Raw genomic sequence first — 108,452 nt, forward strand, 5'->3', positions numbered from 1 at the left:
ATTCTTAAGCGTAAAAAACTTAAGTAGCTTATTTCATTCCATACTAATAATAGGTCTTACTTAATCTTGAGTTCACTAAATAAAATATTTTATCGTGACTATCATAAAGATAATTTCCGTTCAAAGTCAGAGAACTCTTAATAATGTAAACAATTCTTACCATAAGAAAACTTAATGCTGTTACAAGGGACTTAAGAATTTCGAGAATATGAGGCGAGAGTTCAAACTTTCGACTTCAATATCTCGAATGATGCTAAACTTTATTAAACTATATCCGCATTCATATATTTAGTATTTTATTTTGATATACAAAATTTCAATATCAGTTTATGAAAAAGGTAATTTAGGTTGATCGCAGCGTGACAATTACAACATGCCAATTTTTGGTCACGTTACATGAATGATGCAACTGTTACACCGCCTCTGTAAATGTGACCTCCGCAGTCAAAATTCAATATTTGACGGTTGCTGTCATATTTATAAGTTACAATATTTAAGAAGAAAGGCTAGCTGGGCTATCGCCTCCTAAAGCTAAGTGTAAGTCAAACATTTAGTCAAAAATTACAGAGAGAATTTTAATGAAATAATCTTTATCCGATTTACAATAAAACACGTATTTTTCCTCCACACACCTGCATACAATTACTAAAAAAGTGAACAAGGTAAATACTTTTTTGTTCGTTTTATATTAAATAATGAGCAAATTCATGTAAAGCAGGGGCGTAGCCAGGGTTAAATGAATGTTACGCACAAAAGGGGGAGGGTGTGATAGGAGAATATCCCTGTGACCGTAGGGGGTTCGGGGGGTGGGGGGGCTTCCAAGGGGAAAAAAAGAAAATGGAACTAATAAGTTGAGCACTGCTGTGTATTTGGAGGGATTAATTGGTTCGAGGCCGCCGTTTTTGTAGTCACCAAGTGATTGATTTAGGCTCAGTAAGCCGTATCTAGCACAGAGAAACAATGCTTACTATAGCTGATCTTCCCTTTATTCTGATATCAATAACTAGCTCAGCCCTCGACTTTGATGCCATTTAAGCCGTATTTGTTATTTCATTTTTTCAAATTGATGTTACGCACATGCGTAAGTGCGTAAAGTTGGCTACGCCCCTGTAAAGTAATCGCTGCAAAAAATGATGATACAATTTCAGTACAGCTATATGCATTTATATGATCTTAGTTTGCTGAAAAGTGCTTCATAATGTTTTACTTTTTTCAAATTTAAAAAAGGTATTGTGGATACGTTTTATCAAGTGGCTGCTGCATCTCTATAGTACATTTTCTTTGAAAATGCTTCCCTTTTGTTGTTCCAGTATCTCAATTCAGTAGCTTATTAACTAACAGATATGTTAGTACATGTGTTTGTTAATCATTTCTTTATAACGTCTTTGGGGTTTGCTGGTGTTTTAAAATGTCTTACAAGCCCAATAGATACCACCCAGTTCCATTATATTCACCCCATATCTGAGTAACGTCCCGTCTAATCTCCTTAACTGTTTTTCAGTTATCAAATGTCTCATACTCTGGTCTATTTGGTGTTATGTAGGCCACCAACGCAATAAAAATAACTCAAGAAAGAGGGGGTATGCCAATGTGCTAATCCTTAAAAGAACTAGAAACCAGTTGATACCATTCGCTCGGGTTTGGATGAACCTACCTTACTCTTTCGGCCATAGAAGATATCTTTGGCAGTTTTTGTGGGTTTTTTTCCAATTCGAAATTTACTGTATTTGTCTACCATGTAATTCCTAACAAATTAAAAAAAAAGCTTCGGTATATCACCGTATATGTATCTGTACTTATCACGTGATCTTCACATGCTAAATATACACACTATAAAATTGGAAACTAATACACGCTATTTAAACGAGTCAACTCAGCTGAGACAGCGACGAAATATTATTTTTATCATGTGAAATGATAAGTGTTGATGAAATGAAGTAACATTTTAATTATTAAGAATGGTCTTACACATTATCAATGCAAACTCTGATTCAGGGAGTTTGCATCGGATGGATGGCAGTATGTGGACCTTACCACACCCGTCAACGCCAGTTTTAAGTTCTTAATGAATGCCTTTTTGCAATTTCATTGGCTGTAAATTAAGGTTGTATTCTAAAATATATTCATTCACTTTTCTTTGACATTCATTGCTAAAATATTGCCATGACAGGTGCGGACCTGAAGCTGTGTGGGTATATATTTGTCAAACACAACCCCAAATATTCTCTTTTATATACAAGAGGAGAAACTGTTTTGGTTATTTCTCCATTCTTTAGATTGTATTCTTTTGTAAAGCATTGTTCTTTATTATATTTGAATTCACTCAAGAATTGTGTATATCTATTTCAAATAAAAACTGTTTAAACCAAATATTTTCATTTGGAGACCAACAGACAGCGATACGGCCATCGCGACTTATAAACCTAATTAAGGATATAACGTCGGTCATTTCAGTGTCAATAGATCTCTATTATTCCGTTATTGTTCCCATCCCGCGAGAAACAAAACCCAATACGGACGTTCTAGCAGCACCTTTATTACCCATTGTGACACATTACTGTCACCCAACAGTGCAACGGACATTTGAAAAGAGTAATTGTTTATTTACACATTCTGTTTTTATTCGATTAATCAAGAAATTGTTTTCTGATGTTACCAGCCTAACTAAACGTAATTTAGGTGGTGTGTAGGCTTATTTATGCTATCACTCGGCACACAGTTCATTTTGCAGGTTTAGAATACTACAATGATATAACGATAACTATGTGTTATCAACTATTTTATTCTACAGAAGTGTTTTCTAGGCCGCATCTCTTAAATTTCTTGTGTGGCAGATTGCAATATCATTTTGTACAAAGGAAACGATTCATTAGTACTGCACAAACGGTGGTTTCGAAAAGTGAGTTTCAAAGAGCTTTTTTGTCACCGCGCCGTTCGTGCGGGAGTAATTTAAACCTTGTCTGGTTGAACTGAAACCAATGCACACTGTGTATGTAAATGGTGACTCCAAGTGACTCCAAACCACTAACGGCTGTAGTCGGTATCTTTTACCGACAGAGCTATAGTTGCCACGTGATTTGGAATTCACTGGATGTATTGAGGCAGTGTTCAAGCATCACTCATCGAATGCTTTTACAACTAGGACGCTTAGTTCCTTTGCACACAGTCGAACCTTGTCCTAGTTCGCTGTAATGCAAAGGGAACGTAGTCCTAACTCTTTGTAATGCGAAGGAAACGTAGTCAAAACTCTTTGTAATGCAAAGGGAACGTTGTCCTTACTCTTTGTAATGCAAAGGGAACGTAGCCCTAATTATTTGTAATGCAAAGGGAACGTAGTCCTAACTTTTTGTAATGCAAAGGGAACGTTGTCCTAACTGTTTGTAATGCAAAGGGAACGTTGTCCTAACTGTTTGTAATGCAAAGGGAACGTTGTCCTAACTCTTTGTAATGCAAAGGGAACGTTGACCTAACTCTTTGTAATGCAAAAGGAGGGTTGTCCTAACTGTTTGTAATACAAAGGGAACGATGTCCTAACTCTTTGTAATGCAAAGGGAACGTTGTCCTTACTCTTTGTAATGCATAGGGAACGTTGTTCTTACTCTTTGTAATGCAAAGGGAACGTTGTGCTAAATGTTTGTAATACAAAGGGAACGATGTCCTAACTCTTTGCAATGCAAAGGGGACGTATTCCTAATTATTTATAATACAAAGGGAACGTAGTCCTAACACTTTGTAATGCAAAGAGAACGTTGTCCTAACTCTTTGTAATGCAAAGGGAACGTTGTCCTAATTCTTTGCAATGCAATGTGAACGTTGTCCTTACTCTTTGTAATGCAAAGGGAACGAAGTCCTAATTATTTGTAGTGCAAAGGGAACGTTGTCCTTACTCTTTGTAATGCAAAGGGAACGTTGTCCTTACTCTTTGTAATGCAAAGGGAACGTTGTCCTTACTCTTTGTAATGAAAAGGGAACGTAGTCCTAATTATTTGTAGTGCAAAGGGAACGTTGTCCTTACTCTTTGCAATGCAAATGGAACGTAGTTCTTATTGTTTGTAATAGAATTGTATGGAGGATTCTAAACGGTATTGTGCTGGACAAGCGGCCTTATTAAGTAATTGCCAGCAGACAGGATGTCCAGATACAGACCAGTTATAGTAGGTTAGTGGCGGGACAAAGAGAAAGGGGGGAATGACCGGATACTTGATGACACAATTACTTAAAGGAGGAGAAGCCATACGAACAAACAAAGCTGTTTAAACATTTTAACAGAGGCACTACTCATGTTAACGATACGGTGACATATGCATCTCCGTGAAGTGGTTGTACGCATGAGGCCATATTAGTACTAGAATGACACATTTTGAAAGAAAATGGTTCCCATGCATTTCGAACATTAATAATTACATGTATATCGTTTGCTACTATATTACACTATTTGTTGAAATGGGCTACTTGAATCACACTTTAAAAAGGTTTAGAAATTAATTCGATTCGCTTCATTTGGGTTTCCCATTTTGAAGAGATTGTTATGCCAACCACAGGCGGCAGCTACGTTGACAGGACCCACCTGTTTGCCACGCCCCCCCCCCACCACACACACATGTTTTATTTATATTTTCAAGACCAAAAATGATTAGAACATGATCATCAATCACGAAAACCTAAATATCAACCATAAATTCACACAAAAAATCCCAATATATTCAAGTTATACTTATTTATTTATTTATTTATTTATTTATTTATTTATTTATTTATTTATTTATATTTATTTATTTATTTATTTATTTATTTATTTATTTATTTATTTATTTATTTATTTATTTATTTATTTATTTATTTATTTATTTATTCATTTATTTATATATTTATTTATTTTATTTTTATTTTTTTTTGGGAGGGGGTGGGGTGGGGGGGGCGTGGCAAATAGGATGGGTCCTGCCAGTTTTACTGACGCCTGTGATCCCAACATACGTTTCTAGTCACCAAATGTGCAACTATATATATTTTTTTAGTTTTAGTTTTAATTGATGATTTTCGTCTGCTTTAGTGTAAGATAGCAATATCGTTTACCGACTGAGTACAAAATGTAAGAATTTTCTCGAGTGGCAAATACATAATATATGTTTCACCGATAACTGGTGTTGCTCACTAGGTAAATATTTTGAATTATTACTTGTCTAATACTTATTTTTTTCATTTCATACTTAGAATTAAGTCATAAATAATTAGCGACCAAGATAGCACGCGCAACTGGTGCCAATGAACGTTAAAACTATTGCAAAAATGCTATTCCCCGCCTCCACGCAAATCCCTCTTTAGTAAGGTTGTTACGGGCAATGTACTGGATAAATTAACAAAAGTCTTTCATATTTAGAGACTTATTCAAAGGTGGTAGCCGGTTGAATCTTCAAAGAGGAGTGTGCTCCAATGCATTTTTTAGCTCGACTATTCGAAGAATAAGGAGAGCTATACTACTTACCCAAGCGTCGGCGTCGGCGTCACCCCTTGGTTAAGGTTTTGCGTGCAAGCACACATAGGTTAATATCTCAATAAGTACTTGAGGTATTGCATTGAGACTTTATACACTGGTACCCAACCATCCAACCTACTTAATTAACCAAGTTTGATAACTCTACTTTGCATTTAATGCCAATAATAGGCCTTTATTATTTGACTTAGAAATTCTGGTTAAGGTTTTGCGTGCAAGCATACATAGGTAAATATCTCAGCAACTACTTGAGGTATTGCATTGAGACTTGATACAATGGAACTCAACCATCCAATCATTAACCAAGTTAGATAACTCTAGTTTGCATTTAATGCAAATAATAGGCCTTTATTATTTGACTTAGAAATTCTGGTTAAGGTTTTGCGTGCAAGCACACATAGGTTAATATCTCAGCAACTGCTTGAGGTATTGCATTGAGACTTGATACAATGGTACTCAACATCCAACTACTTAATTTACCAAGTTAGATAACTCTAGTTTGCATTTAATGCAAATAATTGCCTTTATTTGACTCAGAAATTCTGGTTAAGGTTTTGCATGTAAGCACACATAGGTTAATATCTCAGCAACTACTGGATGAATTGCATTGAGAGTTGATACAATGGTACTCAACCATCCAATCTACTTAAATAACCAAGTAAGATAACTCTAGTTTGCATTAAATTCAAATAATGGCCCCTTTTTTATTCAATGCTTCAGCAAATACATCATGTATAGCATGAAACTTTACACACAGTCTCCCAACCATTTAACCTTCTTATTTAATCAAGTAAGATAACTCTATCTGTCATATTATATAATTTTTGCCCCTTTATTATGTGACTTAGAAATTCTGGTTAAGGTCTTGCATGTTAGCACACGTAGGAGAATATCTCAGCAACTACTTGATGTATTGCATTGAGACTTTATACAATGGTATTCAACCACCCAACCTAATTGAATAATCAAGTTAGATAACTGTGTATTGCAAATAATGGCCCTTTATTATTACACTTAAAAATTCTGGTGCATGTTACCACATTTATGTAATATCCCCGCACATCATGTATTGCATTGAAATCTTATCTAACAGTGATCCATGCATGTTTCGCCAAAACTTTTCAATCCTTACACTGAAAAGCGGATAGTCGAGCGCGCTGTCTCTGTGACAGCTCTTGTTTTGATAGCCGCACCCAACAAAAACACAGAACATGTCAATGAACTATTTCTTTTATTTCCAGACGAATCACGTGATCAGCCGTGAAATATATATGTATTACTACGCAAGTGAAAAACGAAGAACTGGCAATGTAGTTCTATATATAATAAGTCAATAAAAGCTTGTTTCAACATGGTAACAAATAATATAATTATACAATCATATGTTGTAATGGAAATGTAAGTCACGTGTTACCGAACAAACTATATAATAATACAATTAAAATAAACATATGGTAACATTTACAATTCATGATAATTCGATGGAAATTTCTTCAAAGTAAATAAAATAAAATTAAAAATGGAAAACATTGACAATATCTATGTGCTATTTATAGTATCATGATGTGAGTATGTTCTAACTAAATATACACGCTTTTTCATTTATTCCCCTTTTTATTGCGACATCCATGTAAGGCAATGCGACAACATTTAAATTGACCAAGTTTACTTTTCATTTCAATGAAGGAGCAAAAAGTAAAAAATACGCCCAAAATGCACCATCATTCGTACTAGATATTGCTAGGGTGTTCGTGGGGCAGTACCCTCAATCCTACTTGCAAACATTTTAAAACAAATGAATTTCGGTTCTGAGGGAGGGGTGAAAGTCAAACAGTTACGTCCCTAAGTTACACCCCATCTAACGTCCAATCTTAGATCAGCCCCTGGCATTAATATCCAAAGTACAGAAGTGCATTTACATATAGACGACAAATGGCTTATGCAATCAGACTGATGCAGACCGCTTCCAGGAGGAATTAAAGCACTTGGATGTGTGCCTATGGCTGAAATTACATGTACATGTACAATGATTGTTTAAGTCTAGAAACTGTGGTAACCTGTTCATGGCTTCACGTATCAAATCAGTTTTAAATTAACTAGACACCAGATGGTCCCAAAACTGACAAATACAGTATTTCCTCAAAACAAGCCTGGACGAGTTAATACGAGCTGGTATTAGGCCGATAGTACATCACTTTACATGGTTCAAATAATATTTTGTCGCTGTCTCAGCTGAGTTTACCCGTTCAAAAATAGCGAATAACGGTTCCCCAGATATATTGTGCATATTTAATATGTGAAAGTCACGTGAGTAGTACAGATACATATACCGACGCTATTTTTAAATTTACTGGTATTTACGTGGTAGATAAACCTATTAAATTTCGATTTGGAAAACTACGAAAAATGCGAAAGATACATGTATCGTTAGCGATGTGATACATCAGTAAGTAAGATTCAAAGCGTTGTTCACAAGGATATCAATTTTATGTAAGTTTTTGACAATTTTCTTTTTTTATTGCAATTGCAATATCTGGTGTCTAGTCCCTTTAAAAGTCGACTGCCAATAGCTGAAAGAAATGTTGCAATTGTATGACTCAACACACAAAGTACGTGACTTCGATGTGTTTGTATTGTACACGCATTCCCTTGATCTTGAGGCCTTGGCATAGTTATTTTCCAGTGTCACTTTAAATAGCGATAAAACGGGCCTGCACCAGCACGACTGCCGCGTTGTCTGAATAATACATGAGGGTTGTCCATACCCAATGAACCCTCCTCTGTTAAGTATATACCTACTAGTATAATAGAGCTTGTGTTGATTCTTGCATTATCGTTTAAGATATGAGGACATTCCTGTATACCCGTCTTTATCTTGGTAGCATTTGGCGGTTTTATGTGTAAAGAACATGTGTAAAGCAATCCAGCTGTTAATTTTTTAAAATGCTTCATTTCGTGTTCGTTTTTGGACACAAATATAGCACGCATAAAACAAATAGTGGGACCCTGTTAACAACGAGAACGAGAGAAAACATCGAAAGCTCCAGCATTTCAGTTACATATTTGTAATGGTTTTAAACAGGTTTTAAAAAGGGTAGCGTGCTGCAGTTAATGGACAGGGTGTTAAGGGTTAAAGTGGTAAGGTAACTGTGATTGTATCGGGCTGAAAAAACCCCTAAAGAACGTTACAAAATTGAAAAAATAGAAGTATGTTTATTGAAATAGGTAAAGGTTTCAACACACTGCCAGATATGTTAAGTTTTTATGTATTTATAAGCATATACTAAGCTTTTAAACAAAATGATTTTAATATATGACCATCTATAGCATTGAATTCGAAGAGGGCAGAAGGGTGCATATGCTACAAAAAAGGACAGGGTGCAACCCCCACCCCCTTCTCATTTGCCCCCCCCCCCCCCATATAATTTAGTGAATCAGTTTAACTTGAAAATCCCCCAAAATAAACTGTGACCAAACTGTTCAATAAAGCTTTTACTTTTGAAATATAAGTTCTCAGAACTATTACTCCGAAGAAGTGATCGAACGTTGCTTCTGTTTTACCATAAGCACAACAGTTACTGATCTTTTCTAGTCAAATGGAACTTATATGCACGTGTCAGCACGTGTTATACAAATCATTTCATTAAGTATTTTTTTTCAAGATTGGAACCTTTGATATAAACCATGATTTTGTCACGGATCTGTACATACTATGTATCAAATATGGCATGTATCGACCACATTGTACTACAAACGGAAAAGAGTAATTACATGAACATGCTAATTTTAATAACAACGCGTAAAAAGCATTATCATTTTAAGAACAAATACTTAATTTATAAGTATATGACCAACTACAAGCAGGTTTCCCAGAATAAGCTACTTGTTTACTGCAATTTAAATTGTCTTGGTACAAAGCACATATCTAAAGCACTTAAATAAACATTATTATAAAGAATGGACATAAATTCATCCAGCCAGTAGTCAGTATTATCACATGACTTCCTATATAAACCACCCGTCAATAGTGTTTGCTTTTTGACAAGTAAATACTAAGACGGTCAACAGCTCCGAGTTCTCTTGTGGGTAAAATGGTTTCTTTTGGTTAATTGCGTATTCATTATGCTCATTCGGAACTCCTCGGCCATTTTAGCGAAACAACCTCGGATATATGTCGGTACATCAGTTGAAGTAGTTCATAAAATTTTGAATTATATCATTTATATATTATATATTATATTATTGCAAACATAATTTAGATTTCCAAGAGTTAAGTCATAAAGTTTAACTGCTAAATAAAATTACTACGCGATCTACTTGCAGCGGACTTAAACGTACCTCTTTTTGAGTATGTAAACCGTCCAAATACATCCGAGGTTGTTTTCGATAAAATGGCCGAGGAGTTCCGAATGCATTATGCTATGTTTCGGAGAAAAATCGATATAAATCATATAGATGTATTTGCCTTTCATTTATTTATAAAGTATGATAGAAAATAATCAATTTCCAAACATGAAATAGTTCTTTGTAATTTGAAAAGTTACGCGGTTCGTACTTTATTATGTATCAGCTGTTAGATTACATTTTCCCTTTAAAAAGGGAAATCACTCGGAAATTTGTAGTTCTAATAGCCAGTGTCCGGTACACGTTTTAGCTAGAACATGGAACTTTTCATTCGGAGCTCCTCGGCCATTTTATCGAAAACAACCTCGGATGTATTTGGATGGTTTACACACTCAAAAAGTGGTACGTTTAAGTCCGCTGCAAGTAGATCGCGTATTAATTTTATTTAGCAGTTAAACTTTGTGACTTAACTCTTGGGATTCTTCATAATGTTTGCTATAATACAATTCAATAACAATAAATTTAAACTTAGATCAATAAATACAACTCTAAAACACTACATTTAACTAATGATATAATTCAAAATTTTACGAACTACTTCAACAGATGTACCGGCACACATCCGAGGTTGTTTTCGATAAAATGGCCGAGGAGTTCCGAATGGGAACTTTCAGGATCAAACTTAAATGTGCATAATTTAAAAACAAATCTAATGCCATGTTATAAAATACTTATTGAATGACTGGGGATGACCAAGTTAACGATAGGCCTCGGGCAATAACTTACTTATCTTTGCCCGACCTCGGCCAAATAGATTTGACTTATTCGTCTTTCAAATTACAAAACATTATCATGAGGTTTTGTGTCGAATATAAATGAATGCATTCTCATGTTTGTTTGATTATACTATATAGTTCCATCATTACACACACATTAGAAACCAAGATCAGTCAGATTTTGGCATCTTATTTGATGTACGCATGTATTTCTTACTTATGCAACAGACAATGCATTCCTTAAGATAATGGTAATAAGATGTTTGATAACTTATTACGTATTACAACTCGAGGAAAACGTACGACATGGAGATGTTCTTTAATACTATGTATGGAATATGCATACATTTGAACTGTTCCATGACAAAACCTGTATTTGTTACATAAAACATTAATTGTTTAATTCAAATTTAAAGTGGCAAAATAGCGGGGTTCTAATGTGTTTTGCATAAAGACAGAAATTATTAGGAAAATAAACTCACAATGTTGTATCCGTTGCCATGGCAACTTTGACCATAATACTACAAGGCATACATTTACCAAAGCAGGTTTCCTGCATTTCAGCTCTATATTAAAGTGAAAATATGAATGTCTTCCATAACCAGAATATTAGCTTATATACTAGTGTATGCTTGTCTTGACCATATTATATATATATTGAAGTGTCCCTGTATGTAAATGTATGGTATATATATATACATCAGGGGTATACAGTCACTGACATACGAGGTTTTGTCACCGAATAGCTCATTTAGAAAGTTACAAATGTTTGTTTCAAATGGCATTTAGAAAATAGCTTTCATGCGCTAATAATATATTTACGGAACAATCTAGACCTACTTTTGAGACACGTGTCTATAATGCCTTACCCTGCAAAAGTCAAGACCTTTCACAATGTACACAGTCATTCATGTATATTACAATCAAATATCTATTGAACACCAAAACAGAATATAAGATCGTGGAAAAATGCTCGATGAACAATTGTAGATAAAGTAACTCAGTCCAAAATGTTTATGGCATCCTGCAATTAGTCGATCACATGGTATTTCCGGTTTAAATATATCACACATGCGCATTTAGACCTTGTGACGTCATGTCCGGTTCCGGTACGTCACTTTCTCTTCTGCTACGTATGTACAGCGACTAAATTGTTTGAAGCGTGGGGACTGGAGTTGGGTGATTGATTCGCTGATCGTTGTTCAGTGCTTATGGAGTTTGAAGATTTCACAGAACTAGCGTCTCTGACTATAACATCAGTGGTTTTTACGATATCTGGAAGAAGTTAAAATAAGTATACAGTACACTTTAACTGTTTCGTAAATCAATGCTTTATTTTTTTAAATTTTTATCTCAAACTTTATTTTAAATACATTACCGCGTTAAGACACTATATCTAAACATCTTGTTGCAGGAAGTAATTAATGTATAACATCAGTCTATTTTTTTTTTACAAAAACAACATAACAAAACTTTTGCTAAGCTGAAAAAGTTGACGTGCGTATAAAGCATATGAATATACATGTGCGCGTATATGAACATACTATTATGTCCATGTTTTAAATGTGCTTTTCCTTATTAATTGTATCGTCCAAATCACACTGAATATAAAATTGATCTGAATTAGAAATATATTGTATACATTTTAATGTTTATAACATCAAAGCGAGTGATTGTTTAATATTAGTAAGAAGGCAATTTTTGGTAGAGACATTGCTAAGCATAACCAGCTGATATTTGGGTATTTAAAACTTACTTCAGAGATCTTCGGACGTTCTAGTAAATAAGTGCACGTAAGATTTAACGTAATTTTCATACAAAGTGTAGTAGCTGCCAAGAATGACAAAACATAGATCTACCATAGAAGAAAGCCTATTAGTATTACGTAGAAAGCACACAGATGTAGTTTTTATATTTCTATTCAAAATAGAATAAACATATTATACTCTGGACATGTTTAATATAAACATTCGCTTTAAAAATTATGGTCCAAACTAATTATGTCACTTTATGAGTACATTAATATGCAGCAAGAAGAGAGATGATTTATTTCAAGTAAGAGAAACCAAACCAGAAATGGTCAATACACACGCAGAAGAGAGACAAGCACGAAACAGTTCTAGGATTTTATTCTCAGTCTTACTTACATACCTCAATTAAACCTTGAGCGATGAACTAAATAATAGATGGGGCGTAAAGCAAAATCAAAAGTTACTTTAATTGGTAACGGTATTTACTTAAAACCAAAAAAACCAACAACATTAATCAGTTCATCATAAGTGTATACCACTACTTAGAACTCTGATGCAGCAATTGTATGACACATTGAGTTCTTTCTATCATCAAGCCAATTAAATTATAATATTAATCTTTGACTATACGAGTAATATCCGTTACGTCAGCGACAAGAATAATCTGAATCACAATCTAAATACTAACATCACTGTTAATGTAGATACCTATCCGTTACCACAAGGAGAGCTGCTCATTACATTCTGACAGATTAGACTTTGAATATTGCGCAGACACATTGTCTTAAAATTATACTCCTATAGAACATAGTGACATTTTTTTCTAACAAAACATTTAACAACTCACTACATAACTACGTTACACATTGTAAGTGTATTCTCCGTTACCACAGTGTAAGTGTATTCTCTGTCACCTACGTTACACGGGGTACTTGTATTCTCCGTTACCTACGTTTCCACAATGTAAGTTAATTCTCCGTTGCCTCCGTTACGTGGTGTATGTGTATGCCTCGTTACCTACGTTACACGGTGTACGTGTATTCCTCGTTACCTACGTTACACGGTGAACGTGTTTTCCTTGTTACCTACATTACACGGTGTACGTGTATTCCTCGCTACCTACGTTACACAGTGTACGTGTATGCCTCGTTACCTACGTTACACGGTGTATGTGTATGCCTCGTTACCTACGTTACACGGTGTACGTGTATTCCTCGTTACCTACGTTACACGGGGAACGTGTATTTTTCGTTACATATGTTAAACGGTGTACGTGTATTCCTTGTTACCTAAGGCACACGGTTTACGTGTATCCCTCGCTACCTAGGTTACACGGTGTACGTGATTTCCTCGTTGCTTACGTTACACGGTGTGCGTGTATTCCTTGTAACCTACGTTACACGGTGAACGTGAATTCCTCGTTACATACAGTAGCATTGTACACTGATAACAGTGGAAGTGTTTTATCTGTTATATACGTTACAGAGTGAAAGTGAATTATCCGTTACCTGAGTGAGAATTGGCGTTAGGCTGCGTTGTAGCGATGCTGGAGGAATTTGGTTTGGCATGGACAACGGAAGTAGAGTTTCCCGCCGGGGTTCGCATTATGTTGGCCAAGGCCGTCGATGATGCGTCTATGGGACAAATAATTTAGCTTGTTTTAGGTATAAGCATGGTGAGTTGACATTCATGTTAAGGTTTGGTTTTATTACTGTGCGATATGTGTATTTATATCCTGCAGAACGATATGGAAAACCAATTTATTTTTCCTTGTTTTGATGAGAATGGAAACTATGGCATTTGCAATACTTACGAATAAATATAACTAACAAGTTATTGAGTAAACCTTCCTACTTTTACCTGTTTCTTGTACAAACAATTTAAACTACATATTTGATAAAGTAATGTATCGGAATAATACACGGAAAACTACAGGAACAGTAGCAATCAATGGAATAATATAGAAATACGTAAGTATCTGATAAGTGTATGATTATATCTAGGTTACAAAAAAACAACACAGTCTGAAAATCTTTTTTTATCCAATAAGGCATCACTAATGCATGCGACGTACTTAAAACAACCGTCAAATTATCGTTGGTGTATTGTTACAACAAGAAACCATACGTTTTTCATACTTTAAGCATTTTTGCATGCACTATCCATTCTTTAAAAATGCAAAGTATTTTTTCACATGCATAACAAATAAATTAAGAAAGATGCAATATACGTTGAAACATTCTTAGTAATATAATAGTAAAAGTTGATTATTTATTTCAAATTCAAAAGCGTTTGTCCCCACTTCTCAAAGTTCTATTTAACATTTAAACACGACGGTAGATGAATACATTTGTAATCGTTTAAACTACGTTTAATCAGTTGTGCATCCTTCTGAGAAGTCAAGCAAATTTCTTCATTAATAATGTCCTGTCAAATATAAGGCCTCTTGTATATCATATATAGACAATCTAAAATGCGAGAAAGAATATGTGCATTTTTGATGACAGTGTTAGACAATGTGTCATAATGACCTTGTCCAAAATACCGTGCTTATTCACTACTACAGAGAAATAGGGTGGATCAAAACATAATGATGAAGTCTCCGTTACCTGTACCCAATAATGACCGATTTAATGGGATATAATCTGAAGCAAATATGTAAAGCATAAGTCTAAGATAAGCATATACTATTGTTACATGTGTTAGAACAAGTAATACTCTAATGTAAACAACAAGGACAAGGATGGTCGCTTGTGATCTGTACCGAGTTCATGTTACTATTTGTCCATTAAAATACAGTGGACTTACAGTATATAGTAACATAATCATATCCTGTCCCAATATGACAAAATTACCTCAGTCATTTCTCAATCATAACTTCAACTCATTAGTTTCACATAACAACACGGCATGGTACAAACTTTTAAATACCTGTCTCGTTTTAAAAGAGCGTTCATAAAACAGCATGGATCAATAAAATTAAGAAAGGTAATTCGACAGCAATATAGCTTGAGTAATAACTGAAATAAAATTGTAATCGTGTACAGTTTTGGATCCAGGAACATTTTTCTATTGGGTATCAATAATTATTTTTAGTGAACTCAACCTATGTGAGATGCACTTTAAAGAGAGTACAAGTGTATAAAATGTTGAATTAATTTCAGCTATTTTGAGGGAAATGAAATTGAATGTTAGAAATGACTTTAAGTAGTATTGTGATATTGGGTCTTGGTAGCTGTGACTGAATATTGTATAAAGTAACATTGTATGTATGTATTAAGCACCGCTGGGTTTCAAAATATCTGAATGGGGTTTTGTTACACAACATCAACAGAAACATCTAAGTATAACGTAAACTACATGATTGGACACAAATGTCTGATAAATGATTCGAAATGTGTGAAATAAAACAAACTCCTAGTATCAACATGGAATGGTGCTTTTGAAATAAAATGCAAATTGACCCAACAAAGTCTTTGAAAGGAAACCTATATACAACAGCGACACGTAAATGTAACGTAATTGAAGGTTACGGAATATACACTATACCTTGATTTGGAAATGATTTCCGACCCGACTGAGCACAGGGTCTGCCGTCAGCTATATGGGTGGAATTGAGAATACATTTGGTATCATATAATATGGATGAAACTAAACATGCATTTTATAAACTATATTTACGTGAGGAAGTATACGGTACGTAGACATGGCTATAAGGTCAAACACGTTTAAAATCAACCATTTTTTAAGTGTCGTCAACTTTGCAATACGAGAGTCAGTAGGTGATTTTAAAGATACTGGTAATAGTGTGCTTTTGCATTCGGCGATAATTACGACTTATTACATGACATATAGTATTTATTTTAAAGGATAAAAGTTAGCTCAACTAGAAATTAAATGTATTAAATCCCAGTCGTCGAAAAGTATTTGAAAATCTATGAATATTCTTTTATTTATTTCAAAGATATTTTGCTAGCAAATTAATGGGAGTGTATTTAGATAGAGAAGAGCGATATATCACAGCAACAAAATAATAACTGTAACAAAACAAAGAGACACAATTTGTAACGGATATTTGCGGTACGTGTGCAACTCATATTTGCACGAAATTTAATTTCAGTCAGACAAAAATGCAAAGAACCAGCTGTTCAACAGAGTGTGGTTATCGAAATAAAATAATTGCTTTACAGTGCAAATAATGAGTTCAAATCATGGTGTCGTATAACGATAGTCTATGGAAGCACATACACTAAATTGATCTTGTGATCATGTAGATTTGTCGAATTGTTTTATACCGGTATTTTGCATTATAACACGAAATGTTGTCAAATAATGTCGACCTCTATTCACTTATTAACTGAAAAGGCCGAATGAATATTAATTATGTCGAGATAACGTGGTTGACTTCATTTGCCGACAATAATTTATTCAACATAGCCAGTTAGTAAAAGTTTGCCAACCTGTCGTGTTATAACTCCCAAATCGACATAAAACAAGTCGACAAGATTACATGATGGAATCATCGGTATAAACGGTATACGCTTCCATAAGAGACAGACAAAATTGAGAGTGTGCATGTAAAAGAAATGAAACTGTGCGCATGACGTTAAGTACCTGGTATGTTTGGATTGCTTTTTGAGAGCATTGGTTTCTCATCAGGGCCTGAAGCATGCAGTGTTAGAATTAGTATACTTAGAATTTCCCCGTACGGGACTCGAACTCGTAACCCCTTCGACGGACTAAGCTATCATACTCCAACCCCCTTAAAGATTGCTTTACTTACTCAATTATGGATGGCGTCGTACCATTACACGTGAAAGGGGGGAAGTGTTTGCACGTAATGTAAATACGTGTTATAATTAGTAGTTTCCATTTGACTCGAACATACGTAATATTGTCTAGTGTGTATGCATTATAAAATATATGTAAATTACCAGCTATATTGTGTACTTTACGAGACATTCCGTGTCTTCTTCAAGGTGGGTCATGTTTTGTTTTGAAGCATGTGTTTGGATTACTGTATTTCAAACAGCCTACTTACATTATATTATGAACAAATATGTCTGCATTTTAATATATTTGGTTGTCCGTTTAGCGCAGTGGTTAGCGCACTCGCTTCTCACCTAGGCGACCGGTCGGGTTCGATTTCCGGCCTGGGCGCATGTGAGTTTGGTTTGTGGGCACCAGGCCGGACAAGTGGGTTTCCTCCGGTAACTACGTTTCCCGCCCACAACACAAGACCATACTCTCGCGTAAAATCGTGCCTACGAGAGTGATTGATATAATGTTGTAATAACTTGTTTCACAATCGTTGTAAAATAAATAAGTTTAAACTAAATATGTCTGAAATAGCCAAAGGTTATGCTTTTAAGAACAACTTAACAACAAGTCCGTGTTTGCATCCAGTATGTACAGATACACTGTAAGCTGAAGACTTCAATTCCTACTCTATTTATGGAATTAAAACATCAAACTGATTTCGTAAAGAACAAACATTTTATATCAGAGACGAAACTAATTTTAACGACTAAAGCAAAGTGAGACTTACTACGTGACTTTAGCGCTGTCGTTCCCATGAGTTTTATTTCTGTCTTTAATATCACCACTTTAATCATAAAATACAGCTTAAAATTAAACCCATGTACTAGACTAAGTACACGTATTCTAATAAGTACATTCGACTATATTTTACAGCTACTATATACAACTGATGACCGCCTTAAACTGATCTTTTAGTTCCAAGGTGGGTTAAATATTTGAAAAAAACCTGACCTGAAAGAATCGCAAAAACAATGATGCTTAATTATTGTTCTATCTAAAAAATATTTTAGGTGAAAGGATTACAGAGGCTTGTCGGTGAGAAGGGAAATGGCTAAAGCAGTGTGTGCTCGACACTTGTGGCTACTAACCGGGTATTTCTGTCACTTTTAAAGGAGTACCGGGGTTAGAGGTGATCTCCACTAGCCTGGGGGCGTTTTTACCCTCCAAGGGTACGCGGGGGCGCTGTGGGGGCCCACCGGCCGCGGGGTGCGGTTCGTCTTTGTCCGTGTGGTTCATCATTAACATGGGGATGGACTCCTCGCCGTTCCGGCCTGGGGACACATGCAGGGAGGTGTTAGGGTGACATGGCAAATAGTATATACATGAATGATCGGTGTGGCTGTAGTGAAGTTACCGTACGTTACACTATAAGGCAAGGTGTCAGTTTATGCTAATATACTTATGGGTCACTAAAAGAGCATCACTTGGTAAGTTATACCATAAGCGTGATTAAGCTGTATACGTATACCTAATAGTTTACGACTAAATAGTTATGTCAGTTTTCGGCATTATTGACGTAGCTGCACGAGTACAGACGGTATACTATATACACACTAACTTGTGTTCTTGTACAATGCCATGTTAATTAATTAGTAAACAAGCATACATCTATAAGACAAATAATTTGATGACATAAAACATGGTATAATAATGATTTGTGCATATGATTTTTATGTAAAAAATAGCTTTCAACGTCAATGTGATGACTATTAAACCTAATAAAATGTGCGTTTAAAAACCTAGAACAATAGTTCAAACAGTATTTGTTAAATATGTTCTTTAAAAGGGAGATACAGCTTCTATTTACAGCTGGCCCCAATATCACGAAAATACTTAAGTCAAATCTCAAACTCAGTCTCAACACATTTTACCATATAGCATCAACATTTATTAAAAATACATATGTTTTTTTACAGTTTTATAAGCGCATTCTATCATAGAATATGCTGATAAAAGCCTTTGGTCGAATTCCAAGGGAAATGTATTCTACAGCCAAAAATGTATTTGAGTACAATTATGTAATTTCTTTATAAAATGCTAAGTGTATTTTTGCTCTAGAATTAGTTTTCTTTGAAATATTGACAAAGTCTTTTTATCAAAACATTCTATAAAAAAATATGCATCTTAAAAGTATAAAACATGCACGATTTTGAAGAATATTATGCTTTTATATGGTGAAATGAGTTGAGACTGAGTTTGAGATTTGACTTAAGTATTTTCGTGATATTGGGGCCTGGTCTTATCTCCGATAACAAATCTTCTATAAACGCTTACATAGATTGACATTAATCGTGTTCGAAAAAAAAATCCAAAAATATATTTACGGAAAGTGAGAAATTCTGTTCATAATAAAGAAGTGCACATGTGATGAATTAAATAAATAACGTTTAAACTGTGAACATATTCTATCATATATATTTGTCTTTTTTAACTAATGAGGAAGTTCAAACAATTATGATAACACATGTATAAAACAATGCCCCATTTACATATATGCAACGATTTTACTTAATGATTTTTGCAATTAAACCAATGTTTTAAAAAGGAGCGCAACATCAATCTCTGTTATAAGTCCGTTTAATTTGTAAACATTATCATTTAAACTCATTACAGCCCAATACATGAAAGGTCTTAGTCACGTACGCCAATTAACGAAATAGAGAACACGAAATAGTTGGCTTTTGATTGGCTTGTTTTAATCGATGATAAATATGATTCTATTTTTTCTTGTTCTCAATTTGTATCAAAATACACAATGTGGTGAAGTCTATAAAGTAATAGTTGACACCGAATGTAACTCTAAGTACAAGAGGATATTACTGAATACAAATCCCAACTTCCGTGATAAAAAATAATCTTGACAAACTGCACTGTGTCATACCTAGGCCATCACAAAAATAAAAACAATGTCGTCCACCTGTAGAAAAAGCCATGATTATCAGGGTACGGCGGATATATATGATATCATGAAAGAAACAGTTAAAATTAGAACATGAGACAGCAGTAGTTTAGGTCAGCTCACGCATGCGCACTTACATATTTTTCATTCGGAATTCCTCGGTCATTTTCCATCGAAAACGACCTCGGATGCATTCGGAACTCCTCGCCATTTTTTCCGAAATCAACCCCGGATGTATGCCGTTACATCAGTTGAAGTATTTTTTTTAAATTATATCATTTATGAAACATAGTGTTTTAGAATTGTTTTTATTGATCCAAGTTTAAATTGATTGTCAGTGAAGTATATTATTGCAAACATAGTTAAGATTTTCCAAGAGTTAAGTCATAAAGTTTAACTGCTAAATAAAATTAATACGCGATCTACTTGCAGCGGACTTAAACGTACCTCTTTTTGAGTATGTAAACCGTCCAAATACATCCGAGGTTGTTTTCGATAAAATGGCCGAGGAGTTCCGAATGCCTCGGGTGTTTATGGACGGTTTACAATGTCAAAATTTGGTGCAAGTAGATCGCGTAGTTATTTCAATTTAGCAGTTAACATTAATAACTTTACTCTGCAATAAACATAATTTACTTCATTGGCAATCAGTTTACACTTGGATATAGAAATTAAAACACTACAATTAATTATAATTATTGTTTTTTAAAAATACGAACGACTTCCACTGATGAACCGGCATTCATCCGAGGTTGTTTTCGATAGAAATTGGCCGAGGAGTTCCAAATGATTTTTTTTTAACTTGAAGACATTGTCTTCCTTTTCCCTTTAAATATCGAGTACGATATAATGCTAATAATAATAATGAATGTGTAATAACAGGTAATGTTGGCATACACCTTTCCTGACCCGTCAAGGGTTACAAACGTAAGGACAGAGCTCTATGATCAGTATTGGCATCAGTCATATAGAGGCTGAGATACAAGCACATGCGTGGGTCCGACATAAAGAACTTACTGAACAACTGTATAATATGTATTCAACTTAATATACAAAGCGTAACATATAAATACAGCTACATACATCACGTTGCGGAATGGTACTTTATAATTGCGCATGAATTGAATAACATGAAGGATATTTAACACACATTAACAAACTTATCCATAACCTCCAATATATCACTTTAAAAACCATTGGTGATAAGTGATATATATATATATATATATACATGGAAGCGTGCTGCGTGTGCCATGTGATCGATAGAGAAATGAAATGGAAAAAAGGTGATTATTACGTTATAGTTCCACACCCAAAACAACAAAAAATGGCGAGATTGTATAACACATTAGATTGAATAGAATGTCATATTCATTTAAAGCTTACTGCATCCTAGTTTTTATTTAAAAAAAAGAGAAAATATTTTTTTCCAGAGAAAGGATTTAAAATAAATGATTATAAACATTAACCATTCTAAGAGAAAATAAAACAAAAAATGATAATTGCATGGCGAAAATAGGAACGAGTTTGTTATAGACGTGTCCAAAAGAGAACCGAGGAAGTGAGATCCGGCCCCATATAGATGCATGGTATATTATCAACATAACAAGAACATGGATGTAAAGTAGCACGTCAGATAAAGGAAGAAGTAGTTTATGGGATACATGATATAGTTCTCTCTCCATTCTCTAGACATAATTCAATGCCAAGACATTGATCTGCAGCCAGTTGTAAAAACACTATTTTACTATAACAACTGGCTAATATTTATCTTATGATTATGATAATCAACTCGAATTACTTCAAATTGCAAACTATTTAAAAAAGCAAATATATTATATTGTTTTTAGTTAAATACAGTTGGCTGATGATAACCACGAACTTTTGAAAGTCTTATATTTAGATATTTTGAAGTTAAATTTGATTTACTAGAATGTATTCTACAATTAATATAATCTGACATTGCGCATGCGCATTGCAAGAACTATTCCGTAAGTCAAAAAGAAGAAACGCAGTTCCGCAGAATAAGCAATCGAACCTAGTTGCCTGTACGTACCATAATTCGTTCCGTAATGTAATGGTCCTGAGAAAGATAATGAAAATATGTATTTATATTTAAGCATTCATTTGCTGTGGCTATCGTTCTATTAAATGTTGTTTATTTTTACCAATCTAAACCGAAAACTGTACTTACATGTATTGCCAACATTGAGATCTACATCAATATATTTAAATTAAAAACGCATGCTAAGGCGACTATAATTTAATTGCTAGATTTTTATCCCCCCGCCCCCACTTTTCTCCACCGCCCCTAAAATGTTATTAACCAAAAAAAATAATGAATAGGGTCTTTATTTTCGTATCGGTCCGGTATTATCCGGGAACGGCGTTTATTTATACATACGGGGACAATGTATAACATTCACATGTAAAAAAGGAGAATTGTTACGATCGTGTTCACACTTCGTCTAAAACACAGCTATATAGTTCCTTATTCAAGAAAAAAGAGCATAGCCAATAGCCAACTATCCAAAGGTGAAACAGTCATGTACGAACATTAACAATAAAAATAAACAAATAAAATGTTCGCCCTAATTTAAAATGTATATGCTTGAAGGAAAATCTAGCAGTTAATTTAGATTGGCCTTGTACTGTACTAAATGTTGTGTTTTGTTGTATTTCTATCCAAACATATCAGTCGTACCAGCTTTCTTTAAATATGCAAGAGGCCTTATATCTTTCACTCAAACCATCCATATTTTCGAGTCACCATTGCGCAATGTTTCTTTTCCTGAATGGACCTGAGCTGTTACCCGAGTCACATTGTCAATGTAATGTATGCTACTTCAGTAATTTTGTCTTTGTAACGCTAGTTACTTCAGTAACATTGTCTATAAAATGCATGTTACCTGAATAACATTGTTAATGTACTATATTTTACGTGAGTAACATGGTCTATATATTGCATGTTACTTCAGTATAATGGTCTATGTAATGTATTTTACTTCAGTTACATTGTCCATGCAATGTATGATTCTGAGTAACATTGTACATTGTCTATGTAATGTTTGCAACCTGAGTAACATTGACGATGTAAAGAATAGTTCCGAAGTAACATTGTCTATGTAATGTATGTGACCTGAGTAATATTGTTTATGTTATGTATGTTGCCTTACTAACATTGTCTATGTAATGTATGTTACCTGAGTAATATTGTTTATGTTATGTATGTTACCTGAGTAACATTGTCTATGTAATGTATGTTACCTGAGTAACATTGTCTATGTAATGTATGTTACCTGACTAACATTGTCTATGTAATGTATGTGACCTGAGTAATATTGTTTATGTTATGTATGTTGCCTTACTAACATTGTCTATGCATTGTATGTTACCTGAGTAACATTGTCTATGTAATGTATGTTACCTGAGTAACATTGTCTGTGTTATGTATGTAGCCTTAGTAACATTGTCTATGTAATGTATGTTACCTGAGTAACATTGTCTATGTTATGTACGTTACCTGAGTAACATTGTCTATGTAATGTATGTTACCTGAGTGATATTGTCTATGTAATGTATGTTACTTCAGTAACATTGTCTATGTAATGTATGTTACCTGAGTAACATTGTCTATGTTATGTATGTTACCCGAGTAACATTGTCTATGTTATGTATGTTACCTGAGTAACATTGTCTATGTTATGTATGTTACCCGAGTAACATTGTGTATGTAATGTATGTTACCGAGAACAATGTGTATGTTATGTATGTTACCCGAGTAACATTGTCTATGTAATGTATGTTACCTGAGTGATATTGTCTATGTAATGTATGTTGCCTGAGTAGCATTGTCTATGTAATGTATGTTACCTGAGTGGCAGTGTCTATGTAATGTATGTTACTTGAGTGGCAGTGTCTATGTAATGTATGTTACCTGAGTAACATTGTCTATGTAATGTATGTTGCCTGAGTAACATTGTCTATGTAATGTATGTTACCTGGGTGGCAGTGTCTATGTAATGTATGTTACTTGAGTGACAATGTCTATGTAATGTATGTTACTTGAGTGGCAGTGTCTATGTAATTTATGTTGTTTTATTAACATTGTCTATGTTGTGTAAGTTATTTGAGAAGCCCTGTCTTTATGGTGTATGTTCCTTGATACATGGGCTCACACTATATGCTCATTTAGAACTTTAGTGCTTTTTAACAAACAGCACCGTACTGTAAGGTATGGTGACTCACAAGAATGAGTATATGAATTAATACACATTTATACATTCATAAACAACGCATCGGCTAATTTTAAATATTCTTTAAAAATAAGATGCGGCGCTAAATCGCTTTACTGGCTACGCTGAGCACCTTAACTCTGAAGTCTATAATGGACGTGTACATGTTATAGTGACAACAGTAAGATTGGGCCCTGATTGTAGTCACATATGGCGGGGGCTTTACTCCTTAAAACAGTTCAAATCGCTCTACCAAGTATACTCAAAGCTACGTTTGTCACAACATTCTCAAATTGAACTAACCTAACAAACGCCAGCACAACGTTGCATAGTCAATACATGTAAGTACAGAAAAGAAACCATCACAGTAATGTAAGACTGGTTATATACGCAAATACATCCGGTTATATGACTGGTTATATAAATATATGCAAATACATCCAGTTACATAGTACACAAATGTTGAACAGTGGGTATTGATACTGGTTACATATATATGTGGTATATGATGTATGCAAAAAGTATTTATACAAGAAAACAGTGACTATCATCTAAATAATAATTTCCATGAAACGAAACAAAAAATATAGACATATGGAACAATGTATTATGGTATTGTAGTCACATTTATTTTTGGTCAGTCACACTTTAATAAAGACAACTATAGTGGAAGCATACATTACTTTATATAAGCTAGACAGCAGTTTACATTCATTTTAAAAAAAAGACCGTGAAAATATAAATATTTGCGAGATATATAGATATCATGAAGTTTTCTAATCCATGTAGCGTCTATGATTTAACGAATGCTGAAAACTAAAATGCAAAACCCATGTCACTGGTTACGTAAAATGCACACGCTGGTCTTACTCTGCTTTAGAAACGATATTTAGTCTACCAAATTTCCGACAGACAGTTTAAAGCTGCACTCTCACAGATCGACTGTATTGACACCTTCAAGACAATCTTTGTATTAGAATCAGTAAATGTTTGCGTAAATGTCTGAAAACCAGAGATATAAGACTGTTGACAAAAGATCAGATCGCAAGTTTTCATATTTCCGTTTAAAAATGTGTTGTTTTTATGGCCAGAAAACTCACCCCTTTCAGCGTTAAAGCGTTAGTAACGCTTTTAGCCATAAAACAACTTTCGAACGTAAATATGACAACTGCCAGCTGAGGTTTTATCAGCAGTCTTATATCAGTAGTTTCCAGACATTCACGTAAAAATTGTCTCGTTCAAAGTAAAAAAAAAAAAAAAAGTTATCAATCTGTGAGAGCGCAGCTTTAAGGTTACATTTCGATTTTATTTGACGGAGGATACAATGCCTCCCCTTTTTGCTCAAAGTTAACAATAGAAAACCACTATTCAAACTCGTTTTTACTTGTTATTAAGAACTGTTCAGAACTTTGTTAAACTTATCAACGTTGTTAACGTCATCGTTGTTAACTTTCGAACATTTACTCATTTGTAATAGTAATAGTAACAACATTTTAGACAACTTTTTAGCTGTGTTTGTTACATTCAATATATTAGCACATCATCAAAACGGTTGATTTTACAAATTGAAGGCTATAACAACGATTTATTTTATGTCGTTCTTAAAGGCAACATTTGGCAGACTAGTTCGGCCACAGAGTAAGACCTGATCAACTCCTGCACACGTCCAGTCATTCTGCATAACATATCGCTTCGGCAAACACCATGCGTCGATGGCCCCATGCAAAATTGTCATAACATTATCCCGGATTTAACGTGTTACCTCAATTTTACATAGGCCATTCACTTCTGTCAGTGAAATGTGAAAACATCAGTTTTGTGAAATGTATCTCCACATTGCTGTATTATGTTTCATTTTCCATTGTGCTCTTTATAAAACACAAAGCCATTCTGGGCTATGTTACAGTATGTTTTTCAGTCTGATACGGTACATTAGCATAGCGTTCTCTCCTATGCCCCTGTGGGTATACTAAGGCAAGTATTAAATGTTCTCCTAAAATATTGTTAGGTCGGCAAAGTGAAAACAACAAATAATTCCCCCCCTGTATTTATTACCCATGGGGACTGAATGGTAATACTGATAAGTAATGAATAGGACACTCAGCCGATATCTACGAACAGGCCCTATGCAATTAAAAGCTGTATGTCAGCATATACTGAATGCAAATTAGGAAAAAAAACCTGTTTAATATTAATTAGTACTAAGACCTTTTCAACGAACAAAATAACACGAACCGAAGGCATATAGCTCACATTAAACATAAATGAATGTTGACACGTTAGGCGTCGTTTTCTGTTTCAACTCGGAGGCATTTATCAGACTGCATGTTTTCACTTTTCACTGACATTAAAACAACTTACTACAAAATGGTAGCATGTCCGACAACGCGCCGCCCATTGCTAAATATAGTAGTCAAAAAGAGTTATAATTCTACATGTACATCAACTAAACACATATGTTGCTTTATAGCCACGGCGGTCTGTGACTGCCTGGTATATACATTAGATGTTCTGTTTTGTTTTATTAAATAATGGAAATCAACAATTGGTCCCATGGGACCGTGTACAGTCTTTTGTCTGTAAGAATAGAGACTTAATAAGATACACCAGCAATTGCCCTTACCTTATTACATAATCAGTTTAGTCTAGACTTGCAGTTTTGTAAAAAAATGAAATAAAAAAATGTGATGAATCTGGGGGATGTGATTGTGAGGATGGTTTACACGGTCAGTACACCCGGGGCCATTGTGAGGATGGTTTACACGGTCAGTACAACCGTGGCCATTGTGAGGATGGTTTACACGGTCAGTACACCCGTGGCCGTTGTGAGGATGGTTTACACGGTCAGTACACCCGTGGCCGTTGTGAGGATGGTTTACACGGTCAGTACACCCGTGGTCATTGTGAGGATGGTTTACACGGTTCGTACACCCGTGGCCGTTGTGAGGATGGTTTACACGGTCAGTACACCCGTGGCCATTGTGAGGATGGTTTACACGGTCAGTACACCCGTGGCCATTGTGAGGATGGTTTACACGGTCAGTACACCCGTGGCCGTTGTGAGGATGGTTTACAAGGTCAGTACACCCGTGGTCATTGTGAGGATGGTTTACACGGTCAGTACACCCGTGGTCATTGTGAGGATGGTTTACACGGTTCGTACACCCGTGACCATTGTGAGGATGGTTTACACGGTTCGTACACCCGTGGCCATTGTGAGGATGGTTTACACGGTTCGTACACCAGTGGTCATTGTGAGGATGGTTTACACGGTCAGTACACCCGTGGTCATTGTGAGGATGGTTTACACGGTTCGTACACCCGTGGTCAACTCGCCATTAATCTAAGCTTATAGCATACAAAATATTAAAATAAATATTACGGAGTTAAGAATAAGAAGAAAGAAAATCATTATGCAAAGCATTTATAACAGTACCAGTAGATAAGGGTTTAGGGATATTCGAGGGGAAAGCGCAATTATTAAGTTTTAAACATAAGGGAGATAATCTTATAAAATCAGAACGGTTCTTCGGGTAAGAGAGGTACGATTTGAAGAAATGAGCCTTTAGACACATTCAAACAATTTCAAATTAGTCATGAAAGACGCTGGCAAAGGTTAGAACGAACCTTAATGATTTATAACAACCCCTTTAAAGGGCACGTTAACGCTATTGTGAATGTCATTAGTATGATCAGAAAGAATGACTCCATGTATGGCTTGTTATTTCTTATTTCGAAACATTATCAAATAACAAAATACTGCCTTTAAACCATCGCTTGCATGTGACAACTTTTTATTACAATTAATTCGCTTGAATTCTGTTGTTTATGGTTCAAGCCTTAAAATGAAATGTCAGAGCTTCCTGGGGGTATAAAACAAACATAACCTTGTAAAACTAAAGAAAAGAAGCTGTTATGAAGCAAGTAAAAATTGCATCGATGTCATGACGTAATACAAATGGACCTTACAAATGCCAGGTAGAGAGTTTTTGTACGTTAATTGAAGATTATTTTTTTGCAATTAATCGAGGCAATTTTTGCTGTGAGAGAACTTTACAGAGGGGGTATAGTGATGTAGTTAGCGATAAACACAGGTAATGTTTACGATAATGAACATTACAAGTAGCACTATAAATGTGCAAATACAATCGTTATACGGAGAAATGATTGTAATTAGTACATAGATAAGATATATTGGAATTCAGTGCAGGTAATATATGAACTCAATTGTCATATCGTAAATAGATGGTTTACTTTTATATAATTAGCAGGGCAAATGAAATGTGTATTATATACATGTACTTGTAAAACATATAAATATTAAGTTTATAGAATTAAATATATCGTTAACTTCAAATACGAAAAAGCAGATATGGGAAAATTGAAATCGATATCAATTAGACAATAAATTATATGTATTCAAAGCATATATAATTATAGCTATAATTGTATCAAATATTCTCTACTATTATAATTAAAACAGGCCCATTTTACGTACCCATTCGTCCCATTTTTACGTCAAGGGCTCCTGGATGGGGATGTTTTATTGCATTCATACGGCGGTTTTGCGGCCCGCCACCCCCGGGCTGGCCCACGCCCTTGGGTCCCTTAGGCCCCCGGGGTTGCTCCACGGGAAGTACCCTCCGTCTCTTTTTCGGCAATTTTGATCTGGCTTGGGTGTGAGAGTAGAAGAGGGCGAAGTTGCTCACGATGACGGGCACGGGAAGAGCGATGGTCAGCACACCCGTCAGCGCGCACAGGGAGCCGACGAACATCCCGACGTAGGTTTTCGGAACCATGTCGCCGTAGCCGACGGTTGTCATGGTGACAATGGCCCACCAGAGACCGACAGGTATACTCTCAAAGTCATTTGTAGGATTGTACTGTATCCGCTCGGCGTAGTATATGAGAGCCGCGAACACAACTATACCTAACACTAAGAAGAAGATCAAGAGTACGAGCTCCTTGGCGCTCGCTTTGAACGTGTGGATTAAGATTTTGAGACCAGCAAAGTGCCGAGTGAGTTTATACAGACGCATAATACGAATGATACTGAAGAACTCCAAGATGTCACTCTCTTGCTTCAACTTTGTGAGTAGGAAATCCAAGTAGAATGAAAGAGTCGCCACAATATCAATGATATTCACTGGTGCTTTTAAAAAATCTAATTTTCCTGGTGCCACAACAAATCGTATAATTATTTCAAACGTAAACCAAGCGTTACTAACACATTCTATATAAAAGAACGATTCGTGTGGTTCCGTTTTGCTTTTCTCCAGTCGCCACGTGATATTACCGCGCGAGAAGTTGGTCGTTACGTTGCTAAGCACGGGCACGCGCATTTCCGGGTGAGTTTTGAGACAAAATGACAGGATTGAGACTACTATGAAGAACACTGATACAACGGCGATAACCTGAAATAAACAAACAGTAATAGTTAGTTCAGTAGTTAAAACAAGCAATCATTGTAAGCACAGATCTGAAGTTAAAACTCATGGCTAGTCCAGTAGTTAAAACAAACAATCAGGGCTCGTTCAGTAGATCAGTAGTTAAAACAAACAATCAGGGCTCGTTTAGTAGTTCAGTAGTTAAAACAAACAATCAGGGCTCGTTTAGTAGATCAGTAGTTAAAACAAACAATCAGGGCTCGTTTAGTAGTTCAGTAGTTAAAACAAACAATCAGGGTTCGTTCAGTAGTTTAGTAGTTTACACAAACAATCAGGGTTCGTTCAGTAGTTCAGTAGTTTACACAAACTATCAGGGTTCGTTCAGTAGTTCAGCTGTTTACACAAACAATCAGGGTTCGTTCAGTAGTTCAGTAATAAAAACAAAGTTTATGGTTCGTTCAGTAGTTCAGCAGTTTAAACAAACAATCTGGGTTTGTTCAGTAGTTCAGCTATTTAAACAAACACTCAGGGTTCGTTCAGTAGTTCAGTAGTTTAAACAAACAAACAGGGCTCGTTCAGTAGTTCAGTAGTTTAAACAAACAACCAGGGCTCGTTCAGTAGTTCAGTAGCTCAAACAAACAATCAGGGCTCGTTCAGTAGTTCAGCTGTTTACACAAACAATCAGGGTTCGTTCAGTAGTTCAGTAGTAAAAACAAAGTTTATGGTTCGTTTAGTAGTTCAGCTGTTTAAACAAACAATCAGGGTTCGTTCAGTAGTTTAGTAGTAAAACAAAATTTATGGTTCGTTCATTAGATCCGCTGTTTAAACAAACAATCAGGGTTCGTTCAGTAGTTCAGCTGTTTAAACAAACAATCAGGGTTCGTTCAGTAGTTCAGCTGTTTAAACAAACAATCATGGTCCGTTCATTAGTTCTGTAGTAAAAACAAAGTTTATGGTTCGTTCAATCGATCAGCTATTTAAACAAACAATCATGGTTCGTTCAGAAGTTCAGTAGTTTAAAAAATAGTCAGGGATCGTTCAGTAGTTCAGAATTTAAAACGAACAGTCATTGTTAGTTCAGTAGTTAAACAATCATGGTTAATCCAGTAGTTAAACAATCATGGTTAGTTCAGTAGTCAGATACTCATGGTAAGTTCAGTAGTTAAGCAATCATGGTTAGTTCAGTAGTCAGATACTCATGGTTAGTTCAGTAGTTAAACACTCATGGTTAGTTCAGTAGTCAGATACTCATGGTTAGTTCAGTAGTTTAACAATCATGGTTAGTTCAGTAGTCAGATACTCATGGTTAGTTCAGTAGTTAAGCAATCATGGTTAGTTCAGTAGTTAACAATCATGGCTAGTCCGGTAGTTGAACAATCATGGTTAGTTCAGTAGTTAACCAATTATAGTTATGCCAGACAATTAACAACCGTGGTTAGTCCAGTAGTGAAACAATCAAGGTTAGTTCAGTAGCAAAACAATCATGGTTAGGGTAGTAGTTAAACAATCACGGTTATTTCAGTTGTTAAACAATCATGGTTAGTTCAGTAGTTAAACAATCATTGCTAGTTCAGTAGTTAAACAATCATTGTTAGTTCAGTAGTTCGACAATCATGGTTAGTCGAGTAGTGAAACAATCATGGTTAGTTCAGTAGTGAAACAATCATGGTTAGTTCAGTAGTTAAACAATCATGGTAATTTCAGTAGTTAACCAATCATGGTTTGTCCAGAAGTTAAACAATCATGGATAGTCAAGTAGTTAAACAATCATGGTTAGTCGAGTAGTGAAACAATCATGGTTAGTTCAGTAGTGAAACAATCATGGTTAGTTCAGTAGTTAAACAATCATGGTAATTTCAGTAGTTAACCAATCATGGTTTGTCCAGAAGTTAAACAATCATGGATAGTCAAGTAGTTAAACAATCATGGTTAGTTCAGTAGCAAAACAATCATGGTTAGTTCAGTAGTTAAACACTCATGGTTAGTTCAATAGTCAAACACTCATGGTTGGTTCAGTAGTTAAACAATCATGGTTAGTTCAATAGTTAAACAATCATGGTTAGTTCAGTAGTTAAACACTCATGGTTAGTTCAGTAGTTAAACCATCATGGTTAGTTCAGTAGTTAAACACTCATGGTTAGTTCAGTAGTTAAACACTCATGGTTAGTTCAGTAGTTAAACAATCATGGTTAGTTCAGTAGTTAAACCATCATGGTTAGTTAAGTAGTTAAACACTCATGGTTGGTTCAGTAGTTAAACAATCATGGTTAGTTCAGTAGTTAAACACTCATGGTTAGTTCAGTGGTTAAACACTCATGGTTAGTTCAGTAGTTAAACACTCATGGTTAGTTAAGTGGTTAAACAATCATGGTTAGGTCAGAAGTTTAACAATCATGGTTAGTTCAGTAGTTAAACAATCATGGTTAGTTCAGTAGTTAAACAATCATGGTTAGTTCAGTAGTTTAACAATCATGGTTAGTTTAGTAGTTAAACAATCGTGGTTAGGTCAGTAGTTTAACAATCATGGGTAGGTCAGTAGTTTAACAATCGTGGTTAGGTCAGTAGTTTAACAATCATGGTTATTTCAGTATAATTAAACAATCATGGTTAGTTCAATAGTTAAACAATCATGGTTAGTTCAGTAGTTAAACAATCATGGTTAGTTCAATAGTTAAACAATTATGGTTAGTTCAATAGTTAAACAATCATGGTTAGTTTAGTAGTTTAACAATCGTGGTTAGGTCAGTAGTTTAACAATCGTGGTTAAGTCAGTAGTTTAACGACCATGGTTAGTTCAGTAGTTAAACAATCATGGTTAGTTCAGTAGTTAAACAATCATGGTTAGTGCAGAAGTTAAACAATCGTGATTAGTTCAGTAGTTAAACAATCATGGTTAGTCCAGTATATAAACAATCATGGTTAGTTCAGTAGTTAAACAATCATGGATAGTGCAGAAGTTAAACAATCGTGATTAGTTCAGTAGTTAAACAATCATGGTTAGTCCAGTAGATAAACAATCATGGTTAGTCCAGTAGTTAAACAGTCATGGTTAGTCCAGTAGTTAAACAGTCGTGGTTAGTTTAGTAGTTAAACAATCATGGTAAGTTCAGTAAGTGAAAAATAATGGTTAAGTCAGTATAGATAATATCCAATAGAAAAGGTGTAAAAGACATAATAAAAACGAGGACAGTTATTTTTTATATTGCACCGTATACCGATCAGTAAAAGTGAAACCTATTATGCTGTTAACATGCGATGTACATATAATACATTCACCTTCATCCTTCTATTGTGTTGTTTGCTTTTGAGTTCAACATAGTGCCTCGATACACACTGAACATCACCCCTAGTGCCTCGATACACACTGAACATCGCCCCTAGTGCCTCGATACACACTGAACATCGCCCCTAGTGCCTCGATACACACTGAACATCACCCCTAGTGCCTCGATACACACTGAACATCACCCCTAGTGCCTCGATACACACTGAACATCACCCCTAGTGCCTCGATACACACTGAACATCACCCCTAGTGCCTCGATACACACTGAACATCACCCCTAGTGCCTCGATACACACTGAACATCACCCCTAGTGCCTCGATACACACTGAACATCACCCCTAGTGCCTCGATACACACTGAACCTCACCTCTAGTGCCTCGATACACACTGAACATCACCCCTAGTGCCTCGATACACACTGAACATCACCCCTAGTGCCTCGATACACACTGAACATCACCCCTAGTGTTGAAGTCAGGCAGGTTTTGGCTGTGCGACTGTTTAATTTACATGTGAATATATATAAACACTGAATCTAACTTGCAGAAAGCCATTGAGAATTTGGTCCACCCAAAACACCTTACACTATTTAGGATCTGTTTACAATATCTACACGTATTGATGAAATTTGTAGGACAATAAGAAAACCATGGCATTTATAAATAAATATACACATTCAGCAAACTGTGAAAATAACATGTTAAATCGTATACATCTGTTTCTTCAACTGGCAGGTATATCAGGGTCTTTCACAGATGTAAAACAAGTTGTTGATGGAATTCAATTTCCTGGAGCAATTTCTTGTTTGTCGTATTTGACTTCTCCTTTCAATGCTGACTGATTTTCAGTCCTCCATACCAGACCGAATACAGCTACAGTATACGATAATAAAACCGATGACGAAAGTTTGTCATGTATTTCTTTTTCCAGAAGAGGAATCAACGTTTCCATGGTAACAAACTGGTTTACACAGAAATCACAGCGATCGCATGGCGAGTCTGTCATATTGGAAAAGCGGGCAGTTTATGGGCATTTCATACTATAATCCGTGATTGAGCACTGAGTGACGTCCTCAGATGGAGGATGAATATAAATAGCGGAGTTAGAAAAACAGATGAGAGGCGAATAAGACAAGAATGATGTAAGCCTCTGGGTTATGAATAGGGAGGTCAAAACTTAAAAAAAAATGCTTTGCAATGGGACGAAAATATACGTATGTGTTGTTTGTGGGCGTGGGGGGGTATTTTATCGAGATAAGAGTAGTTTCGTTCCTAGAACAGGTTTTCAATAGTGGTTATGCTCTGTTGATTGATGAAATGGCTCCCAGGTGTTTAAATCCCTGCTTTAGATCAAGATATAACACAAAAACAGGGCAATAATTAGGTCTAGTGAATATAGCGTTTATTTTCGTTTATAGCGGGAAAATGTAGGGCAAAAAAAGTCAGGAAATGCTGCCAAAATTGTAACCCGGTGCTAATTTGCCGTTTTGACTGTTCCTTTGATGTACGTTGTGAAATTAGCGTCCCTCCTTTGGCGCCAAATGTGGCAATCGGAACACTTTTTTCATCGAAAATAACCTAGGATGTAAAGGTCAGAGACCACTAAGTTATTTTTCTATGTATTCTATTGACCATTTAGCCAGCAAAATAACACTGATTCCTGGTGCTTCACGACACCCAACACCAAATATGGGGAGAACGCTCCACTTTAGTAATAAACATTAAACAGCGTTAGAAAATTATAAATTGGTTGAACGTAACCTCTGTGTATTCGGTAAAGTTACAATATGCGGTGTACGAGGGCAAACAATGCGGTGAAAATGTATATCAAGTAGATCAAGCATGTCCAGCCTGTTTTTAGAGCACAAACCATTCAGCTTCAAAACCTATAAATATGGAAGGTAGCTTATGGTCTGAGATAGTATAACCATGCTTTGATTCACTGTCATGTGTCAATTAAAAGAAATAAGCAATGTAACAATGAGTAGGCACTTCCGATTGGTCTACATTACTCTAAACGGACGATTGTCAGAATTATTTACATTTAACTACGCTGCAAGTAGATGGCGAAGTAATTATCATTTATTTTAAGAACTACTTCTACTGATATACCGGCATATATCCAAGGTTGTTTTCGATGGGAAATGGACGATGTGTTCCGATTGCAAAAGCGGCAGACTGCACAAATTGCTATTTGCACCTGGTGGGAATTGAAACCACAAAACCAGGACATACTAAAAAAATAGAGCCAGACAATGCAAGATAGAAAAGAAACGTGGAATAGGTTAAGGAGTGTATATATTTGTAAAGGAACACGACGAAAACACCAATGGAAGTCGTACCCAGACAGATGAAAATGGGATAAAGGCGCGCGTTACAATGCGGGTAGCCATGCCACCGAAAACAAGTGACCCGGAATTTTAAACAGTTGTTGAAATTTGCACAGACTCATAGGATCTGATCTAGTCAAATTATTTCCGGGCTTGGTCAAACTCGGGATTTTTTTATTAGTAGGGCTTGTTTTACGTTTGTTTTTAAATCAAACACTAGTTGAAGAATTCTGACTCGGCCACTAAAAGTTTAATATCGATGATCGAGAAGAAATAAAAAAGCATTAGAAGAAAGTAATTAATGACGGATAGAAGTAACATCATATAGTCGACTTCATGTCAGCGGTTAAAGGGACTAGACACCAGATGATACCATTGCAAGAAAACAAGAAAACTGTCAAAAACTGACATACATTGATATCGTTGTGTACAAGCCAGTGAACCGATGTTTTACATCGCTTACGACACCTGTTTTTGCACAGTTTTTGCGTATTTCTCAAATTTACTGTCGACAACGTAAATCCCAGTAAATTTAATAATAGCGTCGGTTTATGTATCTATACTTATCACTTGACTTTCACCCTACTAAATATACACACCAAACACGTTATTTTAAACGGGTATATTCAGCTGAGAGACCGACACAATATTAATATAATCGTTTAAAATTATGTATTATTGGCCTCATACTAGCTCATATTGTTTTATTCTCTATATTATCGTTTGAAATATGTATTATTGGCCTCATACTAGCTCATATTGTTTTATTCTCTATATTATCGTTTGAAATATGTATTATAGGCCTCATACAAGCTCATATTGTTTTATTCTCTATATAATCGTTTGAAATATGCATTATAGGCCTCATACTAGCTCATATTGTTTTATTCTCTATATTATCGTTTGAAATATGCATTATAGGCCTCATACAAGCTAATATTGTTTTATTCTCTATATTATCGTTTGAAATATGTATTATAGGCCTCATACTAGCTCATATTGTTTTATTCTCTATATTATCGTTTGAAATATGTATTATAGGCCTCATACAAGCTCATATTGTTTTATTCTCTATATTATCGTTTGAAATATGTATTATAGGCCTCATACTAGCTCATATTGTTTTATTCTCTATATTATCGTTTGAAATATGTATTATAGGCCTCATACTAGCTCATATTGTTTTATTCTCTATATTATCGTTTGAAATATGTATTATAGGCCTCATACTAGCTCATATTGTTTTATTCTCTATATTATCGTTTGAAATATGTATTATTGGCCTCATACTAGCTCATATTGTTTTATTCTCTATATTATCGTTTGAAATATGTATTATAGGCCTCATACTAGCTCATATTGTTTTATTCTCTATATTATCGTTTGAAATATGTATTATAGGCCTCATACTAGCTCATATTGTTTTATTCTCTATATTATCGTTTGAAATATTTATTACTCATGGACTGTAAGCTTATAGTGAATATACTATCTAAACTATCTATTGATAATATACTACTCAAAATTTGATAAGGATCACTTGATTAGTTATTTGTAAAAACATAACCAAATAAGCATGCTTATTTAATTACAAAGCATTAGTTTTATCCTTTCGTAGGCCTCTAGAATGTTCGATGATTTTGAATGTATTGCTACCAGCGCGTGTACGAGCGGCACGGAAAACTGCATTCCCACGAAATAAGGCGTTTTGGCCTACACGTAACATCTTAAACATGTGGTCATTTCTTGTTTTTTGCTTCGTGTATTCAATTTTTACTCGGACCATCTACCACATTGTGTTCAAAATGCCAATCAGAAGACGTTTACCTCCTGGTGAAATGCATGTTGGCATTGGAATGCTGGAGGCAGGGTTGTCTCAGAGGGCTGTGGCAGAACACCTGAATGTGTCACAAAGTGTAGTTTGCAGGATGTGGAATAGTTATCAAACGAATGGAAATGCTCAACATCGACATGGTGGGGTCGTGCAAAGGCTACATCTGACGTTCAGGGTCGTTACATTGCGGTTTTAGCCAGACGTAACCGCTTTCGTAACGCCACTTCGTTACGTAATGACTTCCAGAATGCCACAAACGTAAGAGTTTCAACGCAAACCATCAGAAATCGTTTGCATAGTGCTGGCTTGATGGCCGGCAATTCGCATCCCATTGACCCGATACCACATCCAGGAGCGTTTGGACTGGGCACGTCAACACGTTGGATGGACGTTAAACGAATGGACCACAGTGCTTTTTACAGACGAGTCAAAGTTTTGTATTGACTTTACAGATCCACGTTCCAGAATGTGGAGGGGACGTAATGAACGTTTTGCTCCAGTTAGTGTCACCGAACATGACCGTTATGACAAGGGCTCAGTCATGGTATGGGCCGGAATCAGCATGCACGGGAAAACAGTCTTACACGTAATTGAAAACGGTACGTTGACGGCTGTTCGTTATTGTAACGAGATCCTGGAGGTTTATGTACGACCGCATGCAGGTGATATCGGTCCTGATGTCATTCTTATGGATGATAATGTGCGCCACACAGAGCAAACATCGCAAACCAATTTCTGGAAAATGCTACCATCGAGAGAATGGACTGGCCAGTTCGTTCCCCCGACATGAACCCGATCGAGCATGCCTGGGACATGCTTCAGAAAGCTGTTTCTGCTCGTCCGGTCCAGCCAAAAAACGGTTCCTCAGCTCAGAACAGCGCTTCAGGAGGAATGGGCCAAACTCCCTCAGCAATAGCTCCGGAGGCTTATCAGCAACATGCGGAGGCGATGTCAAGCTGTTATTGACGCTCGTGGACATCACACACGCTGCTAACATTGGTTTAAGAAAAGCTCAAAGATATTCTGTTGACTTTCCAAATTTGTTGACAACCTGATATACGCCTGCTTTTGACCCCTATCATGTTTAGGAGTCCGTTACGCTTGAACGGAATTGGTTTGGTACTGATATCTTATGACATTTGAAACCTGAAACAATGCCATTTGATAACATTTAGTGTTGATATATCGTTTTCTTGAAATACGTATGTACTTTATATTAAAAAACATGATCCCTATCAAATTTTGAGTAGTATACTAGGCTTGCTTTGGACAATCTTATCAACAATCGTACGGCAAAATATCGTAATTGAATTGAAGGTATTATTTCACCATTTAAACTAACTGTGTCTTACGTAACCAGTCATAAGTTTCTTTTCGTAATAAAAAAATATTTACCCAACAAATTTCATTCCTTAATTGCGAATTATTCCGATCAATACAACATCTTCGGATATGTTCGGATCGCGAATCATCGTGTATTGAAATACATGTAAATTGAAAATTGTTCATCTTTTTATTGTTTCTACTGTGTCAGCAGTTCATGAAAGACCTAAATCAACATGTTGGAAAGTTTTAATTAATTATTTGTTTATTATAGTGTCACCCCTCTTAGTTAAGGGCCAGCCCGATTCATCTACATTCGTAATCATCTTTATATGTTAACTGTAGTGTTGTCGTTTTAATTCTATGTTTAAAGGTGATCTGAAGTGATTATTTTCCCTGTGTTTTTGCGACGTAATATGATAAACTTTTCCCGGTCGAGTCGTACAATATACTGCAAGGGTAAGAAAGAATTACTGTAAGGTTTAATTAAATTAAATGAAGATTTGGGAAGAAATAATGAATTCACGTGTCAAGGGCTAGATGTGTATACACGTGTCAGTGGCTCGATGTGTATGCACGTGTCAGGGGCTCGATGTGTATTCACGTGTCAGGGGCTCGATGTGTATGCACGTGTCAGTGGCTCGATGTGTATGCACGTGTCAAGAGGTCGATGTGTATACACGTGTCAGGGGCTAGATGTGTATACACGTGTCAGTGGCTCGATGTGTATGCACGTGTCAGGGGCTCGATGTGTATTCACGTGTCAGGGACTCGATGTGTATGCACGTGTCAGTGGCTCGATGTGTATGCACGTGTCAAGAGGTCGATGTGTATACACGTGTCAGGGGCTCGATGTGTATGCACGTGTCAGGGGCTCGATGTGTATACACGTGTCAGGGGCTAGATGTGTGTACACGTATCAAGGGCTAGATGTGAATGTACGTGTCAGGGGCTCGATGTTTATGCACGTGTCAGTGGCTCGATGTGTATGCACGTGTCAGGGGCTAGATGTGTGTACACGTATCAAGGGCTAGATGTGTATGCACGTGTCAGGGGCTCGATGCTTATGCACGTGTCAGGGGCTCGATGTGTATCCACGTGTCAGGGGCTCGATGTGTATACACGTGTCAGGGGCTAGATGTGTATGCACGTGTCAGGGGCTAAATGTGTGTACACGTATCAAGGGCTAGATGTGTATACACGTGTCAGGGGCTCGATGCTTATGCACGTGTCAGGGGCTCGATGTGTATGCACGTGTCAGGGGCTAGATGTGTGTACACGTATCAAGGGCTAGATGTGTATGCACGTGTCAGGGGCTCGATGTTTATGCACGTGTCAGTGGCTCGATGTGTATGCACGTGTCAAGAGGTCGATGTGTATACACGTGTCAGGGGCTCGATGCTTATGCACGTGTCAGGGGCTCGATGTGTATGCACGTGTCAGGGGCTCGATGTGTATGCACGTGTCAGGGGCTAGATGTGTGTACACGTATCAAGGGCTAGATGTGACTGCACGTGTCAGGGGCTCGATGTGTATGCACGTGTCAGGGGCTAGATGTGTGTACACGTATCAAGGGCTCGATGTGTATGCACGTGTCAGGGGATCGATGTGTATGCACGTGTCAGGGGATGGATTTATATGCACGTGTCAGGGGCTCGATGTGTATGCACGTGTCAGGGGATGGATTTATATGCACGTATCAGGGGCTCGATGTGTATGCACGTGTCAGGGGATGGATTTATATGCACGTGTCAGGGGCTAAATGTGTATACACGTATCAGGGGCGAGATGTGTATGCACGTGTCAGGGGCTCGATGTGTATGCACGTGTCAGGGGCTAGATGTGTATGCACATGTCAGGGGAATGATTGGGTCAAGGATCTTTTACATAGTCGTAACCACAATCATCTTAAGTCTACATCACAAATGACAACAACTTGATTTTCATTTTATTTAATTAATTTTGTTTTCGTTCCATTAACGTCAAATTCACTCACACATGTAGCAAAATAACTTAACTATGACACGAAGGAAACTTCAATGATGCACGGCTATTTTTTATTAAGACGGGGCTAAGGGAACGAGAGACGACTTGACGGAATATACACAGAGTATAGTGAAAGGAGTTTTCGAGCGACGAGAGGAACACTTTTCGAAACAGGAAGCAATGGCCGAATTACAGATTCAGAAGCTTATTGATAATGTCAAGGTACATGGTAAGACATGGTGAAAGACTCTGAAAAAAACAGTCGTCACATGACGAAGGCTATACAAAAATATGTACACAGCCATGTCGACGCCCTTACAATTGACGCTTTTAGATGATTTGAGTTTTAAGGTGTTCGATACCGTAGGAGCGTTGTTTTGTTTCGTGTTTTCCTGGCTCTTTGGTTGAATAAGATGATATACAGTACGTTTAAAATCAGGAGATGTCGATGGATTCCAAACAAACATTGAAAAAGATGAATAAATTTTGGGGTTTATGAAGATGACAACTGAATTATAATATTTTTCCCAACCCAGATAAGTAGATCCAGACATGTGGCCACGCTGGAGATCTTTTTCTCCCGCATCAGATAAGTAGATCCAAACATTTGGCTACGCTGGAAATCCTTTCGCCCCACCTCGGATAAATAGACATCTGGCTACGCTGGAAATCCTTTTCTCCCACTCCAAATAAGTAAATCCAGATATTTGCCATGCTGGAAATCCTTTATATTACCACGGGCAAAGATAAACATAGAACGTGAACATAAAAGTAACTTATGAAACAAATTGCTTACCTTTGCGGAATTAGATGAGTATGGTTCATCGAAGAGCGCCCATATCTTGGGTTTGATTCTCTGCCAGAACTTTAAATCTCCCGTTCTATACTGTTCCTCCCACCCGAATTTCTTCATTATATCATCATCAGTGGGCTTGTCAGTGTCAAGGTCAAGTCTGTCTAGGATGCCCAGTACATCTTGTGTGTCTCTATGTGTGGTATAGGTCATCCAACAACATGGCTCCACCTGGTTCGAGTCCAAGCCCCAAAATTCTAGTTCCTCTTCAAAGAGAGGACCACATACATCTGTTGGATAGTGGAGTTTTCCCGAGCGATAGTAATTCAAAATTTGCGCAAAAACACCAGGGTGTCTGTCAAAGAAATATTCGTTTAAAACCGGGTCGTAGTTGGCGAGCGCCTCAGTCAAGCGTGACAGTCTCGTGGCCGGAATCTTTTTCAACGTCGCCTTGTAAGTCTCGTGCCGGATTCCACCGACATTAATAATAACCCTGTTGTCAGCATCTTGCTGATTGTTCATATTACTCATGGTGCTCGCCCTTTTACGAACACCTATAAATATCCAAAGCTTATATTAATGAGTAAGAAGATTCAGTTTCATTTTCGGATCCCGTTATCTCAATTTCTTTTGATGCGAGGAGATTGTATACATTTCTCCCTATCAGAGCACGTGATTATATAACACTTCCAATGCCTCCCTATCAATATCGATAACTCTTGAACGATTCCGAGCAAACAGGTCCCTATCCAGTACTTATAATACAAATGCAGTTTAAATAATTAACACATTCACACTTTTGTACAGGAACTATCAGGAATACCGCTGGAATGTTACAGAAATGCCATTTTTAAATTTAATTTGCTATCACAGTAAATAACTGCTTTTTGGAGCATCACTTTCATCCGGTTCCAAGTATTTCATAGGAAACACAAAAAAACAAACTGGAAACAGACGATATTTCGCCAACTTTTCAGAGGTAAACGATATAAGTACACGACCCCTGCCTTGTGTAAGCTATAGTAACGTATATCTAGTGGATTGTTTCAAGGTTGGCTGACGTCATATTTTGGTGTATCGCAAGTAATCAAATATTGATGAATATTCAGACTTACTAATACAATTACCACATTACTCCGGTTGTTTTGTTGGATAGACTTGACAAGCTATTGTGATTGATGACTGATGTCGGTACTTTTTCTGAGGTCCGATATTTTACCCAGGGATTTATCTTAACATGTACACAACAGAATTTATATTCTCGATATTAGTCGATAAGCCGTCGTTGATGCTCTTTGCTTTGTCCTGTTACGTTGTGATAAATACGTATTCATAATTCACGTCGTTTGTTTATTACAGGATAGACAAAACAGACTGTGAGGTACACACTGGTCTATTCCCATACATCAACTGGGTGTAATTACTTGCTGCTCGGAGAATAGTTCCTTTTACTACATGGCGTTGCTTCCATCCTGTCTGGTACTGAAGTTTTGTATGTATTTGTTCCCGTTGCACCAGGAGCTCTGAAATGAGAAACAACAACGTTATACATTTTGATTTATAGCGTCTATTTGTTTTTGAGCATTCAAATCTTACATAGAAAACGGTCAAACATATAGCTAAAATAGTTCGTAATATCAATTCATACTGATTTTAACTGCTTGTTTCAAAAGCATCCAGTAGTAGTCAGATTACATGAAGTAGAATTGTAATGAATAAGAATATGCGGAACGGGCGTAATGAACGAGCCCTTCTTAGTAATTAAGATATTACTTCGGGTCATCTCACTGACTAAGAATGCAACCTCATTGGCTGACACATCGTCAATGCAAAATCTAACAGGGAGTGTATATCAGATGAATGGAAAGTTGAAATTCTTATTGGTTAAGTCTTGCACTTAGTCATTGCCTACCTGCAATTTCATTAGCTGAAAATGTAGATTGTATTCTTACTAATTGCAATATAAAAAACAAAACAAAAAACATCATTTATCATTATTTTTGAGTTCTTACTGTTTTTGTAACAAACTACAATGTTGACATGGCATGTCAATTAATTTTCCCTTCAAAATATTTATATATCGTACCCAGTTTCAGGACAGTTTAACTTGTTTGACGAATGCTTGCTGCTAGGTATAAATATGTTTACAGACTTCATTGTACTTAAGACTAATTAATCAATCTGGAACCGGAACTTGCAATATAACCGCCGTACAAATACAATGTGACATAATGAGCTGGTCGTATTTTGCTTCTGAAAGAGGATCTAATATATGTTTTAGTCATTGACGTTGAGTTTTCTCCGGAAGATAATTTATTTTTGTAATATTTCTTATGTTTGAAAGTGGGCGTAAAGGCGGTTCTAGAATTTTGGCGTTAGAGTGGGGGCACAAAAGGGGGTGGGGGCAGAGATGGGTGCACAAATGGGGGGAGGGCAAAGATGGGGACACAGATGGGAGACATAGATAGGGGAGGGCACAGATGGGGGCTCAACTTTGGGGTATTTTGGCGTTAGTGGAGGACACAATTTTTGGACATTAAAATTAAACATTAAATTAAAGGGGGCGCAACTTTAAAGTAAAATGGCCTTTTTTATTCAAAATAGGGCGTTCTGGTAAGCCAAATATTGTTTTTCAAGCATTCACATTACGTTCATTCGTGGACTTTAGATACGGTTGTTGTTGTTGTTGCTGTTATTGTTGTTGTTGCTGCTATTGTTGTTTTAAATCTGCTAGTGAATCCACAAGATGAATTGTCAGGGCCGATATTACAGAAGCCTCTTAAGAAAAAAATAACATATTCTTACTTTTAAATTGTTATATTCATTTGAAAAACTAATTCTTTAAAATGGTGTTTTTATTTAAAGAAAACCCCCATCAGTTTCCATATTTTAATTGCAGAATATGCACTAAACATAACACTTTATGCCAGTGGAATTTAACAGGGAAGTAAATTGTTGAATTTAAGGGAAAAGTAATATCTTAAATTAAAATATTTTAAATATGTTCCCTGTACGTCTTTGTATAAATGATTATTTTTGCCCATTGTTTATAAATGTTGTCTACTTATTAACCGTAACAATGCCAGTAAGCAAAGGATTGCTGTAACACTTAATAATGGGTCAATATATAATTACATAATCTAATTGGCAGCCTGTTTGTTACTAATCCTGTATTTGTTATAGATGACAAGGAATAGAAAATATTTATTGACCGGAGTTGCAGGGGAAAATGAGATCGTTTTGTAATCTCGTTTAATGTATTGAACAAATGCTAAATGGACGTCAAAAAACGGGGAAATCTCCCTTGTACGGGTCAGGAATCCTGAATAAAGTTATCAAATGCAACTAGCGATTCCTCTAGATATTGAATAATGAATGCCACTCATGTTTTTCATTCCACTAGGGCGCGGGTATCGATTCATCCGTTAAGCTTCTCCAGATCGATCCATGTACATTCTCTTGCCGCGTATTTCTAGTATTCTCTTTTATTTCGTTTGTATTCCGTGTTGCTCATTGTCAATGATGTTTGAATGAAATTTTAATACTAATCATACCATTGACAGCACAGACGTTTTGTCTAATAGCTCAGTACCGGAAGAACAATGTTCCCGGTAAGGCTACATGAGGGACAAACAGTCGCTAATTTATCGAAAACAATGAATAAGCGTAGCAGGCCTAAGTATCTTCTTTCATTAAGAAGTACTCTTATAGTCAATCATTATTACAATCAACTTAAAACTCTCAGAACTCTTCAAAAATAAGTATTATTTACAAATCATTCAAAAATAGAATTTGTGTGCATAGCTTGATCTTGTTATAAAGGACATAGCTTGATCTTGTTATAAGGGACATAGCTTGATCTTGTTATAAGAGACATAGCTTGATCTTGTTATAAGGGACATAGCTTGATCTTGTTATAAGGGACATAGCTTGATCTTGTTATAAGGGACATAGCTTGATCTTGTTATAAGGGACATAGCTTGATCTTGTTATAAGGGACAAAGCTTGATCTTGTTATAAGGGACATAGCTTGATCTTGTTATAAGGGACAAAGGTTGATCTTGTTATAAGGGACAAAGGTTGATCTTGTTATAAGGGACAAAGGTTGATCTTGTTAAAGGGACAAAGGTTGATCTTGTTATAAGGGACAAAAGGTTGATCTTGTTATAAGGGTCATAGCTTGATCTTGTTATAAGGGTCATAGCTTGATCTTGTTATAAGGGACAAAGCTTGATCTTGTTATAAGGGACATAGCTTGATCTTGTTATAAGGGACAAAGGTTGATCTTGTTATAAGGGACATAGCTTGATCTTGTTATAAGGGACAAAGGTTGATCTTGTTATAAGGGACAAAGGTTGATCTTGTTATAAGGGACAAAGCTTGATCTTGTTATAAGGGACATAGCTTGATCTTGTTACAAGGGACATAGCTTGATCTTGTTATAAGGGACATAGCTTGATCTTGTAATAAGGGACAAAGGTTGATCTTGTTATAAGGGACATAGCTTGATCTTGTTATAAGGGACATAGCTTGATCTTGTTATAAGGGACATAGCTTGATCTTGTTATAAGGGACATAGCTTGATCTTGTTATAAGGGACATAGCTTGATCTTGTTATAAGGGACAAAGGTTGATCTTGTTATAAGGGACAAAGGTTGATCTTGTTATAAGGGACATAGCTTGATCTTGTTATAAGGGACATAGCTTGATCTTGTTATAAGGGACAAAGGTTGATCTTGTTATAAGGGACAAAGGTTGATCTTGTTATAAGGGTCATAGCTTGATCTTGTTATAAGGGTCATAGCTTGATCTTGTTATAAGGGACAAAGCTTGATCTTGTTATAAGGGACATAGCTTGATCTTGTTATAAGGGACAAAGGTTGATCTTGTTATAAGGGACAAAGGTTGATCTTGTTATAAGGGACATAGCTTGATCTTGTTATAAGGGACATAGCTTGATCTTGTTATAAGGGACATAGCTTGATCTTGTTATAAGGGACAAAGGTTGATCTTGTTATAAGGGACATAGCTTGATCTTGTTATAAGGGACATAGCTTGATCTTGTTATAAGGGACATAGCTTGATCTTGTTATAAGGGACATAGCTTGATCTTGTTATAAGGGTCATAGCTTGATCTTGTTATAAGGGACAAAGGTTGATCTTGTTATAAGGGACAAAGGTTGATCTTGTTATAAGGGACATAGCTTGATCTTGTTATAAGGGACATAGCTTGATCATGTTACAAGGGACATAGCTTGATCTTGTTATAAGGGACAAAGCTTGATCTTGTTATAAGGGACATAGCCTGATCTTGTTATAAGGGACATAGCTTGATCTTGTTATAAGGGACATAGCTTGATCTTGTTATAAGGGACATAGCTTGATCTTGTTATAAGGGACAAAGGTTGATCTTGTTATAAGGGACATAGCTTGATCTTGTTATAAGGGACATAGCTTGATCTTGTTATAAGGGACATAGCTTGATCTTGTTATAAGGGACAAAGGTTGATCTTGTTATAAGGGACAAAGGTTGATCGAGGTTGGGACTAGACTAACAAATACATCAAGAAAAAGATAAGACACGTATTTTGGAGATCTTATATCCTGAAAATGATCATTGTGTTAATATGTTACAATCGAAGGTTTAGTGCCGAACTATTTCAAGTCGGTTGGATTTACAGTGGTTAAGATTTGAGTGTGCGAGTGGTCGAGGTGTCAGTTATCGTTAGAGTCGGGTATCGTTTGAGTCGGTCATTGTTGGAGTCGGATATCGTTTGAGTCAGTTATCGTTTCTTGCCAAATTAATGACTAAAATCTAATGATTTTTGTAAAAAAAAATTATGTCTCGGTCAAACTGCCACTACTTACAACGACATTTTCGCAGACTTTATGACTAATTGCTAACAATTATATATTCTTAAAAAAGACAAAACCAACGAAATATATAGCAAAGTAAATTGTGAGTTATATCCAGCGGCTAACAAGATATTCTGAACCAGACTAAAAGTACAGATATTGCTGAGTTCCAGTAAGTTCTGCAGATGTTTACTGCCAACTAGAAGTCTTTGCGATAAAGATAAATGATGTTGATGCATTGTCTATTTTAAACAAACAAAACAGAACAGACATTAATTACAAATGTCTAACGTGTTAGCAGTCCGGGAAACATGGAACAATATAGAACATAAACATGTGTTTTATGCATTAAACTATTCAGGCCCATGTTTAAGGAAACAGGGTTTTTACATTAAAGGGGGCCCTGTGCCCCCCGCCCCCCCCCCCCCCCCCCCCCACACACTCAGGTCTCACCCACAAATAGGCTCTGAACATGGCAAGGGGCTTATAAATGTTTTACCCCACGACAAAAATGGCTAATGGTAGACTAAAATGGTGCATGTTGGCGAATATTATGTATATTTTTTCCAGCCATTTTCACATTACATGTTCACTAGGATCTCCCAACTGGATCCGCATGTTAATATAATTTGAACCCGTCGTTAATGGGGATGGTTTTTGTGATCATAATGAAACAAGTAAACATGCTTACTTAGGAAATTATACAAATATGTAAAATTATAAAGGATTATATTGAGTCATTAAAGATGACAACTCGCTTGTTAAATGATATTCTTCTAGGTACCTTTTCCGCTACTAGCAGTATCTCTCTCTATCCCTCCTTTATCCCAACCTAAACACTAGCAATATCCTCCTTTATCCCAACTTAAACACAAGCAATATCCTTTCCTCCTTTATCCCAACTTAAACACTAGCAGTATCCTCCTTTTCCCCAAATTAAACACTAGCAATATATTCCTTTATCCCAACTTAAACACAAGCAATATCCTCCTTTTTCCATAGTTCAACACTAGCAATATCCTCCTTTTTCCAAACTTAAACACTAGCAATATCCTCCTTTTTCCACACTTAAACACTGGCAATGTCCTCATTTATCCCAATCTAAACACAAGCAATATCCTCCTTTATCCCAACCTAAAAATTAGCAATATCTTCTATCCCAACCTAAACACTCGCAATGTCCTCCTCTATCCCAACTTAAACACTAGTAATATCCTCCTTTATCCCAACCTAAACACTAGCAATATCCTCCTTTATCCCAACCTAAACTTGCCAAGTCACCACTAAACATCCTTAAACAACTAAACTGGATAGCCGAAAAGTGATAAAAATATCAGAACATTTCAAACCTATGATACCACCAAGGAATAGCATACATATAGGGCAACATTTTTATGAAATACTGGCACTTAACACACCTCAATTTCATAACTCATAACACAATCCCCTGTTCATTACACACACATAAAACTAACACTTTCACTTCAATTATAGTAACCACTTGGAGTTCTACCGTCATACCCTCAGTCGGGGCATTAAAAAAACTTCTCCGCAAATAATGATTCAACCCAGTGAGTGGTTTGTCTGTGGGGTTCAAACGCTTCCCTGGGTGAATTCTATCTCTTCGTCGAGAGGAATATAATTGTTTAATTCCTCCCAGACCCTATAAAACAAATAATATATTCTCTGCCTTCTTAACTGTTCTAGGAGCACGTAGATTTGTACGTGAGTGCAGGGAAAATTGAGAACAGATTTGTAAACTATTTGTGATGAATCAAACGGCAAATATTTCCTAGGACATTGAGTTCTTGCGTTCGAAAGGCAATTTTAAATGATCAGCTGTATAAACACTGTGGTGTAGAGCAGGCCAGTTTGTTATTTAGTACTTTTATCATTTCTTTACTCATTTTTAGCATGTGATAAATCATAAAAAATGTCTTTTATTTCATCTACATTTTATTTCCGGTTAATATTTATTAGAGTACATGGAACAAATAATTGGACACATGTTTGTCTTTTATATAGGTGATAATAGCCAGATAACACAGCAGACAATGTAGCTGTAATACAGCCAGATATACACGAGGGTAGCAGTGGGGAAGAAGGTTTTACATGTAGTATGGCGATGATAATGTCTCATTTGAAAACACGGCGAATGCTAAATAAATAAAATAAAAACATTCTAGAGGCAAGATCTTGTCGATGCTTTTCACTGAATTTTCATCCCCCAAATTACATTAGATAACACAATTATTAACCTCGTGTTTTAAACGTACTTTTATTTTACGAGAAGACAACACATTTATAAAGAAAATTGAATTTGTTACGACGACAAGTAAAGCGTGATCTGTGCCAATCGATGGCAGTCTTAAACGATCAGAAAATATTCGATTATAAAATAACTGGAAACTATCATAGCTTTAATTTTCCTTTTTTTCGCTTAATTATTATAAATTATCAGTATTTTGTAAAATCACTGTGTACCTTTCATAGTTTACACTAAAATGTTTGTTTCTTTCGTTTCCGTCGGTATGATAAATATTTCTTACATATGCAATAATTTCAGTTGTTAAAAAGATATACACAACCATTTCTTTGTCCGCAACTTTATATCATCATTATTATAATTAGGCGAAATTGTTCAAATGTATACAATAGTAATAGAAATTTTATGGATGCTGTGCTATATGCATACATGTCCACATGTTGTCATGTATGACTTCAGATAACATACATATGTTTGTATTGTATTGTTTACTTCATAATTCATACTTTTTGTCATATAAATTTTGGTTTAATTAGAATTCTAGATAGTAGTTTCATATAAAAAAAGAAAATAGAACATACCTTAACTTTATTTGACGTATACCCACAAGGTACAAAGTCATAGAATATAAATACATTTAAATATAACGTTTACTCAACATTACACATTGTACAGATCAGTTACATGTAATATTAACATGAACATATGAATACTTTGTCATACGTGAAAAAAAATATACGCAAAATAATTTAAAATATGAGGTTGAGCTGTTATAAACTAATCATTATATGAAATGGAAGTTCTATGTTTAAGACTTTCTTTATAAATTTGGATAATTTAAATACAACATTTTTGTTTTCTGATTTCAGCAGTTTTATAAACTTATACATGCTTGGTCTGGCCTAAAACTATTTCTTAAGGTATTTCCTTCTGATGCCATTATAACAAGGACCCAATAAAACAAAATGAAAACCATCTTCTAGATCACTGGAATGACAAAAAATACAATTACGTTCATTTCTAGGAATGTTGTTATTTGCAAAATCTACGGCGGTGCGGATTCTCAATGAATGAGCAGAAACTCTTAGTCTTGTGACATACCATCTTAAGTCATGTGTAGAATGTTCAAGTGTTATTCATGTAAGTGTAGTGTACTCTCAATATCGTAATACAAGTTAGGAATACTACTTCAAGCCTTTTCATTCCACCTGTCCACGTTCTATCAAGTTTAGGCACTTTAGAAGGTAGTCTCATATCAACTTTGTCCGTTTGTTTGTACGGTTGTCCGTTTGTTTGTACGGTTGTCCGTTTATTTGTATGGTTGTCCGTTTGTTTGCATGGTTGTCCGTTTGTTTGTATGGTTGTCCGTTTGTTTGTACGGTTGTCCGTTTGTTTGTACGGTTGTCCGTTTGTTTGTACGGTTGTCCGTTTGTTTGTATGGTTGTCCGTTTGTTTGTACGGTTGTCCGTTTGTTTGTACGGTTGTCCGTTTGTTTGTATGGTTGTCTGTTTGTTTGTCTGGTTGTCCGGTTAGCGCTGCGGTTAGTGCACTCGCTTCTCATCTAGGCGACCCGGGTTCGATTCCCGGTCTGGGCGCATGTGAGTTAAGTTTGTGGTCACCAAGATGGACAAGTGGGTTTTCTCCGGGTTCTCCGGTTTCCCCCACAATACAAGACCACACTCTCGCGCAACATCGTGCCAACGAGAGTGAAATAAGTTGCAAAAGCTTGTTTCACAATCGTTGTAAAAATTAAATAAGTTTAAATTTGGTATTATAAAAAGTAGTGGGATCAAGCAGTTTGATCAAATCTCCTGGCGTCACTTTGGTATACATTTTATTTGACCGAAATTTGGAGTGAACTGGTTTCGGGAGCATTCTAGGTTATTTAGAACAGCTTAACGACATTTAAACGTGCAGATGTGACCGACATGAACAGACACATTCTAGAAATACTCGGAGCCTTGTTATGTTTTTCTGGTCTCCTTTATTTCAACGTCTTTTTATATCAATCAATATGCCACAATCCGGGCCAATACCACAGTTCCCAGGATAGAAGATATATCTCAACAAAAATTAAAGCGATTATCCTCGCAGTTAATCTAGTGACCCAGACGTTTTAATGGCTTCATAATGAGTAATAGCGAATCTCTGTGTTTTAATTTGAAATCTCCAGCAAATAATCTAGAACGGGTTGGTAGGTGGTTGGAAGGCCTGACGTCACTGCAAGGCCACCTGTTTCCAAGATGTATCTCCGGAAGTGCAAAATATATCTTCGAGAAGGATTACTCATTGAGTTCCACGAAACTAGCTTATAATTGCGTGAAATGAGCTTTTTATTAAATGATTTGAAGTGATTTCGCGTAAAATCAAACAATACTTTTTATTTTATTTTGGCATGCCACTTGACCTGCTATAAATCAAACATTATTAATAAATAAAGTACCTAGCATATGCCAATCCACTAAGTTAAGCACTGATTGTGCGTAGCTCTAACTTAATGTGACACTCTTATTTAAAATCATTACATATACATGTATAACAAACACAGGTTTTGATTGATACACCTTTAACTACTTACTAAATAATACATTAAGGAAAATATTAATTAATGATAACTTGATTGTAACCGTGTATTAAATAGATGAAAACGCAGACATATTAAATGACTGGTGGGTCTTTACAGTGATCAACTATCGTCTCATAAGATAGAAATACCGTGTTTCCTGCACCTTTCCTTCAAATTAAACATTGTAACCTTTATAAGAACCAATTTGTTTAAAACAAGTGTATTAATTGTGATACATCATATTTGGGAGAAATGCACCAGTCAATTGTAACCACTTCCCCCCCAGGTCCGGGGAATAGCGGGGACTTTGACTTTCGGTCCAGCCAACCCCAGCTAAAATCCCCGCACCTTAGGTTAGGCCCAATCCAGGCTATATTTTGCGCGAAGACAAAACCACCGCATTCACCCGGCACTGCGGGGCTATCTGAAAGGAAAAACACGGCCCATTTCCCCGGCTATCCCCGGTATACCCCCGGACCAGGGGGGGGGGGGGGCGTGGTTACAATTGACTGGTGCATAAGAGTGTATCTTTAATAATAAAGTCAAATCTAATTATCATAAAATTACCATGAATACACAACTCGGAAATATTTCTGAATTAGCATATGAACTTACTCACCAAGACACTTCTCATCATAATCCCATTACCCCAAATTACAACAAATACATATCTCATGAATCTTCTAGTCATCTTTTCCCTTCGTTAAAGACCTAATCAGCACATACCTAACTCTTTCTCTCATAGATCCGCGGTAATGAATAGAAATTGCACCTCTATACAGAACGCTTTTCATAAATTATGACGGCACACACCATGGGAGCACGTTGTTCACACGTCAGACGGTGTGTTGGCATCCCGTCTTTCGGGAGTTTGGAAACAACCATGTTAACATGAATGAACTCCAATCTCATCGGCTGTTCATTAGTTTTGTCTGTTTTATGACGGCGCCTATAGAATATTTATCAAGTTTGTTATGTCATGTTTTGTCTCGGGATGTCAATAATAAAGGTCAACCTCGGGCGACTGTTTTCATTTTATCATATTTGATGCAGAATGAAGTGTGATGATCGCTCTTTTAATTGTATTTGAACATTTCTTTATTTTTTATAATTTGTTGAGGGTATCAGTAAAATTATTTGCTTGTATTTGTGGACATTAATACTTTCGTCTTCTTATAACCCGTAAAAGCATGGTGTGTTCAAAAAGTAAAATACCATATAAGACATTACATTATTATAACAAACAAACATCACTAACACTAACATAATAAGTGAAGATTTTGCTCCTGATGATGAAATAATTCAAAGAGACATATTTAATATTGTACGAATATAAGCGATCTGTCCATTCTTGTATTCTATATGTGTCCATGTCTGACTCATAACTATCAGCCTTGATTAATGCGCATCGACCCTTCAACACACCCCTTGCCGGCTGTCCGCTTGGACAAAGCAAATATAACGTACACACGTGGTACTGGAGTACATCAGTCAAATACAATAAATATGAGCTTGTTCAATGGCACTGGGATGATAATGGCCGGGTCGATTGTGCCACCACCAAGAGGTCACCCCATCAACACACGCATCGTGCGATCGCTCTTTCGAAAGAATATTTCTGAGTAGTTATTATAGTTATTACGAAACTAAGAGCTTTACTGTTCAATTTAGGCAAAGTTCAATTCGAAATGTAAGTAAAAAAATCAATTTGATTTGTGACACTTAAAATATTGAACTGATATTCTTGATCCTACGGCATGTTTTCTGTGACAAGCTGACCACTCTATGATGCAATATATAACTAGTTTCAGAATCTGACAGAATCACCATTTACGTAAGAAACTGGTCATCATGGGAAACATCATTAGTTACAAATGTATTTCGATGCGATATATTTGGATAAATATCATGAATTTTCATCACATCGTTGTCAACGTTTCTTAATCTGATCAACACAAAAAAACCTCTCCAGAACTGTAGTATCATAAATAAAACAAAACATGAAAAGGAATGAACTATCCAGAACTCGGTTGCACTGTAGTCGACGAAACGTACTTAGTTAGCCCCCACTTGTAGTTTGTTGCCCATTCTCTGACTCTCTGAACTTGATCGTACAGACGATATGCGGATAAGAAGCTTGAATCAGGTACATGATTAGGCTGTAATAACGCCAGCAAGACAAGCATCCGGATATATTGCTTCTGACAGCCATACATCGTTCCATCAGTGTAGACCGGAACACAGACGAGACGTTTTGACTAATATAGCAACAATGCAATGGTAACTACGGGGACAAGCCCAGTAATCTAGAGAGTCACGTGGTCTTGCCTAATGGCAAGCCATTAAAATACAAAAACTCAAACAGACAATCAACAGTTGGCACACAGACACAATTCACTTGAATACTAGTACAATATAATTTGCTATGTCTATGAATGATAGCGTCACCTCTTTGGGTTTGTAATGATCCTCTGTAATTACCTATGCAATTGAAGTTTTATTACTACTGCACAATTCATTTTAACAAATCCAAGAATAGCTTAAATGTTAATAAAATCGGGGAAAGTAATGAACCTTCCCTATTACTGATAGATGTTTATAAGCAAAACTAAACGCCTCATAGAAAATGTTACAAACCGTTATTTGATTTCATATCTTTTATGATGCAAGCGGCTTACAGCTGCAATTATATTCTTATATCTTCTTCACTTTTCAAATCTATCAAAATCAAAATTAGTCTTCTTATGATAACACCCAGCGAACGCGGGATTAAAATATAGAGAACAACTAAACTTCAAAGAACGTTGGTTAATACCACTGTGAAGCTACCATGAAACGCGTTTCTCCGCAAGCAGAGGAGTGAGGTACGATTTGATTGAGTGTTCAATCTTTGCCAACATTTTCTTGGTTCAGAAATAAATTATCTTGCCAAACTATTTTGTGAAATGTTAATTTACGCAAAACAACGTCGACAATGCTACAAGGAGACTTGTTGTGAATGTGAATCAGCCTGCTTGTATGAACTGAACAAACCACGACGTGAATAAGCAGGCAAAACGACTAGTGTAATTGGCCACTAGCAATTTCTGTTTAATTAAAACTGTTAATTGACAGAATGTATATTGCGGACATTGGCCATGATCATGTCATTGAATACGCCCATGAAATAGATGGGCGACCATTGGTCATGTTCATCCATTAAATACGACCATGAAATAGATGGGCGACCATTGGTCATGATCATCCATTAAATACGACCATGAAATAGAAGGGCGACCATTGGTCATGTTCATTCATATAATACGACCATGAAATAGATGTGCGACCAAAGATCATGTTCATGTCATTAAATACGACCAAGAGATAGATGTGCGACCATAGGTCATGTGTATGTCATTAAATACGACCATGAGATAGATGTGCGACCAAAGGTCATGTTCATGTCATTAAATACGACCATGAGGTAGATGTGCAACCATAGGTCATGTTCATGTCATGAAATACGATTATGAAATATATGGGCGACAAAAGGTCATGTTCATGTCATTAAATACGACCATGAGATAGATGTGCGACCATAGGTCATGTTCATGTCATTAAATACGATCATGAAATATATGGGCGACCAAAGGTCATGTTCATGTCATTAAATATGATCATGAATAAGGCGTGTGGCCATTTTCATGCCATTTAATACAATCATTCATCAGGCGTGTGGCCATTTGTCATGCTATTTAATACAATCATACATTAGGCGTGTGGCCATTTACGATTATACATTAGGCGTGTGGCCATTTGTCATGCCCTTTAATACGATTATACATTAGGCGTGTGGCCATTTACGATTATACATTAGGCGTGTGGCCATTTGTCATGCCATTTAATACGATCATACATTAGGCGTGTGGCCATTTGTCATGCCATTTAATACGATTATACATTAGGCGTGTGGTCATTTGTCATGCAATTTAATACGATCATACATTAGGCGTGTGGCCATTTGTCATGCAATTTAATACGATCATACATTAGGCGTGTGGCCATTTGTCATGCAATTTAATACGATCATACATTAGGCGTGTGGCCATTTGTCATGCAATTTAATACGATTATACATTCGGCGTGTGGCCATTTGTCATGCAATTTAATACGATCATACATTAGGCGTGTGGCCATTTGTCATGCCATTTAATACGATCATACATTAGGCGTGTGACCATTTGTCATGCCATTTAATACGATTATACATTAGGCGTGAGGCCATTTGTCATGCAATTTAATACGATTATACATTAGGCGTGTGACCATTTGTCATGCAATTTAATACGATTATACATTAGGCGTGTGACCATTTGTCATGCAATTTAATACGATTATACAATAGGCGTGTGACCATTTGTCATGCAATTTAATACGATTATACATTAGGCGTGTGACCATTTGTCATGCAATTTAATACGATTATACATTAGGCGTGTGACCATTTGTCATGCCATTTAATACGATTATACATTAGGCGTGTGGCCATTTGTCATGCAATTTAATACGATCATACATTAGGCGTGTGGCCATTTGTCATGCCATTTAATACGATCATACATTAGGCGTGTGGCCATTTGTCATGCCATTTAATACGATCATACATTAGGCATGTGGTCATTTTTTTAGCCATGTAATACGATAATGCATTAGGGGTGTGACCATTTCTCATGCCATTTAATACGATTATACATTAGGCGTGTTGCCATTTGTCATACCATTTAATACGATTATACATTCGGCGTGTGGCCATTTGTCATGCAATTTAATACGATCATACATTAGGCGTGTGGCCATTTGTCATGCCATTTAATACGATCATACATTAGGCGTGTGACCATTTGTCATGCCATTTAATACGATTATACATTAGGCGTGTGGCCATTTGTCATGCAATTTAATACGATTATACATTAGGCGTGTGACCATTTGTCATGCAATTTAATACGATTATACATTAGGCGTGTGACCATTTGTCATGCAATTTAATACGATTATACATTAGGCGTGTGACCATTTGTCATGCAATTTAATACGATTATACATTGGGCGTGTGACCATTTGTCATGCAATTTAATACGATTATACATTAGGCGTGTGACCATTTGTCATGCCATTTAATACGATTATACATTAGGCGTGTGGCCATTTGTCATGCAATTTAATACGATCATACATTAGGCGTGTGGCCATTTGTCATGCCATTTAATACGATCATACATTAGGCGTGTGGCCATTTGTCATGCCATTTAATACGATCATACATTAGGCATGTGGTCATTTTTTTAGCCATGTAATACGATAATGCATTAGGGGTGTGACCATTTCTCATGCCATTTAATACGATTATACATTAGGCGTGTTGCCATTTGTCATACCATTTAATACGATTATACATTAGGCGTGTGGCCATTTGTCATACCATTTAATACGATTATACATTAGGTGTGTGGCCAATTGTCATACCAATTAATACGATTATACATTAGGCGTGTGGCCATTTGTCATGGCATATAATACGATCATACATTAGGTGTGTGGCCATTTGTCATGCCATTTAATACGATCATACATTAGGTGTGTGGTCATTTGTCATGCCATTTAATACGATTATACATTAGGCGTGTAGCCATTTGTCAGCCATTTGTAATGCAATTAATACGATTATACATTAGGCGTGTGGCCATTTGTCATACCAATTAATACGATTATACATTAGGTGTGTGGCCATTTGTCATACCAATTAATACGATTATACATTAGGCATGTGGCCATTTGTCATTCCATTTAATACGATCATACATTAGGTGTGTGGCTATTTGTCATACCATTTAATACGATCATACATTAGGCATGTGGCCATTTGTCATGCCAATTAATACGATTATACATTAGGCGTGTGGCCATTTGTCATGCCAATTAATACGATCATACATTAGGCATGTGGCCATTTGTCATGCCAATTAATACGATCATACATTAGGCGTGTGGCCATTTGTCATGCCAATTAATACGAGTATACATTAGGCATGTGGCCATTTGTCATACCATTTAATACGATTATACATTAGGCGTGTGGCCATTTGTCATGCCATTTAATACGATCATACATTAGGCATGTGGCCATTTGTCATGCCATTTAATACGATTATACATTAGGCGTGTGGCCATTTGTCATGCCAATTAATACGATCATACATTAGGCGTGTGGCCATTTGTCATGCAATTTAATACGATTATACATTAGGTATGTGGCCATTGTCATACCATTTAATACGATCATACATTAGGCGTGTGGCCATTTGTCATGCCATTTAATACGATCATACATTAGCCGTGTGGCCATTTGTCATGCCATTTAATACGATTATACATTAGGCGTGTGGCCATTTGTCATGCCAATTAATACGATCATACATTAGGCATGTGGCCATTTGTCATGCCATTTAATACGATCATACATTAGGCGTGTGGCCATTTGTCATGCCATTTAATACGATCATACATTAGGCGTGTGGCCATTTGTCATGCCATTTAATACGATCATACATTAGGCGTGTGGCCATTTGTCATACCAATTAATACGATTATATATTAGGCGTGTGGCCATTTGTCATACAATTTAATACGATCATACATTAGGCGTATGGCCATTTGTCATGCCATTTAATACGATCATACATTAGGTGTGTGGCCATTTGTCATACCATCTAATACGATCATACATTAGGTGTGTGGCCATTTGTCATACCATCTAATACGATCATACATTAGGTGTGTGGTCATTTGTCATACCATTTAATACGATCATACATTAGGCGTGTGGCCATTTGTCATTCCATTTAATACGATCATACATTAGGCGTGTGACCATTTGTCATACCAATTAATACGATTATACATTAGGCGTGTGGCCTTTGTCATACCAATTAATACGATTATATATTAGGCGTGTGGCCTTTGTCATACCAATTAATACGATTATATATTAGGCGTGTGGCCATTCGTCATGCCATTTAATACGATCATACATTAGGCGTGTGGCCATTTTTTTAGCCATGTAATACGATAATGCATCAGGTGTGTGGCCATTTCTCATGCAATTTAATACGATAATGCTTTACGTGTGTGGCCATTTGTCATGCTATTTAATACGATCATGAATTTAGCGTATGGCCATTTTTCATTGTATCAGGTAAGTGCTAGAGTTGCACTGAGTTACCCGTTTGATACACGATATGACTTGTCATGTCACTTACGCCATTCACAATCTTGATATATCGTTTTCTCGTTGTTCATGTGTATTATATTTCAGAATAATACTTTAGACATTTACCTTTGTCCCATTCAAAGATGCTAAACATGCAACCTCCTTTATTACGTGTTAACATTTGTGTTTTTACAAATATATTGATACGTAACACATGTTTTTGAGTGATGCTTTGTTCTCTCTGTTGACTGCACAGTCACATTTATACGACGTATTATGACATCCAGACTCTTATGTAGTTTAAGCATGTAATAAATAATAGTTTCAATAGGGAACAGATGTTGAACAGTCTATAAAGTAAGAAACGCGGTATTGACAGATCATTTAATACCGAACGTCAATACCGCGTTACACTCCGGATTCCATATTAAGAGCTCCCAAATGAGCAGGCCTGTTGAACGCATCAATATATCAGGAGAGCCGATATTTAGCAAATATTGACCTATTTGCAGACATCTTGAAGAACAATACTATATTTTTCTACTGGCGGCGGTAATCAATGAAAGTCTCGTACCGTTATTGGAATTGACAATCAACTATACCTCCCCCACCGAGCGAATTAACGCGTAATTTTCTGGCTATAAAAGATTTTATTACCATCAGATATTCCAGCAAAGATTGAAACAGGAACGTCGAGCAAGTTTCATTGATTGTAAATAAATGGTTTTATATAATTACCCAACAATGAAGACATAACAGGGACATGAGCAGATGCCTCGAAAACCCAAATGCCATTAATGGCAAATTACAAAAGCCGAGCAACAACAGATCGATGTCGCTAACAAACGCTCGTGAACTCCATTATATGACATAACATAGGAAATGTTATAAATATGATTGATTCGATATCTTGTTGCAGAAGGATGGTAGGACAAAAAGAAACAAGCCACCAAGGTTTATGATGAAGTAACTAATATGTGCGAAACCAAGAGCGCTACTTGCACGTGTACGGGTACGAAACCAAGAGCGTTCCGCGTTCCTTGCACGTGTACGGGTACGAAACCAAGAGCGTTCGGCGTTCCTTACACGTGTACGGGCTGTTATAGAATACGTCCGTCATGACTGTATGTCAATTCCTTGTGTTTTGTGTAAAATGTTTTGTTTTTTTCTTCTTTTTTTTTTGAATTTTCAAGTGTTCGTCATTAAACAAGATCACTGCAGATTGAGGCTGATAGGTTTGTTCCTCTAGTCTCCACTTTTTCATGATGACACAACGGCAATACCCAGCATGTGCCAACGCACGAATCAGTGGCGCCAATTAAGGCTATGTACAGGACAGTTTGAACTACTCACAGTACTTTAATCTGAATGACAGCTACAGTGCTCAATGAGTAGTTTCCATGTACATATGCACGTACAAACACTATTTAGTCAAAGTTTATACTTAACCTGCTTGTCTGTATCCTTTGTTGTAGAAACGGCACGTATTGCTTCCTTATTTATCACCACTAACCACATTTGGAGCTCCTCGGCCATTTTTTCAAAAACAACCTCGGATGTATATGGACGGTTTACATACTTAAAAAGTGGTACGTTTAAGTCCGCTGCAAATAGATCGCGTAGTAATCTTATTTAGTAGTTAAAATTTATGACTTAACTCTTGGGAATCGTAATTATGTTTGCAATAATACACTTCACTGGCAATCAATTTAAACTGAGAGCAATGAACACAACTCTTAAACACTACATGTAATTAATGTTTTTATTAAAAAAAATACGGACTACTTCAACAGATGTACCGGCATACATCCGAGGTTGTTTTTGAAAAAATGGCCGAGGAGTTCCGAATGCACTAACCATACTGTTTATGGGATGGAAGATTTGCAAGAAGAGATATTATTCTACATTGCGTTTATAGTTAAGTACTTCGTGGGTAATTAGAATAATGAGAACGCACATTTAAATGTCAAATTCTTACCTAGATTATAAATGGTATAAATGCCAATACAACTTCATTTATCATTCAATATAATATTTGAGCATTTTGGCAGTTAGATCCTATGCTAATTTTGACATTTCGGACTTCGGTACCAGCTTGGCATCTACCGATGCATTAATCACTAGATGTTCCGTTTATCCCTCGGAATATAAATCAACAAATAAATTCGCCCGACAGTTTGATGAATATTCCCATCTATACCCGATTTCGCTTAATTCATATAGATCATGAGTTCAATATACTGCTTGGAGTTTCGACGTAAAGCTTATAGGGAGTGAATGTTTATAAAGATGGGAATTGAAAATAATCGGTTAACCTGTATCTGTAGAGCAGGCGATTAAAACCGGTTTATCACTTTCGAGTAAATTCTTTATTTCCTATAGACTAATCAATTATTTTATTCTAATGTGTATTGATTGGCTGAAGGAATTTACTGAATCATGATCGACATATTGGTAATCTTATGTACCCTTTAAACCAGAAATATCCTGAACTCTCGAACTAAAATATGTGACGCATAGTGTGTACTCTAACAGCCTGGTAAATCCTAACTTCTAAACGAGATCCAAGTTCCTCTACACATCACGAGACTGATACGAGACAGTTCATATGTTGGTGACTACGGGGACAAGCATATAGTATTATATCTCTGATCACACGGAACACCAAACACAAACAATACAAGCATCAATCAAGTCCCAAGAACTGACACACACACATTTTGTTATATATCTTGAAAAATGGTCCTTTTAAAGCTGCTTTGGGGCCCGCCACTGAACTTTTCGCCAAAGCAGAGGAGTTAATTAAGGGGTTGGTGGAATGAACCATGCTACAAAAGTTAATATTATCACCCCAAGGCTGGAAGTCATCAAACCATTAAATCGACCAACAAAGGGATATATTTTGTCAAAACATAATACGACAGTTGGTTCATTTTACCAAATAGAGGATTTGCGTCATGGTCCCTTCCCTCGAAATTTTCACCGTAAAAAAGCCGGAACAGACACATTTTTTTTAAAGAATACTAACGTAGTCATGACGACATAAGAACAATCAACAGTGATAAAGCTAAAAGCGCTTTGATCACACCAATAAGATGTTTTTACTTCGGCTTCTCCAATCCTAGCTAGATTGTTTATATTTACAGGCGGTTTTTCTTCCCGTACATGTAATTACAGGAGGCTTGCCATGATTGTTTAAAGGGACTGTTTCATAAGTTTGTAATATGCTTCTTTTAACGGAAAAAGATTTGTTATTACGAAATAAAGTGTGGCAAATCATAAGGAGTGTTAAAATTAAGATACTGACGGCCGGAACCCTGAATATTGTTAATATTATCTTTAAAGTCCATGAATTAAAAAAAAGGTTAGTAACGCGAGTTAACAAAAGGCAGTATCTTGATTGGTTGAAGGACATTATCAAATGATGCTACCAATGTATTCAATAAAAGTTTAAATATTTGCCAGCTTACTACGAGAAGATATTGTATAAGTTGTCTATTTTGTTCTAGACTTTACCGGTGTGGGTTCGCTCTCCACTACAGCCAATCTTTTTACGCTTTAATTGTATTTGTGTCTGCACTTTTGGTATCAGAGCGTAAAATAATCATATAATAAGTGTTTTCAGATGCATAACTGGGAAAACTCATTTTTGGTGCCAAAACAGTCCCTTTAAAATTATTTCATGAGAGCGTATTGCGTGGGATTTGAGTTCTCACATCTACAATACCATATATATTCCGGAGACAGTTCTGAGATTTTGTCCAACTGCTAAGAATAAACAATTTGGGAAAACAAAACAATGACGGAGAAGCTCTAGGGACTTGACCCCAGACCATGGGCAATGTCAGGAACGGCTGAGGAAGAGGACAGCTATGGAAACAGTACGGAAAACTATTATTTACTAAGTGTTAAGTTTCACAGTCTAAGAGCAAAACTGGTGTATCACCGTATGTTACTTTAATGAAGCGTGAGTAATTTGCCCAAAGCCTAAGCTAGGCTATTCCTTCGGGTGACACTTACGCAACGATGAACGTGTGAGGTCCATTACTTATAATTATCGCCAAGAATAACATAGTATGCCCGTCAACAATTCGAAAATGACGTTTTATTGATAACGAATTATGTTCGTATTCCCCCGATGGGGGCTTAAACAACATCTGGATTTAAGACAGATCTGTTTAAAATATCATTGTTTTAATAACAAGTAGTGTTGGAACTTATGTCTTGTCCCATGGGATTGTAGTATTTCGCTTAATTAGTTTTCTTTTTATACACTAATGCACCAGTCAATTGTAACCACGCCCCCCCACAGGTCCGGGGGTATACCGGGGATGGTCGGGGAAATGGGCCGTGTTTTTACCGTTCAGGTGGCCCCGCAGAGCCGGGTGAATGCGATGGTTTTGTCTTCGCTTTAAATATAGCGGGGAATGGGCCTTACCTAGGGTCCCTGGGGTGCGGGGGCATTTGACGGGGATTTGACCATTTGTTCGTCCCCGTAGGACGGGGATTTTAGCCTGGGTTGGCTTGACCGAAGGTCAAAGTCCCCGCTATTCCCCGGACCTGGGGGAACCTTGGTTACAATTGACTGGTGCAAAAGCTTATTAATATCTGTTCGTGTTTTTTTTTTTGATTTCATATTTTATTTTAGTCTCGTCATTACATATATTGAACATTTCCAATGTAAAAAAACGGTTATAAAAAGAACGGCTACCCAAATTGAGTTATAAGAGACTATAATCAATTATACAGAATCTGATTAAAATCTTATATGTAGTTTATACCATCTACTCAATGAATAAAATCAGAAATTAAAAAGTGATGTTTCCCCGTCAATTTCTTTATAATGTATCAAGTATTGGTTTTTATCGATTATAATTTGACTTTTATATTACATTAATTTATTTATTTTCAAATTAATGGAACCATTTTTCTAGGTATAACATGAATATGTGAACATTAAGTCACAAACAGTTATTTGTACTCTTATATGTAGCCACTACATCTACACTGGTCAAACCTTTCATACATAAAGGTTTAAGAATCACACAGAATATATTATAATTTCTTTTATATCTAAAAGCAAATAGTACTCTCTATCATCTATTTTGTGTTCACACATATAAAGTATTAGATCTAAGCTTTAGAATATTTAACAGGTTTTGGCAGTTACTTTTACAATATTCTTGTTGGAAAATATAAACAGTAATTTATTCTTATCTTTCATTGAACTAATTGTACCATTTGATTCATTTTCTGCGGAAAATAGTTCTTGTCTTTAGGCCTGGATAATGCATGACACTGAAACAACACATGTTTTTCTGCTTCAATATAAACACTACAAAAAGGCATACTCTTTACTCTTCTGGAATATTTTCATATGTGATAATTAAAGGGGTCTCCTGGCATGCTCCGAGCCTAATTACTTCTAGTTGATAAACGCTTACACTATACAGCAACCAATGCCATGCACAGTCCGACTTGTGAAGTATTTGATGAAGTACAACTATATTTAAAGATAAACACGCACAGCTGAAACAATAGCCTCAAATCTTGTTAGAAATACAGCAGATCACACGTGTATTTATTTAACTTCCATAGCAGTAAAGATTTGAAAATCAACAACGATGACTTTCACAACGTTTTAAACTTTAATGTTCGAGTTCTGTTTTTATATTGTTATAAGCCACTATGAAACTGAACTATTTATATGCCTTCATTTTAAATAAAAGAACAAACCAAACTTCACACTTGACCCAACATTATCAACCTAACCTCACACTTGACCCAACATGATCAACCTAACCTCACACTTGACTCAACATTATCAACCTAACCTCACACTTGACCCAACATGATCAACCTAACCTCACACTTGACCCAACATTATCAACCTAACCTCACACTTGACCCAACATTATCAACCTAACCTCACACTTGACCCAACATTATCAACCTAACCTCACACTTGACCCAACATTATCAACCTAACCTCACATTTGACCCAACATTATCAACCTAACCTCACACTTGACCCAACATTATCAGCCTAACCTCACACTTGACCCTACATTATCAACCTAACCTCACACTTGACCCTACATTATCAGATCTGTATATCTGTATAAGTGGAAAAAGGGCACCACTCAATTATGGTTCGATAGAATGCGAAAACGATGAGGATACTGTTCACATTTAAAAACAGAAATAATACAAGAAAACCGAAAACAACCAACAGCGTATTAGGTGCTTATCACAATAAGATGATTTCGACCCAATGGGAACTCGCAGCCATTTTCAATGGAAAAGAACATAGGATGTATATGGACGATTTACATGTCAGATTTGTTTACATTTAATTACGCTACATAAAGTAGATCGCGTAGTTATTTCAATTTAGCAGTTAAACCTAAAGACTTTACTTTTAAGGATATTAATTATTCACTGAGAATCAATTTGAACTGCGTAATACAAACTACACGTTAAAACACTATAATTAATAAATATTATTATTATCAATTTTACGAACTATTTCTACTGATGTACCAGCATATAACTGAGGTTGGTTTGGAAAATGGCCGAGAAGTTCCGATTGGATTTCGACCATATGAGCAGAGTTTATGTGAACACATCTTTTTTTTAATTTCATATCCCCGATAATGAAATCAACCCCGTAATTCATTTCTTATATCTACACCAACAGTTCATTTCAAGAATTATTAAAACCCGACTTTATTTTTTTTTTCAAAAAATATGTAAATAGAACGTCCCGACCGTAACGGGAAACAGTTTATCAAATGACGTCACAATAACGCAGGAAAAATCAATCACTTCAAATTACTTTTAAACGTAAAATTGAAACATTAATGGCAACAATACATTCAACATATAATAAATATACACTTTCTAGCATTCTCATTTAAGTTTTTCGGTGCCTGCTGATACAACACAAATAATAACAAGATCATTTATTTTTTAAATATGATTCGCGATCCGAACATATCCGGAGATGTTGCGTCCATCGGATGATAATCGCAATTGCCGGAATGCAGTTTATTAAGGAATGGAAGTTGAGGTGTAAATATTCATAAATGAAGTTCTTATAAACACTGCACACGGAGCGTAATCACCAAAGTACATGAGTAGATCGATATATCGATAGGTCAGAAAATTAGCCATCTCGAATATCAGACCGACTGTGAAACACAATACCGTGGCTACGATAACGAGCCAATATATCGGGTGCGTGTAACAACTCTTCAACTGCATCAATGAAATAATATTGGTAAAGATTATTACGGGAGCCATGCGGGATAACGATCTGCACACTTAACAGATTTCCATTCTAGTGAATCTAGTTTGTGAAAATCGATTGGACAGAATCACTATACTAACTATAACGCTCACAAAATGATATGTTTGATTTGTGTTTTTTTTCTTAAAAAGGGCAACAAAAAAGCAAGTGTTTTTTTTTTTCATTTTTACAAAAACTTTCAAGCTTACACCATGCTTACAACGATTCGCCATATTCACTTAAATACAAGACAACCAAATGTTGTACGTGTGAAAGCAAACCAAACTGATAACTGAACGGACTGGCGAAAATTGAAACAGAATATTTGAGTTATTTATATGAAGTTTTACTCTAAATCAGTGGGTTTTTTTCCCGAAGACATTACATACAACCATATTTCAGTGACCCGTGCACAGGAAACATGCATAACAAGTTGTATCTATTCGCACATCGCAGGAGGACTGTTTACATAAATTGGCACCCAAAAATCTCAACCCCGTGTTACTGCCGATAAACATAGAAAAGCAATTAAAGAGAGCGCTGGAAACTCCACTTTCCGGGGCAAACGGTGAATACGAACGGTATCTAACGCATTTGATTGCATTTAGATAGCGTTTCCTCTTTAGCGGCCAAATATAATGGAGTTAGTTCCATCAAATAACTGAAAGGTTGGGCATAGCCGTGCTTGTGTATATTATATTGAAAATTAAAAAAAAATGCCAAAATATCATACCGGGAATATTCCTGATAATTAGCATTCCGCTGATTGAATGTTCACAAACTGTTTTGCGTTCTGCTTACAGGAGAGGTGAAACGGTTCAATAATACTTACAGTAAAATGAGAAATGGATGAAAGAAAGATTCCACGCTGATGGAATTTGCCGTGAAATGAACGCTTTTACATTTGAATGAGAAATCCTAGCGGTCTGCAACAAAACATATGTTATCAAATATTTTGATTGCGGAATATTGTGTCTTAATCTTGAATTATTATTTCTTGGCAGAATATTGCTTAAGTCTAGGCGGGTGGTTAAGACTGAATTTACTTATAATCAGATGTATCAAAAATGATTGATGTGCATCATATTAGCGCGAGAGTGTCTGGGTTGAATATTAGTAAAAGTGAAATAAGCCAACCACCTTAGTCTATCCTAGTATAGTGGTGTTTTTCCAACTGTTGTTATATAACGGGTGATTACTGAACTAATCTGGCATGAACATATTTTCAAGCATTCTGTTAACATACATTGTTAAATTATCCTTCCTTAAATACACCACTATCGTGTGTTTGCCTGTGTTTCATTATCACGCTTTTGATAAACTTTATTTCTCCGTCGCTAATTCAAAAGTGTAAATGTTAAAGATGCACTCTTACTCCCAAAAAAGATTTACCACAATTAATACAATTGTTTTGATCTTCCAAAAGGGATAAATACATTTCGAAATCAAAAGTTTTTTTATGAATGATACCGAGTTAATTTGAAAAAAAGGTGTGGAAAACCTTGTATTTTCACCTTACGATACGATTGATTTTAAATAAGAATGTCACTTTAAGAAAAACAAGTAAACAAAACAGTTGCTTACCGTCCTAGTTCAAACACTAGCCTTTTATTCTCATTCCACAAGTATACTGCCGGCAATGTCGCATATTAAAAAATATCCAATTTCTCGAGTTGAATTCGTTTACTAAAATTCGTGGAATTAAATGATTTCGACGGGTAACACGCGCATCCAACACAATACACCTTAGACACGGGAATCCACACAAAATACCTTAGACAGAGTCACGTTGAAGTATTCTCAATGTCATTCTTAAAGACGGCACTTATCAGGCAAGCACTAGCGCAGATCCTGTGTTTATTTCAGACTAGTTATTCCTGTGTCTCCCAATTACTACAGGAAATATACTGCTGCTCGTGAGAGAGGCTAGGTTCCAGGCATCCAGCGTACCTGCTTCTTGATTATAATAACCCTTATATATTAATTTCCTCAATGCTATTTGCTGGTACCTGGATACACGTAATCGCCTGTCACTTGAATAATGCAATAAATGACAAGCCTAACATATTGACCTTGATTAGCAGCACACAGGTCAAAGGTCAAACGTTGAAGACGCGACGAAACACGAAACATACACTAACTCGTACTATAAAATAACATCAATATCAATGACTCGCTTGTCCGATCGTTTATAATTACCTAACAACTAACTAATGTGGAGTCTGACATCATTGCTCCTCTAAAATGAACGTATGCAGAGATCATGAGGTATATTCTTAAACATACTAGTTTTACAAACATATACGAGTTGATCCACTTCCAATACGAACATATACGAGTCGATACATATCCAATACAACGAGAATGTATAATGCTGTCTCCATTCCGGTTGTTGTCGTGTTTTATCACGCGGCAAATACGCGTTCATCTGCCCAGAGAGTTGGACGTCAAAATAATATGAAACCTTAGTTGACGCGGTTAAAGTTGTGAGTTGATGTTCAAAAAGCAATATAAAAAATCTTTTTAACCAAATTCAGTATTCGTTTTTCATGACCGACAATAGCAACATACCTTTCAACTCGAATGAATTATGTTATTATGCACTGGCATGTACAAATAAACCATACTTAAACAAACAAATGGTATTTCATTAACAAATATCCATCCTCTCAAGCAGCCAACACGTCTAAATCCCCGCCTTCCATAGCCATACCTGTACACCAATGCCAGTTCCGGGAAAACCCGACAAATTACTTATTGATTCCTGGCAATCAGATCATTGCTGCATTGCTGAATGTGTATCTGTTGTCACGTCTATAGAATTATCACAATGGAATCACTATTTTTGGAGTTGCTGTTTTCATATTAGATATATTGTTGAATATTATGGGTCTAGTAAATATTTCTGTTATAAAGCCATATCTGAATACGAACATTTCATAGTATATATTCACGGAAAATAGGAAACGCTGTATGTTTTAGGGTAAAGTGCCATCGTTGATGAGGTAACCGCTTCGGTGCGGTTAATGATGGGGTACCGCATTCGGACGGTCAATGTTTTAGGTAACGGCCATGGGGCGGTCTTATTGGGGGAGGGTTACCGGCTTGGTGCTGTCAATGTTGGGGATACCGCCTTTAGCAGGTCAATGTTGGAGGTTACCGCCTTGGGGCGTTCTTATTGGGGGAGGGTTACCGGCTTGGTGCGATCAATGTTAGCGTGGCCGCCTTAGCGCGTTCAATGTTGGAGAAACCGCATTTATGCGTTCAGTGTTGGAGAAACCGCCTTCGGGTGCGGTCAATGAAATATCAGTGAACCGGTTTCCGGACGCCAAACCTCACATTTGCCGAAGCAGTTCTAAATAATTGCAAAAGTAATCATATAAGCCTCACTTAATGCCAGTGTGGTTAGGCTTAGTTGACAAGTCCTCCAGTCCTTTTATTATTGGAATTGATAAGTTTACAATTCAATTACAATGTTGAGCCAAACACACTGATACCTGAAGGCAGTCATATACCATTGCAGCAATCACTAAAACGTCATAAATCTTGCTTGTCTGACAGGCACGTTGTTGTTCGACCCGACGGGCATTCATTCTCACCAACCAGATACACAATCTTGCAAGTTCTAAGCTGTTCTGATTAACCATGCAAGTCGCTCTCTGATCACAAATAACATCAAAAACTCGCTTTTTTAAAGCAATTAGCAAACTTCGTGCATCCAGATAAGCTTCAATTGTTCTTGGCTCTCCTCTGTGTTTTCAGGAAAAAAGCAGGAAGACGATGATGTATGTTTACCTGGTTGCCTTTATGAAAAGTACAGGAATACTATGTATACCAGGTTGCCTTTGTGAAGAGTACTATGCTTTTTTCTGAATAGTGTGCATATAAACGAACATTATAAAAGCAATAAAATGAATCACGTACTCGAAGTTGTGGAATATATAATTGTATTATATTGCTCTGCAATGTCTTGTTCTTCAGTCAGAGGCAGCAATTGTTGGTGGAATTGTCAATACGAACTAATTAATATGAAGATATTCTTTATAGCCACATGTTGAGGTTAAGTGAAAAGACAAACTTTCGATGAGGCATGGAAAATTACAGGGACTTGTCAAGATACGTTTCCAGGTCGAACAAACTCCAAACAAGACACTCAACGCTTCACAACAAGGAAATATTTACACAACTATCAAAATGCTGGTACGGTCGGTGAAAACAAGTTATAACTAACTTATAAAGTACTGTTGTTAACCAGGGTCAGTTTTTGTTCTGGATAGAGTCAAACTAGGTACCATACTGAGAGGCAATTTGAATATCCTTGACAGATGATCTGACATGTTTCCTTTTCATCAGAGGTGGATATCTGTAAACCAAACTTCTCATACATACTGACTGGGTTGAGGATATGCAGATAAACATTCAATTCAATGTCTGTATCGTCCCACAGTAGGGCATATGCAGTTTAAAATTCAATTCAATGTCTGAATCGTCCCTTAGCAGGGCATATGCAGTTTAAAATTCAATTCAATGACTGGATCGTACCATAGCAGGGAATATGCAGTTAAACATTCAATCCAATGTCTGAATCGTCCCGTAGAAGGGCATATGCAGTTAAACATTCAATTCATTGTCTGAATCGTACGGGCATATGCAGTTTAACATTCAATTCAATGTCTGAATCATCCCATAGCAGGGACTATGCAGTTAAACATTCAATTCAATGCCTGAATCATCCCATAGCAGGGCATATGCAGCTTAACATTCAATTCAATGCCTGAATCATCCCATAGCAGGGGATATTCAGCTTAACATTCAATTCAATGCCTGAATCGTCCCAAAGCAGGGAATATGCAGTTAAACATTCAATCCAATGACTGAACCGTCCCTTAGCAGGGAATATGCAGCTTAACATTCAATTCAATGTCTGAATCGTCCCAAAGCAGGGAATATGCAGTTAAACATTCAATCCAATGACTGAACCGTCCCTTAGCAGGGAATATGCAGCTTAACATTCAATTCAATGTCTGAATCGTCAAATAGCAGGGAATATGCAGCTTAACATTCAATTCAATGTCTGAATCGTCCCATAGCAGGGGATATTCAGCTGAACATTCAATTCAATGCCTGAATCGTCCCATAGCAGGGGATATTCAGCTAAACATTCAATTCAATGTCTGAATCGTCAAATAGCAGGGAACATGCAGCTAAACATTCAATTCAATGTCTGAATCGTCAAATAGCAGGGGATATTCAGCTAAACATTCAATTCAATGCCTGAATCGTCCCATAGCAGGGGATATTCAGCTAAACATTCAATTCAATGTCTGAATCGTCAAATAGCAGGGAATATGCAGCTAAACATTCAATTCAATGTCTGAATCGTCCCTTAGCAGGGAATATGCAGCTTAACATTCAATTCAATGTCTGAATCGTCCCAAAGCAGGGAATATGCAGCTAAACATTCAATTCAATGTCTGAATCGTCAAATAGCAGGGAATATGCAGCTAAACATTCAATTCAATGTCTGAATCTTCCCAAAGCAGGGAATATGCAGCTAAACATTCAATTCAATGTCTGAATCGTCCCAAAGCAGGGAATATGCAGCTTAACATTCAATTCAATGCCTGAATCGTCCCAAAGCAGGGGATATTCAGCTAAACATTCAATTCAATGTCTGAATCGTCAAATAGCAGGGAATATGCAGCTAAACATTCAATTCAATGTCTGAATTGTCCCATAGCAGGGAATATGCAGCTTAACATTCAATTCAATGTCTGAATCGTCCCATAGCAGGGCATACGCAGTTAAACATTCGATTCAATGTCTGAACCGTCCCAAAGCAGGAAATATGCAATTAAACATTCAATGTCTGAATCGTCCCATAGCAGGGAATATGCAATTAAACATTCAATGTCTGAATCGTCCCATAGCAGGGAATATGCAATTAAACATCCAATGTCTGAATCGTCACATAGCAGGGATTATGCAGCTAAACATTCAAGTCAATGTCTGAATCGTCCCATAGCAGGGAGTATGCAGCAAAACATTCAATTCAATGTCTAAATCGTCCCATTGCAGGGCATACCCAGTTAAACATTCAATTCAATGTCTGAATCATCCCATAACAGGGACTATGCAGTTAAACATTCAATTCAATGTCTGAATCGTCCCAAAGCAGGGCATATGCAGTTAAACATTCAATTTAATGTCTGAATCGTACCATAGCAGGGCATATGCAGTTTAACATTCAATTCAATGTCTGAATCGTACCAAGGCAGGGCATATGCAGTTAAACATTCAATTCAATGTCTGAATCGTCCCATAGCAGGGGGTATGCAGTTAAACATTCAATTCAATGTCTGAATCGTCCCATAGCATGGTATATGCAGTTAAATATTCAATTCAATGACTGAATCGTCCCATAGCAGGGCATATGCAGTTAAACATTCATTTCAATGTCTGAATCGTCCCTTAGCAGGGCATATGCAGTTAAACATTCAATTCAATGTCTGAATCATCCCATAGCATATGCAGTTTAACATTCAATTCAATGTCTGAATCATCCCATAGCAGGGACTATGCAGCTTAACATTCAATTCAATGTCTGAATCATCCCATAGCAGGGACTATGCAGTTAAACATTCAATTCAATGTCTGAATCGTACCATAGCAGGGCATATGCAGTGAAACATTCAATTTTGGTGTTTTTGGGGTGAAACATTTGCCGAAAACCATTGGATATAAAAAGCGTCAAATGGTATGCGAGCATAACGTCATTTTAAATGTAGTCTGTGCAATTGTGTCCAATTCCTGACGTGCGATTTTGGACAACAGAAAGATCGAAAAGTTCGAAACAGAGAACAAAATCAAACTGCATAACAGAGTTATATGTACTTTTCTGATAAATACAAACCACCGGAAAACATAAACTACCATGGTAACTAAAGAGATATACCTATCAGACAAATTATAGCTAAGATATTGTTTGAAGGAAAACGAATCCATGTCTAACAGACAACCAACGAGAGACAAATAATTGCACTAGACGACACACAAAGATTACATAAACAATAAACTCTCAGAGGGTTACCGCCGTGGCAAAAATTACTTGTTACCCCAAGAAATCTGGCGACGATTAATGAAACACATTAGTGCGCCATCGAATTATCATAACAGTTTTCCTATTAAGAATCTTTGCGTCAGGTTGTCTGAATGGCTTTATGGTTTTAATAGAGTAGTCATAACATGGGCTATAACACTTATGATAACGTCATTATACAAAACATCTTTGCATAACTGGAAGACGAACTAAGCGTCTTGAATGACGTTAACTGTTGTTTTACTGTATAGCTGCAATTTACATATGTACAGAGGCAATAATCTAACAATTTGGAACTACAGCAACGCTAGGTGAACCAATTTACTCCACGACATTGTAGCTCTAGGAAATGGCATTAGATCAATTCACATTTTTAGGTATGCTCTATTCGGAACGTAATTTTCACAATGATATTGGTGAAGGAACATTTCTATGCCAAATTTAACGATGCCATAAAACCCAAACTCCATTCAGGTACATATACGGATTGTACGGACATGTATGGACTCGTGTATGGACAGGTACATGTACGGATTGTATGGACACATTTAAGGACGGGTACATGTATGGACAGGTACACGTATGGACAGGTACTTGTATGGACAGGTACACGTATGGACAGGTACTTGTATGGACAGGTACACGGACGTTCCCACATATCGACCTTTGTTAGGTACTTTACCATTACTCCCATTATAAAAATATACCCACTAAAGCCCTACTTACCCTAACTAACCCTACCCAACAAATGTTACCCAACAAATTTGATCTTCTATCAGAAATGAAGGAATTAGTACCCAATATATACCCATTCGTGTGTGCGAATGGACAGGTACACGTAATGACAGGTTCTTGTATGGACAGGTACACGTATGGACAGGTACACGTATGGACAGGTACACGTATGGACAGGTTCTTGTATGGACAGGTACACGTATGGACAGGTACACGTATGGACAGGTACACGTATGGACAGGTACACGTATAGACAGGTACACGTATGGACAGGTTCTTGTATGGACAGGTACACGTATGGACAGGTACACGTATGGACAGGTACACGTATGGACAGGTTCTTGTATGGACAGGTACACGTATGGACAGGTACACGTATGGACAGGTACACGTATGGACAGGTTCTTGTATGGACAGGTACACGTATGGACAGGTACACGTATGGACAGGTTCTTGTATGGACAGGTACACGTATGGACAGGTACACGTATGGACAGGTTCTTGTATGGACAGGTACATGTATGGACATATAAGCTTTGTAGGATATGTTCATGCTTTTGCTAATTCGTGTCTGCGATATTACTCGGGGTCATTTTGCGCTGGTACTCAGAACATATAAACTGCTCTTCTAGATTAATTCGATGGGGTTTGGGCAGGAGGTACACTCTCAATGGCGCTCATCAACCCATACCTTACTAGTAGAATATCTATAGAGCAAATACAAATATCGACGTCTGATGAGGCATATTCTATTTCTAATGAAGTGCACTAGACCCGGGGGACCAGAACTCTTATTAATTAGGAAATTATTATGAAAGTTGATCTTATTTTTCAAACCGATCAATGGAAGCCATTGTCCCAGGAGAGCGTGTAGTTTGATCGGAATCTGCGTAACGCTTATTAAACACTGTTGACCAATAGAGGAATTGGAAGTTGGAGGATTGTGTTGTTTGCACGAGTCTGCCGGGCGGAACTGAGAATGTTGATGAGATTGAATTAATTTACCTCGAATACAGAGCCGGGGGCTGGTGACAACTTACTGCATAATGAAATTGGCCAGATGGGACTGGAGCAGTCAGTTGGTGTCGTTTTATCCCGTTTGCTTATGGTGCAAATAACAAAACGCATATAGTTTTTGTCTGTTTTCATTTACTAGTATATTAACATGTACATTTAAAAAAACACCAATAGAACATGCCATATAAATCTTTCGGATGCCCAAAACACATCTAATTATAAGAAAAAAGCCACGGTTCGAATGAGACTCTTCTGAATAGCAAGGGTAAACCGGACAAACACGGAACAAATTGGACCTAGAAGGAATATAACAAGGCTTTAAATGTCTTAACAAATCAATCAACACACGGCCAATGTAAGCATACGAAAACACAACTGATTGAATTTCTCCAGAAAAGACTTATCTTCATTCGTTATCAGAATTGCAAAAGCAAGTATTGATCAAATAATCCTAGTCCATGCGATGGTGCTGTAGATATTCTTTTGTTACCATGCCATCATAACCACCACACGAGGCACAGTGACAGAATAGTTTATGTACGTGGAATTGACTGTGTGGGTCGTTCATCGAGAAGTTTTGGAACAATTGTGTACTTCATCAGTAGAACGGCGTTGTAAAAAATGTCTCGTAGGTACAAAAAACTAATATGATTCTAATTGAAATGGCCCTCAGAACTCCAATAGTATTGTAGGTTAATTATAATGTCACTCAAAGCACAGACAAACGCGCAATTTAAACAAGGCGTCTGATCGTTTAGACATCCAGAATGCAACAGTTTTTGCTGAAACGAAAACGAGTGTGTAACAATGTAATTTCTTAGATCGTATTACGGACATGTAAGAAAAGTTTATTGTACCAATAACAATGTGTATGCATGCATACCCTCACTAAAACTAATAATTGGTTAAACAAACAAAATATTTCTACAACTCCGTAAAATACCCGATACATCTACACCGACCATGATATTAGTATTAATTTGTAAACGAGAAAATATATGCAATGTGTGTTCCTTTACCAATACTTAAGATCCAAGGATTCAATTAAGAAAATCTCCAATAAAAGTAATATTATTAGCGGAATGAGCAATTTCTCTAAAAGCATGTGACTATTTTTGGGAGCACCCAGTCCTACAATGACGGTCATTTCCATCGAACGAACAAATGTCACGCACATCACTCAAACCGGGATAGTAATGAATATTCAGAGCGAGTTACCGTCTTGAATGGATATGAGTTTAAACCTTTAGCTACTGAGGAAATAAATGTTTGGAACATAAGTGAACGAGGGTGCGATAAGTCCTGCCAATGATGAACTTATATAATACATGGGATGGAAGTGGGCTAAGTAACCTCCTCTCACCCAAAAGGTCGTGGTTTCAATCCCCTCCAGGAGAACTTTCTCATGACCTCTGACAAAGGACACTTGACGGTGTTCTGCTCATGAAACGGACTCAAAGGGAACAATGTTGCGCTATATTCACGACCGAGCGTAGGCTAATCGGATTATTATGACAAAAATAAGGCAGATATCAAGGGAAAAGAACAACTTTTACTTTACGTTTCTGAACATATTTGGTAATACACATATTAACTACTGGGACAATGCAAACAATATATTTTAATCCCCATCCATACACTTATAATTGAGTACATGACCGAATGTTTGGATTCTCGAATGCTCTTCATGATCGTATTCGTAGCCAGGGGTCAAGCCCAGTAGTCAGGAGTCAAGCCCAGTAGTCAGGGGGGAAACCCAGTAGTCAGGGCTCAAGCCCAGTAGTCAGGGCTCAAGCCCAGTAGTCAGGGCTCAAGCCCAGTAGTCAGGGGTCAATCCCAGTAATCACTGGCAAGTCCAGTAGTCAGGGCTCAAGCTTAGTAGTCAGGGGTCAAGTGCATTAGTCACTGGCAAGTCCAGTAGTCAGGACTCAAGCCCAGTAGTCAGTGGGCAAGCCCAGTAGTCAGGGGTCAAGTGCAGTAGTCACTGGCAAGCCCAGTAGTCAGGGGTCAAGTGCAGTAGTCAGTGGGCAAGCCCAGTAGTCAGGGGCAAGCCCTGTAGCCAGGGGGCAAGCCCAGTAGCCAGGGGTCAATCCCAGTAGCTAGGGGACAAGCCTTGTAGCCAGGGTCAAGCCCTATAGCCAGGGTCAAGTTAAATAGCCAGGGGCAAGTCCAGAAGCCAAACATTTAACCAAGAGTCTATTGGATCTCAAGGATCAACGTTGAGGATAACATGCATAAGCCAGTTACATAAAGACAACCTTTTAAAAGGCGTAATTGTCTGTCAAACATGCTTATTCTGGTAGTATGATTGAACCTTTATTTTTTTTATAATAATTTATTCTAGCAAGACTGTAGGAACCGGTACTGGTGTATATTTTGAGAGACCATGGGTCTTTTTCCTGTGTAAATACCAGGCCATGAGTACATAACCTATAGCACTAAAACACATCCAACATGTTGATGATCGAACCCACAACATCTCGGATGTCAGCCGGCCACCAAATCTCTGACCCTCAAGTTACACCATTTGATATAGAGATCCAAATCACGTTCATCAGTGAAAAGAAGAATGTTGCGACATCCATAACGTTTGGTGCTAGACATATAACTCAAATAAGAACGATATAAAATCGTCAACCCTCCTCATTTATTGGAAAGTCAACATGTACGCACGATGGCCTCTCGCATTTCACAGCAGCATACTTTTTATGATCTAAAAACATGACTCCAGTAACTTGACTATAGATTTTCAATTAAGCTGAAGATTTGGTGTCACGTGTTGTTTGTATTAATTATTAAGCCGTCCAAGGGAAAAAGGTCATCAATTATTAAACCGTTAACTCGCTCATGTTTTTGTAAAATGCACAATTTTGGTATGACGAAATAAAGTGTGGCAAATCATACGGAGTGTTAAAAATAAGATTCCAACAGCTGGAATCCTTCAGCAATTTTTGATATTTGTTCAAATATCGTCTTTGAAGACAACAATGTTCATAAGCGATAACAATGCTAATAATCACTTTAATATTTACAGATAACTTAGTGCGTGATTGGTTGACTGACATTATCACGTGATGTTATCAATCTATTGCAATGAGATAAAAATATTAACCTATTTCGTTGAAGTCCCGATGGACTTGTGGTTAAGGCGTCGGTTTTTTATTGACAATACCACCGTGGGGTCACACTCCACTAAATTCAAAATACTTTTTTTATACTATAGCTGTATTTTTGTGCAATTTCGATATCATAAAGTACAATTATGACAAAAAAAGTGCATTACCCGGAAAACTTATTTTTGCTCCAAAACATGAGGGAATACCTTTAAAGGGAAAATGTAGGCAGCATTAGAAAACAAACCAAATCAAAATGTAAATCAAAATGTTTACCTATAGTGAAATCAGGTTTTAATTATTTAGTTATTCTAATACAAAGATTTGCTAAACACGATTGCGTATTGTTTTACTGTGAATTAAAGCATGTAATGAGGTTCATCGGTTTAAATGCCATATATCACGAAACAGCACAGTCCCTTAACGGGCGTATTGATTTCGGCAGCTAAATTTTTCTCCAGTTTGTTCATGCATAGATTCTCAACATTCTAAGGCATTCTACATTATAAGTTATAATTGTGCCATTTAATATGTGTGTTGTTATGTTGCCTTTGAAAGTTATTTACATAATGTTGCCATTGGATGGATGTGGTATATCGTCGATTTAACATGTATGTGTTAAAATGTTGTCAATAAATAGATGTGCTTTATCGTCGATTTAGCATGTATGTATTATAATGTTGGTAATGAATGGATGTGCTTTATCGTCGATTTAGCATGTATGTGTCATAATGTTTTCAATAAATGGATGTGCTTTATCGTCGATTTAACATGTATGTGTTATAATGTTTTCAATAAATAGATGTGCTTTATCGTCGATTTAGCGTGTATGTATGTCGATTTAGCATGTATGTGTTATAATGTTGGTAATGAATGGATTTGCTTTATCGTCGATTTAGCATGTATGTGTTATAATGTTGGTAATGAATGGATGTGCTTTATCGTCGATTTAGCGTGTATGTATGTCGATTTAGCATGTATGTGTTACAATGTTGGTAATGAATGGATGTGCTTTATCGTCGATTTAGCATGTATGTATTATTATGTTGGTAATGAATGGATGTACTCTATTGTCGATTTAGCATGTATGTGTTATAATGTTGGTAATAAACGGATGTGCTTTATCGTCGATTTAGCATGTATGTATTATAATGTTGCCAATGAATGGATGTACTCTATCGTCGATTTAGCATGTATGTGTTATAATGTTGCCAATGAATGGATGTGCTTTATCGTCGATTTAGCATGTATGTATTATAATGTTGCCAATGAATGGATGTACTCTATCGTCGATTTAGCATGTATGTGTTATAATGTTGCCAATGAATGGATGTGCTTTATCGTCGATTTAGCATGTATGTATTATAATGTTGCCAATGAATGGATGTACTCTATCGTCGATTTAGCATGTATGTGTTATAATGTTGCCAATGAATGGATGTGCTTTATCATCAATTTAGCATGTATGTTTTATAATGTTGTCAATAAATGGATGTGCTTTATCGTCAATTTAGCATGTATGTATTATAATGTTGTCAATAAATGGATGTGCTTTATCGTCGATTAAGCATATGTGTTATAATGTTGTCAATAAATAGATGTGTTTTATCGTCGATTTAGCATGTATGTGTTATAATGTTGTCAATAAATGGATGTGCTTTATCGTCGATTAAGCATATGTGTTATAATGTTGTCAATAAATAGATGTGTTTTATCGTCGATTTAGCATGTATGTGTTATAATGTTGTCAATAAATGGATGTGCTCTATTTTCGATTTAGCATGTATATGTTATAATGTTGTCAATAAATGGATGTGCTTTATCGTCGATTTAACATGTATGTGTTATAATGTTGTCAATGAATGGATGTGCTTTATCGTCGATTTAACATGTATGTGTTATAATGTCGTCAATAAATAGATGTGCTTTATCGTCGATTTAGCATGTATGTATTATAATGTTGGTAATGAATGGATGTGCTTTATCGTCGATTTAGCATGTATGTGTTATAATGTTTTCAATAAATGGATGTGCTTTATCGTCGATTTAACATGTATGTGTTATAATGTTTTCAATAAATAGATGTGCTTTATCGTCGATTTAGCGTGTATGTATGTCGATTTAGCATGTATGTGTTATAATGTTGGTAATGAATGGATTTGCTTTATCGTCGATTTAGCATGTATGTGTTATAATGTTGGTAATGAATGGATGTGCTTTATCGTCGATTTAGCGTGTATGTATGTCGATTTAGCATGTATGTGTTACAATGTTGGTAATGAATGGATGTGCTTTATCGTCGATTTAGCATGTATGTATTATTATGTTGGTAATGAATGGATGTACTCTATTGTCGATTTAGCATGTATGTGTAATAATGTTGGTAATAAACGGATGTGCTTTATCGTCGATTTAGCATGTATGTATTATAATGTTGCCAATGAATGGATGTACTCTATCGTCGATTTAGCATGTATGTGTTATAATGTTGCCAATGAATGGATGTGCTTTATCGTCGATTTAGCATGTATGTATTATAATGTTGCCAATGAATGGATGTGCTCTATTTTCGATTTAGCATGTATGTGTTATAATGTTGCCAATGAATGGATGTGCTTTATCGTCGATTTAGCATGTATGTATTATAATGTTGCCAATGAATGGATGTACTCTATCGTCGATTTAGCATGTATGTGTTATAATGTTGCCAATGAATGGATGTGCTTTATCATCGATTTAGCATGTATGTTTTATAATGTTGTCAATAAATGGATGTGCTTTATCGTCGATTTAGCATGTATGTATTATAATGTTGTCAATAAATGGATGTGCTTTATCGTCGATTAAGCAAATGTGTTATAATGTTGTCAATAAATAGATGTGTTTTATCGTCGATTTAGCATGTATGTGTTATAATGTTGTCAATAAATGGATGTGCTTTATCGTCGATTAAGCATATGTGTTATAATGTTGTCAATAAATAGATGTGTTTTATCGTCGATTTAGCATGTATGTGTTATAATGTTGTCAAAAAATGGATGTGCTTTATCGTCGATTAAGCATATGTGTTATAATGTTGTCAATAAATAGATGTGTTTTATCGTCGATTAAGCATATATGTGTTATAATGTTGTCAATAAATGGATGTGCTTTATCGTCGATTAAACATGTATGTGTTATAATGTTGTCAATAAATGGATGTGCTTTATCGTCGATTAAGCGTGTATGTATTATAATGTTGTCAATAAATGGATATGCTTTATCGTCGATTTAGCGTGTATGTGTTTATAATGTTGTCAATAAATGGATGTGCTCTATTGTCGATTTAGCATGTATGTATTATAATGTTGTCAATAAATGGATGTGATTTATCGTCGATTTAGCGTGTATGTGTTATAATGTTGTCAATAAATGGATGTGCTTTATCGTCGATTTAGCATGTATGTATTATAATGTTGTCAATATATGGATGTGCTTTATCGTCGATTAAGCATATGTGTTATAATGTTGTCAATAAATAGATGTGTTTTATCGTCGATTAAGCATATATGTGTTATAATGTTGTCAATAAATGGATGTGCTTTATCGTCGATTAAGCATATGTGTTATAATTTTGTCATTAAATAGATGTGTTTTATCGTCGATTAAGCATATATGTGTTATAATGTTGTCAATAAATGGATGTGCTTTATCGTCGATTAAGCGTGTATGTATTATAATGTTGTCAATAAATGTATGTGCTTTATCGTCGATTTAGCGTGTATGTGTTATAATGTTGTCAATAAATGGATGTGCTTTATCGTCGATTTAGCATGTATGTATTATAATGTTGTCAATAAATGGATGTGCTTTATCGTCGATTAAGCAAGTATGTGTTATAATGTTGTCAATAAATAGATGTGTTTTATCGTCGATTAAGCATATGTGTTATAATGTTGTCAATAAATGGATGTGCTTTATCGTCGATTAAGCATGTATGTGTTATAATGTTGTCAATAAATGGATGTGGTTTATCGTCGATTTAGCGTGTATGTGTTATAATGTTGTCAATAAATGGATGTGCTTTACCGTCGATTTAGCATGTATGTGTTATAATGTTGCTAACGAATGAGCGTATTTTATCGTCGACTTAGCATGTATGTGTTATTTATCTTTATTTCCACTTTTCAGTAATTAAACATATACAAATTATGGCATGCTAAAGGCAAAGAGTAATGCAATGCATATTGTTGTCAATAAATAAATGTACTATATCGTCGATAAAGTATGTATGTTACAATGTTGCCAATGAATGTATGTTATAATTTTACCAATTAATGTTTATGTTATAATGTTGCCAATGAATGTATGTGTTATAATGTTGCCAATTAATGTAAATGTTAAAATTTGCCAATGAATGTATGTTATAATGTTGCCAATGAATGTATGTTATAATGTTGCCAATGAATGCATGTGTTATAATGCTGCCTACGCAAGTATATCATATAATGTTGCCAATGAATGCATGTGTTATAATGCTGCCTAAGCAAATATATGTTATAATGTTGCCAATGAAAGCATATGTTATAATGCTGCCTATGCAAATATATGTTATACTGTTGCCAATGAATGCATGTGTTATAATGCTGCCTAAGCAAATATATGTTATAATGTTGCCAATGAATACATATGTTATAATGCTGCCTATGCAAATATATGTCATACTGTTGCCAATGAATGCATATGTTATAATGCTGCCTATGCAAATATATGTTATACTGTTGCCAATGAATGCATGTGCTATAATGCTGCCTAAGCAAATATATGTTATAATGTTGCCAATGAATGCATATGTTATAATGCTGCCTATGCAAATATATGTTATACTGTTGCCAATGAATGCATGTGTTATAATGTTACCAATGATTGCATGTGTTATAATGCTGCCTACGCAAGTATATCTTATAATGTTGCCAATGAATGCATGTGTTATAATGCTGCCTACGCAAGTATATCTTATAATGTTGCCAATGAATGCATGTGTTATAATGCTGCCTACGCAGGTATATCTTATAATGTTGCCAATGAATGCATGTGTTATAATGCTGCCTACGCAGGTATATCTTATAATGTTGCCAATGAATGCATGTGTTATAATGTTGCCAATGAATGCATGTGTTATAGTGCTGCCTACGCAAGTATATCTTATAATGTTGCCAATGATTGCAAGTGTTATAATGCTGCCTACGCAAGTATATCTTATAATGTTGCCAATGAATGCATGTGTTATAATGCTGCCTACGCAAGTTATCTTATAATTTTGCCAATGAATGCATGTGTTATAATGCTGCCTACGCAATTATATCTTATAATGTTGCCAATGAATGCATGTGTTATAGTGCTGCCTACGCAAGTTATCTGATAATGTTGCCAATGAATGCATGTGTTATTATGCTGCCTACGCAAGTATATCTTATAATGTTGCCAATGAATGCATGTGTTATAATGCTGCCTACGCAAGTATATCTTATAATGTTGCCAATGAATGCATGTGTTATAATGCTGCCTACGCAGGTATATCTTATAATGTTGCCAATGAATGCATGTGTTATAATGCTGCCTACGCAAGTATATCTTATAATGTTGCCAATGAATGCATGTGTTATAATGTTACCAATGAATGCATGTGTTATAGTGCTGCCTACGCAAGTTATCTGATAATGTTGCCAATGAATGCATGTGTTATAATGCTGCCTACGCAAGTATATCTTATAATGTTGCCAATGAATGCATGTGTTATAATGCTGCCTACGCAAGTATATCTTATAATGTTGCCAATGAATGCATGTGTTATAGTGCTGCCTACGCAAGTATATCTTATAATGTTGCCAATGAATGCATGTGTTATAATGCTGCCTAAGCAAATATATGTTATAATGTTGCCAATGAATGCATATGTTATAATGCTGCCTATGCAAATTTATGTTATACTGTTGCCAATGAATGTATGTGTTATAAGCTACATAAGCAAGTAAATAGTATAATGTTGTCAATGAATGCATGTGATATAATGCTGCCTAAGCAAGGATATGTTATTATGTTGCTTGTTTGATGTTTGGTTTATATCTATTAAGTCCTGTATCATTGAAACCTATCATTGCATTGAAACATTCAATGGATGTTTAACTTTGTACCTGTAATCAAAGAATATCTTAAGCGTTATCATAAATGAAATTTAAACATTTATGTCTTTCATTCTCAATTAAATAGTATTAAAAAAAATTACTATTGGAAGTCAATTTTTTCTTGTAATGCCATCTCGTTAAAATTCCATGTATTAGATTCTCTACATCGCCGAGAAAAATGGCTTTCGTGAATCCGAGTCCCCCATTAATACAATAAAACCATACGATGAGAGAACATTTGATCTTGGCTGGTGGGTCTGTTTATAGCTGCAGTGGAAATCGATATTTGTATTCCCGTGTTTTCTGTGAAATTCTGCTAGTTGAAGATCTTTCTGTTAGCTTCAGAAATTTCCGATGTATTGTATATGTTTTACAGTTATAGTACTGTTAGTGCGGCGACTTAGCTGTAATAGCTGAAACATTTGATAGTCGTACAACAAACTGTTATACCAGCACGTTTAGTCCTTGTTTGAGTATCACTGCGATTCCTCTGCCTTATATACGTCTCCTTGAGTAAAACAACAGCAAATTATGTGCTGATCACTTGCAACATCCTTGGACAAAACCCTTCCATGAACTCACGTCAACATGCATCATAGTACTACCATATAAACACGTAAACATAGGTCATAGTACTACCATATAAACACGTAAACATAGGTCATAGTCCTACCATATATACACGTATACATAGACCATATATACACGTTTACATAGAACATAGTCCTACCATATATACACGTATACATAGATCATAGTCCTACCATATATACACGTTTACATAGATCATAGTCCTCCCATATATACACGTATACATAGAACATAGTCCTCCCATATATACACGTATACATAGAACATAGTCTTACCATATATACACGTATACATAGAACATAGTCCTACCATATATACACGTATACATAGAACATAGTCCTACCATATATACACGTATACATAGAACATAGTCCTACCATATATACACGTATACATAGAACATAGTCCTACCATATATACACGTATACATAGATCATAGTCCTACCATCTATACACGTATACATAGAACATAGTCCTACCATATAAACACGTATACATAGAACATAGTCCTCCCATATATACACGTATACATAGAACATAGTCCTACCATATAAACACGTATACATAGAACATAGTCCTACCATATATACACGTATACATAGAACATAGTCCTACCATATATACACGTATACATAGATCATAGTCCTACCATCTATACACGTATACATAGAACATAGTCCTACCATATATATACGTATAGATAGATCATAGTCCTACCATATATACACGTATAGATAGATCATAGTCCTACCATATATACACGTATACATAGAACATAGTCCTACCATATATACACGTATACATAGATCATAGTCCTACCATATATACACGTATACATAGATCATAGTCCTACCATATATACACGTATACATAGATCATAGTCCTACAATATATACACGTATACATAGATCATAGCCCTACCATATATACACGTATACATAGATCATAGTCCTACCATATATACACATATACATAGAACATAGCCCTACCATATATACACGTATACATAGAACATAGCCCTACAATATATACACGTATACATAGAACATAGTCCTACCATATATACACGTATACATAGAACATAGTCCTACCATATATCCACGTATACATAGAACATAGTCCTACCATATATACACGTATACATAGAACATAGTCCTACCATATATACACGTATACATAGAACATAGTCCTACCATATATACACGTATACATAGAACATAGTCCTACCATATATACACGTATACATAGAACATAGTCCTACCATATATACACGTATACATAGAACATAGTCCTACCATATATACACGTATACATAGAACATAGTCCTACCATATATACACGTATACATAGAACATAGTCCTACCATATATACACGTATACATAGAACATAGTCCTACCATATATACACGTATACATAGAACATAGTCCTCCCATATATACACGTATACATAGAACATAGTCCAACCATATATACACGTATACATAGAACATAGTCCTACCATATATACACGTATACATAGATCATAGCCCTACCATATATACACGTATACATAGAACATAGTCCTACCATATATACACGTATACATAGATCATAGTCCTACCATATATGCACGTATACATAGAACATAGTCCTACCATATATACACGTATACATAGATCATAGTCCTACCATATATACACGTATACATAGAACATAGTCCTACCATATATACACGTATACATAGAACATAGTCCTACCATATATACACGTATACATAGAACATAGTCCTACCATATATACACGTATACATAGAACATAGTCCTACCATATATACACGTATACATAGAACATAGTCCTACCATATATACACGTATACATAGAACATAGCCCTACCATATATACACGTATACATAGAACATAGTCCTACCATATATACACGTATACATAGAACATAGACCTACCATATATCCACGTATACATAGAACATAGCCCTACCATATATACACCTATACATAGAACATAGTCCTACAATATATACACGTATACATAGAACATAGTCCTACCCTACGTGTTGCTGTTTTGAGCAAGAATTATGAATCTTGATAAATTTCCGTTTCTATCCAAACGGAAAAAAAATCTTCTACATATAAATACGTGTTTGTGCCAAAAACGCCCAGCATATACGATTAACCATTTGTTGTAGCCTTTTCGACGCTGAAGAAATATAACACACCCCTGAAGGTAGTGTGGCTTTATATGGACCGGCCGGTCAGCACCCCGAAGAGAAATATATACTAGAAGCAATCTTAACTGTTCAGAGTCGGAGCACCTCGGCCATTTTCCTCGGGAAACAACCTGAGGTGATTATCGAGGTGTGAATGCAAAAAAATTCTAAGTGACATTAAATAAAGAAGAAGATAGAACCTTTTCGCTTTAACCCCTATGAACATAGTGAATTCATTCTAGCAGTTAAACCAATGTTAAAGGACTTTACTCTTCGAATGAGATTATTATTAATGCACTAATACACTTTAACTTATCAATACAAAATACACTAACACAATTAATATTATGTAATAGTTAGATGACATGAACTGAATTCTTAATGATTAAGAATGGGCGGAATGAGCGTGGCAAACGAGTCCTTCTTACTCATTAAATTCACTGCATGTCATCTAACTGACTTAGAATACAACCTCATTGGCTGATATTTTGTCGACGCAAACTCTGACGCAGGAGTGAGTATCGGATGATTGGCAGTAGGCGGACCTTTAAACGCGCGCGAAAGTTGAAATTCTTAATGATTAAGTCTACTTCTTAATGGGTGCATATCTGCAAGATCATTGGTTGAAAATATAAGTTGTATTGTAATATTGAAAAGTTTACGAACTAATTCTACTGGTATACCGGCATACATCCCTCGGTTGAACGGAACACCTTACTTGCAACCACCCTCGTAACAAGCAATTCCTTGCGTAGTACTGAATATCAGGGTTACTGTCGTAAGTATAGCAAAGAAACATTTGGGTTGCGAAATTTAAACTGGTTTTTAAAGATGCACTATTACTCCCAAATAAGATTTACCACAATTAATAATATTGTTTAAACATTCCTAAAAGGATGAATATATGTCGAAAACAATGGTTCTTATGAAGGATTTTCAAGTTTAATTTGAAAGAAATCAGCATAAGACACGTATTTCTACCTTAGGAGACTATAGTAGATCACAGTAAATCTTTAAGCATTCACCAATCATTTAACATTTTTGCTTTTTCTGCTATTAAATACACAGTTACAATCTTGTTATCAGTAATTAATATTTTTCATAATTGCATTATTTAGTAAGAAGTTAAAGGTTTATCAGTCAAAATTGATGTTTGTTATACATCAGTCAATATATATATATTGATTTTGAATAAGAGTGTCACTTTAAGTGATGTATCGTGTTAGTAAGTTAGAGTGATTTAAAAACCAAACATAATATTCCTATCATACTCATGGGACCATAACTTGGACGAGCTTATCGTCATCGAAATGTTTAACTGATATGTCTGATAAGTTAAAATATATATCACGAAAGTAACAGCATTTATTGGTCATGTCAGGCAATGTTTAAAGCTGCATTCTAACAGATCGGCAGTTTTGACCTCTTTGTGTTTGTTTCAGTATCAGCTGATTTTGGTTTTCAAACCCTTCAATGCAGTCATATAAGATAACTTACATATAAGACACATCTGAAAAATTTGGAAGACTGCCGAAAATTTCATTATTCTTTAATCGTTAGTAACACTTTAAGCCATAAAACATCAGTTTTCATACGTAAATACGTAGAATCCGATCTTTTGTCAGCAATCTTGTATCATTGGTTTGAAGACATTAACGCCAAAAATGGCTCATTCGAAAAAAATATGTTAAAAAAGTTGTTTAAACGGCCAATCTGTGAGAAGGCAGATTTAAGTCTGCATTTAATTTATGACATATCAAGCTGAAATTAACATCTGCCGATATCTTGTTTAACCTTCATTAAAGATGACCATATTGTATCTCAATACATTTAGTAAACCAGAATAAAATGGGATTTGTATAAGATCAAGCATAATACACAAACCTATTTCAAACTATTAGCGACAATTACGATAAATAGCGATATTCTGGTTTCCCACATCAATTCACTAAACTGTTCAAATTGTTTTCGTTATGCAATGCACTCTGACAATATAAATGTTTTATCATACACTGGGTTTTAAATCGCAAAAAAACGATTCCCAAGTGTCGTATACAATCTTGTAATTTGTTGTTTAAATGTTGCACTTTTGTAGTTCAACTTAATGTCACTTTGTAGCCGTGCCAATATTTTAACATTGGTGCTCACTTCAAAACCATTCTCGGATTCCATACAAACCAAAAGTACACCAGACTTGCGCACAATAATTAGGAATACTCCGAAAACTAAATTCTCATATGTCTTAAAAAGTTAAAATACTTATAACATGACTATTGTAGACACTATATATATATATATACTTGGTTGAAAAACATATTATCTATTAAAGATACAGCAATTTTTACCATCTTGACCACTCAGTCTCAAAACGTAAGTGAATATGGATCGTGAAATCGTATACCCGCGTTTTAATGAAGCCATACAATAGTACCGGTGTCTCCCTCCAGAAGTGTAAAACAGTTAAAGAGGACATTTACAGGTGAATATCCGAGTAACTAGCCGGTCACTGGCGCAAGCTATCGAACTTCCTGGACAAAGACAGTCTTAATTACGACCCTGACGTGACTCCACTATTAGCGAGTTAGGGTTACCTGCAATAGTTATCTTTATCTAATTATATCGTTAACTCATGTTAAACATTTGATTCAGTTGTGTTTCAGTTGTGTTTATGTCACTTTCAATAAGCGCAAAATTTTCGGAGCCCCCCCCCCCCACACCACGCTCCCTCAAACCCACCTCCCCCCGCCCCTCCCCATCCCCCGCCCCTCCCCTCCCACCGCCCCTCCCCTCCCCCGCCCCTCCCCCTCCCCCCTTACAAAAACGACGCGCGTTATAAGTCAAGTGACGTTTTATTGCTGGTAATGGTATGTGATGTCAATGATATACTGACTCTGACGTCATTGACGTTGTCGCTGTTTGAACCGCCGAATTTATAATACATGTACGGATAACCTTCTTGTAACCTTTTTTCAGCATTGGAATATCCGGCGGAGAAAAAAATGAGTGTAAATATAAACGCTTGTTGACTATCTTCAGTTATCGGCTGCTCATGAAATCCACATTGCTGTGCTGTGGCCAAATGTTTTTATCCGGATACTTGTAAACCCCATTGTTCAAACATTCAATCATGGCGTTATTACGACTTTGTTAATGTCATTGATGAACTCTGAGATGCGACCGGTCGAATATTTAGAAGCTAATGCATGATGGATAATTGGCCAGTGTCTCATAACGGCCCGAGATGTAGTCAAGGGACTGTCATAAGCACGAAGGGCCAATTATCACGCAACGCCCCGGCTCCGCCATATTTGAACCTCTTTAATACATATGTTTTCTGCCTCCGTAAGCTTAATATATATTGTTGTTTTATTTCAAATTTACCCCACTTAAGTTAACAAACACAGCGTGGAAATCGATCATGGTCATAATTTCCCAAACCGCGTTCGTATTTGCCCCCCCCCCCCCCCCCATTTCCTTTTAGACAATAACCAAATCGATGAAATGTAATTTAAAAGTTGATACAGCATCGTTGGTAACCATTTTGATTCTAAAACGACAGATGAATTCACGTACCAACGTTCCACAAGCGGGCTACAGAGCGATAATCTATAATCGGCCCTGGCAGCAAAACCGACAATCGGCGAGTCATGCAAATAATCGCGAAAACCACGAGCACAGTTCTGACCATGAAAAGAAACATATGTTATAAAGGATCATCTTTATCACAGTCGATAAATAGAAAAATGGAAATACAAGGATTGAGTCTCGTTTCTCGTGTGCCCACGCATTGTGAACGCGCATGCGCGAGTTCCAAAACGTTCCTTGGATGTACAAAACCACACTCGAGCGAACGATCAGTTAAAATAAATCCTTAAATACTCGCACACATATGCTTTTGTATGAATAATGCTTGACGCTTATATTGCATAACACACAGCTAAAACATATTCAACTAAACTTCATTCGTATTGAATTATTTAATTAAGATGTAATTATTAGAAGTGTACGCATTTGTTCGTATTAAGAGCTTTATGGACTTTTGCCCGCGTGCCCTCCTGTGGTCATACAGCATGAATACGCCAACAATTGGGAATCGGTCTTTAAAGCTGCACTCTCATAGATTGAACGATTTGACAACTTTTTTTATTTTTTTTGTCATGGAACGAGCTAATTTTTGCGAAACTCCATGGAAACTAGTTATATAAGACTGCTGACAAAAAATTAAATCGCAGATTTTTATAAAAAAATGATGTTTTATGCATTTTCTTAAACAGTTAGTAACGGTTTAAGCCATACAACATTAATTTTCGAATGGGAATATGTAAATCTACGATCTGATTTTTGTCAGCAATTTAATATCATTGGTTTGCAGATATTTACCAAATAATTGCTCTTTCCAAGACAAAAAATAAAAAAAAGTTGTTAAAATGGTCAATCTGTGAGAGTGCATCTTTCAATACGTGTATGATTGTTCAATAGGTAAAATTCATAAAATACAGTCATCTGTTCACTTTGGCAATTCATTAGCTGAAGATGTTCATCATTTAAGTAGTTAAGTATATTTTTAAGATGGTAATTTGTTTTACTGAAATACTTGAGCCCAATATGTTATACAGGTTTAAATGCAGAGCCAAATATGTAATACAGGTTTCAATACATGGCCAAATATGTTATACATGTTTAAATACATGGCCCAATATGTTATACATGTTTAAATACATGGCCCAATATGTTATACAGGTTTAAATATATGGCCCAATATGCTATACAGGTTTCAATACATGGCCCAATATGCTATACAGGTTTCAATACATGGCCCAATATGTTATACAGGTTTAAATATATGGCCCAATATGTTATACAGGTTTAAATATATGGCCCAATATGTTATACAGGTTTCAATACAGGGCCCAATATGTTATACAGGTTTCAATACATGGCCCAATATGTTATACAGGTTTCAATACATGGCCCAATATGTTATACGGGTTTCAATACATGGCCCAATATGTTATACAGGTTTCAATACATGGCCCAATATGTTATACAGGTTTCAATACATGGCCCAATATGCTATACAGGTTTCAATACATGGCCCAATATGTTATACAGGTTTCAATACATGGCCCAATATGTTATACAGGTTTCAATACAGGGCCCAATATGTTATACAGGTTTAAATACATGGCCCAATATGTTATACAGGTTTCAATACATGGCCCAATATGTTATACAGGTTTAAATACATGGCCCAATATGTTATGCAGGTTTCAATACATGGCCCAATATGTTATACAGGTTTAAATACAGGGCCCAATATGTTATACAGGTTTAAATACAGGGCCCAATATGCTATACAGGTTTCAATACATGGCCCAATATGTTATACAGGTTTAAATACAGGGCCCAATATGTTATACAGGTTTAAATACAGGGCCCAATATGTTATACAGGTTTAAATACAGGGCCCAATATGTTATACAGGTTTCAATACAGGGCCCAATATGTTATACAGGTTTCAATACAGGGCCCAATATGTTATACAGGTTTCAATACATGGCCCAATATGCTATACAGGTTTCAATACATGGCCCAATATGTTATACAGGTTTAAATATATGGCCCAATATGTTATACAGGTTTCAATACATGGCCCAATATGTTATACAGGTTTCAATACATGGCCCAATATGTTATACAGGTTTCAATACATGGCCCAATATGTTATACAGGTTTAAATACATGGCCCAATATGTTATACAGGTTTCAATACAGGGCCCAATATGTTATACAGGTTTCAATACATGGCCCAATATGTTATACAGGTTTAAATACAGGGCCCAATATGTTATACAGGTTTAAATACAGGGCCCAATATGTTATGCAGGTTTAAATACAGGGCCCAATATGTAATACAGGTTTAAATACATGGCCCAATATGTTATACAGGTTTCAATACATGGCCCAATATGTTATACAGGTTTCAATACATGGCCCAATGTGTTATACGGGTTTAAATACAGGGCCCAATATGTTATACGAGTTTAAATACAGGGCCCAATATGTTATACGGGTTTAAATACAGGGCCCAATATGTTATACAGGTTTAAATACAGGGCCCAATATGTTATACAGGTTTAAATACAGGGCCCAATATGTTATACAGGTTTAAATACAGGGCCCAATATGTTATACAGGTTTAAATACAGGGCCCAATATGTTATACAGGTTTAAATACAGGGCCCAATATGTTATACAGGTTTAAATACAGGGCCCAATATGTTATACAGGTTTAAATACAGGGCCCAATATGTTATACAGGTTTAAATACAGGGGCCAATATGTTATACAGGTTTAAATACAGGGGCCAATATGTTATACAGGTTTAAATACAGGGGCCAATATGTTATACAGGTTTAAATACAGGGGCCAATATGTTATACAGGTTTAAATACAGGGCCCAATATGTTATACAGGTTTAAATACAGGGGCCAATATGTTATACAGGTTTAAATACAGGGCCCAATATGTTATACAGGTTTAAATACAGGGGCCAATATGTTATACAGGTTTAAATACAGGGCCCAATATGTTATACAGGTTTAAATACAGGGGCCAATATGTTATACAGGTTTAAATACATGGCCCAATATGTTATACAGGTTTCAATACAGGGGCCAATATGTTATACAGGTTTAAATACAGGGCCCAATATGTTATACAGGTTTAAATACAGGGGCCAATATGTTATACAGGTTTAAATACAGGGCCCAGTATGTTATACAGGTTTAAACATAGGGGCCAATATGTTATACAGGTTTAAATACATGGCCCAATATGTTATACAGGTTTGAATACATGGCCCAATATGTTATACAGGTTTCAATACATGGCCCAATATGTTATACAGGTTTCAATACATGGCCCAATATGTTATACAGGTTTAAATACAGGGCCCAATATGTTATACAGGTTTAAATACAGGGCCCAATATGTTATACAGGTTTAAATACAGGGCCCAATATGTTATACAGGTTTAAATACAGGGCCCAATATGTTATGCAGGTTTAAATACATGGCCCAATATGTTATGCAGGTTTAAATACAGGGGCCAATATGTAATACAGGTTTCAATACATGGCCCAATATGTTATACAGGTTTCAATACATGGCCCAATATGTTATACAGGTTTCAATACATGGCCCAATGTGTTATACGGGTTTAAATACAGGGCCCAATATGTTATACGGGTTTAAATACAGGGCCCAATATGTTATACAGGTTTAAATACAGGGCCCAATATGTTATACAGGTTTAAATACAGGGCCCAATATGTTATACAGGTTTAAATACATGGCCCAATATGTTATACAGGTTTAAATACAGGGCCCAATATGTTATACAGGTTTAAATACAGGGGCCAATATGTTATACAGGTTTAAATACAGGGGCCAATATGTTATACAGGTTTAAATACAGGGGCCAATATGTTATACAGGTTTAAATACATGGCCCAATATGTTATACAGGTTTAAATACAGGGGCCAATATGTTATACAGGTTTAAATACAGGGCCCAATATGTTATACAGGTTTAAATACAGGGGCCAATATGTTATACAGGTTTAAATACAGGGCCCAGTATGTTATACAGGTTTAAATATAGGGGCCAATATGTTATACAGGTTTAAATACATGGTCCAATATGTTATACAGGTTTAAATATAGGGCCCAATATGTTATACAGGTTTAAATACAGGGCCAATATGTTATACTTCTTGGCCCACACGCTTTAAGTTATTTGAGTTTTAATCTTAAACTCGAAGAGCGAATTCTGGATGTTCATACATTGTCTTTTATTCAGTTGGGTGTTTTAAAGGTCTAAAAATGTCAAACATGGTATTTTCATCATATACGCCAATAACGGTCGTTGTTGGTGTGTTGTTATTGTTGTTGTTTTTGTTGCTGCTGTTGACACGTTTAGCCAATATTGCTCTCTTTATAACAATTGTACACTAAAATGAAGATTTGCAGTTTTTAGACACAAATCTGGCCCAAGACATCAGCGAAAACGAGCCCATGTTGTGCAATATTTTGAGATAGATATTGACGGCGTGTATTACACAACCATGTATGCATCTCTATAAACGCGATCAGTCCATTATTCAAATACCATCAAATCTAACATGTGACTATTTCATAGCATGTGGTAAATGATTCCAGTTATAATTTATGATCATAATATACCATGCAATGTCTTTAAAGTGGCACTCTTATTCAAAATAGACACATAAACATGTATGATAAACATTAATTTTGAATGATAGACATTTAACTACTTACTAAATAATGCATTTGTGGAAAATACTAATTACTGATAACAAGATTGTAAACGTGTTTTAAATAGCAGAAAGCGCAAAAAAATATAAAATGATTGGTGAATGCTAACAGATTTACTGTGTTCTTCTATAGTCTCATAAAGTAGAAATACCGTGTGTTATGCTCATTTCTTTCTATTAAAACTCTGTATCTTTTATAAGAACCATTGTTTTCGACATTTATTCTCCCCTTTTAGGTATATTAAACCAATTATATTGTTTGTGGTAAATCTGATTTGGGAGTAATTGTGCATCTTTAACGCTATAGGTTACAACGAGTATCCTTACAACCTCACAAAGTATGTTATGTTGACAGAATCGCATCATCAGGGGTTGTTAAGATGATATTTGAGTAATAATCCAATGCGCTTTATCTTTAAAGTTAAAACGATCCAATCTACGTATAACCTTCTTTCTGTAATTTTCATAAATCATAATTTTCGTCTAATCTTGCAGAATTCAACCTGTTTCGTCTGCTCCCCTTGATGTATTCATAAACATGTAATTTATCACCGATATCAGCCTCTTATATCATGTATGTCCCATGCAGTGATTAACACAAATCCTCAGAGTTATCTCATCTCTGTTGCGATGAATTATGCGATAGCATGCGTAAATTACTACATTTTATTATCCAGTATTTTTAATATCCGATCCAAGGAAATATACCCCGATAAGAGAACAGGGTATAGGTATTCATTGTTTTTCCATTGTGCATATGACTAATAGAATACCGTTTATATGAACGTTAGAGGGTAATGGCAGCGTAGTACTAAATGTTGGTGTCATTAAATAGTTTGATTCAACACCATTTGCTATTTTAATACCAGGCTCTAGTTTGAAAATAAAAGTTTAAGCACACTCAGCTATCTCTTGCAGAAGGTTGTGCGATACAGAAGATCGACTGATCTCTCACAGAAAGTATTGACACATATTATATGGAGCGCTCCCTCACAGAAACTATTGACACATATTATATGGAGCGATCCCTCACAGAAGGAATTGACACATATTATATGGAGCGATCCCTCACAGAAGGAATTGACACATATTATATGGAGCGATCCCTCACAGAAAGTATTGACACATATTATATGGAGCGATCCCTCACAGAAACTATTGACACATATTATATGGAGCGATCCCTCACAGAAGGAATTGACACATATTATATGGAGCGATCCCTCACAGAAGGAATTGACACATATTATATGGAGCGATCCCTCACAGAAGGAATTGACACATATTATATGGAGCGATCCCTCACAGAAGGAATTGACACATACTATATGGAGCGATCTCTCACAGAAGGTATTGACATATTTTATATGGAGCGATCTCCCACAGAAAGTATTGACACATATTGTATGGAGCGATCCCTCACAGAAGGAATTGACACATATTATATGGAGCGATCCCTCACAGAAGGAATTGACACATATTATATGGAGCGATCTCTCACAGAAACTATTGACACATATTATATGGAGCGATCCATCACAGAAGGAATTGACACATATTATATGGAGCGATCTCTCACAGAAACTATTGACACATATTATATGGAGCGATCACTCACAGAAGGAATTGACACATATTATATGGAGCGATCCCTCACAGAAGGAATTGACACAGATTATATGGAGCGATCTCTCACAGAAAGTACTGACATATTTTATATGGAGCGATCTCTCACAGAAAGTATTGACACATATTATTTGGAGCGATCCCTCACAGAAGGAATTGACACATATTATATGGAGCGATCCCTCACAGAAGGAATTGACACATAGTATATGGAGCGATCTCTCACAGAAACTATTGACACATATTATATGGAGCGATCCCTCACAGAAGGAATTGACACATATTATATGGAGCGATCTCTCACAGAAACTATTGACACATATTATATGGAGAGATCACTCACAGAAGGAATTGACACATATTATATGGAGCGATCCCTCACAGAAGGAATTGACACATATTATATGGAGCAATCTCTCACAGAAGGAATTGACACATATTATATGGAGCGATCCCTCACAGAAGGAATTGACACATATTATATGGAGCGATCTCTCACAGAAACTATTGACACATATTATATGGAGCGATCCCTCACAGAAGGAATTGACACATATTATATGGAGCGATCCCTCACAGAAGGAATTGACACATATTATATGGAGCAATCTCTCACAGAAACTATTGACACATAGTATATGGAGCGATCACTCATAGAAAGTCTTAACATATATTATATGGAGCGATAACTCGCAGAAGGTTTTTACATATATTATATGGAGCGATCACTCGCAGAAGGTATTGACACATATTGTATGGAGTGATCTCTCAAAGAAAGTATTGACGCATATTATTGATAGCGATCACCTGAAGAAGGTATTGACATATATTATATGGAGCGATCACTCACAGAACGTATTGACACATATTATATGGAGCGATCACTTGAAGAAAATATTGACATATATTATATGGAGCGATCTCTCACAGAAAGTATTGACACATATTATATGGAGTGATCTCTCACAGAAGATATTGACATATATTATATGGAGCGATCCCTCGCAGAATAATATATATCTTACAGAAAGTATTGTATTGACACATATTATAAGGAGCGATCTCTCACAAAAATTATGGCATATTTTATATGGAGCGATTTCTCAAAGAAAGTATTGACACATATTATAAGGAGTGATCTCTCAAAAAGTATTGACACATATTATATGGAGCGATCTCTCACTGAAGGTATTGACGCACATTATATGGAGCTATCTCTCACAAAATATAGTGACACATATTATATGGAGCGATCTCTCACAGAAAGTATTGACGCACATTATATGGAGCTATCTCTGACAAAATATAGTGACACATATTGTATGGAGCGATCTTTCACTGAAGGTATTGACACATATTATATGGAGCGATCTCTCACAAAACATAGTGACACATATTGTATGGAGCGATCTTTCACTGAAGGTATTGGCACATATTATAAGGAGCGATCTCTCACAGAAGATATTGACATGTAGTATATGGAGCGATCTCTCACAGACGGTATTGTATTGAAATATATTATATGGAATGATCTCTCAAAGAAAGTATAAACATGTATTATATCAAGCGATCTTTCACAGATAAAATAGACATACATTATATTGAGCGATCTCTTGCAGAAGGTATTGACATATATTATATGGAGCGATCACTCACAGAAGGTATTGACATATATTATATGGAGCGATCACTCGCAGAAGGTATTGACATATATTATATGGAGCGATCACTCGCAGAAGGTATTGACATATATTATATGGAGCGATCACTCGCAGAAGGTATTGACATATATTATATGGAGCGATCACTCGCAGAAGGTATTGACATATATTATATGGAGCGATCAATCGCAGAAGGTATTGACATATATTATATGGAGCGATCACTCGCAGAAGGTATTGACATATATTATATGGAGCGATCACTCGCAGAAGGTATTGACATATATTATATGGAGCGATCACTCGCAGAAGGTATTGACATATATTATATGGAGCGATCTCTTGCAGAAGGTATTTACATATATTATATTGAGCGATCACTCGCAGAAGGTATTAACATATATTATATAGAGATCACTCACTGAAAGTATTGACTTATATTATAAGGAGCGATCTCTCACAGATGGTATTGACATATATTGTATGGAGCGATTACTCACTGAAGTTATTGACACATATTTTATATGGAGCGATCACTCACTGAAGTTATAGCGATATATGTGTTATACCGTACTGAGTCAACAGGGTGGTATGCTTTTATGGTTTTAGAAAGGAATATTAATATAAGGTAATTATTTCACTTGCTACTTTAAATATGTCTGGACAATGAAAATCCTTCTTCATATTTACTTTCTTTGTATGCAGCGTATAAAGTTTGCTTTACGAAGAGTTTTGTATCTAAAATATCAGTTATCTAAGTGTAATACAGAATAGTACTCTACTGTATTTTACTATAAAATAACTGGATATATTTATGACAAAAAAGAACATAAGGAAGCTTAAACACACGTGTACGAAACTTACCGAAATTCGCCTTCACTTCGTTAGAAATCCCTTTTCTCGTGGAATAATCTTAAACATCGTCATGTGTCAACGTCGAACATTATTTACATTGTGGGTACAAACTATTTTCATAAAGAAGATCTTTTTATCAAATGCCACCATTAGGCAGTCATTCAGAACTGGCGTTCGATCGATAGCCCAATATCAGTCTGTTTCTTTAATATTGGAAAAAATAGTTGACAATATCCAAAACCGTTGATTCCAAAACTCACTGATTTTCAGTCCGTGAAGTTACATATTTCATATTTGTCACATTTTCATGATTTGAATATCGGAACAAACTACTTTAAGCACTTAACAAGCCATTTTGCATCCAAGTGTGCCTGGTATCATAAATTATCCAGGCAGAGTAGTTGAGAGTCAAGCCAGTGTGTTGGGCGAAGCTGGGATCAATAATTCCAATAGTATAGCTTGGAAGCTGGTATATCCAAGCCCTGCTCTTCAGTTTTGCTGCTGTATACAATGTGAAGCGTTATCGGCTTCTGCTGGTTTGTCAATCTCAGTCTTGTTTGTGTGCTGTCACTGCGTTGTTAGCCGTTGTTGACTGGGGTTGTGTCACTGTGGAAGTAGTTTGAGATTATTTATCATGGCGTTGTTAGCCGTTGTTGTCTGGGGTTTTGTCACTGTGGAAGTAGTTTGAGAGTATTTATCATGGCGTTGTTAGCCGTTGTTGACTGGGGTTTTGCCACTGTGGAAGTAGTTTGAGAGTATTTATCATGGCGTTGTTAGCCGTTGTTGACTGGGGTTTTGGCACTGTGGAAGTAGTTTGAGAGTATTTATCAAGGCGTTGTTAGCCGTTGTTGACTGGGGTTTTGTCACTGTGGAAGTAGTTTGAGAGTATTTATCATGGCGTTGTTAGCCGTTGTTGACTGGGGTTTTGTCACTGTGGAAGTAGTTTGAGAGTATTTATCAAGGCGTTGTTAGCCGTTGTTGACTGGGGTTTTGTCACTGTGGAAGTAATTTGAGAGTATTTATCATGGCGTTGTTAGCCGTTGTTGACTGGGGTTTTGTCACTGTGGAAGTAGTTTGAGAGTATTTATCATGGCGTTGTTAGCCGTTGTTGACTGGAGTTTTGTCACTGTGGAAGTAGTTTGAGAGTATTTATCATGGCGTTGTTAGCCGTTGTTGACTGGGGTTTTGTCACTGTGGAAGTAGTTTGAGAGTATTTATCATGGCGTTGTTAGCCGTTGTTGACTGGGGTTTTGTCACTGTGGAAGTAGTTTGAGAGTATTTATCATGGCGTTGTTAGCCGTTGTTGACTGGGGTTTTGTCACTGTGGAAGTAGTTTGAGAGTATTTATCATGGCGTTGTTAGCCGTTGTTGACTGGGGTTTTGTCACTGTGGAAGTAGTTTGAGAGTATTTATCATGGCGTTGCTAGCCGTTGTTGACTGGGGTTTTGCCACTGTGGAAGTAGTTTGAGAGTATTTATCAATGCGTTGTTAGCCGTTGTTGACTGGGGTTTTGTCACTGTGGAAGTAGTTTGAGAGTATTTATCATGGCGTTGTTAGCCGTTGTTGACTGGGGTTTTGTCACTGTGGAAGTAGTTTGAGAGTATTTATCAAGGCGTTGTTAGCCGTTGTTGACTGGGGTTTTGTCACTGTGGAAGTAGTTTGAGAGTATTTATCATGGCGTTGTTAGCCGTTGTTGACTGGGGTTTTGTCACTGTGGAAGTAGTTTGAGAGTATTTATCAAGGCGTTGTTAGCCGTTGTTGACTGGGGTTTTGTCACTGTGGAAGTAATTTGAGAGTATTTATCAAGGCGTTGTTAGCCGTTGTTGACTGGGGTTTTGTCACTGTGGAAGTAATTTGAGAGTATTTATCATGGCGTTGTTAGCCGTTGTTGACTGGGGTTTTGTCACTGTGGAAGTAGTTTGAGAGTATTTATCATGGCGTTGTTAGCCGTTGTTGACTGGGGTTTTGTCACTGTGGAAGTAGTTTGAGAGTATTTATCATGGCGTTGTTAGCCGTTGATAACTGGGTTTTGTCACTGTGGAAGTAGTTTGAGAGTATTTATCAAGGAATGGCTAAGTTAAAATACACTCTTACACCCGAATAAGGTGTACCAAAATCTTATATTGAAAACAATGGTTCTTATGAAGGATACCGTTTTTAATTTACAAAAAGGGGCAGAAAATACGGTATTTCTATCTTATGAGACTATAGCTGATCACTGAAAATCCCATCGGTCATTTAATATGTGTGTTTTTGTTCAGCTATTAAATTACAGTCTTGTTATCAGTAATTAATATTTCCCATAAATGCATTATTTAGTAAGTAGTTAAAGGCTTATCACTCAGAATTATTGTTTGTTTTGTATGTGTATGTGTTGATTTCAATACGAGTATCACTTATGCACCAGTCAATGGTAACGACGGCCCCCAAGGTCATGGGAATAGAGGGGACTTTGACCAACGGTTCAGCCGACCCCGGCTAAACTCTCCGACCTGCGGGGATGAACTGATGGTAAAATCCCTTCCAAATGCCCCCGCATCCAAGGGACCTTAGGTTAGGCCAAATCCCCGCTACATTTTGCGCCAAGACAAAACCACCGCATTCACCCGGCACTGCGGGGCCACCTGAAAGGTAAAACACTGCCCATTTCCATTTACCGAGTATACCCCGGACCGGGGGGGGGGGGGGGCGTGGTTACAATTGACTGGTGCATTATTAAAGGTGCCTTAGAAATGGTCACAATATAGGTTACACTTGATCAAGGCAAAGACTTGTTGTTTTTCTTTGATTTTAATGCAATATTATGTTTAAGTCATTTGACTTTCATGATCAAACAAAAAAGCAGAAGATTTGAGTACAGATAAAAAATGATGAGCCATAATTTGGTGCTTTAATAACTAAGGAAGATGTGGCCACGTAGCTATTTATTAAAAACCCACTTTATTAAAGCTGCACTCGCACAGATTGAAGGTATTGACAACATTTTTATTTATTTTTCTTACAATGAGCAAATTTTTGCAAAAATCCATGGAAACCAGTTATATGAGACTGGTGACAAAAATGAGATCGCAGATTTTAATATTTAAGTTAAAAAAATGTTTTTGCATTTTTCTTAAAACGTCAGTAACAGTTTAAACCATAAAGCATTAATTTTCGAATGAAAATATAAAAATCTGCGATCTGATCATTTTACCAGTCTTATATCATTAGTTTGCAGATATCTAAGCAAAAATTTGCTCTTTTCAAGACAAAAAATAAAAAAAAGTTGAAAAAGTTGTAAAACTGTGAGAGTGAAGCTTTAAAGCGAAGATTTTTTTTTAACTGTAACTTTTTTTAACTAGTCTGACCTAAAATGTGCCCTTTTAAATGTCAATATGACTGATTCGTGAACAGACAAAAATAGTAGAGATATTTAGGTGCTTTTATAACAGAGGAATTTGTGGCCACTTAGCCATTAATTGAAATAAATCCTAATACATTTTCAAGTGTATTGTTTTTACTTTTTGACATATATTGTGCACTATTCAATGTCAATATCTCTGGTATTATTGTTAACGATTGATTATTGAACGAGAAATAATATTTGTCAATTCAAAGATACATGTGCAATCACAATCTCCATGTGCAAACAGTGACCTCCTGTTGTGATGATCGTATCCGGGATGTACCGGGTTAAACATGAACCTGTATAAAGGCCGTGTTAAGGCCCAAGTTAATGAACGAAAGAAACAACGCCTCCAAAAACCCGTACACTGAGAGAGACACAAACAACCGACACAGAGCTTAAAAACAACTCGTACACTGACTGAGAGGCACACACCTTACAAGGAACCTGTACATTGACCGAGAGACACACAGCGTACAAGAAAACATTGCACTGACCGAGAGACACACAACGTACAAGGAACCCGTGCGCTCACCGAGGAAACCACAATGTACAAGGAACCCGTGCGCTCACCGAAGTACACACAACGTACAAGGAAACCGTGCGCTCACCGAGGGAACCACAATGTACAAGGAACCCGTGCGCTCACCGAAGTACACACAACGTACAAGGAACCCGTGCGCTCACCGAGGGAACCACAATGTACAAGGAACCCGTGCGCTCACCGAAGTACACACAACGTACAAGGAAACCGTGCGCTCACCGAGGGAACCACAATGTACAAGGAACCCGTGCGCTCACCGAGGGACACACAACGTACAAGGAAACCGTGCACTCACCGAGGGACACACAACGAATATGGTACCTGTACACTGACCGAGGGACACACAACGTACACGGAACCTGTACACTTACCGAGGGACACACAACGTACAAGGTACCTGTACACTTACCGAGAGACACACAACGTACAAGATACCTGTACACTGACCGAGAGACACACAACGTACAAGATACCTGTACACTGACCGAGGGACACACAACGTACACGGAACCTGTACACTTACCGAGGGACACACAACGTACAAGGTACCTGTACACTTACCGAGGGACACACAACGTACAAGGTACCTGTACACTGACCGAGAGACACACAACGTACAAGGTACCTGTACACTGACCGAGAGACACACAACGTACAAGGTACCTGTACACTGACCGAGAGACACACAACGTACAAGGTACCTGTACACTGACCGAGAGACACACAACGTACAAGGTACCTGTACACTGACCGAGGGGCACACAACGTACAAGGTACCTGTACACTGACCGAGAGGCACACAACGTACAAGGTACCTGTACACTGACCGAGAGACACACAACGTACAAGGTACCTGTACACTGACCGAGAGACACACAACGTACAAGGTACCTGTACACTGACCGAGAGACACACAACGTACAAGGTACCTGTACACTTACCGAGGGACACACAACGTACACGGTACCTGTACACTGACCGAGGGACACACAACGTACAAGGTACCTGTACACTGACCGAGAGGCACACAGCGTACAAGGTACCTGTACACTTACAGAGGGACACACAACGTACAAGGTACCTGTACACTGACCGAGAGACACACAACGTACAAGGTACCTGTACACTGACCGAGAGGCACACAACGTACAAGGTACCTGTACACTGACCGAGAGGCACACAACGTACAAGGTACCTGTACACTGACCGAGAGACACACAACGTACAAGGTACCTGTACACTGACCGAGAGACACACAACGTACAAGGTACCTGTACACTGACCGAGAGACACACAACGTACAAGGTACCTGTACACTGACCGAGAGACACACAACGTACACGGAACCTGTACACTTACCGAGGGACACACAACGTACAAGGTACCTGTACACTGACCGAGAGACACACAACGTACACGGAACCTGTACACTTACCGAGAGACACACAACGTACAAGGTACCTGTACACTGACCGAGGGACACACAACGTACACGGAACCTGTACACTGACCGAGAGACACACAACGTACACGGAACCTGTACACTTACCGAGAGACACACAACGTACAAGGTACCTGTACACTTACCGAGAGACACACAACGTACAAGGTACCTGTACACTTACCGAGAGACACACAACGTACAAGGTACCTGTACACTGACCGAGAGACACACAACGTACAAGGTACCTGTACACTGACCGAGAGACACACAACGTACACGGAACCTGTACACTTACCGAGGGACACACAACGTACAAGGTACCTGTACACTGACCGAGAGACACACAACGTACAAGGTACCTGTACACTGACCGAGAGACACACAGCGTACAAGGTACCTGTACACTGACCGAGAGACACACAACGTACAAGGTACCTGTACACTTACCGAGAGACACACAACGTACAAGGTACCTGTACACTTACCGAGAGACACACAACGTACAAGGTACCTGTACACTTACCGAGAGACACACAACGTACAAGGTACCTGTACACTGACCGAGGGACACACAACGAACCAGGTACCTGTACACTTACCGAGAGACACACAACGTACAAGGTACCTGTACACTTACCGAGAGACACACAACGTACAAGGTACCTGTACACTGACCGAGGGACACACAACGAACCAGGTACCTGTACACTTACCGAGGGACACACAACGAACAAGGTACCTGTACACTTACCGAGAGACACACAACGTACAAGGTACCTGTACACTTACCGAGAGACACACAACGTACAAGGTACCTGTACACTTACCGAGAGACACACAACGTACAAGGTACCTGTACACTTACCGAGGGACACACAACGTACAAGGTACCTGTACACTTACCGAGAGACACACAACGTACAAGGTACCTGTACACTTACCGAGGGACACACAACGTACAAGGTACCTGTACACTTACCGAGAGACACACAACGAACAAGGTACCTGTACTCTGACCGAGGGACACACAACGAACCAGGTACCTGTACACTTACCGAGGGACACACAACGAACAAGGTACCTGTACACTTACCGAGAGACACACAACGTACAAGGTACCTGTACACTTACCGAGGGACACACAACGTACAAGGTACCTGTACACTTACCGAGAGACACACAACGTACAAGGTACCTGTACACTGACCGAGGGACACACAACGAACCAGGTACCTGTACACTTACCGAGGGACACACAACGAACCAGGTACCTGTACACTTACCGAGAGACACACAACGTACAAGGTACCTGTACACTTACCGAGAGACACACAACGTACAAGGTACCTGTACACTTACCGAGAGACACACAACGTACAAGGTACCTGTACACTTACCGAGGGACACACAACGTACAAGGTACCTGTACACTTACCGAGGGACACACAACGTACAAGGTACCTGTACACTGACCGAGAGACACACAACGTACAAGGTACCTGTACACTTACCGAGGGACACACAACGTACAAGGTACCTGTACACTTACCGAGGGACACACAACGTACAAGGTACCTGTACACTTACCGAGAGACACACAACGTACAAGGTACCTGTACACTTACCGAGAGACACACAACGTACACGGAACCTGTACACTTACCGAGAGACACACAACGTACAAGGTACCTGTACACTTACCGAGAGACACACAACGTACAAGGTACCTGTACACTTACCGAGAGACACACAACGTACACGGAACCTGTACACTTACCGAGAGACACACAACGTACAAGGTACCTGTACACTTACCGAGGGACACACAACGTACAAGGTACCTGTACACTTACCGAGGGACACACAACGTACAAGGTACCTGTACACTTACCGAGAGACACACAACGTACACGGAACCTGTACACTTACCGAGGGACACACAACGTACAAGGTACCTGTACACTTACCGAGGGACACACAACGTACAAGGTACCTGTGCACTTACCGAGGGACACACAACGTACAAGGTACCTGTACACTTACCGAGAGACACACAACGTACAAGGTACCTGTACACTGACCGAGAGACACACAACGTACACGGAACCTGTACACTTACCGAGAGACACACAACGTACAAGGTACCTGTACACTGACCGAGAGACACACAACGTACAAGGTACCTGTACACTTACCGAGAGACACACAACGTACACGGAACCTGTACACTTACCGAGAGACACACAACGTACAAGGTACCTGTACACTTACCGAGGGACACACAACGTACAAGGTACCTGTACACTTACCGAGGGACACACAACGTACAAGGTACCTGTACACTTACCGAGAGACACACAACGTACAAGGTACCTGTACACTTACCGAGAGACACACAACGTACAAGGTACCTGTACACTTACCGAGAGACACACAACGTACAAGGTACCTGTACACTTACCGAGAGACACACAACGTACAAGGTACCTGTACACTGACCGAGAGACACACAACGTACAAGGTACCTGTACACTTACCGAGAGACACACAACGTACAAGGTACCTGTACACTTACCGAGAGACACACAACGAACAAGGTACCTGTACACTGACCGAGAGACACACAACGAACAAGGTACCTGTACACTGACCGAGAGACACACAACGTACAAGGTACCTGTACACTGACCGATAGACACACAACGAACAAGGTACCTGTACACTTACCGAGAGACACACAACGTACAAGGTACCTGTACACTTACCGAGAGACACACAACGAACAAGGTACCTGTACACTTACCGAGAGACACACAACGAACAAGGTACCTGTACACTGACCGAGAGACACACAACGAACAAGGTACCTGTACACTGACCGAGAGACACACAACGTACAAGGTACCTGTACACTGACCGAGAGACACACAACGAACAAGGTACCTGTACACTGACCGAGAGACACACAACGTACAAGGTACCTGTACACTGACCGATAGACACACAACGTACAAGGTACCTGTACACTGACCGAGAGACACACAACGTACAAGGTACCTGTACACTGACCGAGAGACACACAACGTACAAACAACCAAGACAGACCGCACGTGTGTAACATCTCTTCAATACGTGTTATTAAAGACATGAACTGCCTTGGAACGGTCAGCGAAAATGGAATGTTCTGGTAG

The 108,452-nt window shown here is 36.8% G+C and overlaps 1 protein-coding gene across 7 annotated transcripts; it reads right to left on the reverse strand.

The window, feature by feature from the left end:
- Positions 1 to 8,926: 8,926 nt before the first annotated feature.
- On the reverse strand, positions 8,927 to 100,308 carry LOC128206680 (potassium voltage-gated channel protein Shaw-like). 7 transcript variants are annotated; one of them, XM_052909290.1, is made up of 9 exons: positions 99,898 to 100,308; positions 41,260 to 42,779; positions 28,816 to 29,731; positions 22,139 to 22,165; positions 18,272 to 18,454; positions 16,977 to 17,024; positions 15,912 to 15,962; positions 13,871 to 13,996; positions 8,927 to 11,886 (listed from the first exon to the last, which is right to left on the reverse strand). In XM_052909290.1, exons 2-9 carry the CDS (start codon positions 41,785 to 41,787, stop codon positions 11,741 to 11,743), a joined length of 2,025 nt encoding a protein of 674 aa, XP_052765250.1. In that variant the 5' UTR covers positions 41,788 to 42,779; positions 99,898 to 100,308; the 3' UTR covers positions 8,927 to 11,740. The 7 variants fall into 7 exon arrangements, with proteins under 7 accessions (XP_052765250.1, XP_052765249.1, XP_052765251.1 ...); XM_052909289.1 differs by lacking the exon at positions 99,898 to 100,308 and adding an exon at positions 68,069 to 68,415; XM_052909291.1 differs by lacking the exon at positions 99,898 to 100,308 and adding an exon at positions 47,897 to 48,511.
- Between the last annotated feature and the right edge of the window lie 8,144 nt (positions 100,309 to 108,452).

This window comes from Mya arenaria, chromosome 10 (genome assembly GCF_026914265.1).
Source record: "Mya arenaria isolate MELC-2E11 chromosome 10, ASM2691426v1".
Lineage (NCBI taxonomy): Eukaryota > Metazoa > Mollusca > Bivalvia > Myida > Myidae > Mya > Mya arenaria.

Bases quoted from the DNA above. Each gene is read 5' to 3' on its own strand.
- LOC128206680 (XM_052909290.1), bottom strand. From the start codon at position 41,787: ATGAGTAATATGAACAATCAGCAAGATGCTGACAACAGGGTTATTATT. The intron at 17,025-18,271 runs GTTAGTAGCCAC...TGCATGCTTCAG, and splicing joins AAAAGTGACAGAAATACCCG to GCCCTGATGAGAAACCAATG. The intron at 13,997-15,911 runs GTATAGTGTATA...TTTGTCCCATAG, and splicing joins GAAATCATTTCCAAATCAAG to ACGCATCATCGACGGCCTTG.